This window comes from Hoplias malabaricus, chromosome 3 (assembly GCF_029633855.1).
Source record: "Hoplias malabaricus isolate fHopMal1 chromosome 3, fHopMal1.hap1, whole genome shotgun sequence".
NCBI lineage: Eukaryota > Metazoa > Chordata > Actinopteri > Characiformes > Erythrinidae > Hoplias > Hoplias malabaricus.
The window spans coordinates 43,761,357-43,905,535 of NC_089802.1; the positions used below are offsets into that span (position 1 = coordinate 43,761,357).

The 144,179-nt window shown below is 38.2% G+C and overlaps 6 protein-coding genes and 1 long non-coding RNA gene across 14 annotated transcripts; 5 read left to right on the plus strand and 2 right to left on the minus strand.

Moving 5' to 3' along the window:
- The first annotated feature begins 261 nt into the window (after positions 1 to 261).
- LOC136692661 (tubby-related protein 1-like) lies at positions 262 to 20,181 on the plus strand. Its single transcript, XM_066666232.1, has 14 exons — positions 262 to 328; positions 1,288 to 1,339; positions 10,441 to 10,574; positions 10,672 to 10,782; positions 10,976 to 11,098; positions 11,669 to 11,779; positions 13,373 to 13,543; positions 13,694 to 13,779; positions 14,473 to 14,640; positions 14,869 to 14,981; positions 16,096 to 16,204; positions 16,307 to 16,405; positions 16,675 to 16,846; positions 19,203 to 20,181. Exons 2-14 carry the CDS (start codon positions 1,293 to 1,295, stop codon positions 19,334 to 19,336), a joined length of 1,578 nt encoding a protein of 525 aa, XP_066522329.1. The 5' UTR covers positions 262 to 328; positions 1,288 to 1,292; the 3' UTR covers positions 19,337 to 20,181.
- Positions 20,182 to 25,927: 5,746 nt separating this feature from the next.
- Positions 25,928 to 65,737, plus strand: tead3b (TEA domain family member 3 b). Of its 6 annotated transcripts, none has more exons than XM_066664808.1 (14): positions 25,928 to 26,084; positions 26,546 to 26,649; positions 40,966 to 41,216; positions 54,125 to 54,189; positions 55,371 to 55,433; positions 57,136 to 57,147; positions 58,815 to 58,958; positions 59,047 to 59,090; positions 59,666 to 59,727; positions 59,818 to 59,954; positions 60,144 to 60,317; positions 60,915 to 61,058; positions 61,426 to 61,578; positions 62,612 to 65,737. In XM_066664808.1, exons 3-14 carry the CDS (start codon positions 41,093 to 41,095, stop codon positions 62,723 to 62,725), a joined length of 1,236 nt encoding a protein of 411 aa, XP_066520905.1. In that variant the 5' UTR covers positions 25,928 to 26,084; positions 26,546 to 26,649; positions 40,966 to 41,092; the 3' UTR covers positions 62,726 to 65,737. The 6 variants fall into 6 exon arrangements, with proteins under 6 accessions (XP_066520905.1, XP_066520904.1, XP_066520908.1 ...); XM_066664807.1 differs by having other exon boundaries at positions 26,565 to 26,649; XM_066664811.1 differs by lacking the exons at positions 55,371 to 55,433; positions 57,136 to 57,147 and adding an exon at positions 55,171 to 55,233 and having other exon boundaries at positions 26,565 to 26,649.
- Positions 65,738 to 69,556: 3,819 nt separating this feature from the next.
- On the plus strand, positions 69,557 to 84,853 carry smpd2b (sphingomyelin phosphodiesterase 2b). 2 transcript variants are annotated; one of them, XM_066666037.1, is made up of 11 exons: positions 69,557 to 69,778; positions 72,889 to 72,989; positions 76,309 to 76,405; positions 78,451 to 78,527; positions 78,972 to 79,065; positions 79,284 to 79,373; positions 79,763 to 79,845; positions 80,331 to 80,463; positions 80,558 to 80,662; positions 80,770 to 80,938; positions 81,238 to 84,853. In XM_066666037.1, exons 2-11 carry the CDS (start codon positions 72,952 to 72,954, stop codon positions 81,639 to 81,641), a joined length of 1,290 nt encoding a protein of 429 aa, XP_066522134.1. In that variant the 5' UTR covers positions 69,557 to 69,778; positions 72,889 to 72,951; the 3' UTR covers positions 81,642 to 84,853. The 2 variants fall into 2 exon arrangements, with proteins under 2 accessions (XP_066522134.1, XP_066522135.1); XM_066666038.1 differs by lacking the exon at positions 69,557 to 69,778 and adding an exon at positions 70,228 to 70,639.
- Positions 84,854 to 90,598: 5,745 nt separating this feature from the next.
- Positions 90,599 to 107,294, plus strand: pkp1b (plakophilin 1b). The gene is made up of 13 exons (XM_066666519.1): positions 90,599 to 90,939; positions 92,936 to 93,042; positions 97,017 to 97,429; positions 97,568 to 97,709; positions 98,006 to 98,213; positions 98,856 to 99,012; positions 99,713 to 99,830; positions 100,380 to 100,556; positions 100,915 to 101,085; positions 102,110 to 102,263; positions 103,797 to 103,995; positions 104,099 to 104,183; positions 106,580 to 107,294. The coding sequence occupies exons 1-13, from the start codon at positions 90,711 to 90,713 to the stop codon at positions 106,652 to 106,654; spliced, it is 2,235 nt and encodes a 744-aa protein (XP_066522616.1). The 5' UTR covers positions 90,599 to 90,710; the 3' UTR covers positions 106,655 to 107,294.
- A 1,432-nt stretch (positions 107,295 to 108,726) lies between these two features.
- On the plus strand, positions 108,727 to 114,822 carry LOC136691055 (uncharacterized). The gene is made up of 4 exons (XR_010801826.1): positions 108,727 to 108,817; positions 109,316 to 109,372; positions 110,163 to 110,274; positions 114,040 to 114,822. It is a non-coding gene; the product is annotated as an uncharacterized lncRNA (long non-coding RNA).
- On the minus strand, positions 109,726 to 119,803 carry tnnt2b (troponin T type 2b (cardiac)). Of its 2 annotated transcripts, XM_066663325.1 has the most exons (10): positions 119,694 to 119,803; positions 118,658 to 118,679; positions 118,246 to 118,306; positions 116,438 to 116,554; positions 116,133 to 116,210; positions 115,950 to 116,057; positions 114,609 to 114,721; positions 114,386 to 114,476; positions 114,008 to 114,048; positions 109,726 to 109,905 (listed from the first exon to the last, which is right to left on the minus strand). In XM_066663325.1, exons 1-10 carry the CDS (start codon positions 119,779 to 119,781, stop codon positions 109,866 to 109,868), a joined length of 759 nt encoding a protein of 252 aa, XP_066519422.1. In that variant the 5' UTR covers positions 119,782 to 119,803; the 3' UTR covers positions 109,726 to 109,865. The 2 variants fall into 2 exon arrangements, with proteins under 2 accessions (XP_066519422.1, XP_066519421.1); XM_066663324.1 differs by lacking the exon at positions 119,694 to 119,803 and having other exon boundaries at positions 116,438 to 116,590; positions 118,658 to 118,782.
- A 16,456-nt stretch (positions 119,804 to 136,259) lies between these two features.
- On the minus strand, positions 136,260 to 138,924 carry tnni1b (troponin I type 1b (skeletal, slow)). Its single transcript, XM_066664644.1, has 5 exons — positions 138,888 to 138,924; positions 138,614 to 138,745; positions 136,718 to 136,807; positions 136,449 to 136,625; positions 136,260 to 136,364 (listed from the first exon to the last, which is right to left on the minus strand). The coding sequence occupies exons 1-5, from the start codon at positions 138,894 to 138,896 to the stop codon at positions 136,260 to 136,262; spliced, it is 513 nt and encodes a 170-aa protein (XP_066520741.1). The 5' UTR covers positions 138,897 to 138,924.
- Between the last annotated feature and the right edge of the window lie 5,255 nt (positions 138,925 to 144,179).

Below are 144,179 nucleotides of genomic sequence, written 5' to 3' on the forward strand. Positions count from 1 at the left end.
CTGAATTAATATATTGTGGTGGTGCCAAGTACCAGAGCAGCTAAGGAACCCCACCTCCAGTGACTTTACAATATTTACATCTTAACCATTGAGTTAGGTTTAACGCCTTTGTTTAATTCTGGCTTTTCCCTTTAACTGAAGTGAGTGGGTGTTACACAGTTACAGAATGTTTTGTTAAAGGGAGGTGGGGTCTTTGAAGAATAAATCCTATTAAGAGTCTGGGAGCTTTACTATCGTTGGCAGTTGGTGTACAGTCTGCGGAGTGGAGTTGGCACATTGAAAACAAACATCTAATATAGTGAATTAAAGCTACATTTGACCAGTGAGGGTAAGTTACTGTAAATGTGTGTTTATACTGTGACTTACTGATATTGAGGGGACTAATAATGAATGTTTTTTTTTATATGTTTACTTTTTACAGAAAATGTTTTTTTCTTTTTACAGAAAAAATTTTTCTTGAAAACTCAAACCCCATTTTCAGAAAATTTGGGGCACTCACTAAAAATGCAATATCATATTAAAACTGTAATTTGTTAAATTACTTGAAATTGTACATAAGTGGTAAATGTACAAAGAACATTTAATCACTGTTTTCACTGACTAACTTAATTGTATTATGTAAAAACAAACAATCTGGAACATAATGCCTGCAACACATTCAAATTTTGGAAAAGAGGCAATATAAGACTGATTATACAAATATTGCAGATCTGGAAGGTTCCACAGAAACCGTCTTGCTACCACAATGATATAGCCAACACGGGGTGAGGAGTACTTATTGTCATTTAACACAGTCAGCTGCCTCCTTGAGAAGTTCAGCCGGAAACTGTTACATATAAAGAGGAATACATGCATTAATTGCGCAGAGAAATGCTGGTGAATTCTCTGGGCCCATATTTGTGTGGACCGAATGTCAGTGGGAGTGTATTCTGAGGTCAGACAAGACAAGACATATCTTTTTTTTTGAGAGTGTTGCAGGTATCAATTTATATCTGTTTATGTTTGACAAATATAATTTAGTCATTGAAAACGCTGCCAAACATTTGTGTCCCTTTGTCTGATACATACATTTTCAAGTCAGTGAACAAATTATTATTGGAAATTGCTTTGTAGGTAATGCACTGTACCCTTATCCCATATATTTATGAATGTTATAGTCTAACACTGGAAATACATTAGTTGCAGTTTAATTATGCATCAGTTGCTTAGTCTGTTTTTATTTGGCTCACTTGTCTGCTCTTATGCCTTCATTCCTGGTGACACTTTTCTCATTTCTGCTGCCCACAGTGACAATGCCTTTAGAGAAAGCGATTCTCAGAGAAGTCTGGACTGAGAAAACGTGAGTGTTTATCATTTCGTGGCAGTCTCTTTGCTCTATTCACTCTTTAAAAGTTTTGTTTTAATAAAATTGAGTAGATATTTAAGATACAGCATTTATGAAAAATATAATCTAGCAATTTAGTTAAATACTTCCCACCCCAACATCAGCACAGCAAATGTTGTAATATTTCGTCACTTACATTTACATTTACATTTACATTTATACATTTGGCAGACACTTTTATCCAAAGCGACTTACAGAATGCTGTACCTAATTTTGTCACTTTATTTTCAAAACATTTAATTTGAAAGTATTTAACCATACATCCAACTGAATGTATATATTTGATATGTAGCATATAACATTTTAACTTTAAATGGATGCTTCATTTAAACAGCAAAACACAAGAATAAGTATGTACCACAGATTACATCACAGCCGGGGGCAGCTGGTCAAAAAATGCCGCTAAGGCAATGCCCTCCCTGTTGGAAATATATATATTTTCTTTATTTATTTGAGATATGAGTATGTTACAAATGTAAAATTATATGAAATATATAGTGAAAATGGAGCTTCTTTTTTTATTTATGTTGCTGCTGAGCAGTGTTTCCCCATCTGCTCTGTTTGTAAGGGGCAAAATCCGTAGCACTCACTCTGGGCAAGGTTAATGCAGGAGCACAAGCAATCTATACCATTGATGAAGGTCAAACCTCTCTGGCAGAGACAGTCAGCTTTGGAGTAAAGGCCTGATGGAGATTATTCAGGGCACAGAATTCCTCCTGCCTCCACATTGAACAAGACCTGTCTGAGAGGAGAACTTGGGGGAAGACTTTACATGTTAAATAACTCACATGAATGCACACACATACACACACCCACACACACAGAAATTTCTTTGTATATTGATGATCCAGGTGTAGATATAGGAAACAGTTGGCACAAGGCAGGAACACAACCTGAAGGGGGTGCCTGTCCCAGTCCTTCACAGGGCGGTACACACTCACAAATTCACTCACACTTAGACACTTTTGAGTAACCAATCCACCTACCAACGTATGTTTTCTGGACCGTGGGAGGAAACTAGAGCACCTGGAGGAAACCCATGCGGACACAGGGAGAACACACTCCTCACAGACAGTCACATGGAGCAGGGCTTGAACCCATAAACCCAGGTCCCTGGAGCTGTGTGACAGTGACACTACCTGCTAAATACGCCACTAAATACCAGCAGTACCATGTACATTTTTTTTCACCAACCACCACTGATTGGGCCATGAGTACGAGGGGACAGAATGCTGAACTCACACGAGAGAAAGAAGAACAGGTCAAACCAGCATCTTGATATAGTTAAAGTTGGGTCCTGATTAATACATTAGTTTTCTGTAACAACTCCTGTTCAGCTTTGCAGTGGTTCAAGAGCCTAACTGGAATCAATGGGTGCAAAACACTCCCAGGACAGTGCGCCAGTCCAACATAGGCTATTTCACAACTTCCAACATGTGTTTTTGCATTATGGGAGGAAATTTGTGCACCTGGAGGAAACCTACACAGACACAGTGAGAACACACAAAACTCCTCAAAGACAGTGACACAAAGCAGGGATTGAACCAGGACCCTGGAGCTGGCAGTGACACAGTTATGCCACTATACCACCATTTATATTGGCTTATCTTCATGTATTTTTTCCCCTGTTGGATGAAACTGAAGACACACAGAGAACATATCTCCAGAAGTGTGAATTTTTATTTGAAAATGGCATCCACTGTAGTGTGAAATGATGGAAAGGTTTATTGTACCTACTGCGCTGTTGGTCTCAAACAAAACTCTCTTAGCATTGAAAGTAAATATGATAAGTGACATATTGCAATCTTAGCTAATGATTCTTTCTCATTTTGATTTTAGTCTGCATGAAGACATGCCACTTTGTAGTGGGCAACGCCAGGTAAGTGTACTTATTCTATGGCAGTTTGATTGTAACAGTGAGATACACGGTGGTGCAGCAGGTAGTCTTGCAGTCACACAGCTCCAGGGACCTGGAAGTTGTGGGTTAAGTCCCGCTCCGGGTGACTGTCTGTGAGAAGTTTGGTGTGTTCTCCTCGTGTCCGCATGTGTTTCCTCTGTGTGCCCACAGTCCAAAATCACACGTTAGTAGGTGGATTGACGACTCAAAAAAAACCAAAATGTGTTTGTAGGTGGGAATGTGTGTGTGTGTTGCCCTGTTAAGGACTGGTGCCCCCTCCAGGGTGTGTTCCCGCCTTGCGCCCAGTGATTCCAGGTGGGATCCAGACCTGGATAAGTGGTTTAAGACAATGAATGAATAAATGGTTGTGATATTCATGTGATATACACATGAAAAAATAGACTCCCTGGAGTAGACTAGATCAGATTACTTTTACAAGTCCTGCACTTTTTTATGTACCTGATCAGAGGTTATTCATAAACCCCTCCCTCATCATGAGCACCTCTGATAGTATTAAAAAAAAAAAAAATTAGAAACTGACCTCAGATCTGGACAACCCTCTCTCTTACCTTGGCTTTGTCCAGGTGACGTGTAAGTGCAGCAGATGGGTCAGTATGAAAATCCTCTTAGCAACTTTCTGCTGATGGTGATTCATTGAGCAAAGCGCTACACTTTCTCGTCATTAGATTAGAGCTTCTACTCTGTACACTGCCAGTGTACTCTTGGTTGTAGTGTAGCCATAGAACTTTTTGGAACTCAATATTTGGTGAAGCTGAAGTTTGAAACATGTCTACTGACAAGGTGAGCATTTTTTTTGTTTTTTGTTTGTTTTTTTGTTTTTGTTTTTTGAGGAATTTATGTTGCTACGATAATTTTTCTTTTTTATTTTGGTAACCCATGTTTAGGTACATTTTTGCCAGTTCTTTTAAAGGCCTAAATTTGGGCAAATATTCCTCAGCAGTAACAGAAGCATTAGTATTGGAATAAAATAGAAATTAAAAATATATAGCTAATGTGTGTATTACTATAACAATATACAAACTATATTATTTTTTATCCTCATTGTTCCTTAATGTGACAAAATGTATAAATTACTTTTTAGGCCTGATTATTTACAGCAAATGCTCAAGACCATGAAATAGAATATTTTCAGTACAGTAGAATAATATATATATATAGTTTATGTAATGTGGCAGTAAATTTTATAATACTAAGACCTGTGGACTCAATGATTTAAAAGGCCAAAAACTCCAACTACTTAGAAAATTGTTAGATTTTACATTTTCACTGTAGCTGATTGTTAGCTGTGTTTGAAAACGTTATTCTCCTTTTATGCTCAAGATCTGACCAGTTAACCAATTGACAAATATATGTGATACTTTTAAATATTCAGAAAAGGTCATTAATACATTAATATCATTACACTATCAACTATCTTTTGGGAACTTGGTAAGCCCAGTAGGAACGTTCTCATAAGAAGTACAACTCTATCTATTTTATTTTGTAATTAACAGTACGGCAGTTATTTCTGTAAATGGCAGTCTGAAAAATATACTACGATATATTGTGAAACAAATTCATAACTGGGAAAATGGTGGATACCTTTAAGTTCATATAATATATTAAAAATATTATGTATAATAAAATTATGTATAATGTATGCTTAAACGCAAACAGTCATTTTGTTCATAGAAAATGTATTTCAACACACAAACCCACTAGCAAACTCTTTATAACATTTTGAATAGCATTTCGTCATTTAAGTAGGAAAGAAGTAAAGAAGAAGTAGGAAAACTAAGCAATTATAGATACATGGAAAATTTTAATTTGACATGTGGAATGTTTCAACGTTTAAATTTTCAATACTGACAAAAGTATTCGCTTGTCTGTCTTTTCATATGAACTATACCCATTCTTAGTACATAGGTTTTAGTATGATATCAGCCCACTCATTGCAGCTATGACAATTTCCAACTGTTCTGGAAAGGCTTTCCACACAGTTTAGGAGTATGTTTATGTGAAGTTTTGACCATTGTTCCAGAAGCACATTTGTGAGGTCAGACACTGATGTTGGATGAGGCCTGGCTCGCAGTCTTCGCTCTATTTCATCCCAGAGGTGTTCTATCGGGTGGAGGTCTGGACTCTGTGCAGGACGGTCAAGTTCTTCCACACCAAACTCACTCATCCATGTCTTTATGGACTTTGCTTTGTGCACTGGTGCACAGTCATTTTGGAACAAGAAGGGGCCATCCCCAAACTGTTCCCACAAAGTTGGGAGCTTTAAATTGTCCAAAATCTCTTGGTATGCCGAAGCATTAAGAGTTCCTTTCACTGGAACTTAGGGGCTGACACCAGCTTCTGAAGAACAACCCCACACCATAATACCCCTCCACAAATCTTTACAATTGGCATAATGCGGTCAGACAAGTACCATTCTCCTGGCAACCGCCAGATCCCGTCTATTAGATTCCCTTACAAATAAGCGTGATTCGTCACGCTAGCGAACACGACTCCACTACTTTGAGTCCGAATGAGTGCTTTACACCACTGCATTCTATGCGACTCAGCAGCCGCTGACCCCGCTCTGTCATTTTACATAGCCTACCACTTCATGGCTGAGTTTCTGTGGTTCCCAATCACTTCCACTTTTTTATAATACCACTGACAGTTGAGGAAATTTCACAACTGGAGTTGCACAGGTGGCATCTTATAACTGTACCACTGAAATTCTTTCACTAATGTTTGTAGAAGCAGTCTGCAAGCCTAGGTGCTTGGTTTTATACACCTGTGGCCATGAAAGTGAGTGGAACACCTGAAATCAATGTATGGTTGGGTGAGTGAATACTTTTGGTAATATAGGGTAACGTGGTTGAATAAGGGTCTGTGAGTGTTGCGGGTGGATTGTGGGAGCTGAGGATATTAATAGTTCTGCTCTAATGGCCTCTTAAGTGGATCTCACACGCACACACACTCAGGCACTCACAGGCAGCATGTATTACTCAGGGCAAACCTTATAGTGACCTCCTGAGAAACAGAGAGAGAGAGAGACTGGGACCAAAATGTAGTTTATAAAAACAGCACTTCTAAGAGACATGAAAATTGTATGGATCTATATACAGCGGAAAATACAGTTGCCTGAGTAGAATGCATTTTTGGACAAAAGTCTTAGACCATCTGAGAATATGATATAACTGTCTATCTAGGTATCTGTCTCTACTCATTTTACTCAGTGGAGTTCTAGCATATGCAGACCTCTGTTAGCTGACATAAAGGAGTTGTGCAGTTAGTGTTCTTCTCAATGCGTATTCACCCCCATGGATAATTTGTTAGCAGCAGTTTGAAAAATAATAAGAAGAGCATATGTCTCAGAAGAAGCTTGTCCTACCATCACTCTCCCAGGTTGGCCACACTGTGTGACTGGGGTATCCTGGCTGGGTTAAATGACTGGGGACTCATTTTGGGGAGAACATTAGGTCAGACACAAAAGCCCACTAACATTCACACATGTACAAATAGATAACACATTTTTATTTGAGTTCTGTGAAGGACTGACGCCCTCTCCAGGGTGTGTTCCTGCCTTGTGTCCAATGATTCTGGGTAGGCTCCAGACCCACAGCAACCCTGAACTGGATAAGCGGTTACAGACAATGAATTAATTTTTTTTTTTGATGTGGTGTGACTATTTCCAAATCTCTGCTTGTGGAAGCCCAATATTTGCAGTTAGCAGCCAATTTCTAAAAGTTTATTCAATCACTCCTTTAGTAACTTAAATCAGATGCTATTTTTATTCTCTGTCACTGTCAGAATGAAACGGTTCAATAGAAATTGACAAAAGTTGAAATCTTTACATTGACTTCAGGTTAAAGTTAATAAAGTGTACATACTCCTTTTCTATTGAAGTCACAATTTTGAAGATAGGAGGTTTTTGTCCAGTAGTTAATGTAATGGTATATAGTGGCATGCTCACACCTCAGATATTAAAAGCATTTTCAGAAGCCCACTGCTGTTGATACTGCATATCTCCGTTTCAGCCTTCTGTGCCTACTAAATATTTGTGTTTGCTCTGAGTTTACTTAAGGGAAGGCTTTCTTATGTGAAGTTGGCATTAGGGTGAGCTAGGACATTATGTGTGCTGATGATGCAATGTGTTTTCCATGAGTGGCAGACTGATCTGAGTAATTACTGCTGTCAGAATCAGGGCAAGTTGCGTAAGGAAGTAATGCAGATATGCAGTGAAACTCCACCTGAGCAAGACATAGAAAAATAGTGGCACCTTCATATAATCATTTAGGTGAAACAAGCATTGTTTTGGATTGTTACTTTTACTCGTGCATGTAGTATGAGTCACTGTTTCTATAGTTGAATGATACTTAAGAATATAAATAAAGTAAAATATAAATGGGTTTTCTTTAACCCTTTAAAGCCTGACTCATGAAATAATAATACAATAAAACTGATTTTTTTTTAAATCACACATTACGTGGCCCTTTAACTAAAAATCTAAATGTTTTTAATTTTAAAATAATTATAATTTCTGAATGCATCATATTTAGGCATTTACCAATATTTATTTTTTCTTTAATTGGTCTTTCATTTAGTTCACTGCATCAGTTAAAACAGTCTTTCAGATTTTTTTATTATTATTTTTTTTTTTACAAATTTTTCTTAATTTTGATTATTTTCAATTAAAAAATCAATGTCAAATGTTTGTCTTTGTTCTTCAGAACATCTCAGGAAAACATAACATTGAGCATACACTGCTCCAGAAGTCCTTGACCCATGAGCCCTCTTCTCTCTGACCTTTTTACATTTCATACACTGGTGGCAATACAAACACCAAAACCACAAAGGCTCTTTTTTGTTAATCTGCACAACTGCTGTTTCCACATTTAGAGAAACTACAGTTGTTTCTGTTACCGTCTGAACCTTGACTTGAGGTATGAGGTCATTCTAGAGCCCTCCCACACTCCTCTGTATCATCATCATCTTCCTCTGAATCCGTCTCACAAAATCTATGCCGACAACTGAGAGAACAAAGTTTGCACACAATGGCTTTTGGGAAACTAAAAATACATTTTATTTTCATAAAAATAATTAGTAAAATTGTTTAATGTGTTTTGCTGCTGTAAAGAACTGTATTTATGAACGTATTATGAATTAGCATTTGACAGATAGGATACACTACATCTATGAAATGGAACAAAAATGCTTAATTTTACTACAAGTAACATCATACAGATCACACCTGGTATTGCTTCAGTTTATCAGAAAAGTAGCCTTGAGATTTTCTCCTGTGTTTTCATGAAGATAGCAACCATTTTGTAATGGTTTGGTAAATGCATGGAAATGCTTCCACTTCATTCATAGTTCAGTAGAGAACTCAGAACACTGCCCCAAAAGGAAATAATTTTGTTTTGGTATTTTTCTTCATTAGATGAAAGAGCCACATCCAAAGATCATGTATCATATTTGATATATATGGCTTTAATGGGTTATATCTAATATATTTTTATGTGTTTTATTAAAGCAACACTAGTTAGCATTTTTACCCTAAACATACAACTTAAAAATCATTGTGATGCTCCACTGACCCGTAATAGGGAGATTAGAGCCTCTGTCATTGCTACTCTGGGCTCAGTACTGTAGACCCTGCACTATATAACATATGGAAGAGAGTAGGAAAACACCACACCCTTCCTTCCCCTCCCCCTTGATTTCAGGACATAGCTGTAAATATTTAAAAAAAAAAAAAACAAATATTGTCTAGTACTCTTTTAAGATGTACTGTAACATTTTAAAAAGTCACCAACAATACGGTGAAATCATCATTTTAACTATATACAATTACACTGTGAAATGAAACAACATTCCTTCAGGACCATGGTGCAACACAAAACATGAGTGCAGACAGAAACACAAAACAGTAAAAGTGCATACAGAGTACAACTTAGTGCAGACAATAGAATATACAGATAAAAAAAAAAAACCCAGAGAAAATGGTTCTTCTAATGACCATGGAAGACCTGGTAGACAACAAGAGCTCTCCCCACTCAGATACATAAAGATTTTAATTGTGAGACGCAGAAGAAAATCCAGCTTTATACTTTCTTCAGATCTGAAAAACCACAGCTGTTTCTACTCTTTCTTCCGTTGTGAGAAGGAAGCTCAATGTGTCTAAAAGGATGTGTAGCTGTCCAAGAACCATTACTGAGAAAAGAAAACAGACAAAAAAGAGCATTGGCAAATCAAAAGAAGCTTCTAGTGTTCTCAGAACAGACGAGCCATCCCAGAGTCCAGACCTCAGTAACTGTGTATGAGATTACAGTGTCCTCCATATCTGTGGGGGATGGGTTGCAGGAAGCCAAATACCAAAATCCACAGAGGTCACTTTTACAAAACTGTAGCATTTGCTACCTATGTACCTCCTCCCGTAGACTTTAAATCATCTCTAGATTAATTTTAATATCTAATACACTTGTTTAAGGAATGTCAAGACACAAAATCTGTATTTGTTCCATACAGATGCAAGTAGACAAGTACAAACCAGACAGCTAGAGCAGTGTATTCCTACACAACATTCAGCATAGTGTTCAGCACGTGGCAAATCAAGCTCTGCATTTTCTAAACCTCTGAATGTTAAGAACTCATGTATACAGATCTAAGACTGAAATTTGTTTAGAAAAACCGTGCCTTTAGATATATTTTTTAAATAATCTAAAAGCAAGTCTCTTGTAAATAGCAGGGCACAACATTAAATGGATATAAGTTATAAAGTTATTGACGTTTCTGTGTAATTTTTAAAAAGTTTGTTTTTGTTTGCTTTCCTTGATACTGAAATATGCATTTAGCAATAGCAATCACTTAATAACCTTTTTGGGCTGGGAAATGATATGATCTTTATCCAATAAATATATAAGTCTTCACTTGACTGTTAACAATGGAATTGTTACATTTAGTTCATAATTGATATGTTCTTGTTTTCCTCCCACTGCTGTCTTTGTTTGTTTCTTAAAACGGTAAGCGTCCAACATGCTAACTTTTCTGATTGTGATATGTAATTAATTAATTCATTCATTCATTCATTCATTCATTCATTCATTCATTCATTCATTCATTCATCCATGCACTATCAGTAATCCATTTCACTTATATCCATCAGCGTACTTCAACAGAAACCCAAGAAGAAAAAAGACTCCACTCCAACAGAGACCAATGGAGCAGAACCTAAACCTAAAAAGACAAACAGTAAGAAAAATGGAGACCTGTCTACAGAGAGCAGCCCTGCTACTCAAAGTAAGACAACTGAGCTTTTAAGCCCACACTCTTTGATATGTACTTTATCGGTAAAACAAGCATTCAATGTTAATTCTGATGCTAAACTTACTCACAGATGGAGAAAAAGTGAAGAAAAAGAAAACCGAGAAGGAGAAAGACAAGGAATCACTGCCAAAGGAAAAAGCTGAAACCAAAAAGAAAGCCAAAAGTGCCCCAAAGAAAAAGAGTGAGCTCACTTGCTGTCTCACTTATATTAACATAAACATGACATTATTTATCTAGAAATGGTGTTGCCTACCATAATCCATGAGAAAAAAAAAACAGAAAAATCACATCAAGTGAAATTGCCTGCTTTTGTGGCAGAGCATGTGATTTTTATTTCTATTTTTTGATCTCTGCGTATTTATATTGTGCTTCAGGCTCAACTGAGGATGATGATGAAGATGATGATGACGAAGAGGCTACTCCACAGAAGAAGACGAAAAAAAAGCCCTCTAAGGACAGTTCTGAAGGAAAAGAAAAGGACAAGAAGTCAAAAAAAGGTAAACCCCAGATTCTGTAAATTACATCACAGTAACATCAATGAAGTCACCACTGGTTCCAGTATGATCAGCTTCCAGTGTATATCTCTGAGATTTACTATGGCCATATGTGATGAGGCTTAGATTTTACAACATCTCAGAATTTATCCTGTAACAATGGAAGGATATATTTTGTAGACCACATGCCCTGGACTAGGCTTTGGGATGTGTAATAGGATTAGGCTTGCCTTGATATCCTTGGACACTGTGTTTCAGGAGCCTCTCCTCAGATTTTGGGGGAGGGTAAGCATGGTTCAAACCTATTTTTCTAGCAGATGATCACAAAGATTTTTTTTTTTTTTTCTGTTGTCCGAAGTTGAGTTTTACAGTGAAACTATTACAAATATGAGACTGATAAATATCTAAAAAAAAAGCACATGTCCTTCCATGATAGCATTGTGTGACCCAACAGTTTCAGAACACATTCACTGAATAAAATGTTAGTAAATAAAACATTAGAAATGTGCTGTTGTAAGATTTCTATCAAGAAAGTTTTTGACTTGTTTCGATTTCAATGACTTGAATGTGTAGAGGACAAAGAAGACAAAGACAGTAAAGCAAAGTCCAAAACCAAAAAGAAGGATCCTGCCTCTATGTTCCAGATAAATGGAGAAAAGCCTGAAACCAAGAGTAAAAAGAAAGGTTAGTGATGACACATTTTTAAAACTTTATAAGTCATTACGAACATATTCATACTTACAGTGGCAGATTGAAAAGACACAAGGGCAAGTTGAGGAAAAGATGGAATACAAAAAGATACATAAAGGGGAAAATATACAGATAAAATTCAAAACATTTGCTACAGATTAGATTCATTCATTCGTTATCCCTGGGTCGACGATGGGTCCAGAGCCTACCTGGAATCATTGGGCGCAAGGCAGGAACACACCCTGGAGGGGGCGCAGTCCTTCACAGGGCAACACAGACACACACACACTCATACCTACGGACACTTTTGAGTCGCCAATCCACCTACCAACGTGTGTTTTTGGACTGTGGGAGGAAACCGGAGCACCCGGAGGAAACTCACGCAGACACAGGGAGAACACACCAACTCCTCACAGACAGTCACCCGGAGCAGGAATCGAACCCACAACCTCCAGGCCCCTGGAGCTGTGTGACTGTGACACCTACCTGCTGCGCCACCGTGCCGCCCCTACAGATTAGATTAACAGGAGTAAAATTAATAAACAAAACAAAAAAAAAGACTAAAATATTATGTTTAGAAGCTGCACATCACAACTCAACTAGAACCGATTCTTAGGTGATATTTAGGGCTTCCTTCTGCTTTATAGTTTGTACCTAAAGCCCATTTTACAATAAATGTGAATGTATGCTTCTGACACTTGAACTGCTCCTGTACACTACACAAAAAGCAGAATGAAATGAGAGCTTTAAAATTACATGATACTCATAAGTCTAATGTTCTCCTCCTCAGCCATTTTAATGAAGTGGCATCTGACTCTCACAGCTCATCATTTGTTGTTTAATGTCTGAGGTAAAATGTACAGTGCTATTAGGTGCAGCAGGTAGTGTTGCAGTCACACAGCTCCAGGGACCTGGAGGTTGTGGGTTCAATTCCTGCTCCGGGTGACTATCTGTGAGGAGTGTGGTGTGTTCTCCCAGTCTCCGCGTGGATTTCCTCCAGGTGACTGTCTGTGAGGAGTATGGTGTGTTCTCCCCATGTCCACGTGGGTTTCCTCCCACAGTCCAAAAACACACGTTGGTAGGTGGATTGGCGACTCAAAAGTGTCCGTAGGTGTGAGTGAATGTGTGAATGTGTGTGTTGCCCTGTGAAGGATTGGTGCCCCCTCCAGGGTGTATTCCCACTTTGTGCCCAGTGATTCCAGGTAGGCTCTGGACACACCGTGACCCTGAACTGGATAAGTGCTTACAGACAATGAATGAATGAATTATTTTTTAGTGGGCCATAAAACTAATTTAACCAAGTAGAACATTTAATTTTACATTTTTATTCACAGCATGTTCTGTATAATTATTCACTTTACAAGTAGTGTACATGAAATGGCCGAATTACAAAAACATCCACTGAATTTACTCTTTTTAAATCATCTGATGACATTTTATAACTGATTATTTTTAATAGTGAAGCAGACTTTTGTCGTTTTTATTCATTTTTGATGTCATCAGATCCACAATTTTCTGTAGAGTGCTATGGTACTTTGAGCTCTATTTTGTCTGTTTTGTGGCAATGTGGTTTATGACTGACACCAGCTGCCAAATCTGAGAGTGAGGAGGAGAGTGAGGCAGAGAGCAAAAGCAGCAAAGGCAAGAAGAAGGGCAGCTCCAACCCAGCCTCCATGTTCCAGACGGGTCGAGAGAAGGAGAAGGAAAAAGACAAGAACAAAGACAAGGAAAAGGACAAGAAATCCAAGAAGTCCAAAAGTGAGTTCTAGACATCTGTAGACATTTCCACATATGTGGCCGTCCTTAACTTTGACCATTTAGTTCATAAATCAAATCTTGCCCACCACTGGTTAACTCCTCATAGAAAGTGTGAAGTATTTCAATCAGTTTCTGATTGCATACCTTCAGGTCCAACAAAAACAGAAGAGAGTGACAACTCTGACTCTGAGCTGGCACAGAAGAAGAAAAAGGGAAAAGGGAAGAAGGGAAAAAAGGTACAGTTGGGTTACCCGACTAGCAGGTCTTAACTTGCATTTCATCATTGGAATGATGAGAAAGTTCTCACTTCAGATATGAGTCATCATTACATAGATTCTCATTTTTAGATGTTATGTTTTTGTATAATATAATAATATAATTAATATAATTTTTTTGTCTCATTTTTAATTAGATGTTATGTGTTTGTTTTTAGTATACATATAAATATGTAAAATATTCATTTACTGAAGAGTGGAAATCCTTCCATTCTGAATAATAAGGAAAAGAATAAATATTAAATATATCATTATCCAACGAAAATCATGTATCTCCAAAATAGTAACTTTACAGGAAAAGAAAAAAACTTCCTTAATTTCATTATTCTAACTAATTTTGGAAAATTCTATTGGTCCATTCATCATGAACTGCTCACAAAATGATGGAGTAAATTAAACAGCCACAAAAATTGAAAGACGTGAACAGACTTAGAAAAGCGAAATTATATAAATATAAAAAAGGAAAAGAAGAATCCTTCTGTCATTCTTTTCAAATGAAAGTATAAACAGACAGCACATTGCTCATCTGAACCGGCTGAACCTTCTTGGTACATGCTCTGTTATTTTACTCCCCCCCGCTGTGTGGTCAAAAACTGTTCTCTCTCTCTCTCTCTCTCTAACTCTCTAACTCCCTGTTTGTCTGAAATTTTAAAGGAGGAGCGAGCTCCTTCTCCGGTCATTGAGTTTGACGACCTGGAGGAGTTTGTGCTTCGGCCGGCACAACAGGGTGTCATTGTGAAATGCAAAGTGACCCGAGACAAGAGGGGAATGGACCGGGGCCTTTATCCCACCTACTACCTCCACCTAGACAATGAGAAGAAGGTCAGCCAAACCCTGTAGTTTTTTATCTGGTTTCTTATCTACAGATTTGGCCACAGAACCAATGTGTAACATCTAGTCAGTTTTGGGAATAGAATATAGATTTAGAGCTTTGGAAAAAAAACATTAGTAAAGTTCTCAAAAATTTGTTTAGGTTAAAGTTGCTCAGATGCTGCAGGATTCACTGAATTTTTAAGGAAGCCTACAACCATATCATTACTTTTAAAACAGGTGTTTTTGCTGGCGGGGAGAAAACGTAAAAAGAGCACAACGTCTAACTATCTGATCTCAATTGACCCCACTGACCTCTCAAGAGGGGGTGAAAACTTCATAGGGAAACTGAGGTAAGTAGCTTTTTTCATTCTCTGACATGAAGTAGTTCTGAAATATTTCTATAGTCTTATATAATATTCCTATAGTAATTTCACCCCATGTTGTTTTATATAGCTGTACAGTAATGGGTGTAAATATACAGTACTCGGTGCGGTATTTTATAAAAAATAGTACTGTCTCAAGCAAGTGTATGTTAAAGTCTTTCAACCACTCTGCATGTCATAAAAAACACTCCAAATCTGATAGAGTATTTTCTTTTTTAGATTTTGGTGATATTGATAGTATAAAAGAGTTTTGTTTTCCTATGGGCCATTAGTAATAAATAGGTGGACCTTGAAGTGTCATAGGTTGAGAAACCCTGGTATACATGTATAGTAGGGGTGGGCGACATGGCCCTAAAATAATATCACAATATTTCAGGGTGTTTTGGCGATAACGATATTCTTGGTGATACAAACAAAACACTGAAATATATATATATTAATTTCAAGAACACACTAATGCAACAAAATAAATGTTTTAATGATTAATATTAATCATATTGAATTAAATATATTTCATATATATTAATTGCATTCAATATTTTTATTTATTAAAAAGTTTATTTTACTAATGAAACAGTTTCAAATATTCAAATATAAAGAAGTGACAAAAGAAATCAATAAACCTTTGCTATTTTGTAAACAACTGTAATTTACCAAGATTCTGATTTTGTATAAAATAAATTAGCATAAAGGTCTACCACACAACCAGAAAATGTAGTGTGGGTATAAACAACAAAAGGAAACAATTATATAAAAATTTACCTTAAAGCTTTACAGTAAACGATAAAACACAGAAGACTTCCTGTGCCAGTATGCAAGTCAGAATATCACGATTATCATGATATTGATTTTTTTTTTATCGTTTAAAAAATATAACGATATTATCGTGAATGATACGATATGGCACAGCTCTAATGTACAATATAATATGTGTGTAGTTCCCATTAGTGTCTATCTAGGTGAGTATATTATAAGTTTCTGTAAGGTTATATACAGGAATTCTATAGAAATGACTGCAATATAATGTGGTGTTGCATGTTTCCCAAGTGCTATGCTTTTACATGAATAACCATTGTTTCAGGTCCAATCTGATGGGCACAAAATTCACAGTGTTTGATAATGCTCTGAACCCGGATCGAGCTCTTCCGGACATGTCTAATGCACGACAGGAGTTAGCAGGCATTATCTATGTAAGACATTTACCGCAGTTTCCCTTACTGTAACTTGCTAATATGTTAATATGTATCAGGGCTGAAGATCATATCTATACCTCTTTGTGGTCTCTCTTTCAGGAGACCAACGTCTTGGGAATGAAAGGTCCGAGACGGATGACCGTCATTATCCCTGGCATGAACAAGGATGGAGAGAGAATTCCATTAAGACCACGCAGTGTAAGCAAAACGCAGAAACTAATCCTTAGTTGCATCCTCCTTGTGTCCTGGACGGGACATTTCTCTGTGATTCGGTTGTACACTGCCACCTGCTGAGTTAAACAAGTATAACATGAGCAATACCTGCCACTTTTAATTTGCAAATTGAATACAGCATCATTAAGACATGCAGACCTTAGCCAGACACTTTAATTCAGAAACAAAGAATATGTTATATGGTTGGCATTATTATTTATTCAGCCTGGACTAGAGTCCTTTGTCTTCAACAGGACAATGATGGTATTCTGGTCCGCAACCAGAACAGAAACATGGAGAACCTGATAGAGCTGCGCAACAAAACTCCTGTGTGGAACGAAGAGACGGCTTCTCATGTCCTCAACTTCAGCGGCAGAGTCACACAAGCCTCCATCAAAAACTTCCAGATTGTTCACAGCAAGGACCGTAAGCATGGCCTCCATCACTTCTGGGTTTTTGAGGATTAATACCATGTATACACAAATGTACAGTACTGTGGAAATGTCAGAGCCCACTCCTTTTGGTTCTGCTTCTGAATCTAAATGAATTTGGACCTGTTAATGCGTTGCTAAGAAGAGGAACTAGGCAGTATGGAAGGATATATGATCTGGAACACCAAAATCTGAACAGCTGAGATGTGGAGTAATATTTTATGGCTTCAATATTCAGTTACATATGTTATGTTTTTTTTTTATTCCAAATAATGTATATCTTACTGTAAATTGAATAATGAAGACTTTTACACAGACTCCGGTTTCCTCCCACAGTCCAAAAACACACGTTGCAGGTGGATTGGCGACTCGAAAGTGTCCGTAGGTGTGAGTAAATGTGTGACTGTGTGTGTTGCCCTGTGAAGGACTGGCGCCCCCTCCAGGGTGTATTCCCGCCTTGCGCCCAATGATTCCAGGTAGGCTCTGGACCCCCCGCAACCCTAAATTGGATAAGCGGTTACAGATAATGGATGGATGGATGGATGGACTTTTACACAGTTGTGTATCACAATACATTCTAGTTACATTTACAACCCCAATTCCAATGAAGTTGGGACGTTGTGTAAAACATAAATAAGTACAGAATACGATGATTTGCAAATCCTTTTCAACCTATATTCACTTGAATACACTACAAAGACCAGATATTTAATGTTCAAACAGATACATTTTATAGTCTTTTTGCAAATATTCACTCATTTTGAATTTATGGCCTGCAACACATTCCAAAAGTGTTGGGACAGGGGCAACAAAAGACTGGGAAAGTTGAGGAATGCTCAAAAAACACCTGTTTGGAACATTCCACAGGTGAACAGGTTCATTGGAAACAGGTGAGTGTCATGACTGGGAATAAAGGGAGCCTCCCCGAAGGGCTCAGTCGTTCACAAACAAGGATGGGGCGAGGTTCACCACTTTGTGAACAACTGCGTGAGCAAATCGTCCAACAGTTTAAGAACAATGTTTCTCAACGTACAGTTGCAAGGAATTTAGGGATTTCTTTATCTACAGCCCATAATAACATTAATACCAAAATCTTTTATTCAGAGAATCTGGAGAAATCTTTGGCAGTAAGCGGCAAGGCCAAAAACAAACATTGAATGCCTGTGACCTTCGATCCCTCAGGGGTCACTGCATTAAAATGACATCATTCTGGAGCGGATATTACAGCATGGGCTCAGGAACACTTCAGAAAACCATTGTCAGTGAACACTGTTCATCACTGCATTTACAAGTGCAAGTTAAAATCCTACCATGCAAAGCGAAAACCATATATCAAAAATACCCAGAAACGCCACTGGCTTCTCTGGGCCTGAGCTCATCTGAGATGAACTGACACAAAGTGGAAAAGTGTCCTGTGGTCTGACGAGTCCACAATTAAAAATTTTTTTGGAAATCATGGACTGCCTGGATTGTTATCAGTGCAAAGTTCAAAAGCAGCATCTCTGATGGTATGGGGGTGTGTTAGTGCCCATGGCATGGGTATCTTGCACATCTGTGAAGGCACAATTAATGCTGAAAGGTACAAGGTACAGGTTTTGGAGCAACATATGCTGCCACCGAAGCAACGTCTTTTTCAGTGATGTCCCTGCTTATTTCAGCAAGACAATGCCAAGCCACATTCTACACGTGTTACAACAGCATAGCTTCGTAGTAAAAGAGTCCGGGCACAAGGCCTGCCTGCAGTCCAGACCTGTCTCCCATTGAAAATGTGTGGCGCATTATGAAGTGCAAAATACGACAATGGAGTCACCGGACTGTTGAGCAACTGAAGTTGTACATCAAGCAAGAATTGGAAAGAATTCCACCTACAAAGCTTCAACAATTAGTGTCCTCAGTTCCCAAATGCTTATTGAGTGCTGTTAAAAGGAAAGGTGATGTAACACAGTGATAAAGCCCCTGTCTCAACTTTTTTGGAACGTGTTGCAGGCCTCAAATTCAAAATGAATGAATATTTGCATAAAAAAACAACAATAAAATTGACCCATTTGAACATTAAACATCTTGTCTTGGTAGTATATTCAATTGAATATAGGTTGAAAAGGATTAGTAAATCATCGTGTTCTATTTTTATTTATGTTTTACACAACCTCCCAACTTCATTAGAATTGGAGTTGTAGAATATACAGAGGAAACTGGGGAGACTTTCATGGTCAACAGTTTAAAATATTATAGTTCACATTGTAGAGATTATAACTCAGAATGTAAACCAAGTTGTTAATATATAAACTGTTCGTTGACAATAAGTGCCGTGTGGTAAAATTTCACACTAGATGTATCTTGTGTGATTGCAGAGGACTACATTGTGATGCAGTTTGGAAGAGTTGCTGATGATGCCTTTACTCTGGACTATAACTACCCTCTGTGTGCGGTGCAGGCCTTTGCCATTGCCCTGTCCAGCTTTGACGGCAAAATTGCCTGTGAGTAAGAAGCTTACGCTGTAACGCAGCTTCCAACACAGAACAAGACATAACCGACAAAAAAGCTCTTGTGCATCAGTCTGCTGTCACAGAAAATTCTGGAAAACACTAATAATGTTCTGAAATGTGTGACGGTTCAAGTCTGCTATGCTCCAGAGAATATGAGCACAGCCTTGTGGACGTTGTTCTATAATCTCAGGATGCTAGGATTTGTGTGTGTGTGTGTGTGTGTGTGTGTGATGGGAAGGAAAATTATATTTGGCTTCTTTTCTGTGGGGGTGCCCCATTTGGGGGAAAAAGCCTGTGCTATAGCCATTAGACATTGCCCAGTTTTCAATAAAACAAATGTCTTGGATTTACAAAATATTAGGGAAATGAAACACTGTAAAATTTAAACAAGCTGTGACAGATTCCAGTGTAGTAGCAGGGCCAATTATTTTGAATAATACTGGACACTAAACTTCTGTGGTTTCTGGTATTTCTTTTTGTCCTGGTTTAAGATCAAATATCAAATAATCAAATTCAGACATCAAATATGTTTGTACCATATTTGCCCATAAATTGTATTTTTACATTGCATTTCCCTGTGTGTGTCTGTCTCTGTGTCTGTGTGTGTGTATGAGTGAAAAATCATGTGTCATATGTATGGACGTGTGAAGATGTGTGAAATTCTTCTTCTTTCTTTTCTTCGTTTCTTATTCTGATTTTTGCACACGCCCAGATAGGTGTCATTATTTTCCTGAAAGTTTAATAATTTTGTAACACTTTAGAGATGAACAATTTTTGTTTCTTTGTTTTGTGTTGAATGCCTTTTATATTGAATATAACATATATAACATATAGATTGTCAGAGATCCCCTTCTTGTGTAACCTTTAGAGAAGTAGGTCCTACAGAGATACAGTATACAGTGATTTGGTATGAAATAAAAGTGCTTGCATTAATGTCTCTTTTTCATTGCTCTAGCTATCGTTTGTATCCATTTAAAACAAACTAATAACTGAACCCACTCAGTCCAGCTTTTTATTGTAATTTTAGCATAAAAATAATACAATTTTCCCACTTTTGAAACATCACCTGAATTGTGCACATATCACTGTGCACCAGTGGGTGGAGAATAATAAATTATAAATTATTATAAATAATAAATTGCGTGACCTATCGACACCCAGACACCCAGATCTACTTTAAAATATTTAAATGAAGTTTTTCGAATGTTCAAACATTTGTAGACACACTTTGTATTTATAGATTTCATTCTACTCTACTCTAGTAATACTCCAGTATTTTTATTTTAAAATGACAGCTTTGGAGAACAGAGCCTCTGTCATTGCTCCTCCCCTTATTAATACACTTTAATACAGGCAGCGCTTAGAGAAGAGAGTTTGGGACTAAAGTGTTGTGCTTCATTACCCTGGAGATCAGGGAAAAGTGCTGTCTCATTGAGCAAAGCACCTAATCCACAACTGCTCCCTGGGCATTGGGAGAGCTGCTTACTCTTCAAGGTGCGTTTGTGCTCACTGCTCTAGTGTGGGCGTGTGTGTGTGTTTTCACTGCCACCGATGGGTTAAATGTAATTACCATTCGGTGGCATTACCAAAATGTAATTACAACAAACGCATATTTGCATTGGCATTAATTCAGAAGAAATTTTAAAAGACCTGTGTCCACAAACCTTTGGCCATAATAATGCCTTTCGGGAATTCACATGGGAATAGCCACTTGAAGCTTGACATGATGTACTTCACATTTGGATGTAAGGAGATAAGGCAAAGTATTGATTCAAAAGGTTCTAGTGTAGGTGTCACTCGGGATGAAAAACCAGTCTGAGAGCAGAGGCCCTCGGGGCAGAGGACTGACCTGCCTCAGCCTGCTCAGTGAGTCTCCTAAACTCTCCACTCAGGGAAGTTTTACACACATTTGAAACAGAGTGGGCCTCTAAAATCTCCTCAAAATCTTCCCTGAATCTTCTCTGTGCTACAGGGGAACCCCACCACTATTTCAAAATGTCTACATCAATAAATAGCTAAAATGTGCATTAAATAATTTAGAGTGGTTTCATATGAAATGCTCTGTTCTAAAGCACCGTGCAGTCCAAATGTTTCACTGTAATCATGAGAACAACCAGAATTCATTTTTAAAAATCCTGAAAAGGTGTGTAAACCCACAAACTAAAATGGCTGCTGGTTTTGTTAAAACCGCTGCACAGAAATCTGTAGTTTTCTCTAAAAGTAACCATTCCACACCAAAGCCCTCAGAATGACTTTGTGCACATCTCTACGGCTATGCTGAAATTACAATAGGTGGAATTCTCTTTTAATCCCTTGTCACATCCAACTTGTGGAGTAGTTGTAGGATTTGTGTTTGACCTATAGAAGGAGCTGTGAGCTTCTGATACTGCTCTAGGAGTAAACAGGGACAGGAGCCGCCTGCGAAAGAAGGAATATTAGTGTTTTAGGCGGTCTTCCAGAGTATTACATCAGCTCCTCTACTCTCCTGAGACCAAGTGGCTAACCAGTGGGAGCTTTCAGTGTTCACACTCATTGCTCTGGAATGTGAGCAAATTCTCTGTGAATTCCTGTACAATTATGGCCTTCTAAGGGTTTGAGAGCAAATCAAATTCTCATTTTCATTCACAAATTCAGTGTGCTTGTGTCCAACTTAATTTAGTTTCCCAAATACTTCGGTCTTCAGTTTCTGTATGTGTATCCCTTTAATCCGAGATTAAAATTCAATGCTTTAGTTGTCATTATAAACCTACACTACATTCCATGTGTTTGTAGATTGAGCCCTGGGTGTTTCTTTGATAAGTTGGTGCACTATACTTTAGCGCAGGTTAATGAATGTGATTTTATGAACTAGGCGGAAATAATTGTACATATTCTTTTCCACCGTAGGCTTAGTTATACTGTAGTTTTGATTAGACATAACAGTGGGCTCCCATTTGGCGCAGGGATCTAGCCCTGGCTCACATCAGAAAATTGACTGTTTGATCCACAGTGATGCTTAAGCCGTCTCAAGCCAGATGTTTTAGAGAGAGGATGGCTGCCTTCTCCCTCCATCACACAAGCAAAGTGCTATCAATTACAGACATGTTTTGATTGATGTGACATATCTGGGCACTTTGCGTTCTCCACTTTTATGCGCTGTCCAGCAGACTTGTATTTGTGGCTATTTGAAAACTGGTGTCATACTTCCCAGAGGAAACACATGCTTACCTTTAGGTTGGTGGGGTTTAGCAAAACCTTGGGTATAAAAATAAAATAATGAAAAAATTATGAATGTCTGAAACTGGCCTACAGCCAAGTCAATAGTGATTTATATGTACTTATCCCTTAAAAGCCTGTATAAACTTCTTCTTTCATTCATTCATTCAAACACTTCATCCTGTTCCGTGTCCTGGTGAGTATAGAATCAATCAATCAATCAAATTTTGTTTATATAGCGCATTTAACAACAGAAAGTTGTCACAAAACAGCTTTACAGAGATCTAGGTCCAAGCCTACTATGAGCAACCCAGGAGCAACAGTGGCAAGGAAAAACTCCCTCAGCACACGAGGAAGAAACCTGGGAAGGAACTAAGACTCATACGTGGAACCCATCCTCCTCGGGTCGACACCGGAGACCCAACAGAGAACAAAAGGAAAAGTGAACTGATGACAGATGAATGGGTTATAGTAATGTGAATGTAGAATATTAGTGATGTATGAGTCTGAGGAAGGAGTAGGTGCTCAGTGATTCTGTGGGAGGTAAAGCTACCTTTAATTTAAGTGTCAAGTGTCAATTTAGTGTCAAGGAGAAACATATACTGGACAGAGCAGCAGTCCATCACAGGGCCTCAAACATTCACATTCTCACACCAGTACACAGTTTTATGCACTCACCCAGTGTATTGGACTGTCAGAGGAATCCTGAGCATATGGAGGAAACCCACACAGACATGGGGAGAACACATTAAACCCCTCACAGAGGATGCCCAAAGGTGGGAACTGAACCCACAATTCCAGAATCCCAGAGCCGCGCTGCGCTGCACCACCATCAGCACCAATGTGTTAACCAATGTGCATTTCATGAATGCTGTAAACACAATATTACTTTGACTCTGTAGTTAACCACTAAAGTCTGGTTGGAATCTATAATAAATCACAGGTCTACAGCGTTTGTTGAGCTGTGGGGATCTGTGGTTGTACATTATAAATCTAGCTAAATAAACTTCATAGTTTACCATAAAATATTAATTTACATGAATCTACAAAACATCAAATAAAACTCTTCTTTACTACAGGTCACTACTGTGTTTAAGGATTCATTGAATCTCTGTTCCTCAATATAAAGATTATAAGGTTATGCCCAACCAAAAAGAATGCCCTTATGCCTTAAAGTCCCAAAAGATTTAGATGTAGCCCCTTGCCTTCATTTTATTCAGTATACATGGTACGAATATGCAGTTAATCCCCCAGCTCCACTTGCAGCTTGAAAGGCCTGGTTTAGACAATTTATCAGGATCGTTTCCTTAGGTTTATGACATAAGAAACCACTGCTGTCTGAATTCACTCATTAAGGACACTGGTCACTGCTTGCTTGTTTAATTCATGATATGCCATCTAACGTAGAAACAGCACCACATGGATATATTAACTATGTTAAAAAACATGAGGCTATTAGTGTAATGTTCATACATTACTTTATACATTATCATTCATTCATTATCTGTAAGCGCTTATCCAATTCAGGGTCGCGGTGGGTCCAGAGCCTACCTGGAATCATTGGGTGCAAGGCGGGAATACACCCTGTAGAGGGCACCAGTCCTTTACAGGGCAACACACACACTCATACATTCACTCATACACATACTCACACCTACGGACACTTTTGAGTCACCAATCCACCTACCAATGTGTGTTTTTGGACAGTGGGAGGAAACCCACGCTGACACGGAGAACACACGAAGCAGGAATCGAACTGGAGCTGTGTGACTGTGACACTACCTGCTGGGCCACCGTGCTGCCCCTTTATACATTATCAATGAGTTTTAAATAAAATAAACCATATATTTATGTAAATACTGAATAATCAATTTTGTCTATTGTTAACTGACTAATACAGTCTTCCTCTTGTTTGATGTGTTTGGCTAATTCAACACTGTAAAAACGGCAGTACATTTTAAGGGAGTCTAAACGTACTTTTCATGTTTAAAATGTTCAGCTAATCCTCCATTTTACTAGACATTTTAGATTTTAATTTTGCTGTAGTTTACTGCTAAACATAAGCCTTTCTGAACTTTTTTAAAATGTACACCAAAGGCCTACTGCTGTGAATGTTAAGAGAGGAATTTGGTTGAAAATTAAACTTTATATTTTTGCTTTAGTTAACTAGTAAACTAAAGCCTAGCAGTGGGCTGTTCACACAGCGTTATTTATGAATTATCTAGATAAGTTAAGCTGTGACAGGGATTAGAGTTCTTTGGTTAAATGAGAAATGCTGCTTTGTGGAAATACTGTGTTGTATTTCCCTTTTTGTCAATGTTAGGTTGCATTCATTGTATGTTAGGAGTGATCAACAACATAGTAATCATCATCATTTCAGAACATTTCTGTTCATGATGGAGAGCTTGATCAGAGTGATGTAACTGCCTTCTCTTCTATGGGATTAGATTGGTACAAAATAAAACATAATTTTTGAATTTGAAATTATAGGAAAATTATTTGAAAATATAGCATAAAAAATATAATTTAGGATTTCATTTTCAAACTGGCCACTAATGGGGTCCGACAATCTGGTCAAATCAGACCCGACATCTCTGGGTGCTTATTGAACACTCTCAGAAAAAAGTTACGGTAGAGGTACATTATTGGTCACTAAAGATACAAACAATGTAAATGTACCTTTAAAGGTACAACAGTGTTTAAAAGTCCAGTTGTGTTTTCATTAAATTCTCATCTTCAGAATGAGAGGGGAATATTTATATTTAAGTTTTTATTATAGAATGTGTCAAATAAAAAACATAATAAAAGGTGTTGAGATGAAATGTGGCGTATGAAATCAACACAATTTTAAAATCTAAAAAGACTATAGAATAAGGTACAATTATGTGACAAATTTTCTGACAGTGAATATTCCAGGTTTAAAGGGGGACTAGTAGCAGAAGGAAACTCCCTTCTAGCAGATATTTGTCCTCTTGTCTCTTAGCAACCAATAAATCTTTCTTAGTGCAGCTTTAAATTCTAAAAACCTATTAAGTGTTTGCCTGAAAGTACATTAGAATTCAACAGTAGTTACTAAAATTACTGGATTTTTTTTCGTGTAATTTGAAATGTAATGTATTATCATTTTTCTTTTTGCTGTGAGTCCGTTTCTTAAAGTTCTTGCTGAATGTACAGTAGAGTGCTGGTGTAGTTTCCAAACTGATTGAAATGGAGGGAGGAGTTTTTAGAAGTCTCTGCCCCCAACTTTGTTGATTGACGTTGAAGAAAGCCCCACCTTTCTTCCGCCCGCCCGCTCTCTCTCTCCCTCTCTCTCTCTCTTCTGCCCTCTCTCCCTCCCTCTCTCCCTCCTCCTCCTCCTTCGTTTTCCAGTGAAGTGCGTGAATTTCATACCAAACCCATACTTCGCATTCCTCCTTTACTGTCAAACCGGGGAGAAATATTACTGAAAACAATAAGAGGCTCGGGACGAAAACAAGGGCCGGCTTCGGAATTAAAGATATCTGGTTGATTTGTGCTGAAGTTCTGGACGGGTTTTCCCTCAGAGTAGTGAAGGTGAGTGTTTGTGGTGGTGTGGAGTGGGGCTCGCTTTTGTCTCCGGGTCTTTGCTGGAGTTTTTCACGCCGCGAAGTTTTCGGATCTTTGTCATATTTGGCATTTTTTCCAAGGAGCTCCTTGCGTGGGGTGAGATGGACAGTGGAGAGAAATGCGAATGGATTAGCCTTGTATTTGTGCGTGTCTGTGCTTGAAGAAGAAGACGAGAACTTTTTTGCGGCATAGTTTTAACGCTGAATTCAAATTCTAATTACTTTGTAGCCTCTTAGCTCCAGACCCTTGGTTTGCTTCTCCTCAGTGCTGGAGTTCAGTTAGCATTAACCTGAGCCTGAGGGAGAGAGTTGAACAAAGCAGAATGTCATGGTTTTCATTGGTTTTATGGCTTTCAGGGGGTTTTGGTCAGTTCATGTTGAAACCAGTGCCTTCTTTCCCCTTGAGCTTGTTTTGGAAGCTGAGAGAAGAACTTGTACTCTTTTGTAGGACTGTCAAGAAGAGGAGAAAAGTGAGAAAGAGAGGACTCGGTAAAGAAGATACTGCTTCCACAACACTGTAGCTAAATTTACAGGTAAGAAAGAGGCTCGCATTTCTATTTTTTTCTGCTACTATTTATTAGCTTGTCCCCTAGCTGACAACTCTCAAAACAGCTTTGAGAGATACTGAGAGTTTTTACCTGAGGGATGAATTTTACTTCAACACCCACAATCCTTATAAAACCAGTAAATTAAATAAAACACATGCCTTCAGTGTAAATGCAGGTTGCTTTTTTAAAGTCTATACCTTTTGTAGAAGCTTTGTTTATGTACTTTTGTATAGGAAATGTCTTAATAATTTTAGTCTACCTCTTTAAAGCCTATGATACTGACTCAGTATCTGAAACACTGAGTTCTGACTCATAATATACTCTGGAAGTAATGCTATGAATCTTAGACTTGTTACAGTAACCCTTTTGAATCATGCCATCATAGTCTCATTCATCTGTAGGATTATTTACATCAACACACACAAATGAGATTTTTCCCTTTAAGAAGCTATTGACGAAGGCTGATGTGACTTTCTCCCCTCTTGTGTCCATTCCTGTGGCAGTTTCCCACTTAAAGCCCCAGGCTATTGTCTCAGTGTCTGTGTTTCTATTAGAGTGAGCTGAAGTGACAGAGCAGGCCAATAATATCTACACAAGCTCTCTGCCCACTGTTCAATCCCCACTGCCATTGGACAATGTGAACTTTGCATGTTCCCGCCAAGAGAGGGATTTCTTTAAAGTGTTGTCAGATTTCTAATAGAGCTGCTCCATAATGTTAGAGTATCACAGTCATATCAGTATCAGCCGATCATTTTTGTAAGTAATTTTCTGCTGATACTGATATGATCTAATTTGAATCCCCAATAAGTTTTTAACATTCAGTCAAAGTTGATTTAAAAGTAATACGATCCAAACAGGTTTGGACTATGTCTCTTCATTATGCAAGTTCTGCAAAATTTAAATAGCAGCTGATGTTTTAAAACTATGACAAATAAAAGCAACAATGGTGGAAATACTAGGTTTTGTTCTGTATGGAAATGACAATAAACAAATAATTTTTTCATTTGTTTAAATAGGGCATAATGTTACAAATAGAATTTAAAAAAAATTAGATGTGATTTAAATATAATCAATATTATTCATTTATTTTTTTAGGGAATAGAATCAATATTTCAAATTGTTATTTGATCTCATAATTACTGAATTCAATAGTAGATGTGCAGAGATTTTTATAATAGCATTGTATTAATTTAGCAGCAGCAGTTGAAGCGTTGTCTTATATTTCTTTGGATAACTTATATCATTTTAATTCACTGTGATTAAGAAAGAAATATAAGTATTCAGTGAATTTATTTATCAGCAGGTTTGTATTTCTATTAAAAAAATAATAATAATTGGGTATCTGAATCTGCCAGGACTCAATATGCGTCTCTAATTTATACTGATATATTTCCTGAAATAATTGATGTTTTTACATTTGTTATTTTTATTGATAGGACTGTAATTTTATCTCTCTTTTTTTACTGATTAAATTATATTTAGAAATCAGTATTTTGTAATTGGTAGCTATTACTGCGCTACCTATTGGCACAGCAGTACACACCAAGGTTTTAGTGTTATTTGTTTCACTTGTGTTTTAGTTTCTGTCACATAATTGTGGTTTTAAAGCAGCAGTGTCAGTGCAACTTTTTTTCTATTAAGTTGTCTATTCATTTTTACTCTTGTGTACTTTTTAATTGTCACAGATTAATTTGAATTTAATGGATTTAGTTATCTAACTCGGCGGTGTTCCTTGTTGCATCCTGTTGTTTTGTTTCTGTTTCTTTGCTTGTATAAATCTGTGTTCCTTCTTGAGCTCTGTGCCTCAACCGTTGGCAAGTTTGATGGAGGAACAGAATGCTGTACTGCAGGTTTATTCCAGATGGTCCAGCCCAGACTGCTTCTTCTGGTTCTTCTGCATAGTTAGATCTGTCTTATAATTTGCCTTCATTCACAAACCCTGTTTCTCTTTCTTACAAAAGATTTGTGACTGTTAAAATGTCACAGGTAATTGTTTTTTGTAGGTAGATATGCAAGATATTCATAATAATTTACTAATGAAAGAAGGAAAACTGAAAGAGAGATTTTCTGGGACGTTAAAATTATAGACATTTATATGGACCCAGTTGTCATAAACTCAGGTCCACATAGGACATTTCATTTGACTCCTCAATTCAAAGCAAATGAAAGAAACACAGAGATAATGTAACTCAAGCCTTGTGAATGGTGAAGCACAAGGCTTCTAATATTAGATATTCAAGGCAAGAGTAAATCTGGGGTGGATTAACATTAGCATTCTGCTGTGCTGGCTAGTTTGTTTTGGTATTTGTGCCACATTACTGTTGCTGGCCTTTCATCAGACACGCATTGCACTCCCTTGCATGCTCTGACCATCAGGCAAGCCTTCAGTTTGTCACAAAATAATAATAATTGTCAGTTTGTCGGCCTCTTTGCTTTTCAAAGTAGAAGTTCATTAACTTGTTCCTGCTCAGTTTGTAGTGGAAAGGCTGTGATGATTTTATTTCTTGAAGAGCAGAGACTTATTGACTTCCTGTTGTTATTCAAGACTAAAGACGTTTACTTTGTGCTATTACTGTAAACATAATTGTTTTATGTATAAAGCTGCACTGATTGTTGAAGTGTTGATGGAATAGGAGGGAAATTGAGACTTTATTTGTATGATTACAGCGTAGGGCTGAGACTTAAGTGAAGACATTCTGCTCATAATTTTTTTAAACATGTGTTTTGTGTTTAAACGCTGTTGTGATTTTGTCTTTGCTGCATTTCTTTTCTTTTTTTATCAGCTGCAGGTGTCCAGATTGCTTTCTTAGTCCTTGAAGTTTACCTTAAGTTGCCTTTGCGATTTAACACGGCTTGCTGCATGCCTTTTGGCTTCCCTGTGCTAAATGAGGCTTTGCTGTTTTATAAGTCAACAGCAGAGTTTTGATGATTTGTTTGTTTTGGCTTTACAAGTCTTGTTCAGCTTATCTGTGACTTAAAAGCACCATCCTCTTTTTTTTTTCGTTTCTAGACTTGAGATGAAATTATAGCGCTGACGTTATGGTTATTATTGTGGAGAAGTCAAATCCTTTTCATAGCGAGAATGCCTCCTGGATTTAAGAGCAAATGGGACTGGCTGGAGCAGACTGTTTGTGCTGTATGTGTGTGTTTATGTTGCTGGCTGCTTGACAGCTCCTTCACTGCTCTGTGTAAGAGACCCAGCTTCTAATGAGCCCCTCTCCATTTGTGCAGCCTACAGCCGCGTTTTAGCACCCGCCTCAGAAGTGGCCCTCCAAATGGTGGCCACTTACCCCTCTGTCAACACAGGCCTGAGCAAATATCTTGCAGTTTGTGAACGATAAAGAGAGAGACAGAGAGGGAGAAGCAGAGGGCAAAGAAGATATGGGATTTCTTCTCCAAGTCACTAATCACTAGCGCTCAATTGTGTTTAGCAACGTCTGTTTCAAAGACACTGCAATACAGCGGCCTATACCCGGGTCAAGCCGCACAAATATTTGCAAAAGGAAACATTTCATACTGTATTCAATTTCCCAAATACAACTTTTCCCTTTTAAATCTGAGGCTTTTTTCCACAGGCTCTTTAAATGAGGCAGAAGCAGCACCACAGCCAAAACACACATGACATGTTGCCATGCTGTATTAATTATGATGGAGCGGCTGTCTATGAAAGTGTGTTTATATTTAAGATGAAAATTAATGCACTCTCTCCCGGCACTTGTTTACATACATTGCCTGTGCGAGGCACTGGCAGATAAGATTTTTCTTCTCTTTGCTTCTCTTTGGCCTTTCAACTCAAGGGGAGGGGCAGGCCATTGGCTAGAACAGTGTGGCCTTTGTTTCTGTCTGTCTAAAGTCGCTGAACTTTCCAGTTGTTCTTGAAACCAACTGTTTGCTGCGATGTACTTCGCTGGATTTCGCAAACCGGTAGAGCTTCACACATGCATGCACCTGAGCTGCAGACTAACCATGTTCAACAGCCAAGAACTCGCCATAGGTTCTTTATTCTGCCTTCAGTCTGTTTGGACTGTGAGAATGCTTTGCAAAATGAAACAGAATATAACTGCAGCACATCTGACTGCAGAGAATTGACTGTCTAATACATATACAAAATCTAAACTCTGGGTGCATTGATTTTAGATGTTTTGCTTTGTTTTATGAAGGCTGTTCAACTTACATTTGTCAGCCACAACATTACAACCACTAACCTGAAGTGAATGACATTGATTAGCTCCTTACAGTGGCACCTGTCAAGGGTTGGCATACATATATATATATATATATATATATATATATATATATATATATATTTGGCAGCAAGTGAACAGTTAATTGTTGATGTTGGTGTTGGAACCAGCCAGAATGGGCATGTGTAAGGATCTGGGTGACTTTCACAAAGGCCCAATTGTGATGGCTAGAAAACTGCGTCTGATCATCTACAAAACCGCAGATCTTCTGGGGTGTTCCCAGTTTGCAGTGGTGAATACCTACCAATAGTGGTTCAAGGAAGGACAAGTAGTGAACTAGTGACAGGAGTATGGGCTCCTTAACATGTGTGGGTAATGAAGGCTAACCCAGTGTTGTCTGATCCCATAGAAGAAATGCTGTAGAACAAATTCTGGATAACGTTAATGCTGGCTCTGATAGAAAAATCTCAGAACATGCAATGAATTGCAGCCTGTGCCCATGCTGACACTTGTCTGCTGATAAAAGTGTTTAAAATGGAAACATAAGCATCAAAAGTAGACCATGGAACAGTGTAAGAAGGAGGCATGGACGATACACCCCAGGGTGTGGTGTGTGTGCATCTCTGGGTAGTGTTTGCTGGGAACCCTTGGGCCTTGGAGTCCATGTGGATGGTATTTCAAATATGATTTATAGCATCTACCTTAACATTGTTGCAGACCATGTAAACCCCTACATGGTAGTAGTGTTCTCGGTGTAGCATTATGCTCTTTCAGCAGGACAGTGAGCCTGGACACACCACAAACATTGCTCAAGAATGGTTTGGGGAACATGATAAAGAGTTCAATTGTTGACTTGTCCTCCAAACTCCCCAGATTTCAACCTGATGGAGTATCTGTGGGATACCCACAACACATTCAGAGGTCGTTTGAAAGCCATGCCTAGATGTGTTTGAGCTGTTTTGGTGACACAAGGAACACCTGCACACTATTAGACAGGTGGATTATAATGTTATGGCTGTTCGGTGTATATTTAGAGTTCTTCTCTGCTTGCGGAGGGAGTATGAGTTCTCTTATCATCTGTTTTGTAAATCACCGCCCAAAACAGTCAAGCTGAATCTGGAGCCTTCATTTTATTCAGAGGGTAATGTCACCTGTTTTACAAATAAATTAATTAATATTAAAGAAATCAATTTAAAATTAATGTAAACTCATTTTGAATAGTAAAACCATTGGCTATATTTTGACTAATAGTAGGATAATAATAATAATATTTTGACACTTAGTAGGAGTTGGTGTGTTCTCCCCGTGTCCGCGTGGGTTTCCTCCCACGGTCCAAAAACACACGTTGGTAGGTGGATTGGCGACTCAAAGTGTCCATAGGTCTAAATGTGTGAGTGTGTGTGTTTCCCTCTAAAGGACTGGCGCCCCCTCCAGGGTGTATTCCCGCATTGCGCCCAATGAATTCATTTAGGCTCTGGACATGGATAAGCAGTTACAGATAATGAATGAATGGCACTTAGTTCTTATCAACACCAGGGTAGAAAATATTTGATTTCATGAAATTCTCTACAATTTTAAAATTCCCTTTTATGAAATCCAGTTGTAAAGAAAATTTGTGATGTGTGTGGAATTGCTTCTAGATCATGATCTAGAAAGGGTCTCTTAATCTTTCTCTCACACACACACTCTCCTCTGTCCTCTCTCTCCCTCTCCCTCTTCCTCCCATTTACTCTTGTGCTCACTCGTACAATCTGAAAAAAAAGAAGCCTTGCTTCTCTATGCGCTTGCCCCGGTGCAGTTCACTCTCTGTGCGTGTCTTTCAGGTTTCATGGGGTTTGGCAGCAGCCCCTGTTCTAGCCACTAAATGACCAAGTCAGGCAGTGAGCACTGCTGTGCCGATTTGCCTGGAGTTTTTCCGAGGAAAGTGCTGAATCAGGCTTTAGTGGGGGGGTAGTCTTCTGGCCCACTCAGCCGCCTGTGTGTCAGTCTTTCCTTTGCCGGCTGGATCACAGCTGCTGTGAGGGAGAGGGGAGCAGCCTCGCAAACCAGAAGGTCCATCCTCCTCCTCCTCATCCACCTTTTCTTCATCCTCCTCCTCCTCCTCCTCCTCCTCTTCCTCACAACCTGAAAATAAAAAGTCAGGAAAGCAGTAATCCACCAGAGACTCACAAACGTATATTCAGCTTTGAAGATGAAAGGAAAGAGAAAGGGTTTTGTGTTGAGTAACTCACAGAGCAGCTCAACTAGATCTGCAGCTCCTCACGTAAAAAGATGTGTTTAGTGTCTTCCTCTGTTCCACAACATTTCTGTTCTTTAATACCTAACTCCACCCGCTTTCTTTCTTTCTCTTTGTCTTTCTTTCCTTAATTTCTTTAATTTCCATCTCTCTCTCTCTCTCTCTCTCTCTCTCTCTCTCTCTGATTGCTTCCTGAGTGTCGAGCCAAAGCGGAAGTAGGAGGAAGCTATTGGAGGAGCTGGGGGGAATTTATTAGAACTAACCACAGGCAATGGAGTCGGGTTGGGGGGGGGGGTGAAACTCAGACACACTGCTAACAGTCTTGGAGGGGTGCTGAAGAGGTGTTTTGGTGAGACCTCTTCATCTCCGTCCCAGTGAAGCACAGGCTTCATTACGTAATCCTAGTAGGGCTCCAGAAGTGTGTAGTAAGAAACAGCACAGCAATCTGAGCACTTCAGAAAGCCTGACTTCCACACTCCAAGACCTTTTTCTAGCACTGAAAAGCAATACATATCAATGTATTAGATAACCCAGATGTGAATTAGAAGAGTCTTTTCATCAAGGAACTGAAGAACCAGCCTGTCTGTGTTTTCTGAGTGGATTTATAGGCACTGTAACTTAGAGATACACATTTAAGTGAGTGATAAAAGCTAGCGTAATCGGGCTCTAAGAGTTGTGACAGACCTCCCTGTTCCTCAATGGCCATACCACCCAAAGCTTTTATGGTCCTGGTGTGTGGCCTTCAGCTTCTGACACACTGCATCCCTTTAGTGACAAACCTGATGGACCCGGACGCTTCCAACAGCAGATTTAGCTCTGTTTGTTCACTTGTTGCCATCAAATGGCTTCTTAATATGACATGAAACAGTAACTGTATGATGGGCCACTTGAGCTGCTTTTTCATCAAACAGCTCAAGTGTTTAATGACTAGTACACTGTGATTGCTGCTTTAAGGAGAGGTCTGAGCACTCAAGTAGAAGCGGCCACATGTTAGTGCTTTAGTCGATATACAGTGCTTTGCCAAATTCAGAGACCACTCATTGATTATTTCATATTCAGTCAAAATGGTGATGGAATGTATGTTATTCTTATTTCACGACATTTTCTGATGAGATGTTTAGACATAAGGACAAGGCATAAGGAAGAGGAAAGTCAAAGGAAATGTCCCAGCAGATTTCTTAGAAAAAAAATAAAAGCTGTAGGAAAGCCATAAACACTAATACTGAAAAAGTAGTATTTTAGTTAGTTGCTGATAACCTTTTTGATTATTTAAAAGTCTTAGTTCTGAACCTCTTCTGTATATTGAGAAACTGACATCCATAAAGGCAAAATTGGAGTAATGTAATGATAATAGTCAATAAGCATTACAATATATTGAAACACCAGTACAGAAAATGTAGGACATTTTTCTTTGATGTGGTTTCACATTAAAATAATAAAAATGTTAATGTTGCAGTGGTATAGATTATAGTGATTTGATTAGTTATTAGTCTTTGGACAAATAGATTGTAGAAATGATCAGCCCTTAGTTCTCATTTGAGCTGGTGAGTAATATTGGGTTTGAGCATTGGGCATTGTGTGGATTTGTTTGGAGCACTTCTTTATGGAGAGTGAGTCTGCTCAGCCTTCGGCCCAGAACGTCTTTATCTGTAATCCGACCTGAGCCAGCAGCTGCTGCTACACTTGTCCAGCCCTGTTGTTCTCTCAAGTGTAAGTGTGTGTGTGTATGTGTGTGTGTGTGTGCGCACTTGCACACTTGCATGAGTGAAAGAAGGGTGTGTTATAGGGGCTACCCTGGGGCCATACTCCCTGGGGTGGCTATTGCCAACAAGTGTTCCAGCTGCAGCAGTTTCCAAAGACTCCCATTCTGACTAGCCTTCAGCAGAAAAATCGGGGAATCCTTTGAGACAAGTCCATATATCAGTTCCAGTTGTACAATAGAGATTTAAGCTATTGAGGCGTCCATCACGTGCTCCAACAGTATGTTACCGTTTTGTTTAATAGCCCCAGGCAGTCCAGTCTGGGCTAGCTGTGACTTGATCGAGCAGTCACCCTGGCCCAGGCTGTTATAAATGGTTCCCACTCTCCCATAACTCCTATCCTCTCACTGTGTTTTGGCTTCCTCACCTCGTCAAAGAGGTGAACGGCCATGAAAACAAAAGGCAGGTTTTGGTCACCAGCTTGGCTGCCTGCCAGTCCTAGCATCACTCCCAATCCCACCCCCCAAACACATATATGTGTACACACATACACACACACACGCACACACACACCGTCCCTCTTTCACTGGCAGAAGGGTGTGAAGACCTCCCTCCTGGACAGGATCCTTCCTTCAACTGTTTCCCGCCAAAAAATGGCCGCCAGGGAGGACTAGCTCACAGATGGGCCCTGAGTTCACATGATGAGTGGAATCGTCTGTTTGCACTGGAAAGTCCCCTTACCCTGTTGACTGTGAGAGGACTCCCTGAAATTTAATAATATGACTTATTGAGAACAGTGGAGACATGAAAAACAAACCGACCTGCGACAAGTTACACTTACAGCTGGAGCTCTTTCATTTCATGTCCTTCACTGATGTTCGAGTGGTTTAATTGTTTGAAAGATTAGTCTGTTCTGTTTGTGTCCTTTTTTTGGAGAATATTACAAGTTATTGATAGCTATGGGTTTAAATCGATTAATGTACAAATGGACTTTATGTTCCTTCTCCTTGTTTATTCTCTGGTGTCACAGAGGGCCATAGCCTGCAAAAATAAATAAATTTAGTGGTAGTTTATATTTGAACTCTTTCTGTTTGATTTGATCACTTTAAGTTGAAATTCATTATCCCACAGTAACCCTTAATGTATGGGGTCTTAGGTCATACACACAACAATTACTAATACTGTTTTGAGTTAGAAAATATAATCTATGTGTGTGTGTGTGTTTATTATATATTGAGACAAGCTCAAATCATGGTTTGGTCGCTCACTCTTTCCTCACCCTAAAAGTGAAATCCCCAGCAATCCTCATCATCTGGGTTATGAGTCACACACATCTCACCCCGCTGTTTGTGGGTCATACAGAAAGCCCCCAGACTGAGCCTCCACTGGCCATCACTCCCCCCAAATCCTTCCCGGAAAGACCTGTGACTAAGGGTTGGCTGTTGTGGGAAGATGGACACATCCTGGTGTTTACACGAGGGAATCGCCACCACAGGACTGATCAAGAACTAAAAGAGGACCATGCTGCTGGACCATGACGCTAGGCAGTTTATTTATAAGTTTATTAACAGAGAGAATTTGGGCGGTAAGTTACTTTGCTCTAGGGCACCTCAGCCATGAAAGTTGACGGAAGGGACAGCAATGCTCTTTCACACCCCACCCCACCCCAAAAGATCCTTTTTGTTGTGGGGATTGAACCGGCAACCTTACAGTACCAAGCCAGCGCCTCTAACCGGTAGACAATGTCTGCGCCCATATGAGCCTTAGTTTAGACTTGGTAGTTGACAATACTCTCAGTGAATGAGCTGTGAGAGCTGTGCTCTCTGAATGGCTTTTTGAATGAGTGCGTGTGCTGCATAACTTTCAGTGTTATTTACATTCCTGCTGCACATGGGAATTCTTCAGCATTATAGACTGAGTAAGGGCTCTGTTTGCTGTGTGTCTTTGTCTGCGTGTGGAATAATGTGGGAGGTTACACATTGCAGACGGCTCTTCATGAAGTCAGTGTTTTACCATATCATTTTTTAAAGAGTTGTAATATCCTAGCTGTCCACCAGCAAAATTAAGCCTGTGCTTGTGTTAGACATGGGCAGTATAGCGAATTATAATGTTATTTTCAACATTTAGGTTTAATTTTTTTACGTTAAAGTCTTTAAACAAATCTAAAAATGATTTTACAAATTTTACAAAATTTCAAATTAAAATCAGCACCCTTCTGAAGATAAGTTCTTCTGTTTTCCTCACTGCCTCCACTGTGTCTTAAAGTAGAAGTTCACTTTTCAAATACTTAAAAAAAGATAATTTTTTAAACAAAACAAAGTTCTGACCATCATTGCACAAATGTAAAAGTGACAATAGAATCGCATAATATTGTACCAGTAATGTAGTATAATATATAAAGACACAAAATAGTTTTAAAAAGGCCTCCTTTGTTCTCCTACTGTGCTTCTATTTGTTGCCTCTTTCATGTTTCATAATTTTGGGCAGTTACAACTACAAACACAGGCTTTAGCCTCTTCAAATGCCTTTTCATGGACAACTACAATCACAATGTCTTTATGAGGAATGCTTGTGTTTACATCAACTGAGTTGTGTGTAATATGGATTTTGAAATTTAGTTCTGTGGGAGCGGAGTAGCTTTTTATAGAGCAATTGATATATAATGAAATATGATTGAGCTTACCCTTTAAATTGATAACAAATAAATAATGACAGTGTTGTTGGTTCTTGATATGCACTTTGGAATAGTCCCTCACATCACGGTGCTCTTTCTGTGCCATGTAGTGCCAAAGGTCTGTTGAGCCTCGAGGAACAGATGATTTGATGAAAGCACTTTTGATTTTAGACAGATGTCAAAAGTCATCTCTGTCTGACCTTAAGGAAGATAGATCTCTACCCTCGCTGGCCCTCAACTCTTAAGCAAATCCCAAGCAGTTTGGGCTAATGGTTTAAAATGTTTCTTCAGGAGAGCGGCATATAAATAGGGGAAAACATATGTGACACAGAAAGCTGCCAAAAAGCTGATTCCCTTTGTTGAGGCATTTCGTCATGGTGTTTTGCAACGGTGTGTTTCGTTACACTCCCCTGGGATGCTGGCCACTATCATGATGCAGCAGTGCCCGAAAGTCATGCTTTTTTCCTGACTCCAGTCCAGATCCCAGTGGAAGTAGAACTTACCTCAAGCTGAAGCTTGAGCTCTTCTTCCAGATACATTGTGTGTGTAAGCTGTAGCAATGCGACAGCACAATCCTACTGTTTTCCAGACCCCAAAGTGGAAGCCTAAATTGGTCAGTCCACCCTTCCCCTCCTCTTCCTTCACAACACCCCCCTACTCAACACACACACACTCACACGCTCACTCACTCACTCTTCTTTCCTCTGTGTACTACCCTCCCCTCATCCCATGTTCTCCTCTCCTTATTTGGGCAGAGTGCTTGGGAGCGTGGGGCGACTGGGCTGGGGTGGGGAAGAGGGCAGAGAGGGAGGGTGCTCAGAGGGAGAGAGACAGAAAGGGAGAGAGAGGGCAGAGAGGGAGGGTGCTCAGAGAGAGAGAGAGCTCAAGCCGTGCTTCCTTAATAAGGAGATGTCTGGAATTTAAGCCCAACTCTCCAATAGAGCAGCTTCTCTTCTACATGCACCCCCCCCCCACTGTCCTTCCCCCTCCCTGACACAAATACACTACAGAGGTTATTGAGAAGAATATCTGGCCATGGCTGAGTAACAGAGAGCACTACAGAAATAATTAGCTTTGTGTATCATGTGCTAGGGATTATTTAGTATAATGTACAATGCAGTTATTTTATTTAAACATGTAATTTACAGCCTTTCAGTTCAAAGCCAACAGGTAAATAGAAAGCAATATCTAATAACATGATAATTTAATCAAAGTTTATACCAGAAGTTGTCTAATCCTTAGCCTGCGCCAGTGTAGGCTTTGACAAACAGGTCACGTGAGAGTCATGTGACACTGGTATTTAACATGTCTATCAGAACAAAGTGGTAACTATCCTGGGAAATAAGGGATATCAAATTTTTAAACTTTCAGTGATCATGTTAGAGATTTTTTTTTTTTTGCGCTAGGTGGTTTCAGATCATTGCTGTTGGTCCACTGATCATAAAATGTTAATGCTGTTTAAAGTACTGCAGTAGTTTTCGAACAGTATGCTCATAGAAAAGAGTTTTTTCATTTATTTTCCAAATATTGTGGTAATATAAAATTTTGAACCAATTTATTTATTCAAATTTCAAATGTGAAAATTATGTTACACTTATTTGAGGGTCATTATGTATTGACAGGTAGAAATTGAAAAAAAAAAATTGTTCCAGTTACTTCCATTTAATGCTAAGAATGTTTTCTCCTGTACATTTAGCTTTTTTTATATATTTAATATTTTGATTTAACAATGAAAATGTTTAGCTTCTTATACAGTACATTAGCATATTGAGAGTGGCCTATATAATTTCTTTAAGGGTCAGGGGCTGCAGTGTTTGACTTTGCTCTGTGTGCATAGACGTATAGACATACACACACACACACCAAGCTACTGAAAGGTCGCTCTGCTTAAATTCAACTAGAACTCAGCCTGAAGGTTTTAGCCCCAACTTTTTTTTGCAGGGCAAAAGGGCTCAGGTTAACTCCTTTACTCCACCAGGCCAAATTTGGGCCGTCCCTCGGGAACATGAAGCTCAATTTTACCTCTCGTTAAACTCTCCTCTGCCCCCACACATCTGCGCTGCTTTGGTCATCCCATTGGTCATTAAGCCCAACTCATTTTCTCATGGCTTTGATCATCAAACTTTAGACCTGGCCCCTCCCAAACCCCAAATAATGATAAGATCAAAGACATCTTTTAATCCTTCACCTTCGTTTGACCTTTTTTACTCCAATACAGTCAGTCTTGCATACATACATTTTAACATACAGTGACTTCTGGTATCGGCTGTCAAATTATACATCAGGGAAATGGTCTGGAATGAACTCATTGAATTGCTAATTAATCGCTCCATAATTTTAGACTGCATCATAGCCTGCGTCTGCAATTAGACTTCTCCCGTTCCAGGCGGACTCTCAGCTTTGGGGTTGTTTTGCTCGTTCTCTCTCTCTGCCTGCCAAGCAAAGCTTATTCTTTCAGCATGGCCGTAACCAGAGCGTTTTGAGTATCCCCCAGGAAGGTCACGTGCCGAGTCAGCCATATTTACCCAAGCAGCGTATTTTAGTCAACATCAGCAGAAAGTGAAATAAAAGAATGAATTATGTGGGTATAATAGTCACTCCTGGGACTGAATCCTCGGGAACAATACCACGCAAAGAGAGGCAGCCTGAAAAACACTTAAGATCTCTTAACCAGTTTCAGACGTTTCGACAGCCACATTGGACCGCTCTTTCCCGACCACAGGCATTCTTGCAGGCCTGGCCTGATTATTGAGGCCTTTTAAAATGGGGTTTTATATAATGTCAGAAATTCGTTTGTCATTTGGAGGACGTTAGTACTGAGGAAGTCGTAAGAGCAGTCAGGATTTGGGTTGTTTATACACTCCCGTTTATGAGTCAATTCAAAATGGATTGTAATGCTTACAAATTCATAGACGTCTGACATGCCCTGAATTTAAACTGATGCCGTTTTGGATGTATTGTTGTACATAGCTGTAATTTAAGAAGATGTATGCATTCCTGATCTTAAAAGACATGTGTGTGGTTGTTAGATTGTTGATTTTTCATGGTCTGTGTGTGGTCTTTGATGTGTTGCATCAGGTTGTTGTATTTTATCTAATGTCATTTTCTCTTTGTCTGATTTACTGTTAAGTGATGTGTCGATCACAGTTCCTCACTATGTATTTTGGTGTGATGTCTGACAATGCACTGAATACTTGGGCAGCTAAATATAAAATTAAAAAAAATTATTAAAGATTATTTAAAATGCCCCCTCCAGGGTGTATTCCTGCCTTGTGCCCAATGATTCCAGGTAGGCTCTGGACCCACCGTGACCCTGAACTGGATAAGCGCTTACAGATAATGGATGGATAGGGAAAAAATGGCCAAAAACGGGCACTTTCCAGTTGATGATGAATTTTGTCATAAAATTGATGCATGTTAAGATTTTGCAGTTTAAAACCTTTAACTGATGGATGTCATTTATATCTCTCTCTTTCTCTTTCTTTCTCTCTGTCTCTGTTTCTGCAGTTCTGTGTAGTGTGAGGGCTCGTGGCAGGGCCCGGTAAGAGCCGGCATCATTGCGTCGAACGAGTGGAGTGCGAACGGGAGCCCGCAGCCGGGGCTGGAGGATGGGGGCGATGAGCTGGACAAGACCATGGACGGAGACGCCGAGGGAGTGTGGAGTCCAGACATTGAGCAGAGCTTCCAGGAGGCTCTGGCCATATACCCACCCTGTGGACGCCGCAAAATCATCCTCTCAGACGAGGGCAAGATGTACGGTGAGTGAGATCGGCCAAACAAGGCATTATTTCTGTTTGTTTTAAATCTGCGTCCAATAGGCACTGCTAGGGAGTGAGCATGGTGTTTTGGCAATGGGCTACACTTTTCAAACTCTCCATTAAGGCCAAAAATATAAAGCCAGTAAGTGAGGGAAAGTTTACTTGTGATGATGATGTACCTCTTTGGAATGAGTATGGATACACATCACAAATCACAATTCAGGTATTTATTACACTCACAAAAAGACGAGAACATTTTGAAGGCAAGCAATGCAAAGAAATATGGTTGAATTTTAATAACTGTGAAGTGTGAATGTTATGCCAGTATTTAAGATTAGGTAAGTATATACTTTGCTCTAACAAAACTAGAGGGGAGGTGTATAACGTGACTGAGTCTGCAACTGTAACTCCTCACCATTCTGTTGATCAGGTTGACTTACAATTAAAATTAAAAAATGGCCTGTACCATTTTTTTTTTTCATACTAAACTACTAAAGCATTTTGCGGTGTTTATGGACGTGTGGTCTTTGGGTGCTGGTGTGAGTGTAAGTGTTTACTGCAGAGAAAAAAAATGTGATTTGTGGTTTTTGGGAGTTTCCAAGTAAAGAGAACGATGGAAAATTAAAGAAGGGTTGTGACCTTTTACACATGGTTGTTTATAACTCATAAGTGAGGTGAGGGAACAGGGAGCTCACATGGGCTGTGGATGACCAGTACATTGCACACGCTGTCCTACTGCTACCAGACACACACACACACACACACACACACACACACTTGCATTGGTACCACACACATTCACATACCCCTGTTATTTTTTTACCCAAGAACAATACTTCACAAAGTGTCACTTGCACCTGTTCTCACACAAAATCATATCAGTCACGCTCAAAACAAATCATTGTAACACACAGTAGCTAAATAAAGCTTTGTTCTCTCTTGGCTAAATTAAGGTTTAATTATGGTTCACTATTTTCAACCCAGATTTTATTAAAATTACTTTCCACCAGCGTTTATAAAAATGAATAACATAACATTGTGGTAAGTTTTCGTATCAATACACTTACTGTTTCTCTGCGGCCTCCCCCTGGGCTTCACATTCCTAAGGGGCAGTTGTTAAGTCCTACACGACAAAAATAAGAAATCTGAAAAGAAAATTCACATTACACATTTTCACATGCAAAACACAAGACAGTGTCAAAAATGTATTTTATATACATTATTTACTCCAAAATCATACTACCATTAACTAGTTAAAATGTTTTAGTCAATGATTTGTTTTGATCTCCACAGAGATCCAGTCTGGATCTGAATTTAAATATCACTTAATTCTGTATTCAACTTTCTTCCAAATAAGAAAATCTGTCATTTATGACTATTAATTTTCCTTTTATTTTCCTACTAAATATGTGTAATATGTGCAGTAGCACAGAACTGACATGCTATAAAGTTTCTGTGGGTTAATTGGTTTTTATAGAGTTGCTTATTAAGAATGTTTTGAAGAACAGTGTTACATTGATTTTAGGAATAGGTTTCTCATTTTTGGTGTGGAGGAGGCCAGGAGCAAATACTGAAAGTAAAGACAATATAACCCAACCGAAACAAATTTAAAGAAATAATTTTTGTTCTTTCAGCAGTGCAGGCCTCAGAGTTATAGTTCACTAGTGAAATACTTTTAAAAAATTTACTGCAGTGTTTTAAAAACAAATAATTTTATCTTTGTTCTGTATTTGCTCATATTGTTTATTAGCTCAATGAACGATATTTGTGTAAAAGTATCTGACAAATCTCTGAACTCCAGCTTTAATAAGAGCAATCAGAATAAATAATCTAATCACAGTTTTAACAATGACCCAGATCCACATATATTTAAATAGAAATCTATAAACAGTGTAGAATGTATGAAAAATATGTATCTCCAAAATAGCAAGTAGCAAACTTTCAATGCAAGTCAGTATAAAAACATTTAATTACAAGTTAATTCTAAAAATGGAAAAGGTGGAGATGTTTTCATTGGGCAGTGACAGTATCGTCATGTTATTTCTAATATGTTTCTGTTTAATTCACTTAACGTTTTGTGGTTTATTTCAAAATTTTATCCGATAATCACATTTATTTTCCTGACGTGCTCTCATTCAGAGTTCTGGACCACTCTCTTTGTGACTATTTCATGGGTTTTCCATTCTCCAAAGGAAATCTATCAAAGGTTTTAGAGCTTAACTGACTGCCTCACAGGATTTAGTCAGAGCTTTGAAATCAGCTGCAGAGGAGTAAAACCATCCTCAATAATAGCCTCAGTGAGGTTATGAGGTTATAGGAGACAAAAAGCAATTTTAATCGTAATAAAAACAACAATAATAAAATAATAATAATAATAAAATGTGTACAAAAAAAAAAGAGACCCTCACCTTTTTCCACACAGGTCCCTCTCTCTCTCTCTCTCTCTCTCTCACACACACACACACACACACACACACAGAGATCATAGCCAGTAGTTGTGTTTTTCATTGTGCTGTACAAAACAGGCCTGTACATGTCCTCAGCCATAAGAGAAGTTCTGAAGGCCAGAGTCAGACTGGTTTCTCCTGTAGGGCACACACCACAATCACCAAAATCTCACTTTCTTTTTTACTTGTGTGTATTCCTGGGTTTGTTTGAAGTTCGTCTCATCTTCACCTAGTATTATTTCTAAATGAGTGTAGATTTTATATTCAACTCTTTTTCTTTCTTTCTTTCTTTCTTTCTTTCTCTATCTCACTTCTCTCTCTCTCTCACACACACATACACACACTATATCTCACTTCTCTCTCTCTCTCTTTCCCCCACCCCTGTCTCTCTCTCTTTCTCTGTCTCTTTCTCTGGGATGGAAAAAAGTGGCAAAACCAGCTCTGTTTGTCTTGCTCAATCACAGCTTGTTCTTCCACAGAATCTCTGCTTCTCTTTCTGCCTCTCACTCTTCCTGCTTCTGCCTCCCTCCAACCACCCCCCTCCTCTTTCCTTCTCTCCTCTCTCTCTCTCTCTCTCTCTCTCTCTCTCTCTCTCTCTCTCTCTCTCTCTCTCTCTCTCTCTCACGCACACTCTTATTATGTTTGTACATTAGTGAGTGCAGGTGTAGAGAAGTGCTGTGTGCTAATGTGTTGTTTCTTGCTAACACTTAGTTGCATGAGGAGGAATAATTACACACACCTCTGCTTTTCTTCTAAAATCACACCTCTGCTTTTATAACTCAGCCCTGAGAGTAGTCAGCAGCTGGACCTGGAGAGAAGGAGAAGAGGTTCTATTTTGCAAACATTGCTCATATTTTATCAGAATATCAAATTTGCTGCATGAACTAAGATAGGAGAGTTTCAACATGTAACTCAACAGAGTGTAAACATCTTGTTAGGAACAGTGGCGTGTTAAAATCTTACATTTAAATAAAAAAAACATTTTATTAATATTTTATTCAATAATTGGGTTAATAATTATTATTGGGTTAAGTATTTTAACAGTAAATGGTGTTTTTATTTTTTTTTTTGTAACTATAGTAATTATTTAATAAGATGTGGGCGGTACAGTGGCGCTGCAGGGTCCGGTTGACTGTCTGTGCAGAGTTTAGTATGTTCACCCCATGTTCATTTAGGTTTCCTCCCATGATCCAACCTTTCGGGTAGGTTCTGGACCTGCCACAACTTTGAACTCGATAAGTGGTCATAGACAATGAATCGAATTAATTAATTAATTTAATAATTTGAGCCTCTATTTTATTTTCTAAAAATTTAAGGCAGTTTGATATTTTCAAGCTCTTTGATATGATCAAGCTTTTTGAGTGATTTAGAACAACTGATGATCATTCTGGACAGATCTGACTTTATAGACAGACCTTCTTTTATAATAGTTGACACCTTGCCGTTGCAGTGTATTATTAATTATTATCATAATAGACCAGGTTTTCTTCAACTTTTCCATAGTGTGACCCCTTTTTAGGGGATAACAAACATTTTGTTTTAAAGAAAAGACATTCTAATTACCATCAGGAAGAATGTTGAATACGCTGTTGTAGGTGTACAGCGGTACACTATATAGCAACAGACCATATTACACTTATTTTATCGGGTCTGCAGTACAAAAGAATAGCAGTGGAACACAAGAAGATGTATATAAGCTTAATTCATAGCTTAGTGATTATGATGTCATTTCCTTTAAAAGCATAAGAAAATAATAGATAAAAAAACATGTACAATATATCCGTCTATAGGGTGGTACCATTGCAAAAAAAGCAGTGTCACTTTCGCAACTCCAAATTTCTGGTAGATGGTCTGTAAGTAACTTGATGTGTTCTCCCTGTGTCTGCGTGGGTTTCCTCTGGGTGCTTCAGTTTCCTTCCACAGTCCACAAACACACATTGGTAGATGGATTGGCCATGCGAAAGTGTCTATAGGAGTGAGTGTGTGATGGTCTGTGATGAATGGTGCCCTGTCCAAGGTATGTTTCTGCCTTGAATAGGTAGACTCCATGTAGGCTTTTGACCCACCATGACCCTGAACTGGATAAGTGGTTACAGACTGTAACACTACAGAGCTATTACTATGAGCCACACTCTCAGGAGAAAATCTAAAAAAGTGAAGCATTTACAGCAAATCAACCACAGTTTACAAATTTATGAAACGTCTGCTGAACATATAGCAGTTTGTAACCCGCGGTCAATGAAGAGCGATACAGACATATCCCTCTAAGTTTATTTAAATACAGAACCCATCCAGCACTGAGGAGAAGTTTAGTGTCACATTTGCTACTGTAGAAATGTGTAAATAGTGTGTTTAGGGAGAAGTGATGATGATTTATTGGATATGACTCCAAACAGTTATTTACAACTTAAATTGTGTTTCAACTTCCAAGTAGGCTTTCTTTAAAACTGTAACAGAAACAGTGTTCTCAAAATGTACAGAAGTCTCATCAACTTTTCAAAGTTCAGTTTTTCTTGTCAGAAAACTTGTCTTGTCATTCTTATTCTCCACTCTCTTCTATATCCCTTTCTCTCTGTTTCTCTCATTCTCCATTCCACTTCTCTTCAGATATCTCCACTTTTCTCTAAGAGAAACTCAGACAAACAGGCCTCAGTGCTGGTTTGAATTAACGGCTCAGGCTGAGAGATGTGAAGCAGACCAGAAGGCAGTGTAATGTGCTGATGGGAAAACGTGTGTTACAAACCCCAGCACTGGTCCCTCTCTCCCTGCTGTCCTCACAGAACCCCAAACTAAACCCACTGCCCAAGACTGTCCCTAACATACCACTGGACCGTCCTTTTAAATACCTCCCTACTTTTCTCTGATTTTTGTGTGTTTGGGTTTCGTAGCAGCTGCTGCCAGACTGTTCACAACTTCTAGTTCTTCAGTTTTTAAGCCTCTTAGGTTAAATGTTGTTTTATGAATGCTATAAGCTATTTGTTTGGGTATTGGAGCTTCCATGCTCTTCACTGTGTCTTTTATGACATCCAAGAGTGTGGCTTGGTGTGAAACACAGTTTTGCCTTTTGTACTGACTGGAATATTCAGTTGCTGGTTTTCATCTTCACTGATCTAAAATCAACATCATGTTCTGTTGCAGAAGAGATAATAGCTGTTCCAATCAGGTTGGCAGGCCATTTATGGATTGGTAGATGCATGCATAGATAATACCTATTTATGTGCATACATGCATACCTTGAGAGTTATACATAGATACAGAAACGTATCCTTGAATACAAGTGAATATTTAACCATAATATTTTGGCTGTGTTTATATTTCAAAGCTGTATAATTCAGGACATGGTCAATTATTTTAAAACAAATTAGCAAAAAAAAAAAAAAAAAGTAAAATATTACTAAGTTTAAGAGTCCAGAGTTTAGATGAATCCAAATTGTTCAAAATCTGCAGAACATTTGAAAATGAATTAAATTAGTTTGGACAAGTGCTTTCAGGTTTTTGAATGGTAGCGTATATGTTGCTGAAGATGAGCTATGAGAGGAGTAGAATTAAAGAATGAAGTCACTGAAGACTTATTAAAAACAGCGCTGATCTAAAATGATTCATTTGGTCAGAACTATCATTTTAATTAGAGCAGAAGTGAAAAGAAAAAAAAAACTTGTGTGCAGTTAATGAGATGCAGAGCTGTGTAGGGGGACGTTGTCTCCCTCTTGGGCTGAGGTTACGTCACCCTGGCCCTGTTTGTTCCTCACTGTTAAATATAAACATATTTACTGCCTGCCTGATAGCTGTGAAGGACACATTGCTACACCGCTGCTAGCAGAAGAAGATGGCACCTATTAATGACATTGTAGATATCTCATTGTTAGCATTTTTTCAGGATTACTGGACCTGTTTATATTTTGGATCTCACTAGTCTGTGTTATATCTGTAACCTGGAGGGATTCCCTTAAGGGCTGTCTAGAAATGACATGGCCAGATGACATCCTTGAAGTTGTCTTGCTATTTTTAGTGTGACTCCTAATTTTCAGAGTCGATGTGACCTCTGTCCAAGGGTAACTGAATTATCTAGGCTGTGTTTTGCAGTCCATGTCTTTAGGATTTTCTTGTGGAAAGCTAAATTGCAGTGACTCACAGAAAATCTGAAATAATTATGGATAACCATATCGTCATATCATATAACAGTGAAAACAGTAATTTTCAGTATGAGCAGAATGTGGCACTTGTGGCTTACTTTTTGTTATATTCGTGTAATATTAAATAAATTGATCTGGTTTAATTGAGTTCCTTGACGATGTGGCCACCAGTAATTTATTCATTTATTTTTGATATGTGAAAAATGGTGGACACTTTTTATGAACTGCTAATGCAAAAATAAATATTTTAACTATCGTCAATACACATTCATTCATATTAATTTTCTGTAAATTATTCATTTCCTACACAGTAGCTGTGGCAGTTTTTTTTTAAACTTATTTGCTTCACCTGGTCACGACTCATAAGTGAATAATCTTGTGGGTGTATTTTCTGTGTGCTCCTGGCTATATTTGGTCTAGCAGTTAGAAGAAAGACTAGAAGTGTTACAGTGGCATGCACACATTTTGCGTGCCGGAGTAAGAGAAAGTCCTGCGCTTCAAACACAGTTAAAAACATACCTGAAACAGCACTTACTTTTCAACTTCTACTTTAAAATCCTTCCACAAAGCAGACATTTACACTGCTTTTTATTTTCTGAAAGCACGAGTCTCAGCTGCAGGATATTGTCACCTATGACAGTGACCTATACAGCAAGCTTAAACCAGACGACACCATAAAACCATGAAATATGTCTGGAGCAGCTACAGTCCACTTCCTTTGGATGGATTGTCTTAGGACATGCCAAGGAGTGACCACTCTGCTTTTTGTGTGTGCAGTTGTGTGCAAACAGCCCTGGCTGTCTGTGGTCTATAAATCCACAAGTTCTAACTTAACTTTTTGATTTATGACTCTACTCCAAGTTTCCAGTTGTGGGGGTCATATTGACCCCAGCATGTTTTCCTGGGAACTTTTGTTCCAACCACAGGACTATAGTGCATATTTGTCTGCTAGTAAATCTTAGATCCTTGATTTTTATGTGCTACTGGTGGCGCAGTACTGATTGTCTTATAGTGACTTATTCACTCCCTTGCAGATGTTTGTGTGAATTCTCTTTCACAAGAGTAGAAGAGCTATTGCCGTTAATCTGTGGTCACTTGTGAACCTTGTATAAATAGTAATGAGTAATCAGAAAACTAACGATCGGCTGCTAAGGAATTTTCCAGTTTTGTGGTTTACTGTCTTGGTAGACCACAGTTGATTCATCGTGATAGTTTTGAAGTAAATGATTTGGTTGGACTTAAAATTGCCCTTAAACATAAATAAAATTCTGTTTATGTTCATATTCATATTGTTAGCCGGTCAGCGTGTGACCTATGCACTAGCTCCTCCTTCTTTGGCCTGAGAGCAGTCAGGACCCCCTGTGGCTGTCTCAGAGTGCCTGCTCTTTTCCATAGCTGTAAACACCTTCTCCTCTTACAACCAGTCATCTGGGGCCTTGCTGCCCAGGCTAAAGGCCTTGCCACTGAAGAAGTCCTCTCACGAGTGGGATGACCTAAGCATTCTTAATACCAGCACTGACGTTAGGCTCGGGGAATGCTCCACTTCTGCCATGGTATTCCTGCTTGTGTCAGGCATGTGAAGGCTGCTTCTCATTTACAGTGTTGGCCATCGCCTTTTTCAGAGCTGCTGTCTGTATTGACATGCTTGGGACTCCTAATGGAAATACGTGAAAAATCACATTTTTGCAGGGTTTATTTTTTGTTTGTTTGTTTGGGGTTTTTGTTTTTGTTTTTTGTAATTTTTTTAAATCAATTTGTGGCCAGTCAGCAAAAATATGGCCAAAGCTTATTAATAAAACATGGGCTAAATTTCTTTCTTTCTTTATTTTATTTTATTTGTTTTGAAAAATTTAATTTTTAAGTTAGTTATTTGACGACTGTTGCACTGTCAAACAGTGGAAACCACATAAAATGTAATTAGTAATCCGGTGTCATGTGAAAATATATAACATATTTGATGGTCTTTATAATATGCGGTTCATACAGTGTTCATTAGTGTGGAATGTATTTGCATTAGCCTCATATTTTAATTTCCAAAACTAAAGAATAAGATTTTCAACACCACATGTGCCTGGATTGACTGAGTTCTTTGGGCTACAGTGAAAATTAACTTTTGTTTATGCCAGATCCTATGCCAGAGCCAGTTCTCTTGTTTTTCAGTTGAGAGGTTTGTTTGATTTGAGGAGGAAATTATTCTGTTTCTAAAGGCCTTGCTTTCCCTTCTCCTCTGCTTCATGGAGTGACTCATGGTGCATTTGGCTGACAGAAATGCTGCCATTCTGGTTCTTCTATTGAGACGTGTGTTCTTTTCTGATGAAGAGGAAGTTGCAGATAAATCATTTAGCTTTGCACACCTTGCCAGGCCAGAGAGACAGTGATGGACCCTCTCTATTGTGGCTGTGCTGAGAGAAGGGTGGGTGGGTGTGATTAAGGCTGGGCCTGTAGGGCATAGTTTGACTTGGACATGGTTTCTGCAACGTTTCTCCAATGAGGAACAGGTTGAGTGGGACCAAATGTCATGTGAAGGGTGGAGTCAACACGTCCAGATACAGGTCCTCCAGTTGGGTGCTGGGAAAGCTATGATTTATTGTCAGACGTGTTTGATAGCCAGTGTGGTGTAAGGTTAGGGGCAGAGAGGAAAGGAAACAGAGAGAGGTGGAGATTTCCGTGGGGCATGCTGTTAGTGATCTGGGCATGTTCTGGCACAGAAATGGTTAAGAATCTGCCCAAACCTTCTCCAAATGGAGCAGAGTGAGCATTAAGCAATCGGGGATAGATTGCAAACAATTAAAGAGATGCAGTGATTTACATGAGCAGATAGAATACGCTGAGAGTATGTTGATAATACACCATTTCTTCTTATGACCATTTCATTTTCACTGCGGATTTTAACATAAAACAGTTCTGAGCTCATTCTTCGTGCAGCCCTCAGAACACTAATGCTACAAAACATTTTTTTTGTGGGCAAGTTGACTTGTAAAATTTTCTTATTTCTTTTCCTAATGACACAAATATTTGAATTGGGCAGTATTATTTGTAAATATAGTGAGAGAAATTTGCTGGAATATACAAGTCTAGAAATTGGACTGTATAGTCTTTTCTTACAGAAAGAGTAGTGTTGCATACTGACTAAATGGATGATTTAGTTGAGAAAGGAATGAATAACTGGTTTAGAAAATGTTTTTCTTTTTCAAACTTTGTTAAAAGCATATATAAACAAAACACCTTCAGCCCCAGTGCTTTTAAAAAACTTTTAAAAAGCAGTTGTTTAAGAGAGTTTCACTTTATCCATCACCTGACTACATTTTTTTCTTTATTTTTACCCCTACTTCTTAGTGAATAAATGATAAAGTTAATATGATACTCTTCCTTTCTCACTTTCCTATCTCAGTCTTGCACCAATTCCCACAGCTGCAGTTATCTTTAACATGAGCCTGTCGTACGCAGTTGTGACATGTGCTCAACCTAGTGGAGTGGATTGTGTTCATTTCCAGAACCCTTTGAGTTTGAGAGAGATTGAGGGCAACAGTTGAACAGCAACAGACAGAGGGAGAGGGAATATGGGGGAAGGGGGACGGTATATCACTGAGTGCTGCTGCAGGACGTCCATGGCAGGTGCGAGCGTCCGTTAGCGAGCGTGGCAAAGTGGGGCGGGCTGAGGAGGGACAACTCCAGCTGCCATTTGTTGGCAGAAACAGTGAAGTTCTTTCTCTCTTCTACAGACCCCCCCTCTATATCATCTGTCTGTGTATATCTTTCTGTGTCTTTCTTTTTCTACGCATGCTGTAAGTCTGGCCTCATCCAATCAGGTTGTATGGGGCAGATGTGACAGGCTCTAAGGAATGTGAGGAATGCAGAGGCAGAGAGGGAGAGGGAGAGCAGAGAGAGAAGGCAAGAGAGGCAGGCAGAGACAGAGGCCTATGTGGGTGTGTCTGTAGGGGGAAGGGAAGAGGGGGGCAGCATATGGCTGTGAAGGGTGAACACATTGCATCTCTCTCTCTCTCTCTCACTCTCTATCTCTCTCTCTCTCTCTCCTACTCAGGGCTGTGCTGCTTGACTTTTATGGTCACTGATGGAGCAAAGGGAAGCAAAGCCTTTGAAAGCAGACACTGTTCATGCATCTGTATTAGCAAGCATTTTAGTACAAACAAGTTCAAGGAAATTCCCCCGTTTTTTTTTTTTTTTTTTTCTTCCCAAAACCTTGTGCATCATTGAATGATTAAGATGTAAACAAAGTCGCTGAGAGTGGTTTGATGTGAAATGCTCCATTCTAGACAAACATGGAGAAATTATTCACAGTGGTGCTGATAGGAAACAGACGTTTGAAGAGTTTCAGGTTTTTATGTCAAATGATAACATGCAGCTTAAATACGTAACTTTTTAGGAACATTTTAAAGCCCAGTGATTGATGATTGTTTTTAATAATTTAAAACAATAATGGCAGAGAGGTGTACGCAGGATACTGAAAGGAAAAACATTTTTTATATCATGTAGATTCCATATTACACTTTGGGCAGCAGCTGAAATTGCGATTATAGGCTTGGCTTTGTTTATATTTAAATAATTAGACTGTACACGAATTTTGGAAAAATGTAAGTATTTAAATGGTTTAAAAAAGGTATGTGACATTAGAATGTTTTTACATGGCAACTTGGAGTGTAGGAATGTTGGCAAAATGGCAGTATTTAATTTTTCTTCTCCAAATGCCAAAAGTAAGAATTATAAATAAGAATTATATATTTAAAAAATGTATATTAAATACCAAGATTTTTGAAGGAAATAATCCTGCAGTCATTTGCTTGATTCAGTGTTGATTGATGATGGGCAATCTCCGGAGATGTGTTTGCATGTAAGCGTCTTTTCCAAAGGAGAGGTTTCCTGACTTTGAGTGTGTTCAGTATGATTGGGGACGGGGGTGGTCCAGGTGTGAGGCCACCTGCGGATGTTCGGTTTCTGATTTCCCCTGAGTGAACAGTCTGTAATCTCTGAGCTCACAGAAATAGCTCAGCGATATCATAGAGAGCTTATGAAAGAGGGGAATGGATTGACCATCTCCATGTTTCTAAACACAGCCATCAGTTGAATATGTGAAAAGCAGATATATCACAATATATCTATAATATATATATACATACATTTTTATTTAGCATTAACAGATCCTTCCCCTAAATATTGATCATTCATTAAGTAACATTTTTAATGCCACAGAAAAATATGGACATAGACAAAAATGTATGTCTTCCAGAGGATATTACAGTTTTGGAAAGTCATAGGCAACATTTGCACAATTGAAAACAAACTGTACAGAAGACAGTATATAGAAATATAAAATAAAATAGAGTTTAAATATGAGTTTTTGCAGAAAGTTGTATTTGTGTGTATTTTAATGCCCCTCCTTCAGCGTTCACAGCTGATGTGTGCCCTTGAGCAAGGCACCAAATCCCCAACTGCTCTCAGGGATCCAATTTGGCTGCATGCTACTCGTGTGTGTGTGTGTGTGTGCGCTGCCATGGAAGAGTTAACTGCAGAATCGCATTTCACAGAAGGCTTTACTCTACCGTGCAAACATACACATGATCAGACGCACTCTGTTTTTACTGAAGTAAAAGTATGCACTGTCGTCATTTATAAATCAAGTTATTTAATAATCATGGCCTAGTTGAGAGCATACTGTAGCACACACATCTGCACATCTGTTTAATCAGCGTTTGAGTTGTAAAATCTAAGGGACAGCAGCAGAGTGACTCATAAGCAGAATAATCTTTTTCAGATTATCTACCTCAAATCTCTGGCCAAAATGTCAGAATCTCATTCTATTTTTTTGGCTTAACAATGATATAAATTGCACATTTTGCCTGGACATCTATCTATGTAGACTGCTTCCTGTCCGGGAAAAGAGAAACTATAGCTCACGTGGTGCGACTGACAAAGATAGGGGGTAGTTAGGCCCAAAATAGAAGCATAAAAGCAGTCTGCAGAGGAATGTCATGTAGGTAGAAGAGATGCATCTTTTGTAAGCTGATGTTACATAAAGGTAGAGCAGTGTTGTTTTCAAGGCGGCTCTTTCTGCCTTTTCATTGCCGTAGCACCTTAGCAACCGCATGGAAAGTCCCATTTTAAATTCAGCTCTTGCCCAACATTAGGGAGCAAAGCTATCACTTTAACGTTGACAGCTAGCCTTTATTAATTTTCTATTTGTAGTAAGTCATCTCACTGAGGCTGCAAGGGTTCATGTGTTTCTGTTTTCCACCCTTCTGCTTTCTTTGAGTGCCACCTTGTGGTAATGAAAAGGAAAGACTTTAAAACCTGTTCATTTCTATTTCCACAGGACGTAATGAGCTCATTGCCAGGTACATCAAGCTGAGGACCGGAAAAACTCGCACAAGGAAACAGGTATTTTTCCCCTGTATTTTTCACTCACATCTTATTTTACTTGAAATGCGTGACTGAAGGGCTCAACCAGTGAAGTTTGTTCATCCGTATCAGAGGTAAACATATCAGCAGTAAATTGGTAAAAAATAAGAGTTGCTTTATTAATCAACAGGCTGAAGGTTTAGTTAAATAGTACTTCACATACTGATATGATTTCAGTTTTTAAATTTTATAAAAAAAGAGCATCCCCCAGGGTGTGCTCCCGCCTTGCGCCCAGCGATTCCGGGTAGGGTCCGGACCCACCGCGACCCTGAACTGGATAAACGCTTACAGACAATGAATAAATGAATAAATTTCATATAGTGATGAACTACAAGTGGGGGTTCAGCATTCTTAGCCAGTTTGTTCAGTTAGGATCTGTTTGGATTCATCATCTTGACTTTTAATTTATTCATTAATTTTAATAACCAATTTTTATTTATTTACTGAAAAACTGGCTTATGAGCTTTTTTCTCCAGTATTTTGTTTTAACCTGTGTCTCATACCGCCATGTTTCTGATACAAATATAAATAGCAGAGCTTGATCTTTAATGGGCCAATGTGCTACATTTGAAAGTAAGAAACAGCTGTTTTTAGGACAAATTTAAGTCATAATTATGCTATAAAATATGTTGGCATATTTGTAACTTAAAGCTATAATCAATATAATAATTTGGTCTGTAGTGTGTTTTCTGATGGTTTTGAAAAACTGTTCCTTAGTGTCAGTAGTATATTTGTAACACTGTTAATCTGTAGAAATTAGTAAACAAGTTGGATCTCTTTGGCCCTTTATGATTGCAATGAATTTTTGATTACAAAACTATTACAAATATTTGTAATAGACCATCACATAGTTTTGTCACTTCGTTTGCATGATTTAGACTACAGTTATGTGCATTTTTATGGTAGAAGAGTGCACCTGTGTGTGTGTGTTTGTTTTAAAACCCTCTCAAACTCCTTCAGGTATCTAGTCACATACAGGTGTTAGCACGGAAGAAAGTCCGCGAGTTCCAAGCGGGTATAAAGGTAGGTGTCTCCTGCTGGCCCCCTCGGCTAGCATGTGAATGAGCGTCTCTTTCCTCCTTGGTTACGGCTTCTCTTTTCTCTCTCTTTCTTTCCCTCCTCTCCCCTCTTTTCTCTTTCCCCCTCTTCCTCTTCTGCAGGTTTCTAGCCATTTGCAGGTTCTTGCCCGGAGAAAATCTCGCGAAATACAGTCAAAGCTGAAGGTATGCGCTTTCTTGCGGGCGGGGCGGGGCTTGTGCAGCGTTTGGCTTTGCGCTTACCAATCGGAAACCACTTTGGAGCATGGAACTGCGAGTTCCATGGAGTCACTGGCTAACCAAAACTCTAAAAAAGAGCTGAATGACGGAAGAGACCTCCTTAAACAAAAGGCTGCTTGTTTTAAATGGAGGCTGCTATGATGTTGCTGTAGCGTAGTCATGGATGGTTGGAGTGCAGTTCAGTGCTCAGCACTGTGTGTGTGTGTGCGTGTGCGTGTCTTGCTTTGTAGCAGAGAAGGCTGAAAGTGCATGATGGCGCCATGCTCTTTGCCTGTAGGCTTTCCTGAGGCTCCCTGTTTCTTCAATCTTTTCCCCCTTTCATCCAGACCCCTCCCATATTCATCCCACCTCTTCAGTTCATTGTGTTCAGAACGAACAACAAAAGTGGTTTTGAAACAAATGATGATATTTTCACTGGCATGTATAATTAGGGGGGAAAAGTAAAAAGACTCGAAACCTACACTTTATGGGCAACAGTTTTATTTATTCTCAAATTAATATTAGGCATTAGTGCGGTCAGGGGCCGATGTTTGATGGTTCGCTTTGGACACAAAAAATTTGGATCTCAAAAAACTTCCAAAAAAAAAAACCACAACCCCAGTGCTTTGCAGCATAATACTAGGAGATTAATACCCCCCCTAGCTGGCATTGGGCATTGTGACCTAGGGTCATATGCAACTGGTCTAGAGCATCCCATTCTACTTGTTTCTCAGTGTTTTTCTCTGGAGATTATGAAAATTGTTAGTGGACAGTTAAATGTCTGTGTTAAAATGAGTGAATATTTAAATTACTCATTAGAAGATATGTCTACAAACATTTGGACATATTGTCTACTTAAGCAACCTTTGACAGTTTAAGAAAGAATGTCTGTATGATTCAGCACTTCCTGTAAGTCTTTAGAAACCTGTACAGTAAGTTCATAACTGTGGAACCCTTTAGTAACTTTCCTTAAGCAGATAAACACTGAAAGGATATTATATGATTCCTCCTGAGTTACATAAACATAATAATATATTATGTCCATTATTAAATATCTTCTCTAACGATTCTCTAACTAAATACATTTTGACTGTTGGTATATAATTCCTGTTTTTGAACTTTTTAGAAGTAGGAAATATCCGGTTTATCCCAGTATAAAAACTAGTAGTGTAGCTAATTTAACTTCAAAAATCCATAGGTTTCGCACACTCTTCAGCTTCTAATTTTAATTCCAGAAATAAAAACATTACATACAAATAATTGCGCACACATATTATATGATAGGAGCCTGGTTTCCCAAAAGTAAGTAAGTATGTGTGTGTGTGTGTGTACATACATCTTAAAAATCTTAGTTTTAAAGAGTGTGTTATTCATTTGAAGAATCATGCTTATTTAAGTTATCATTATAGTGCAAATGTAAAAAATAAAAAAATGACCTCACTTTTTAAACTTCAGAGTCACCTCCATACTACAGAACACTTGTAATACATTCGTATAATGACACTTTTGGGAAACCAGTCCCAAACCTTTGATAAATGGACTGTTTGGGTTCTATGTAAATTTATATTATGACATGTGAGAGAGAAACTATCCAAAATGATAGAGAGATAAGCTAACACACAGTTTTCTAGAGCTTTGTTATTAATGGATTTTCTTTCCTTTGATTCAGGCCATGAACTTGGTAAGTGTGGATTTAGATTTTGCGTTTTGCTTCGCTTTGCCGCACCGCGCACAGCTAATTCCCAGCTTCCTGCTTACACACCTCCCATCCCTTATCCTGCTACATTTATACATTTCCCATGAGCCTTTGTGTTATGTTTAGGTGTCATATTCCTGGACATTTTACCCACACGCATTACCTGCTTCAGATAACTGTCACGTCCTGGTCATCTGTTGAATGCACCAGTAAATACAGTTTGTGGGCATTTTGTAAAATCAGATACTCAGAATGTCTTGCATTGAGTTGCATTTAGAGAATTCTTCTAGTCTGAGACATGCTAATGATGGTGACCAGCTGTTAAATTACAAGCTGGAATAAACTCATCTAGAATGTAGTCACAGACCCCAGCCACATGAAAAGTAGGAAGGTGTAAAATGTTATTCGAGAAAATGCCAACCTGCTTTAGCTGTGCCCTGATTTAAGAACACTAGGGCTGTATCCAAAACCACATACTACATATCGTCACTGTCCAAACAGAAACATGTATTTTCATTTTTGTACATATTTAGTTTACTACATTATCTGAACCCAGCAGCTGTTCTTCAAATTGTGCTCTAAAATTACTTGGAATAAAATCCTTTTACAATGACTTCCATTGAAAATAAAGAAGGAATCTTCATACTCCTATAAAGTCACTTAGGAATGAAATGATAAAGAATAAAGAAAAAAAAACCACAGTGTACAGGAGACCTGTTCAGCACCATCATGTCTTACACAACCACTGCCTCGTTTTTCCCAGACTTGGTTTCACTTTGAAATATAATTTTGATTTGAAGGACACTTCCAAGTAGTGCACTATAAATAGTGTACGTTTTCGGGAGAATATATTTTAGTATCTGGTTTTGGAAGCAGGGTTTGCCTGAAATCGCTATAATTTCCAGTAGATTTTAGATTATTTTCATCTGATGTTAATTCAGGATAGAAACAGGAACTGAAGCAATTTGTTCCATGTTACTGTCACTTCCTGACTTGCTGCTGTGTTGTGTCTGTGACTGGTATCACCTTGTGTGCTCCGGTGCCACCTTGCCTATCAGCCTCTAACTGTTGCTGCCTGTTGCCTCTTTCATCTCTTGTGGAAATCATGAGGAGCACTATAAACTAAATTCACCCCACTGCCAAATAGATTAAATATTAAACTCTTCGTAATTATTTGCAAAATAATCAGTTCTGTGTTAGCCTGTCACAATAATTACATTATCGACTTATTGAACAATATATGGACATTTAAATGAGTGTGTTTATTCTAAGTAAACATGAATTTGCTTCTGTATCATCATTATGGCAGTGACATAAAATGGTCCCAAAATAACAATAAAACAATTATCACAATAATTTCTGGGACAATGTACCAGGCACAAAAATGTCTATCGTGACAAGTCTAGTTCTAGGGCAGCGTTTGGGGTAGGTGCTGACTTGCACTGAATTTTCATCCATTATGTGCTCTCTGATTTCCTTCTCTGGCATCTGGGTTGAGAATTGCTTCATTTGTTAATGTGCAGAGATGATGAAAGTCTTATTTGCTGAAATATTAGTTTTACTCCACTGTGGCCTGAACTGTAGCATGTGTGTGAGAAAATGTGTTTGAGTATGAAATATGTTTCTAACCAGTGTCTCGTGTTCCACTTCAGGATCAGGCATCCAAAGACAAGGCTCTTCAGAACATGGCAGCACTCTCCTCAGCCCAGATAGTGTCTCCAAACCTGATCAAGAGCCAGCTTCCCCCACTGCCCCAACCTCCTTACCCACCACCCTCTTTAGCCCCAGGCGCCAGAGTAGGTCTAGATCTGAGCAAATTCACACTCACATGTGCCAACCTCCAGAATCTACATGCTTTACATTCTTTGTTTTTTTTTTTTGTAGTTTTGGCCGTCTCCAATTCCAGGACAACCTGGACCCTCTCAGGAGTGAGTTTTGTTTTCGTTTCATGTGCCTGATACTAGTGCATTCTAAAAGCCAAGTTTGAACGTCTGGGTATCTGTGAACATGCACAGGCATTTGTATGCAGATGTTTACATAGCAGTCTGCCAGAACTCAATCTATGTTCATTTTCTCAGTTCTGCAGTCACAGCCTGGGAGAGCTCTGCCATTTGCAGCTGTGTACATTTGAATTTAATATGTTTGTTAGGTTATAACAACACAAATTAACATAATGCACCAAAGTGGCCAATGCTAAATGAGAAAGATTCTGAATCAGGTGTCTCACATCAAAACGCTATAATTAAGCATATATTTTAAATAATTGATTAAACCCCTTTTACCCTCTCTGCTGAAATGTCACGAATGTACAGATGCATCAAATTAAAAATTCAATATTTTCAATAAGATCTCAGTTAGATTGTAATTTATTGAGATGTACCCGTATGTCATGCTGCCATTGAAACTAATGTAGGAAGTTGAATTCATCATCATTTACAAGATGAACCTTTCAGTTAGTAATCTACAAGTCATGTCTAACGGTACATGAACACTGTTGTTGCAGCATCAAGCCATTTGCACAAACCTACTCAAACTTATCCGGACCTGTTCCGCCACCCATATCAGGTTCGTTTTGTTTTGTTCCCTGTATGTTGTATAATTAAAAAATAACTAGATTGGTATATTTGTATGGGGTTTTCTGTGTTGTCTGTCCAGCCTATGAGCCCCTGGCCCCTCCCCTCCCACCCACAGCCACAGCAGTGCCTGTGTGGCAGGATCGCACTATCGCCTCTTCCAAGCTCCGCATGCTGGAGTACTCTGCCTTCATGGAGGTTCCTCGAGATGCGGACACTGTGAGTGACTACATACTGCACAAACTAGTGTCTCATTTCTCAAACTATAAGGATTTTGGAAAAAAACACACTTCTAAGTTAAGATTTTACAAGGAAGTCTTAAAGTCATAGTTTTATACAATAATCCCCTTCATGTCACTTGAGATATATCTGGTGTTTGAATTTCTCCTTGTATTTTTCCTTTAACAGTACAGCAAACATCTGTTTGTGCACATTGGACAGACCAACCCCTCATACAGTGACCCCCTACTGGAGGCAGTGGATATCCGGCAGATCTATGACAAATTTCCTGAAAAGAAAGGAGGCCTGAAGGAGCTGTATGAAAAGGGCCCTCAGAATGCCTTCTTCCTAGTCAAATTCTGGGTCAGTGAATTTCAGAAAGTCACTTGGCAGTCAGTTTATCAGATGGTCTTTGTTTAGAAGGGTTACTCTTCTTAACGTACTGAGTTTCTTCTGTATATGTAAGCGCTTGTCATGTTGTGTGATTGGTTTATTTATTTATGATTGGTGGGATGGAGGAGAGGAAGCATACATACATGCTAAATATGCTCATGTTACCATATTAAATAGTTCATAAATGGATAATGGCATCTGATCTGTTGAGATACCTGCTTATTTCTGGTCTTTTTTTCTATTTAAAAAAATATATATGTAGTACATATAATCGCTGACATTTTCTTCACTTGAAAGCTAAAGCAAATAAGTTGCTGGACCAAGTTTTCGTAGGGGGACTTTGACATAAGAAAGTGAGATCTTGTCAACTTCTACCTTAATAAAAAAAAATACCATTCGTATTATTAAGTTCAAAAGATGTGTTACAGTGGAGGTCTTGCTAATGGGTAGAATCACTAGTGACTCACTTTGTCTGGAGTATTAGGCAAATAATAAATAAAACAAAAAACTAGGACATATTTATGCATCTGAAACTAAATTAGATTTTTTCTTTGGCCTGTGACACAGGCGGATCTGAACAGCAGTGATATGCAGGATGGACCTGGATCCTTCTATGGCGTCAGCAGCCAGTACTGCAGCACTGAGAATATGACCATCACAGTCTCCACTAAAGTCTGCTCCTTTGGCAAACAGGTTGTGGAGAAAGTGGAGGTTAGTCACAGCTCACAAAAAAAGTAAAATCATTGGAGAATATGAATGATTGCTTGTTTTAAATGAGCAGCCAAGTGAGTATATTTCGGGTTGTAGCTCTGTGCAGGGGATACTCATACATATTTTAAAACACTGTGCTGAAAGCAGGACAGAGGGTTATTTTTCTGGTCAATGAATAAAAGAGTGCTTGTTTGTGTTTAAATTTTACATATTCTGAAAAAAAAAAATTCTCATTTGGGTCTAGCAGCTCTTCTTTCTTCCAGTGTTGGACAACTAAATTATTTTAGCGACAGCTTACACAGCCATGGCTGTTTAGTACTTTCAAATAACTAGAGGTTTTTATTTACATATATTTTATTTATTTCAGACTGAGTATGCTCGAGTAGAGGGTGGGAAGTGTGTGTACAGGATCCATCGCTCACCTATGTGTGAATACATGATTAACTTCATCCACAAGCTCAAACACCTGCCGGAGAAATACATGATGAACAGTGTCTTAGAGAACTTCACTATTTTACAGGTAAGAGGCAGAGAAGCATTATAGCGGGTGCAATTTTGGAAATTTGGTTTGTTGGTGAGCATTCATACTGCATGTTTGAATCGTTTGCCCTGTATAGACAAAGCCTGCGATTGATATTCTCACACTGTGTTAAAGCAGTCTGTCTGACTGATATGCCACAGCATGAGCACTCACACATTGCGGGTAAAACAGCCCCTCGGGAGAGTTTGTCTACATACAAACACTCAGTTCAGCAGAATATGCCGCCTTGTGTAAGACAAAGTGAATGAATTTTCTAACTTGTGCCATGCTGAAATTTCTTGAAAACAAGCTGAGGTGAGGCTTGGGAGTGTCTGGGAAGACTTAGGCAGTAACATTTGTCCACTTTGCAGAGAGAATTGGAGGTAAGCTGTGATGGGACTGTGAGTATGTGTAGTGGTCTCCAAGCATTTTCAGCTCACTCTGTGTATTGTGACTAATATCCAGAAATGGGGTCAAATCGTGAAAAAATAGACCAAAATTTGGAACGTGTCAGAAATTCATTCGGACGTCTGACTGCGTACTTGGAGGTCCTTTGGGCAGTTAAGCTAATCTGAGTCTGAAATGTCAGCAATGACCAAATTGGGCTTAAAAAAGGGCCAAAATTGCACAGTGTATGTTTGGCTTTTGTGTGTTGCGCTAGGAGTGCATCAGACACAGCAGAGCTGCTGTAGTTTTTAAACACTGTCCCACTCACTGACCACAGACAAACCTACCATGTTGTTCCACATTTTAGATATCAATTCAGAAATGGCTCATCTGTTGCTGTACGGTTTGTGTTAGTCGTCCTGTAGTCCTTCATCAGTGGTCACTGGATGCTGCTCGCAGGACAGCATCCTGTTGGTTGGAAATTTTTTTATTGGTTGATGCAAAAAAGCAACAAAACAAAAAACAAAGATACTTTAGAGTGGTTAGACATGTTTTCGAGGAAATCTATCACAAATGGTATGTCTTTCTTTTCTTGTAACATTCTAACATCCTGCATGTACCAATCCTGTGGTGTTTTTTGTTTCAGGTGGTGACCAACAGGGAAACACAGGAAACTCTGCTGTGCATAGCGTTTGTATTTGAAGTGTCCACAAGCGAACATGGGGCACAGTATCATGTGTACCGGCTCATTAAAGACTAGCCACCCCTGTGAGGACAGGCTTTGCCAGTGGACACTGTCACTTTGTGCAATGCCACCACAGACTGTCCAGACGTCAGAGCAATACCGCAGCAGGTTGAAGAGGGTGGACGTGATTGTTTCTATACTGACCCGGGTTTACAGTAAGTGGACAGAAGACTGAGGAGTGGAAAATCATAAATGTAGTATTGCTCTGTTAACGGACAATCTCTTTTTTATTACATATTTAAATGCCTTAAAAACAAAATGGGTCACACATAGGTATTTGTTGCGTAGAAATTCTAAATGTTTTTATGCCTTTTTTTTCTTTTGTATTTGTCTTCACTGAGGGACTGTGAATGTGGAATGCATTGACAGGAAGGAAGCAAGGTTTTTAATAATGGAAGACAATGTGTGTCTGTAGCAGGTGCACAATGCGAAATAGAAGTAAGGACCAGGGCCTCAAGAAGAGGGTTAAGGAAATTTTTTGCAAAGGACAGGTCTGCTGTAAATACAGTAATGCTTGAAAGTTTGGGCACCCTTGGTCTAATGACTTGTTTTGTTCTTTTTTTCTGAATCAATTTAAGCTGTCAACTTCTACACAGAATACACTTCATCACATTTAGTTATTCATTTTTATTAGCTACAGTGAACATATTGAGGGAAAACTATTAAACAGAGTTAGGCTAGGGCACTTTTTATTTTTCCCAGTGTGTTCAATTCAGCAAATGATAAAACATGTGCATTAATATTTCTAGAAAAAAAATCTAATTTCACCGTGGAACATATATTCACTTATTTTCCACATAGAAATTGGGGGGAAAAAAAATAAATAAACATGTCACTGGACCTGGGGTTTCCAAACTTTTGCATACAGCTGTACACTGCAGTGGTTTCTGACATCCTCAAGCTTTAACCATCTTTAATTCCCATCCTCTTTATGCCACTCTTGAGTGAATGACAAACAGTTTGAAGCCAAACTAGCACACACAGCTGTTAGTATGACATACTCAACATTTGACCATGTACAGAACGAGAACCTGCAGTGCATTTGCATTGATCTGTCCTTATCCAGCATGGAGGTGTCAGAAACAGGAAGGCTTTCATGGCCACCCAATGACTATTAGGTTCGTGAATGTGGCAAGTGCCTCTCTCCAAAGAACTCAACGTGGATTGACATTCTAAAGTGCCTTTTTTTGACTACCTCTTGACATGAGTTGATATAAATATGTGCTAATGTTTTGATACTAGAGCATGACTAAGCCTTTAAGCCTTTTACCCCCTCAAAGCTCACTTCTTTATTCTGTTTGCAACAAGTGCATCTGAGCAGGAGCAGGTGCTCAAATGTGCTTCTCACAAACAGACAGTGGCACAAGGAGAGATTTAATAAACATGACCATCAGCATGTATACTTTTGCATTAAACTGCCCTCTAACACAGAGAAAACGGCTACCCAGCGGCTGCCTATCAGCCAGTACTTTACAGATAGTAGTGGTACTATACCTCTGTAATGTTGCTCTTTTTTGTTTGTTGTTTTTTTGACAGTGGAAAAGCTTGCCTTTTGTGTATTCTCTGGTGCTTTTGGATCCTTTTAAGAGATTCATCATTATTAAAAAGCAAATCTCCCTCAGATAATAAGCTCTTGTGCCATCCTCAAAGTTCAAGACATTGAACAGCTCAACTTCATTTTACATGGAGCACTAAGAACACTACATTTGTTCGGTTTAACTTTCCCCAGAGCATCGAAAAGAGACAGTTAATGATTTAATCCTCATTGATCTGTCATTCCCACCCGTCTGTAAAGGTTTGTGGTGTCGCTTTTTGCATGTGCATCGCATTTTGGGTGTAATGTATAATTATAAAGCCAACTTGTTGAACTTGGAATTACTTTCGTGTTCATTTAATTCACTGCCCATTGCTGCCATTATGCACCTAATTGGAGCTAATATTAGGTTAGTTACACTACAATAATGGGATCATGGATAGTTTTCAGGCAGTATACTACTACTGAAGAATGTTGATTTTCTCAAAAACGGTGCACTTGACAATGTAACAAAAACTTGAATTTTAACAGCAATCAAATTAAATTGAATGACCATTTTAAATCTGTTCCCAGTGACTGTATTATTGTTTCTCCCTACTCCAAAAATGTTGCAGCCACTGATTACTAGAGGCAGATCTGCTTGTGTGAAAGCTGTTCCACATTTTGCGGAAAGTATTGTATATGAATGTTAACTTGTTTTTTTTTTTATTGTATTTTTTTTTATTTAAGGGTACAGTATTGCTGGTGTTTTAAGAAAACCTGGTACCTCAGTAAAGCTTGATCTCTGTACTTAGGTTACACCAAATTGTATGTAAATATGTTTCAGACTTCTGTATAGAAGATGTATCTGATTTTGGATCAAATTAAGAAAGGCAAAACAAAAATTTCACAGGGACAGTGTTTTCCTGTGATACCAGCAATGTTTGATATTTGATTCAGTTGATTAATTGTGAATGGTTTGGCAAATGCTTTAGACGAATCAAGATTTTGAACTATAAATTGTCCAGAAATTCATTCATGACTAAAGTTACACGGTACTCTGTTGGAAACTGACAATGACAGACTGAGGTTCAAGCTGTCACTTTGCTTTATCAACTGAACTGGTACAACTTTAGCCTATAAACTGTGTTGTCTGTGAACTTCGATGACACTTTCCTCAATTGTACTTTTTTTACAGGCTTTGTTTTTTATTATAATTATTAATTTTATGTTTGCTCTTTGACTTTCAGTTTTTGCTGTATGCATTAACTGAAAATTGTGTGTTACTGTTGAGATTTTATATAATAATCTAAATGGTGTTGGAGTTGTTGTTTATTTTTTTTTTTTTTGTTTGTTTTTGCCTCCCTCCTTACCCAGTAACGGTTCACTGTGGCCTTGGTTACCAACTGTGCATTGAAGTCATTTATATTATAATATCTACAATGTGAGGGGTTTGTACAATATAATCTAAACAATATGTATAGTAATACCAATAAAATGTCTTGGTTCCCCTTGGGACATTTTTCTTCATAAAACACTGGTGGATGTCTTTTTTTTCTCTCTCTCTCTCTCTCTCTCTCTGTTTAAGTGCTTTTCTCATTTTTTTCTGGCTTTTATACAGTGAATGATGCTGCAGTACTTCATTATCAAACTCCAGCTGAGTACTGTTAGACTACATGCTATAAAAAATATCCATGAAATTAGGGCTCTTCAGCTTTCCCCTGTCTGTAAATACCCGGAGGACCAGCAGTGGGCGCTAAAGCTAATATGCATTCTGAAAGTTTGCAGGTTCTTATTCCAGCAAAGACATAAAGTATTTTATTATAATATTTCTCCTAAACAATGCTTATTATTTGTGTACTACTTTAGCTTTATCTCTAACGAGAACCTTACTTTCACATAACGTTATTTTGACTAACTGTCAAAAGGGTAATACTGAAAATTTCTCTAGCCATTATTTGCTTCGATATTTTAGCAAATAATGAACTAGTAACGTTAGCATATATTTTTCGTAAATAAAAATAAGACCTCGGTATTAACGGATGGTAATGACGTCTTAATGAGGAGGAGTTTTCGTGTTACTGTCGCATAACACGGCGCACGGATATGACGGTTTGTTTGGTAATTGCTCATTCACTTATAATCGTGATATTGTCGCATAAAATGTGAAAAATATGCGACTATGTCACGAATTGCAGTCCCCTATATATGTGACTATATCACAAATAGGTGTGAGACTGGGTTGTAAAATACTGGTGTCCATTAGAAGAAATCATACTTTAAATGTCAAAATATGTTACACATCTTTCACATACACAATCTTTTACTATCATATGAAATATCAGCCAGAAATAAACACTTAAAGCTGTTCACCAGAAAACAACAGCATCTAAGTTCTGTACACTGTTGTACTGGTCACTTAGCATGACCGCAATATCATCATGCTGCCATCTGATAGACCACTCCTATGTCCTCATGTCTTTATATAATGTGTGATCCATACTAGTCAGCACTAGAAGTACGTTGGAAAACTTTACAAGTGGATGCCTATAATCACTTGTATTTAATTGTTTGTGTTCAATAATTTCCTGTAACCACTTTTTTACTTGAATGCTAAACAGATAAAACTCAAGCTCAGTCATTGCAAGGCAGGAATACACATGGGACATGGCACTAGTCCATCTGTTATCACATAAATACATTCAATCACACACACACACACACCTATTGTGAGTAGCCAGACAGCAGAAAGAAACTGGAGTACCTGGAACAAACCCACACAGAAAAGGGGAGAACATTAAACTCCTCACAGACTGTGACACAAGTCAGAGTTTGAACCCAAAACCCTGGGAGCTATTTGACAGTGACACTACCTACAGTACCCTGGCGCTGCTCTGTTTTAAGGGAGGAGAGGGAGAAAAAAAACAGACTTAAACTGTCCACAGTGATGTAGATGGTTCAGGAGTAGGGTTAGAGATAATGATTTTTTTTTTCATGAGATAATTAAGTTTTATTTATGATATCTGAAAAGAATAATTGTCTAGATTTTTTCTTTCAAGATTACAATTTTGAAGGCTGTGTCTGTAAAATTCTTGGTGCCTTTGGACAGTGATTTGATCCATTTATGTTTGGCTTTCCTGCACTTCTGTGTTTTACGGCTCTGGTGTTTCTTGCTGAAGATTTCTCCTAGCCCAGAGATTCCTTTAATTTCCACAGGCCCCAGCCCATCAATACCTTTGGTATTCTTAGTATTTAAGTTTCTGATCATACACGCCACAGAATTTCCTCTAAATGTGACTTGTGCGTTTGTTGCCAAGGACAAGGTTTTAACAAGTGGCTTTGACTGGAGACTGGAGACATAACAAACAATGGTTAAAGTCAGTGTAGATATCAGATAAGAGAAGATTATCGGTGTGCGAGAAGATTATCGGTGTGTCTCTTCCCTCCATCACAGACATCTACACCACTCACTGCACCCGCAATGCACTCAGCATTGTGGGAGATCACACACACCCTTCACACACACTCTTCAACCTACTGCCATCTGGAAAAAGGTATCGACGCATTCGAGCCCTCACATCCAGACTCCGTAACAGCTTCTTCCCACATGCTATCAGACTCCTAAACACCTAGAGACTGAGACTGGACGGAAAGAAGCACACACACACACACACACTTCACACAAACACTGGTCTGTTGGACTGTAAATGAGTGTACTGTTTTCACATATCCGGTTTACATCATGTTTACATCCAGTTACCGTTTACAGCACAAATACACTTTAAATTGCAGTGTCTCTCTCCCTCACCCCCTCCGTACTTATGATTTTTGCCTTGTCTTGTATTGTATTGTACTGTAGGGACATTGTTTTGTATTTTCTTAGCCATATCTTTTGCACTTTAATGTGTATGCACTGTTTTATGTTGCACTAGCTTTACACTAGTCACACTTTAATGTTGTGTATTGTCTTATGTAGCACCTTGGTCCTGGAGGAACACTATTTCGTTTCACTGTGTACTGTAAACACTGTATACTGCTGAAATGACAATAAACTTCTTGAACTTGAACTTGAGATAGCAGTTCTGAAAAGTCACCAGTAAAATCAGCACAGTAATTTGGAGGATTGTAAACACCAGCAGAGTTTGAGCTGCACCATTCAGTACAATATTTAGTTATTTAGATAAAGAGAATTCCCTTAGTGTCATCTGTTTGCACAGGTAAAAATCTAAGCCATCATCTCCTTGCCAATTTACTCTGCATGCAAAGCCTGGGGAGGCTAATTCAAGAAGAATACTTGTGCTATAATAGCTAGCTCAACATATTTCATAATGAAATATGAAACCCAAGTAAAGACAAGGGACACTGTTGCTTCTGCTGCTGGGGCAGTAGCTTTAAGGTTATAAGGGATGGAGGACAGAAATTCAAAGCTTGTCTGTAAGAGTCTCTAACTAATAATCCCAGCTCCTACACGGTTCCCCAACTTTTCTGAGAAGCCCAGTTTTGGTGAATCTGGGAACCAAGTTGTGTTCATGCTGTGTTCGTCCCCACATCCTGAGAGCAAAGTTCATGTCTCATAACAATATTTCAGAGCTTTTATCCTCAATTTGCAGGGTAATTTTTCCACTGAACCTACTTACCCCAAATCACCCACCCACCCAAACATTCCATCGACATAAACTGATTCACGAACCAGAAAAATTAGGTCCCAGCTGGAACCAAAGAACAATAGATTCTTCAGTATGAACAGTGGCTGAATAATAGGAAATAAGACAGGAAAATGTCTGTGTGTTTCTGGGGATGTGTTTGGCCAGAGCCTTGGCTCAGCAACATTTAGACACGTATTATATCTCACAGAGAGTGGAGGACTGCTGAATTTGTTTTATTTCATGAGTGTTTGTCTTTGCCTGAAATATATAAAGAGAACTGGTGGGGAGACATTTTGTGGCATTTATGTTTATAAATCTTCTTATAGCTGCGCATAGCCTCCTTAAACTTCACGTGCTTTAATCTGTTATACTGAATAAATAAGTCATTGTAATTCTTAAAATCAACAAAATGTTCTTTGTCTTCTTTGTTCTTTGGTGGAAGATCATCTAGTATTTATTTTAAAATAAATAAGTGCAGAATAAAAGAGCACAAAGTTTTGTTCATAATACATAACACCGGCATCAGTGTTTATCTTGTTTTATAGTTTGAACGAAAAGCTGCATTGTGTGGGTAAAAGCAGGGAGTAAATAAATAAGCCGGGCAGGGTACTAGATCGCGTACAGTGACGTCACAATCCCTATTAAGATAGCGGTAGTCCGTGTAGTGCACTACATCGGGCGAATTGGAGCGCACCCTACTGAATACGGCCCTCCGTGTGGCGTCACGCAGCTTCTGGAGAAGAGGAAACTGAGCGAGCCGATGAATAAAAAAACATTTTATCGCAGACGGCGAGTTATTGGGCTGGTTAGCACAGTTTAACCCGACAAAGAAGCCCAAAAACTCAGTATTAGATGCAGATAAACGTTCGATATTTACAGGAAGTGGTCGCTCTACCTGATAAACCAACGGTAAGTGGAGGGTTTTTAAGGTTAACTAACTGAAGTTTTACTTTAGTTTGAGCACTGAGAGAGACCTGACGATCTGATACATTATTATTATTAAGTCTGTTATTGAAAAATTAGCAGGCGCTTTAACTTACCGGCTGCCTTTCGAGATGGCGCAGTTTTATACAGCTACATTTGTTTATTTATTTATTTAGAGGGGTTAAACTTTATTCGAACGGATATGACCAGAAGTTGTCTTCTGAAAAATGGAAACTTGTGTAACTAAATATGTAAACCCGATGTTTTAACGCTCATTTTGTGCCTAACTTTATTTGTTATTCAGCCACAGCCAACTGTAATCCGAGCTACAGCGCTGAGCATATGTCGAAGACCACGTATAATTTATTTTCTTATTTATTCTAGTGTAATTTAAATCATTTTAAATGTGTATATATGTTGATCAACAAAAGTATTAGAACGACATCCTTGGTTCTACACTCATTGTCCATTCTGCACTTCTAAAATTTGTAATTACAAAATGACTCTAATACAGCTGGACCACCACAGCGCAGCTGATGGATCATTTTCAGCGCTGCAGTCAAACTGAGGCGGAGGTGGTGTGTGTTGTGCTGCTACGAGTGGATCAGACACAGCAGTGCTGTTGGAGTTTCTAAACCCCTCAGCGTCACTGCTGGACTGAGAATAGCACAGCAACCGGATATATATCTCCAGCTAGCAGCGTTCTCTGGACTCAAGCATTAAAAACCAGCATTTTGCTCTGTGGTGGTCCCGTGTTGGTCCGGATCATTGAAGAAAAGTGTGAAAGGGGGCTAACAGTATGTATCTGGACAACAGTTGGTAGTAGAACTTCAAAGTGCTCCTATGGTGAGTGGAGCTGATAGAATCATGGAGGTCTTTGTGTTGTCGATTGGAGCATACTCCGTTAGTTATAGCTTTTCAGTATTATTGCCTTCCTCGGGTTTGTAAATTTCCCAATGCTTTCAAAGTTCAGTCTTAGTCGTTTGCAGTTTCTGATTCTTACAATTCAAGTCATCCCACAATCATTCAATGATAAGAGTTCTGAAGTCTGGGGTGGCCAGCCCATCTTTCTTAAAACACCTCCTCCTCCTTCTTTTTAATTTAAAAATAAAACCATATGTTTTTTGAGTTGTCTGTTCACATTGCAGTGGTGTACAAAAACACACCTGTGAATTATTATTATTATTTTTTTTTTTCAGAACTGAAGTGTAGTGTGGAGCTTAATTTTCTCCAGTTTGTCAAAGTTGAAAATGCTGTACTCTTTATCTGAAGGTCTACAAAGTCTTGCTCAGTTGTTAAGAGTCACATAATTACTGTTGCTTAATGGCCTCCAGTGAACTCAAGTGTTTAACCATGGTAACATGAGTGTAGTGTTGTTTAACAAAAAAATGTCAGTCTCAGACTAATGACTGCAGACAGTCTGGCTTTGTTATGTCATAAAACTGGAATCAATCCCATCAACTTTCTGCATGTGGCTTTTGAGCTGCAGTCGAGTGGTAAATGATCCACAGGTCTGGAATTAATACAAATGTATAGATTTACTAAGCAGATGTTTAGTCAATAGAGAATTTTCCGTTTTGACTGGAGTTTACATAAAACAAAAGGTTAGTATCTGCCGTTTGCACAGTGCTGTAAATGAATGATGTATGACTCTTATCTCACAGACAACTAGAATAGATGTGGAGAGCATGAGACTAAAACTGACTTTTTGTTCAGATTTTTTATTCCACTTTAAATTCTTCAGCAGTAACATTCTGGTGTTAACTTTCACCTTGGCAAGGAGGGGGTTTGTATGGTTCCTTTGTTGTGCCCCAGTGTCCTGTGTTTGGTGTTCTGAATAGAGCAGGTGTTTCATGTTTTTACTTTAAATAGTAGTTGCTACCATAACACTTCAGATTCAGTTGGTTATTTGTAGCCTATATGTCTGAAAGTTTGCAGATATATATATATTTAGTAAATTCACCTGCTTTAAGGTGTATTTATTATGGACATATATCTGGACGCTATTGGGCAAAATTTATATCACAATATATTTCTTTATTTCGGTCAATACGCCATAATTCTGATAACGATATGAACAATAAAAGCCACAGAAAACTGCCAAGAACTGAAAGCAACATGACATGACCATCAAAAAAAATGTGGTCTTTGTTAATATTAATATTTTTAAACTAACTTTAAAATAGAGTGCAATGAACGGATGACAGTGCCCTGTAATGACCTTTCAGTCAGTGACAGGTGCTGTAAATAATATGTATTAAAATATTGAAAATGTGTATAAAAAGCATTTAATTGTTATTGAAACATTTTATATTGCGATATTTATTGATATTGAATTATTGTCCGGCCTTATACACCGACTTTACACCGTGCACACGCAGCTTGTTTAACTGGTACAGAAAAGCATATGAAATGTGACACTGAGACATGCCCTGCATTTCAATTCTGTTTTTCACTTTCCCATGTCCACTTCATCTCACCACTTGGATGTGGGTAGCACATACATCACACAAGTGGCCACTCACTGTACAAAGGGAGGAGGGAGCAAGGAGGAGTGGGTTTTTCAAAAGGAACACATTCACCCTCAGCAACAAATGCAAACATGCATCCCCTTGAACTGACTTCTTTGGAGATTTCCATGTTAAATTGGCTACAGACTATCTACACTGTCTGTAGTGGCTAGGCAAAGTAGGTGAGGGCAAATGAAAATATGAATATGTGGCCTTGAGGGGTTAAAAATGAAAAGCGGTACATTCCCTATTAATTCCCTTCATTTCAGAATAAACGATGCATGAAAATCTGTGATGTAATGTGTATGGCTTATTAAACTAACAAAATTAATTATGATGATTATAAAATATTCTCTAGAAAAATGACAATAAATTGACATCATGGCTGTAGTCAGTTAAGGGTAAATGGAGCTTTTGCACTAACTTACCTCCATGCTTGAGGAGCCAGAGACACTTTTGTCTGGTTGTAAATGTAGTTTTTATCTGTTTGCAAGATATATTGCTTCTTTTCAAGCTCTTGGTGATATATGAGAATGACTAGGCATTTATTTTCACTTGCTGACACTTCTTTTTATGCTGGTGCAGTATTTGCTGGAGAACGACACATATTCTTCCCTTCACATCCCTCTCAACACTGTGTAAGTCAACATGCCTGAAAGGTTACGGATCTTCTCCCTCAACTGCTGGTGAGCGCGCACACACACACACACACACACACACACACACACACAAACGCAAACACCCCTTTAAACCCATATAAATTAAGACATCTCTGTGACAGCACAGAAAATTATCAGTAAACATAATAAAACCCTTTTAACGGCTGTTTAATCAGCTGCTTTCTTTCTTCACCTTTGTCTCCAAGCCTTTCTGGGCTGCTTGGTGAATAATTTAAACCCAGCCACTATCAAGTGTATTGCAGTAGTATGCAGAATGGAAGGCAATGGTGTATTTTGATACGCTGAAACACAAAGTAAGGAACCACTTCACTGTAGACCATTGTACATAAGGCTACATTACAACTGCAAAAAACTTCAAGAAGCATCTCATACAGGCTGCTGTAGGCAGGTTCACCCTACTACTACCATAGAGTTTGTCGATCTGGGCCTTTGATCCAGGTTCTAGGCTGGAATTTTTACAATGTTCAGTCTGTACAGCACTGAAAACATTTAATGTACTACATTAATTTTGGCCACGATAGGCAACAGACCCTAACTGCAAAGTCCATAAAAGAAATTATTCAACAATGTGAAAGCATCAGCACCCCTGAAATTTCGGTCTGTAATGAAACTTGAGCAATGCATATGATGAACTTAAATTGATGGTAGCCTCAACATATCTAAAATAAAACTGTTATTAGTAAATCAGTTACGTTTTGCTACCTTTTTTGCCATGAACGTGGCCCTATGAGTAGATATGGCATTACATACAAACTAACTAACTGTACAACACTGTACCTGGGCTATCAGGTGCATTAGCAGCATTGACAGTATAAACTGGACCCAGTGAACCCCGCTGTTTTCAGTGGGGAAACCTGTGGGTAGTCGCGTCACTTCCTCATCGGCTTCTCACGCAGTGAATATAGGGAAAGTGAGAGATTGTGCACACGTGACGCAAATCACCAGTGTGCCGTTCAGACAACAGTACTATCTGTAGGAGATGTGCTGATAACGCCCCCCCCCCATTCTAGTTATAAACTGTCTGTATAATATGCCTTCTAAAATTCTATGCTTATGTGATAAAGTAAGCTATACAGGGTGGGCCATTAATAAAATGGGAATGGTTGGTGATGTTAACTTCCTGTTTGTGGCACATTAGTATATGGGAGGAGGGAAAATTTTCAAGATGGGTGGTGACTATGGTGGCCATTTTGAAGTCGGCTGTTTTCAATCCAACTTCTGTTTTTTCAATGGGAAGAGGGTCATGTAGCTCATCAAATTTATTGGGAATTTCACAAGAAAAACAATGGTGTGCTTGGTATTTTAACCTTATTCTTTCATGAGTTATTTACAAGTTTCTGACCACTTATAAAATGTGTTCAAAGTGCTGCCCATTGTGTTGGATTGTCAATGCAACCCTCTTCTCCCACTCTTCACACACTGATAGCAACACCGCAGGAGAAATGCTAGCACAGGCTTCCAGTATCCGTAGTTTCAGGTCCTGCACATCTCATATCTTCACAGCATAGACAATTGCCTTCAGATGACCCCACAGATAAAAGTCTAAGGGGGTGAGATTAGGAGACTTTGGGAGCCATTCAACTGGCCCACAACAACCAATCCACTTTCCAGGAAACTGTTCATCTAGGAATGCTCGGACCTGACACCCATAATGTGGTGGTGCACCGTCTTGCTGAAAAAACCAGTTTCAGTGCATAAAGAGGAAAACACATCATCATGTAGCAATTTCACATATCCAGTGGCAGAGGTTTCCACTGATGAAGAATGGCCCTACTATCTTTGTACCCCATATACCACACCATACCGTCAAGATGTGCAGCACCTGAAACTACGGATACTGGAAGCCTGTGCTAGCATTTCTCCTGCGGTGTTGCTATCAGTGCGTGAAGAGTGGGAGAAGAGGATTGCATTGACAATCCAACACAATGGGCAGCACTTTGAACACATTTTATAAGTGGTCAGAAACTTGTAAATAACTCATGGAAGAATAAGGTTACGTTAAAACCAAGCACACCATTCCCAATAAGTTTGGAAATTCCCAATAAGTTTGTGTCACATGACCCTCTTCCCATTGGGAAAAAAAAAACATAAGTTGGATCCATAACGGCCGACTTCAAAATGGCCACCATGGTCACCACCCATCTTGAAAAGTTTCCCACCTCCCATATACTAATGTGCCACAAACGGGGAGTTAATATCGTCAACCATTCCCATTTAATTAAGGTTTATCCATGTAAATGGCCCACCCTGTAGTTTAAAACCTAAATAATAATCATCTTCATATTTCTGGCTTATTCCAGCAATGGCGTTTTCTTCATTCTTGCTGCATTTAACTTTCTTATATAATGTTTTCTTGAGCCAGACATTGACTCTACTCTTTTACAAATAAACAGCGTGTATGATAAGTTTAGATTAAATGAAATATTACTTACAATTATATTATAAAAAAAAAAAAAAAACTTGAGTGAAGAACCAGATGTATTTGAATTTTTGAATGTCTCTCAAGAAGGCATGATTACAAGTCAATCAAAGAATATGGGAATACAACCTTACAAGAAATCATAAAATAACAGCATCAGGCGTCATATAATCAATTTTATTGCTTCAAGAACAGCTGTTTTACAGCTGTGTAAAATAAATATACATTTTTCACCACGATTAAGAGACTATATTTTTCACTTTCACAAGTCTGTCAAACCGTTGAGCAGTGCTGGGTTTTTCAAACATTACAGCACAGTCTTTTGTGTAACAGCTTTATCACTTCATCTTTAGCATTAAAGTGGAAAAACGTTAATATCTAAACTATGAAGAGTTTAAGTTTGTGGATCAAATGGCAGAAAGTCCATTCTCTGCAGAAGAGAACCTGGGCTGTTTTGTAATCAGAAACGGCTCTGAAATACCTTTTGTTAATGGTTTAAAAATCCCCCGAAATGAATGGGAGTGAATGGAGAGCTACTCTCAAATGGACTTCTTGTAGCAATTCCACTCACTTCCTGTGGCAAGCTTTGGAAGGCAAATCCTGGGGGCTTTATTAGCAGTTGTCATACCAGACGGCTATTTTAAAATCCTGCCCTTGAACCTGGATTCAAGGTCCAAATTTGATGACCTCTGTCCTAGAAGGTTTTTATGAAAACTGACACTTGTTGTAATGAGTTTTATAAAGGTTTATATCAGATGTCATGTAGCCTTTCAAATCATGACCTACAGTAAAACAATCCAAACATATTTCAATTGTTTTATTTGATGCAGTTTAATTTAATTGTTGTATGCTTGTTTGAGTTTTAGTCAGCTGCTTTGTGCAATGTGTGTGTGTGTGTGGTTTCAGGGGAATCCGCTATCTTAGTAAGCACTGTGCTCAGCGATATGCCATGATTGCAGACCTGCTGTGCAAGGAGCAGCATGATGTAGTGTTACTGCAGGAGGTGAGACAAACGCATACAGACACCTCAAACTGGTTAACACTGGGTTTTATACAACTAAGGACACAGTACAACCTACACTGTATTGTAATAAAACCTACACAAATAAAACATTAGAAAATATTATGATTATTGTTTATTCACAAGTGTCCATAGGTGTGGGTGGATGAGTGACCGTGTCTGTGCTCAGTGATTCCTTGTGTGCTGAGGTAGGTCTAAATTCTCCAGGGCTTCCTGTTTGTGGCTGGTGATTATGTAGTTTTTTACTGTGGACAGAGTTTACCCCTGAGGAAGTAAACGTGCTCAGCGGTTGTAACAGAAGCTAATTATATCTTGTTCTGAAAGCATGATGATTTTCTGTGACAGTTGTTCTTAACTAAATTATAGTGCAGTGCTAAGTAATTGGCTAGTTATTCAGCTCTGTAATCCAGTACAAAGCCTAAAACCACAAAAAAAAAAAAAAATCAAAGACAATTTACTTACTGGTGGTGCAGCAGGTTAGTGTCGCAGTCACACAGCTCCAGGGACCTGGAGGTTGTGGGTTCGATTCCCGCTCCTGGTGACTGTTTTGTGTGTTCTCCCCGTGTCCGTGTGGGTTTCCTCCGGGTCCGGGTGCTCCGGTTTCCTCCCACAGTCAAAAAACAAATGTTGGTAGATGGATTGGCGACCTGAACAAAAAGTGTCTATAGGTGTGAGTGTGTGTCACCCTGTGAAGGACTGGCGCCCCTCGAGGGTGTGTTCCCACCTTGCGCCCAGTGATTCCGTGCAGGTTCTGGGCCGACCACGACCCTGAGCTGGATAAGAGCTTACAGACAATGAATGAATGACTGTGACTGTGAAATCTGTTAGTGACTTTTAGCTTATTTTGACTACAGCCTGGAGTTGTCCTCTTTGTAGCTCCTTTGTGCTTATCACCACCCATTTGTGCACCAACCCACTCTTTGTTTGGGGCCAGGAGAAGGGAGTAGAGGCATAGTAGGGAAATTACTTTCTACCCGTTTTCTTAACTTCATACATTGTATTATATTCTTAATGACAGTACTATTTCAGTATTAATATATCAGGATTTTAGCTCTGTAATATCAGCATCTAGAAATGTTTGCATTGGTCAGGCGTTATAGCAAAAATAGCTATATACTCAAAGCAACACTGGGTAGTATTTTTACTGTAAAAGTACAGCTTCAATATGATTGTGATGTTTTACTGACATGTAATAGTTGTAACCCACACTCCACTTTGATTTCAAGATAGTGCTGTAAAATGAAATGAAAGTATGTATGTATTAAACTGTAGTTGGGAGTCCAGAAGCAGCAAAACCCAAATCTTACCCAGTGTTGTTTTTATTGCCATGGAAGGGAATGTTTCTGGAGATGAGTCATATTATCTCCTAGGTAACGCAGTTTAAACATGTATCTGTAGAAACAGTGATAAACTATTTATGTTTCTCACATTAGCTCTTGATCTGCAACTTGGGTATGGCTCCAACCTTTAGATAGCTCTCATTTGTGGAATGACCGTGGCACGTTATCCATCTGTCTTTACCCAACAAGTTCTGAAACTGTGTTGTTGACACTATGCAGTGTTGAAAGTTCTCTTCCCCCTAATGATAGGGTTGAAATACTTGGTGCTTTTTTAGACTGTTTTATTAGTGGGCATTTAGCTTCCATTAACATTCCTGTAGTGTGTTCAGGACCTGGCCATTTCAACAGTTTAACATGGATCATTGTGTTGAGACATTTATTCACAAGCACTAATATGGGAGGAACAGAATATTGTAGGGGCCACTCTCCTGCCTCCACAGGATTAAAAAGATTGAATCAGACGTTCACAAGTCACAAGTTAATGCCATGTGATTAGAGGTGCTGAGCAAAGCTCCTCTAACTGAAGAGATTGCCTGTTTGGGGTTAAGCTAGTTCAGTGGGAGCATTGTGGTTAGTAAATAAATGCTGACTTACTTGATTTACATGAAAAGAAGCAGAACAGTCACATTATTGGATAGACAAAACAAGTAACACAAGGTTTTATTTTGCCTTTTCTGATCCTTGCAGGTTTGGAGTGAGAAAGACTTCCTCTTTTTGAAAAAGAAACTTGTCGGCACCCATCCTTATTCACATTATTTTAAAAGGTCAGGATTTCTCTGATTTCATTTCTAATGTGTGAAAAGACCACTTTATTACTACCTACACGTTTGTGAGAGGTAATGTTATTTATAACAGTTTTACTGTTCTACGCCCATAAGAGCAGAGACATACTGTTCTAAAGATAAGAGGCTAGTGTAGTCACCTAATCCAAACCTTGAACCTCAAGAAATAGTTTATTACAAACCAAGGTTTGTCATCTTATACCAATGAATCTAGAAGAGTATAATTGTTGCCACTTTACTATGTAAAACGTACAATGTTTACGTTGTACCTACACTTTAGAAAATACACAGAAACACTAGGACAAATGTTGATCAAATATTATTTGGGTAATGTACTTTTCTCAGCATGTTAATGACATAGAGTAGCAACAATATCTAATAAATAGGCACATCAATGCATAGTTATGTTTTTGTTCATCTCCTCAGTGGATTTTTTGGAAGTGGACTGGCAGCCTTTTCCAAGCACAGAATCCATGATGCCTTTTTTTACAAATACACCCTAAATGGTTATCCTTACATGGTAAGTAGAAGGTTTATGTCAAATTATCATTTTATTGATCCTGTTTTGTTTTTTTAATTTAAGGAGTACAAGCTCCCGTTGATCAGTTTAAATCTTTTTGCCATTTTTGTTTTTGTTAAAGTTGACCAGCTGTGTTTTATTTTTATTTATTTATTTATTTTTTTCCCCCCAATCAGGAGTGTGGTATGTTTTTTGCAAAATGTATTCTCTTTTGTCAGGCTCATCATGGAGACTGGTTTGGGGGAAAAGCTGTTGGGAAAATACTGCTTAACATCAGTGGACTTGTGGTTCATGTCTTCGTCACTCATGTAAATGCACCTAACACTTGGACAATTCAGTCTGTTTTTTGATTATGTGATTAATCAGTGCGGTTGTTGTATTGTTTCATTGTTTAAAAGTTCTCCAGGTTTGGAATCTCAATTTTTGATAATATAGACTTCTTGCACTTGTAAAAAAAAATTGTGCAAGTCCTTTTTGTGTATTGCATTGTGGTTGTTTGTGCATTTGCTCAGAAACCATTACATTGCATGCAACTATAATGGCAGCATCAAGCTTCATTTAAATATTCATAAAGGTCCAGTTACACGTTCTTATTCAATTTACCAAAGCCAGCTTATTTATTGTGACTTCATTATGTGCAGAATTTAAGAAGGATAATATGTGTGAGTGATTAAGCCATGTAAATTTGCCTCAACAGCTGCATGCAGAGTATTGCAGAGAGCAGGACTCTTATCTTCCTCATAGAGTGGTGCAAGCATGGGAGCTCCAAAACTTTATACGGTACGAAGATACAGTTTTTAATTTAATTAAATTTTTTTTGTTACAGGCTCAGCCAGACCCTAAATGCTCAGCACCATCTTCAATAAGAATGGAACACTGTTTTCTGTTGCATTGTCTGGAGCATTTAGGGTCTGAATTTACTGTGTTGATAACTTTTGAACCACAAGAGGTATCAATTTCTGAGACAATTCTGGTCCTTGATATGCTTCTCACGGGGAAAAAACTCCACTTGATTCAATATGGTGGCATTTTTAGTTTAGTTTCTGAAATAAAATGGTGTCCTGCAACTTTTGACTCACCCTGTATATCTCAAACAATAAGCTTTTACTCTCCCAGAAAAATATTAAATGAAGCCTCTTAGAGCTTAATATCTTAGTATTTCAGTCTACAGTGTTTATGTTTTTACAGGATGAAATATGATCAATATGAAAACTGCTGCATCTATTGATTAAAATGATCAGTAAATATAACGTTCTTCCATTCAGGCACACCAGCGCTGGAGCAGATGTAGTAGTATTAGGAGGGGATTTAAACATGCATCCCACTGATCTGGGTATCAGACTGCTGCAGAGCTACACTGGACTCAAAGACTGCTTCAATGAGACGGCCTACTTCGATGTGAGTACAGAAAGTATGCTGAGATGATGCTGTGTTTTATCGGTCAAGCTGTTTACTCTACCAGACCGGTGATGTACTTGTGATCTGTTTCCAGGGATGTGAACAGGGCTTCACACACATCACAGACAACCCCTTCACACTTAAACAAGAGCTTGTTCCATTTGGAGGAGGTATTCGTATAGACTACGTCTTCTACAAGGTCAATCACCTCGTATTTCAGCAAGCTGTCTTTCCTCCTTTCTCTTGGTGGTAAACCTCCACTGAAGACTCCAGATAAACAGACTGTATGTTATGTTTTATCAACAGGGCTCAGAAAAGGTCGATGTGAGTTGTGAGTCTCTGTCCACTACTAAGGGCACTATCCCTGGTCAGCCTTTCCCTTACTCTGATCATGAAGTTCTGACCACTAAGCTTGTGCTTTTTCCTGCAAACGAGGGAAAAGGAGAATCAAACCAAGAAAAGGATTACACTGCAGGTATTCCACAAACACACATTAGTAGATGAAGGGTGTGTGTGTGAGATGATATGATTGACTTGCGCCCAGTGATTTTGTGTACTCTCTGGACCCACAGCGGCCCTGAACTGGATAAGTTGTTACAGCCAATTATGAATGAATATTAGATCCAATCAATATGTGAATGCATATTGTGTATGAAAATCAAACAAGATATGTCTTGATTGTATAATGACTTCATAATCAGCAAAAATGTCAAGTGTACACAACTTCAACAGCCCAAAATATAGTTGTTTTTCTTTTCTTTTGTTGTTTCTCAGGTAAACTTTCTGAGCTGGTGAACATAGTTACTGAAGCTCGTACTGAAGTGAAGGTAGGTCTGCACTGTGCTGAGCGTATGCGCTACACCGCCGCTCGTACAGGAATCATGGGCTTGGCTCTGCTGCTGCTGGAGTTGGCCATTGCTGTCGTCCCGTGGTTCTCCCTGGGAACGGAACAGCCCTTCCCCAAAGCTTCCTTCTACCTCCTGGGGGCACTTTGCTTTGCCATCCTTTTTTCTACCCTCCTGCTTTACATCTTTTATGGCATGGAGGTAAAGGCTCTACAAGGAACTGAAGACCAGATGAGGCTTGCTGTAGGGAGTCTACAAGAACGTCTAAAGGAGTTCCACAAGGGTGTGTCTGAGGGCCATTCCCTAAGGGAACCCGACGGCCATGATGACTGAACCCCAAAATCTGACAGCTGTGAAGTCTGTTGAACCACATTGGCAGATCATTGGGATAGTTTATTTCTTAATGCAGGATGCAGTAATCCTTTATAGTAGATTTGATATTTAAGACTAATCTAATTTGTCTGTTTCACGCATTTCACACACACACACACACCCACACACGTAATTTGTATATTATCGTGTGTGATACCTCTCTCCAGAGCTTACTGACTGAGACCTAATCCACACATTTCAGGATATTTTTAGAGTCTTTAAAAGTATCTCCGTCCACTTTAAGGATACAAAAATTCCAGTACACTCATCAGGTCAATCCAGTGAAGGGGGGTCATACTGCATAAATATTTTATGTCATACGGTTAAAAACGTTTTCAGAGTGTGTATTTGACAAAATATATCTCACACCATAAAGCTGGAAAACAATTTTCTAGCCAAGTTTATCTGTTTTTGAACTGTAGATAGAGAATAATTTACTGTAGAAAATAAAATCTTTACAAAGCTGAAAGAAACTTTACAGCTTGCTGTCATTGGCTCTTTCCAAGGCGGCACCTCTGTCTATGAAAACTGGCAGAGTCCTGTCAGAAAAAAATGATTTTTTTATAGCTTTAAACTCTATTTCAGTCATTATAATTAATTTTTTTCACATTTTACTTTTGTGAAGTATCTTGAATTTGCATATCCATAGAGTTAATTAATTTATTATCAAATTTGCTGTTGCTTTGATTGCAGTACATTCTGAGACACTATAACTGAATGAAAATCTAAATCAAAGAATGGTAAAAATACACTGAGCACATGAAAACCACTCTATCATAAGCTGTATTTCAGACACTCATGGAAACTCAAAAACAGTATGAAAACTAACAATCATGTGCATGCAACAGATGTCAGCATTTTAAAAACAGTTTGCCAGCCACATAAAACACTGAAACGTTATGTTCTTATAACTTCTCCTACATTAACAAAAACAATGTTTTATCAAGTCTTAAATGGCTTCTATATAAAAAAAAAAAAGACAAATCAGAGCAGCCAAAGATGGTGTTGTGTACATGGCAGCAACGACAGCTGCATGACTGGCACTCATACAGCACTCAAACTTCAAACTAGATCTTGGTTTTCTTGGTAATAAATTCAGTCCTGAACTTTTCTTTTATACAAAATAATTAAAATCACAATCACAATACTGGTCAGAAAAATCACAATTACATATTTTCTCCAATCATTCAGCCATAACGGACACGTTGTGGAGGTCTGACTCTTTTTTTTTTATATGTAAGCACTTAGCTGTAGTTCAGGACTATGCTGAGATGGCAGACCAATGCGCTCCTCATAGATGGAATACATTCTGTCTCAGGAATTTGGTTGGACCAATCACTTTGCTCCATCACAAAGGGAGAACAATGATGTTGATGAAGACACAACGGAAAAGCAATAAGACTGTGTAAGCTAACGTACTGTAGACTTCTATGCAGCTTTAGAAGAATGGACCAGTATGAATTATTCTCCTTATTAACTTATTACATTTATACCTTCATTTCTTGTAGAACGGCCTGTAGCAATACATTAATATTTCAAGTGGAACTACAGATTATATTTGAGATTATACAAAAACGTTTACTATTGTTTTTATACTGACATGCATTACCTGTGAGTAAGAATGTGGCATTATGCATGTATTGTAACAGGCCTAGTTAAGAAACTATTTTATAAGGCTGAAATCTATTTCAAACTCAGACTGATGTGAAACCTGCTGGGCAGGTGATTCTGAAAGGGGTTGACTGCTTGGTTTCTTTACATTAGTTTGTTTTTCTCATATGAGGTGTTTTCTTCCAGAATTTTATTTAACTGTCTTAAATGTTGTGTTTTTACTTGAATGATACTAACAGAACTGTGAGAAATGTACCCTGTATTTCCTGTAATACCCTTTCTTTTGCACTGGTTACTATAGTCTTGCACTCCTTTTTAACAACACTTTCTGCTACTTCTACATTATTAACTGTATAGTTACATAAATATTATGAATATAGTGTAAAGGAACAGGTTTGGCAGTATTTGAGGATGAGAATAAGAATAATAGCCAGTCATATCTACAGTTGTGTGGCACTTTCCACTCACTAGAAGTGTCCTGTAATGTTCATGTTCCATATTCACTCACTCATTCACACGTTAGTCCTGGTACTATTTTACCAGATCAGAGGCACTTTCCTTGAATGAATAAATTATGCATTTTGCAAATGAAAAACTTGTCCGTCTTGTTGGCTCTGTTAAACCACCGCTGTTTTCAGGCTTGTGTTTATGGAACAGGAGCAATGTGCAAATTGTCACAGTTAGAGATTTATCTATTTTTTTTGACATAACTTTTTTTTTTGACATACACATTACAGATTCATCTGCAATGATCCGATATATAAACGTACCAAGTTTGTTACACCTGTGATCGTATTCATTAAATGTGACGTTCACAATTTTAATCAAAAACCCCTATAAAGTAGGGTGACCAGAAGTCCCATTTTACCCGGACATGTCCTCTTTTTTAGACTTAAAAATGTCCGGGATTTTGTTTTTCTAGAGCTAACATAGAACTTCGAGAAGCGTTTCGTTCACAAACTAGTCCCGCCCTCCCCTACTCCAATTGGTTCGCTTGAGTGAGAAGGGGGCGTGGTGAAGTAGCATAAAATCTTCTGATTGGACGGTCTGACTGTAGAGCTACCGTTATTGTTCGATAACCTTCTCTGTAAACATTTAATTGGTCAGTCTGCACGTCAGTAGTCCTTGTTTACCTCAGACAAAGCTCAAGTACACACCCTCAACTCGAGCAGCTAGGCCTAAATGTAAATTTAAGTTCTCGGATGAATTAAAAAAGAAATTCCCATGTTTTGTGTAGCAAATAAAGGTGTAAAGGACCTAAAAGCACATAGGTTCAGCTAAGCATACAACGGCAGCGACGGGCGTTCATGGAAACATGAACTGTGGGGATACAGTGAAAATGGGAAAATTAACACACCATGAAAGCCTTTGTCTTTTTAAACATATTTAAACATATGTACATTTGACTTTCATTTGAACATCACTAATAAATGGAGCTTATACAAATAAAACTGAAGAGATTACTTATAAACATAGGTTGTATAATGTAATTGGCTTTGCCAAATTTTTTCATGGATGCAACCCACACACTCAGCTCTACTGCTCATCCCACAAATGTTCATTACTAATGTGGCACCACTGAATAGGGAAATGAACAGGCCTTTCAAAGGTATAAAATTTATTGCCAAGAAGCATTGTTACAACAAATAAATAATCTACAAAAACAAATTTCTACAAAAATATCTATATTAATATTAGAAATAACCAGACATTGTGAATACACACCAACATTCAGTGTTTAAACAAACACAACTTTATGAATTAAACTCTGCACTTTGGGATATTATATTTGTGCTACACCTTCTGTAAAATCAGTTTCAGATTCTTGATAATCTGACAATTAAAAAATAAAAATGCCATATACTCCACAGTTCATGTTTCCACATTCCTGTCGTATCACATGCTGTGTTCACAGGGCCATTACAAAACATCTCCACAGTAAAATTTCTTCATCTTCAGGATATCAATAGTCTGTTATATTGTGTCTTTAGCGAGACTTTCAGATTTTTGAGACACTTTGAAAATAAAGAGATAATATCCGCGGAAGGAAGCTAAACGTGTAGTTTTTCCACGGTGTGGAAGTTGTGTTCGTATTTCGCCCCCTAGCGGCGACAGAATGAAACTACTGCAGCATTTAAGGTGAATGAGAAAATCCAAATGAATCGATTGCTCATCCATGGTGTCCCGGATGTGAGCTCTGAATTTTTTTGTAGCTCGTATTTTGGTATCTGAATTTCGTCTACAGAATTTGAGCAACTTCGAAATTTATTGTTAGAATTTTTTATCTGAATTTATTAACCTTGAATATTAACAGTGAAAACGTGTTCTTGAAAAATCACGAGTTCTATTCAAGAGCAATTATATTCAGATGCATAATTTCAGTGCAAAAAAATTCATTGCCACAAATTCAAAGGTGGTAATATTTCAAAGTCTGATGAGACATATTTGCTTCCATAAGAACAGCATTTCTCCACACTCATGGACGTTGCCCTTAAGTGTAACAGCAATAACGAATGGAAAAGTTGAGAGAATGCGCTGCTTCTTCCTAAACGTTTCATAAATGTATTATTTGATAGTGTTGTTGGTAATGCAGCATGTTTTTGTCATCATCTAAAGATTTTTATTTTTATTTCTGTGCAGTTTTCTTTAACTTTTTATAAAAGGAATTAATTAAGATAATTATATTGTGAGAGCATGTAATGTCTGCTTGTAGTTTGACTGGCTCACCACAGGGAGGCAGTGCAAACCTATAACATATAGACAAACCGTTTACAGGGACATACAAAGCTATGGACTATGGAGGACCAAACCTGCTACAATTTAAAATTAATTAATGTCTGAATAATATTAATTTCCTCCATAATAATGATAATTAATATAAAAATAAATGTAAAAATCCCAGAGAAAATAATAAACTTTACATGAATTAAAATGTCTTGTTTGACTTTATTATTAATTTAGTACTTTAGTATTAATTTTCTCTCTCTTTCTCTGTCTGTCTCTCTCTCTCGCTCTCCCCCATGACTAATTAATTTATTCATACATTTTCTGTAATCAGGGCTGTTCAGGGTTGTGGTGTGACTGGAGGCTACTCAATATAATTGAAGGCAATGTATGAAATCAACACAGGACGTTTTGAAGTTGTTTTTGTTAATGCTGGGTACAATTAAGTAAATTGTTGTTGATGATGATGATGATAATTATTATAAGAAGTATGTTAATTACTTTATGCATTTAGAGTTATTAATGTGTATGTATTGTATCATGTTCTGATAGGAAACATTAGTCTAGATTTAATATTGTGATATTATAAATTAATTAAAGTTTTAAGGCAGCTAATATTAATTAACCACTTATTTTAGTGTATCTGCATTTTCAGTTACCTCGAATAGTGCTTTTAAATAATACACTTTAGTTATAATATTTGTAGGTATTTGTAGTTTCTTGATTTATTTATATATTTTTGTTTATGTAAATTGTTGTAACGCTATTATTATTATTATTATTAATTTTAATAAGCTTTATTGTTGTACCTGTCCGTGTGAAGTTACTTGTTTATATCTTTATTTTAACAACACTTATATTTTAACTTAATAAAATGGGAGATACCTGCCACCTTAAAGGTAACTTCCAGCTCAGAAACACGGCAAAACTGAAGCCCTTTCTCAGTTTTTCTGACATCGAGAAAGTCATTAGACTACTGTAATTCTTTATACACTGGGATTAGCCAGTCTCTATAGCGATGTGTACAATTAGTCCAGAATGCTGCACGCAGATTACTGACTAGAACCAAAAAAAGGGGAACATATTACACCCGTCCTCACCTCGTTCATTGGCTATCAGTTCAATACAGGATAGAGTTTAAAGTGTTTGTAGTTATTTTTAAAGAACTAAATGGTCTAGCCCCTTCTTATATTGCAGATCTGCTCACATCCATAATCACTCTCTGAAATCTTCATCGCAGAATTTGTCGGAGCTCCTCCTAAACTCAAAGGTGATCAGACATTTTCGGTGTGTGCTCAAAGGTTTGGATTAGTCTACACTCCAGTATTCGCCAATCTACCTCTATCTCGGTTTTTACATCATGTCTAAAAACTCACTTATACAAACTTGTTTTGAACCGTGAGAGACTGTGGCAACATGAGGTGTTTTATGGTCGTGTGATTTATCTCTTATCTGTTTCTTATCTGTGTTTTATTTCTTGTTACTTATATATGTTATTTTTTTTTTATTATATTTGATATATGTTATTTATCTGATCTCTATTGATCTTTTTGTTTTAACCTGTGTATTCATGTGTAGTTACTAGTCATTTGTACGTACAGCACTTTGGTCAACGTAGGTTGGTAAAGAGTTTATAAATAAAGTTTACTTACTTACGTCAAATGTATGTGAACGGATGTAGTGAATGATGAGGTTCACCAATTTGTTTTGTGCACTGACAGCTGTATATAACTAGTCCAATTAACTTAGAATTGAAAACCTTAAAACTTTTCTGTAATTCAAATTAAAATTTTCAACATGTATCTTTTTAAATTTATAACCACAAACATTGTTAACGCTAGGTTTGTTAAAAGATCATTTACAGTGTATAGTGTGTAATTACCGCAGTTATGTCATTTTAAGTTGGGAGTAACCTCTGTATTCTCACAGATCTTAATTTCTTTGAATGCAGGGATTCTGGATATTAATTACATGTTCTAACATTTTTTGTATCTCTGTCTTTCCCTCTGTTTGTGTGTGTGTGTGTATACAGAACAAACGTCATTAAACTGTTAAACAGGAAGATAAGGACATGTTTGGGGTTAGGATTGGGTCATAGTTAAATTTGACTAATACATATGGATAAAGCTAGGGTAAATTCCATCAAATTAAATGGAAGCCCATATAATGACCCCACATTGCATGGAAACAAAAGGGTGTGTGTGTGTGTGTGTGTGTGTGGGACCTGCCTCTACACATTATTGTGGGTGTGGTGCAGGCTTCTTTCTGAGAGCTGAGCTCTGAGAGTGTTTTGTCCTGGGATTTATGCTGAATCTTCACAGTTTTCTGCCCTGGGCAGCTCCAGGAGAAACATACACTTTTTTGTAACATGAGAAAAGAGACATTAACCCTTCATACTCTAAAGCTGAATCTAAAATGTCCTGTACTCAATATAGTCATAATTATTGTGCACTGAAAACACTGGCCTCTTTTCCCAAACAGTGCAGTAAATGTTACAAAAGGACTCCTACAGATTATGGTTGTATAGAAATGACTCTCTGTTTTACATATAATGCATTGGTTGGGTGTAAAAGCCATTTAATTATGACCTACATAGAAGCCTTTTAAGATCCATGTAAAGTAAAGTAAAGTTCTTTAGTAAACCTTTGAAGACTCCTTCCTAGATAAGGAAATCCACTTGAAATGCAGAGGTCATAGGTTCAGTGAATCAGTTACAGTTTATATTTTAATTTGTTGTGTCTGAATGTGTGTCTTGTTGCGCACTGGAAAATGTCTTTAAAACCCACCCATTTTCCGACAAGCCCTGCCTTCTTCTTTCCCACTGCTTTTTTTCAGTTCTCAGTTCGCCAGACTACTTACTGGACAATCCTGAATCTGACCTTAAGTTAACTCAACAACAACAACAACAACAAAATAATAATAATAACACTCTAGTCATTATTATAGCTTTGAATTGTTAAAATGACTTTATATAATTAGTCAGTGTTCCCCTCATGTTGCAGCATGTTGGTGTGACAGGGAGTATTGATACCGTGTCCTGGAGTCCTGAGTGTGATCCTCATAATGAAATTGTGTCTGCATGGGTTACTGCCAGGGACGTGGGTTTCCTCACACTGTTCAAAAAACTTGTAGTTTGGTAGATTGGCAGCACCTGGTGAAATATATTTAGATTTTCTAAACTGATTATGCAAATAAGGGAAATATCCTTTATGGTGGAAATACCTTTGGGCACTTTTCTGTAATTTTATTGGAATGATTCTGTTTATTTGCAGAGTTGAACTTATTGGAAATAACATTATTTTATGTTTCATTAGTGTCTTACATATTTGTTCTGTTTTTTGTCCATCTGTAAAAGTGATGGTTTAACCCTTTGCAGGAAATGTGCAATTTGACTAAAAATGTAATCAACTAATTAACTGAATGATTTTGATGTCTGCTTTCTGTCACAACCGCAGTGAACTGTTGTCTAGAATGGAGCAGCTCTGCAGGACCTGATTACCTCTAGGGGCAGTGGCCTAGTGGTTAGGGAACTGGGCTTGGGGTTCAATCCCCAGAGGCGGCAGGTCATGACTGAAGGCACCCAACACCCTGCTGCTCCCCGCCCACCACTCCGGGCATGTGTGTTCACAAGTGTGTGTGTAATTCAGAGCATGGGTTAAATGCAGAGAACAAATTCCTCTGTGCAAGCACTGTGGCCAATAAAGTGATTCTGAATCTAGTTTTTACAGGCATTTTGTAAAATGGAGTTTTGTTTCTATTTCAATAAAAAGGGAAGTATATACAGGCCTGTGTATATACAGTGGCATTCCATGCCACAAATGTTGAGTGGCACAAGCTGAGCCTTGTGTGTGTGTGTTTGTGTAATGCAGAAAAAATGGCTCCCATGGTATGAGGTCCTTTTTCTCTCTCTTTCTCCCTGATGTTGCTTTGACAGGTTTACAGCTGCTGTTTGCATCTGTTTGTGTACAATTGTCACTATTAGTTTGTCCCCTTTGTCTTTCTCACCATCATGTTGTTTTATGTTCCCTGTGGTCATTCCCCTGCTTGGGATTTAAAGGTCACTGCTATGGCTCCGGGACCAGCAGGGCCCGCAGAACAGCACATTCTGCTCCCTCTGCATTCATGATAGACATGCTGTGGCTCGACTGGGATGTGTCTGGTGTGTGACCCCAAGTGCACTTGTGTGTGTGTGTGTGTGTGTGTGGGTGGGTGTGTGTGTCTTGCCACGGATGGGTTAAATGCAGAGATAGCTGTACAATGACAATACAAGTGCATTTCGTGTTTCACATTTTTAAAATGGCTACCAAGTGCTTGTCAGTGCTCTACATCGTATCTACATCTTGCAGTGACGGAAAACCTCCTGCAATGCAATATTTTATTATCAACCTACTTTACATTTGACAGTAGTACTCTTATATGGGAGCAAATCTCTAAATTTAGCTATATGTGCAAAACATGTGTAGGTTTGCTTCAAACTACAGGTCGGGTGTAATAAAACAGGGCGTACAACTTTTCCACACCTGAATACCGGTGGGGTGGAATTAAACAGGGCGTGTCTATGGGAGTTGGCAGACTGCTCATGTTAAGCTTACCTCAAAACGGGAGCGTCACACACACACACACATACACACACATAGCTTTCAGACCCACAGAAGCACTTCATTCCAAATAGATTCACATTTCTCTTGTTGCTCCATGAGAAGCGACTTTGCGGGCGGTAGGATGACTGTGGATCCGCTGAGGACCGCGCGCTCTGGTGCGGATTTGGGGGAAACATCTCTCGCGTTGCCTTCGGACCACGACGGGCGCTCGGCGCAACAGAGAGTCCTCGAGCAGGTCTCCACCATCAAAAGGACCAAGAGCAAGTACAGCAGTTCCAGCAGGACAGCAGCAGGAGGAGGAACAGCCGCCATCTCCCCGACCAGTCAGTCACCTTTACACACACCTGACTCGCGGACTAGACTCGCGGTCCGGTCTAGACTAGACTACAATCTTAGTTTAGACTAAACTGAAGTAACTTTAAAGAAAACTGTGCTTCGTTATTGAGTTAAGCTACCTTTTTATACGAATTTCCCGTTCCACCTTAAAAGGTGAAGAAGGCTTATCCTCTGTTCCTACTTCAAATGCGTGAGGCTAACTTCAGTTGCGTCGGTTAAGAAGCGGTTCGTTACTCAGGAAGCTGAAGTTGGCTTCGCTCCACCTTAACTGGAGCGTTAAACAAGAAGCTGATGTCGAATTCTTGTTCGAATACACACTTCCACCTTAAACTGTTAGTTTAAAGTGTCATAAAGAGAAACTAAATTAATATGAAGGCAACGTCGGCTTATTAAAATATTTCGGTCCACCTTAAATGGCGGAACAGGTTATTCGAATACGGAGCTGCCTGACTGGCCTTTTTTTTCAAGCTTAACTGTCATGTAAACTTAATATATCCATGGACACAAACTCTCTTTACTTTTTAAAAGTGACGTTCGCACCTCGACTCGGTAACACCTTGTTACTCAAAGGTTCATTTTCCCACCAGGAGCACTCTCTAATTAGGACTGAAATAAGTTTCATTTTCTACAAAGAAAAATTCCACCAAAATGATTCATGGATGAGTTGTAGAGAAAGTCATTCAAAGCGTTGTGTTGTGAAATGGTTCACAGAGACTCCCCGCACATAGCTTTCCTCTCCCTTACACAGGGAAAAACCTTGTCCAAAGCAGTGTCTCGGGCGAATTCGGACCCATTTTGTGAGAGTGAGAGGTCTGGTTCCTGTCACGTCACTATCACTGAGTAATGCAGAATCTTCAGATCTTTAGCAAACAGCATTTTATTACAAGTCACTCAGCATGACTCTCTCTTCTTAACTATTTCACAATACAGACAACTGGAAAATTACTGGAATAAATTAAAAGGGGAAACAAAACATAATGAAATAAAAATGATTAGCCTATACATAACATGTAACTGAGGTTGTGTTTAATGTTGGAAAAATAAACTTTACTTTTCTAACGAAGGCTTCTTAATATCCCCCTATCTACGTTTGTTTCTGTAGTTTCTAAAACTCATAATTTGAGAATTTCAGATATGGCTTATGAAAAGGCCCATGCCTTTAGTATGAATAATGTTATCACTGGGCATACATTAACTTATTTTTCTTAAAATTAATTATGTTCCAGTTGTTTTTAAATGCAATTTGGACATGTCCTGGTAAAGTGGGCAAAGTTTCCCTGATGGAGTCACTCCAGCTTATTTAATTTCAAAATTACAGAAGCTGTAACTAAGTTTTTCCAATTTGAAAAATGAATGTAATATGCTGTAACCTTTCCTCTAGGTGTTTATTAAAATAGCTTGGTCTGTGACATGTTTGTATCCTACATGGGGGTTACTTTTGCCTATATAAGTTTACATGTGAACAGAATATATAGGCCTTTTCCATGTTCAATGGCTGAAGTAAATTTAGCCATTTTTAATATTCTTAATGAAATTTATATGGGAAATCAGATTGTGGAACTGAGTGAATATGTAAATGGTGATATATTAATGGGAGTTCTGTGATTCTGCATTTTTTTCTGTATTGTTCAGTTAAAGATCAGATATGAACAGTGTCCAGACCTAGTTGTTTGATATGAGTAATTTATGGCATGTCTCCTGATGTTTTTAATGAGATATACATGTACTTTTAAGACAGCACATTTTAAGTAAAATAAAATTAAATGAACTCATTCCAGTTCAGGTCATATAACTCGGCCTGACCTGCCAAATATTTTAAAATACTATATTCAAAGCCTTTAATTTTATTGGAGTGTTACACAGAATTCAAAGCCCTGGTAGTTTTCAGTTTAGTTATAGGGAGCTGTTATAGTATTAAAAATGTATATATATATATATTTAAAATAATGTTTTGAGACTGAGGTAATCATTTTCTCTCTGTAGGTTCTCAGAGTGACAGTGTGTTTTATGACTACAAGTACATCCCCAGTATGACAAACGGATCAGCCTTTATGAGTGAGGTCTCTATGGCTAATGGACATTCCAAATCAGTAAGCCTTTTATGATTATGTTTACACAAAATCAGTATTCATTTCCTAGACATAATGCTTCTAAAGAATGAGAGTAAACATTCACTGGCTTTAATCAATAATAATATCATGTTATGTAAAAGGTTACCTGTTGTGTAAAGAAGAGCAATTATATTGTTTCATTCTGCAAGTCTGAACATATGCTCAATGTTGTTTGTTCAAACCTCTTCCTGAACACGCATTAATTTAAGAATTTAACTAGGAAAGCCCCACATTTTATTCTCGGTAATATCATTTTAAGGGAACGTCTACGATTATGGGGAAACACAGTCCTACGCTTTGCATCTTTTAAGGTGGAAAGGTATGTTTGAGGGAAAATAACTGGTTTGTAATTGGCTGAAATTAAGCTTGTCTGTAAGCTTTTATTCACTGTTGGAAACTCCAGTTTCGTTTTGTAGCATTTTAGGTAATGAATTAAGCCGTCTCTAGAGTTTGGAGACAGTGATCTCAAACAACAAATATAAATAAATATTACTGACCTATGGAGCATGAATAAAGCATTCCTCATTTCAGTTCATGCTTTTCAACATTTGGAGTTCTCTCCGTTGTCTCCAGTTGTCTCCAAAATTCTCCAGGAGAGAGAGAGAGATTATTAGCTGGTTCCTAATACACAACAGGCTGGAGAGCTAGCAGATGAAGAGGACAAATCTTCTGAATTTTATAAAAATATAAACATTTATATGCATTTAATTACACATAGATCGTAATCAAATGTGTATATAGACAAAACAATATATACAAACACAAAAACAAACCCAAAACGTCTTTCAGGCCAATGGAGATATGTAAATACGCAGGTCTGTCAAACAAAACATTCTGAAACAGGCAACTAATCAATCTGACATTTTCTCAATAGAAAGAAAAGCAGGAACCGTCCTAAATGAGTGACTATGTTTAATCATTCCTGCTTTCTGAATGTGTCAGTCTTGAGCTGTCCTCTGAGTTGAGCCTGAGATCGTAATCACTTTCTCAGACAAACATGAAATGAAAACTTATGAAGAAGCAATGAAAAGTAAATCTGTGCTTTCAGCAAATGCAAACAACTCCTCCCTTGTTAGACTTCAGGCTTTGATGCTTCAAATTGGCTTACTTTCATTTTGCTTGATTAGATTTGAATGTTAAGTGACTCAGTCCGTATGTGATCATTTAAAAGTGAATATTTTAATGTTTTCTGCATCAGAGATAGAACACTGCATATTTCTACATGCTGTGTAAACTCATATTATCTTTGCGTGATAGGGATGTGTTAAAGTTGTTTAATGCTGAGAATCTGCTGACATTGGGACTCATTCAGTTCTAGGTGCTGCAATATAATCACTTACAGTGCATATGCAGTATGTAGTGTGTCACACTCTGATTTAGCCCTGAAAATGTATAATTTTTCTTGGGTTCTGGACAATTAATGGCCATATTTTGATTTCTTAGAAACTGAGGTTGTTTTCTAATGAGTAAAATGCTTCTATATTTTGGCTTTATACTGTTCTGTATTCCTACTGTGTACATTTCTTGTGGGGATATATTACTAAGAGGCTAGCTTCACTACAGTCAAAACACAAACAATAAGGTTAGGATCTGAGCTGTTTACATTTTCCACTTTAAAGCCTGCACTACTGATGCTGAACATTTAAACTACTTATTAACTTTTAAAGCAGGTTCCACTGATTCAAGTTGTAATGAGCATTTATGCCCCTCTACAGCTCTGGCATAGAGAGGGCACAGTGAAGTAAAACAGCTTTTAGGGCGAGCCACATACAGATATGGATCCAGAAAAAAATGCCGTTATCTGTTCCAGTGTCAGTCTGTCTGATCACCCGAGACATCTCTAATGCACGTGTTAAAAGGCTGGACTCTGTCAGTGGCTTAGTGCTGGGATGAGCCTGCTATTGTCCTTTGAGTGAAAAAGTTAAAACCAGCTTGTTTTAATCTGAAGTCATTCTCAGGAATTAAGTCAGAACCGGAACGTCTCAGTCTTGACAGATCAGAATGAAAAAGTCAGCTGTCACTAACACTCTCAGAGTAAGAGTGCTGTCTGATATTTTTTCAGTGGAATGTAGAATTGATTTTAATGTACTATTACTTGCATTTCAGGCTTTACATAGGCAGGCCCGTGAACATAACTGAATTGTAAGATGCTCTTCATGTCCCTAATGTTGTATTTGGGATCATGTTTCGTTAAGTATTAGATTGTCAGCTTTCACATCCGTGTTTTAGAAACACCATAAAACCTTTTTATTTTTTATGAGTTAACTTTCATTATCAGAGTACCATACAAAATTTAATAATGCATTTAAAAAAATGTTTGTATTCAGTTTTATTGGAGGGTGGACTTAATGGACTTGTGCCCTGTCCAGGGTGTGTTACTGCCTAGGGATTAGACAGATAATGAATGAACACTTTGTTCATACGACAAGCCTCATTAAACTACCCTGATTTTTTGCTCAGATTTAAGATGGCTCTCTTAACGGTTCACATTCTTAAATGTAAGTGACGTCTGTGTGTAATGTGAACAAATCTGTTCCTGGAAGTGCACACATTGCAGCTCTATCAAACAGGTTCTAAGCCCTGTGTGGGGCACGATGTAGGTCCTTAAATAACAACATCTACATCCAGTAACTACACTATGTCTAAAAGAAATATATTCATGTTCAGCTATAGAAAGCTCAAAGCTGGCTGGTGATAATGACATATTAAGCTGTCTGCGCCATGTAGTCTAAGTTTGCTGTGCTGTTTTATTGTGCCAACACTTAAAAAATATTTAATAGAAATTACAAAGAAAATGCTAAATAGGTTGTTACACACCTTAGATAGATTTTTACACACCTTTTTGTGTATTTCTAACCTCTTTGTAAATGAAAGTCTAAACTAATTGGAATTAAATGACATATCACTTACTCTGTGAAGTGAATGCTGAAAAACAATCTCTATCTGAGAACTGCATATGCACTGTGCATGAAGGCATGGTGAATGTCATTATTACTTTATCATACCCATGTTGCATGATGGGCGGCACGGTGTCGCAGTCACACAGCTCCAGGGACCTGGAGGATGTGGGTTCGATTCCCGCTCCGGGTGACTGTCTGTGAGGAGTTGGTGTGTTCTCCCCGTGTCCGCGTGGGTTTCCTCCGGGTGCTCCGGTTTCCTCCCCCAGTCCAAAAAAAAACACACGTTGGTAGGTGGATTGGTGACTCCAAAGTGTCCATAGGTGTGAGCGTGTGAGTGAATGTGTGTGTGTCTGTGTTGCCCTGTGAAGGACTGGCGCCCCCTCCAGGGTGTATTCCTGCCTTGCGCCCAATGATTCCAGGTAGGCTCTGGACCCACTGCGACCCTGAATTGGATAAGCGGTTACAGATAATGAATGAATGAATGTGGCATGTGTGACCCATTCTCTACCACACCTGGCTTGAGTCATGTCTTCACATGTGTATTGTGCTGACTGATTTTGTTTAACCATAAAATAAATGCATTTATTATTTTATAATACTGGGATTTTATATTAGACATTTATCCTAATCTTATATCACTGTAACAATTAACAACTATATAATGTCCCTGTAATTTCTTATTTTTATTTTTGACACCATTTTAATGAATGTCATGTTATGTGAACACTTTAATAATGAATGAACCAAAAGAAATCTCCAGTTCATATGCATGCATGTATAGATTGTTACATGTGATCACCTTCAATAATTTACTTAGATGCCCTCAAATGGGCCAATAGGATTGCTCCAAAAATTACTTGGAATAAATGATTTTTACATCGACTTCCATTGAACGTTAAGAAGGTATTTTTCTTCTCCTTTAAACTTACTATTTTGGGAGATATTATAATTGGTTTATTGTAATAGTATTTTATTATGAGAGTGACCATATTTAGCAGTAATATAAAGAAAAGTATTCATGTATATAATATTATTTGTGTTGTTATTTTTTAGGGAAAGCAGAGTCAAAGCTATATGCACAGGACCACCAGCACCAGGACCACTAGTTCTCAGAGGAACCTGAGCAACTCCATGCTCCCCAGCAGCCCCCAAGCTGTTAGCTCACAGCGAGGTAGGCAAGAATGCTTCACAAAAAGCCATAGTCTGGAGCTGGCCTCCCCTCCCCCTGTTAACACAGTCAACACGCGCTGGAGCCAAACCTGCAGGCAGGCCAGCAGAGTGGAGCGGAAACACAGCAACCCACTCAACAGCAGCAGTCAAATTATAGGGAATGGCACCATATTTAAAACCAGTAACGGTAATCAGTTTACATCCAGTCAGATCATCAGGGGACGGCCACCTTCCACCCACTCCAACCCAGAAATCAAGGCATCAGCTGCTGTCAGGAGTAAGAGTGAAAGTAACATGTGAGTGTGAAGATTTTTCTAATTTGTTATTCAAACAAACAAACTCTGCACTATTTATAGCAACACATCGGGCTCTGTCTGCAAGGTAAATAATGAACAATTTAGAAAAAGTGATTTTTTTCCTGGGTTTGTTGGCAGGAAAAATGGAGAGACACGCTCAACTGATCTCACATTACCAGAGGCAGTGTGCTATCTCCAAAACCAAGATGAGTTTCATCAGCAGCTTGGTGCTTCTTTTATTCAGCACAGCACCTTTACAGATGATAAAGCCAAGCAGGAGGTGAGGGATAATTTGAAATAAGTCAATATAACTTACATTTATACAACAAAAGTGCATAAACTAATGTTCCATGTCACAAATTTCCAGTGATCTATTCCCATACAGGTTCTCCTGTAAATTCCTAATGTTTGAGCCTTCTTATATTTGATTTGCAACACCTGCCCTGTTTCTTAAGAATGGAATGATGTTGCTATCGTCCAGATCTTGCCTCACTCTGTGTTACATACGGTTATATCCACCCAAATATGAATGGCTGAAAACAAACCACATTGAACCATTTGGTCTGTCTCTCTCAGGTACTGACTTTGAAGGGCATCCCTCCTCTGGTGTCCCTGATGAGCAGCCCCAACCCTGAGATCCAAAAAACAGCTGCATCTGCGCTGAGAAACCTGGTCTTCAAAGATCAGGCCAACAAGGAGGAAGTGCAGCGTTGTGAAGGAATCATCCAGGCCGTGCAGCTTCTACAAGAAACAGACTGTGCTGAGACAAAGAAACATGTGACAGGTAAACATACACATCATAAGTTTGCAGGAACAGGATCTCAGGAACATTCGATCCAAAACTGGGAAACTGCAGCCACTGGCTGAAGATGAAAGAACAAAGCCAGAGATTCTCTTGTGGTAGATTAAGCACAGTCAGTTGCTATCTTCGTAATGACAGAATGACAGAAGATTGGTTCTCATCTGCTAAGACAGTTTCCACCAGCAGACGAGAGCTTGTTCAAAACCATTGAATGAACCGTGTTAAGTCAGGTCATGCCTTTTATGCATGTTTTTCATACTTTCAGATAAAAAGCATTTTAGCAGTTGCCAAAAAGCTGACTTCATGCCATATATTTGAAGAGAAACATATTAATAAAAGAGCAAATCCGGTTTGAACCAGCTTCTCTGCCTAAAGGTAACATAAATTCCCTTAACGGATTCAAAGGAGGAAAGTTGAAAATGATGTATTTTCCTCCTTTGTGAATTGCCTCAGCTACAAGTCTGTGCTAGTCAATGATACGCGTCTTCCTTTCCCTGATCACATCAGTCTTGATGTCAAACCCATATTTAATCTAAAACATAGGAGATTTTCTTCCAATATAGTTCAACCCTTATTTGGCATTTTGGTGGGTTGACCTTGCTGTGTTCCTGTTTCAAATCTCAGGTCTTCTGTGGAACCTTTCTTCAGCGAATAATCTGAAGTCTGAACTTCTCCGCAGCGCTCTGCCTGCCATTTCTCAAACTGTCCTGAAACCAGCTGTAGCCACCTCAAACAGCAGTGTGGACCCTGAGATTTTCTACAATGCCACAGGGTGCCTTCGGTGAGCAAAGCCAGGACAAATGATTATGGACAAAATAATGATGAATGAATTGACTTTAGTTTATTGTGTTTTTATTGTTTTTTTTTGTTTTAGGTATTCTATCCTGTCTGTTAAACTGCACGCCTATAATATTAATGTAAAGACTAAATACTCAGTAACCAATTCTGAAAATAATAGAGCATACGTATGTGTCTCTGTTATAATGAGGAGTGGATATTTGGCCGTTGCTATTTCAGGGGCCGTAACCAAAGTGCCACATATTATGTTTTCATTGTCACTGGGTTAGAAATGGTCAAGTAAAGGCAGTGTTTAATGTCAGATAGTAAATATACCACACTATCATTGTAAATCATTGTGATCAATAATGAGTTTCCCAAAGCCTTGAGGATATTGTAAGTTTGAGCTATATCATTGAACAGAGCGATTTTTGCTTTAGCAAGAACAATCCCATCATTATACGCCTGACACTATGGCTTTGTCTTCCTGCTCTTTGTCTGCTTTAAAAATATGAGCTTTGCAAACATTATATTTAATAAAGACCAAATGTCTGTTTGAATTGGACTTGAATAAGAACATCAGTGGGTGTCATGTTGCTCCTTAGACTTTGAACCACCTGAGGCATTAAGTGCATGCCAAGAGAAGGGAATAACTTTGTGTTATTGTTATGTAACTGTGGCCTTTTCCATTACTTTGTCCTCAGAAATCTGAGCTCTGGTAAAGTTGCGAACAGGAAGGCTATGCGCAGCTCCGAGGGTCTTGTGGAATCGTTGGTCACATATGTGAAAGGCTGTGTGGATGAAGAAAACCAGGATGATAAGGTGCTCTTCTGAGCCAATTTGCACATTTCCTTTATAGTGTTTAAATAGAGCTTGTGGTAGGGCTGTCTTATCTGGGATCAATTGAAATGTTGATGTTAAACTTCACATGTATACATCCTTCAGGACATGCCTGGGTATGATGGGAAGATTTAGATGATTAATTGACACTCTGATCATCATACCACTATTGCATATTTAAAAGCAAACCTTCAAGAAATGTATGCCCTTTTCATTCCTATTACTTGTAGTGACTAGACTTGTTTGGAAAAGCTTTGCCGAAGCCAAAAACCTCACCCAGTTCAGCTTATTTACTCATGTGTGCTCTATGAGTGTTCAATGACTCTTGTTGAATAATTGCAGTGATGAGGATGTTTTGTTTGTAATATTATTTCAAGTTTTCAATCAGCATATGATGATAGAAATGTTCACATTAGACACGGCCTAAGGTAGTGTTCGTAACTTGTATGTGGTTTCCCCCCTTTCAGGCCTAACAGTTATTTACTGTTTTTTTTTTTTGTTTTGTTTTTTTGTTTTTTTATTTGCCCAAAGTCTGTGGAGAACAGTGTGTGTATTCTGCACAACCTTACTTACCAGTTGGAGAGTGAGTGTCCAGAAATGTTCAGCAAGATGAACACCCTAGCAGGCACTGCTAACTACCCGTCTAGCACCACAGACACAGGCCCAATTGGCTGCTTCAGCAGCCAGAGCCGGAAGGCCCAGCAGGAGGTTAGTCCATCATACAATAAATCTGCATTGTACAAGCATTGCGTTTTATATCCAGTTTAGTTTGAATAACAAATAAAATACCCTGCATGTCTTCTGTTTTAGTAATCTGGGCTCCTTGAAATATACATATAACTGACAAATACAGTGCTTATAATGAAACATTTTATGTATGGCTTTACTATTTTGGAATGCTTTATGTGCTTCTAGTCTAAGGCTGAGAGATGAGTTTAGTTTCTGAACCAATACTGTGCCCAAGGGTCAAGGGTGCTTCATTTTGTATGATTTTATGGTATTTAATTTATTGTCTTTTTGAGTTCACTTATTCCCATGTACCTCTTATGATATGTGCACATTGCAGAGCCGCTTTGACTATCCAGTGATAGAAGACAATAATCCTAAAGGCCAAAATTGGCTGATCCACTCCCAAACGCTGCAGTCATACCTGTCTCTGCTAGGCTCCAGCACAAAGGAAGGCACTCAGGAGGCCTGCTGCGGAGCTCTGCACAATCTCACTGCCAACAAGAGCATTGTAAGACCTCACCCATGGCACTTAACTTGATTCATGATGAATGCAAATAATTGTCGAAGTAAATCATACTTTCCCCAAAACCCACAACTTTTCAGAACACAAAAGCATTCTGTTATTCAAATGTAAGTTATTGAACAGAGAAGCATTTCTATTACATATTACATATAGAAGAACCATGAACATACATGTTTTTCTTTGGACAGTAACAATATTATTGGCATTTTCAGTATATAATTACTAAAATGGAACATACAAATGACTTAATTACTTATCTCTCTCTCACACACACACACATCTCAAACAAGAAGTCCACACTCATGGGTTGTCTATAGAAGGGTCTGAGTGTCTCAAACACAAGGGCAATATTACAGTAACGAGAGTTTCAGCAAATGGTAGATTATTAAGATCCAGTTGTGATTTTACATTTATAACCCACAATGTCTAGAGAGATTATAGTTGTTTTTCTATAATGTTTAACAATAATATTTACAAATGTTATAAAAAAAACGTGAGTGTGTGTGAGTCAGTTAGGGAGGATTATAATGGGTATGGATAGGATAGGATAATGTGTGACCTTTTAAATAGTGAGTTACGCATCAATAAACCTTGGGTACCCATGACCCTGTCACTGGTTCACTGGTTGTCCTTCCTTGGACCAGTTTTAGTAGGTACTGATCACTCCATACTAGGAACACCCCACAAGGCCTGCTGTTTTAGATACGCTGTGACCAGAACAATATGAACAATATAGTTTGGCTCTTGTCGAGTTTGCTTAGCTTGCTTAGATATGCTTGCCAATTTTTCCTGATTCGACACATTAAATATGTCCCAACCCTGGGCAGGTGTCATTGTAACAATCAATGTTATTTACTTCACCTGGCAGTGGTTTATATACTGTGGCTGACTGGTGTATGTGTTTTGAGAAGGCTTTTACATATGTGGTAAAAACATGACAATTGTAGGACTTTTTTATTGTGGTGCTTATTATTGTATTATCATTATGGTGATTGCAAACCTACTGTAGGTGTCAGATGTTCTGAGTCAGACAATCGTCCAGAAGTTGAATGGTCTAAAGTATATCACTCCTCTCCTGGAGTCGTCCAACCCCAGCCTGACTGGCAGCATCACCTCACTCCTCGGAAACCTTTCCCGGAACCCCCGGCTGCAAAGTGCCATAGGTAAGTTCACTACAGATTTCTCCATGAGGCATTGCCTTTATGGCAGCACGTGTCTCTAAAATTCTAATATTTATGCCTTCTCATCAATGCCGTCATATCCCGTCACACATATGAAAGTCTCTCATGCAGTGGGCACTAATGGCAAATGTGGGCTTTTGCGTATTTTGCTGATAACAGTCTGGAGGAGTCAAAGTCCTCCAAAGGACTTTGAAACATAGGCTCATTTGACCAGAGTACAGTTGTCCAACATTTTTAAACTATCTGAGATGAGCTTGAACCAAGACAAATCTGAGGTATTTTTTCATGGCTTTCTTTTTGGCATAATAGATTTTCTTGATGCAGAGGAGGAGTGTATGTTATGTAACAGAGCTTCAAAATACTTCCAAGTCCATGTAGCTGTATTTTTCAAAGCAGCATGATGGCTTCAAATGCCATGCTGGAAGGTCATGCAAATTTCAGCAGTGCTTTACAATGACAGAGATTTCACCTGATATTATGAATGGAAGATGCTGACGGACCTACATTGAGGTTCTAAGGCACAAAATGCATTAAAGTCACCAAATCTCTGCAGACTCAATAACTCAAAACCTCCTCTGGTATTATCAGCATAAATCTCTGCACCAGTAATAAATCCTTATTAATGCCTATGGATTTTGAATGGGATGATGGGATGCCGTAAATCTGCAGGTATAATGTGTGTGTATCCCAATACTTTTGGTGTGTGTTGCAAGCATCAAATCCTAAATTTGATTTGTATTTAAAAATTAAATCTAGATGGTAAAATTATTTTCTTTGTACTCTTTTTAGCTAAATAAAGGTTACATCAAATTGGTTAATGGGACACAAATCTCCATGATATTACAGCCTCATGTTATTTGATTGCTGCAACTAGCTCTGTTTAGTCTCCTAGTGCACAGATTCACTTGCATGATGTTGTATGTGTGTCTTTACTGAGGAGAGCCGAACAGTTTCATTAAAGTCATGAACCGATTCAGTCCCAGTAGGGCAATTTAAAAATGTTTTAATAATATGTCTAGAAATGAGACGAACAGTCTTTAGCAAAATAATAAGACTTAATTAGCCTTATTTTTAATATTTTGTTGATTTTTTTTTCATTATTAATTTGATTGGTTTATTTGGCTGTATTTATTTAGCGATCTGTCATATTGTGTGATATAGTCATATGTAAAATTTTGGATACCTTAACATGCATGGTTGTTTGATTTTTCTGGGGGCAGACGTGAATAAATTAAAAACATTAAATACATTTCCTGCAGCTTGTTGTGCACAGGTTTTGGGTGTTTACCGATATTTGCATATTAGAAATAATAAAATACAAAGTAAAATCAGGACTAAAAACATTTAGTTGTGTATTCAAGCGTGTAAACAGGGCTACGCTGTAGAGTAATTTTCAGTAAAATATTCCATTTGATCATGGTGACAAAAGTTTTGCACATGATTCTGTTATCTTGCTGTATGTATATTGTCATTGTTGACTAACCTTTGTGGCTTTGTGTTGTGTTTGGTCTGCAGCTCGTCAGGCCCTTCCCCAGCTGGTTCAGACAGTGTGCACCGGTGTTACTAATGGAGCAGATCTTTCACCTGAAACTGACAGCACCATAGCAACTGCATGTTACACTGTAAACAACCTCCTGAAGGTGGAGCCTGAGATGTCCAAGAAAATGCTGAACAACACCTTTATCAACTCACTGAATGACATTAGTAAAAACACGTAAGTGGCTCATTGTGCTCCAGGTGACGAGACAGACTTAAGCCAGTCTCAGAGCCGTGTGAGAGACCGACTGTAATGTGTTTTTTCTTCATTGTTTTGACAGGGCCTTGCCAAAAGCCAATACAGCGGCTGGAGTCCTCCTCCAAAGTCTCTGGGCAGATAAGAACCTTCAGAGTTTCCTCAAAAAGGTGATGTTATGACTGAGTGTTTAATTTCTACACTTTACAGATTAATCCACACCAACACACCCAGGGCGTGGCATCTCACATCATTGATTGACACACAAAGCCTTGCATGACTTAAAAATGCCCTTTAAATATTTTTCATTCATTCATATTTGTCCCAACAGACTTTGAATTACATCTTAAATATTGAGTTTACAACCCCTTTTCAAATTTACAAAGTATACAAATATGCAAAACATAGATTTGTATTTCTACGTTTATATCAGGCTTATGGACTATTCAGTTCTGCTTATTAAGTTACACCAGGAATTATAAATAGCTACAGAATTAAAATATTTTAGGAGCTGGAGGACAGTTAAAGCCCATCTAGTTTTGTGAAAAACCTGAAAATAATTCAGAACAAGACAGAAGCTGTCCTTTTTTTTTTGTAAAAAATAAAGTTAAATTATTTACTCTTATATATTCTTATTATATTTGCTTCAAATATAATATCCCATGCAAACATGAAAAACATTAATACTTATATTCGTTGCATATGCAAGAAGGCTAAATAAAAACTGATCTGATTTAGAAAAAATGCCTTTCAAATATCTATCAAACTATTTGGTGCACAGCTTGTGTGCATGAACTTAATTGGCATTTTTCTGCTTAAATATTTCAAACAAAATGTGCCCAAAGTGGCCAACAGGTCCAGGTGATTTCACAAGGAGTTAATATGTTTTGGGAATTATAGGCCTTTTATATAACCACACATTACTTGACTTTATATCCCATAGAAAAACTTGAGACCATTCCCTACAGACTCATAAACCAGCATTAATTCATTTGAGAGAGGGTGCATTTTTTTCTCTACTGTATGTGTTTATATTTACCTGGCAGGGTTTGAAGTCAGGGGTTTTATGAACTTGTGTGTGTGTGTGAGTGTGTGTGTATAGAGGTGATGTTAGAGTCTGTTCTTCCAGAGTTGGGTGTGGAAGGTGGATTGCTTTGTGTGTGGGTGTGGTTGCGTGTATAAGTGTGTAAGAGTGGTGTTTTCAGTTTAAAATCCTCCACGTCTCGTCAAAGGAGGGGCTTAGTGAAAGTGAGTGTGTGAGTGAACCCATTGTTTACATATATATATGATTTTTTAAATACAGTTTTACATGTTATCAGCTCAGTTAATGAGATATATTTCACTTAAAAGCTGACAAAACATACATTTGCTAAAGTAATATTTAAAGTACCTAAACCCTAAACTTTGAAGATAAACTGATTTCTCACTAAGGTACATCAGTTGATAAGTCAAAAACAGGATACAGTGCTGTTGTTCAATGGAAGAACTCTAGTATGAATGACTATATGTGTAGAAAGTAACTATATGTTTAGAAAGCTAGTGTTTGGGTGTGTGGATTTTAGTGGAAGTCGAATTGTTGTGGAATCATAATGCACTAGTTTTCATGACAAAAGCCAATGTCTTATCTAAAGCTTCTGATTGTCAGAAGCAGGGGGTCACAGCTCTCCGGTTTTTTTTTGCCTCTTTCAGCTTTGAGCACCTTGTCTAACTTGTTCAATCAACCAGAAACTGGTTCTATAATTACAGCCTCTGGTGTTTTGCTTTTTCGCCATTTGCAAGCTGTGTTTTCACACTGAGTACTCTGTAATAATTTATGAGTGGAAAGATACATCACACTCAAGCTGTATCTTCATTCCTTTGTAAAAACTGCATTGGTCACTTATGTCCAACTTTCCAAATGAACACCCTTGGTATATTTCCGGTTTTAATGTAATGCTAGGCATTTGACCGTGCAACATGTTTTTGTTTGTTTGTTTGTTTGTTTGTTTTGTTTATCTATTATGCAATGCTTCTGTCTTAAACACATTTGGCCAGTTTCCCAGACTCAGGTTAAGTTTAATGTAGGACAAAATACCAAACTGAAGAGATGACAGTGAAACATTAGGTTTAATCCATGTCCCTAATACCAGCTCATAGTGTGTACAGTACAAAAGTGCAAAGGTTTGGATCTCTCTGGTCAAGTAGCATGTGTAAATTAGTGACCTCCTCTATAGAGTACGCACATCCGAGAAAAATATTTGCTGAATATATTTTAATTGGTAGAAAAAGACTTTGAACTAAAATAATCTGTGCAGTTTATGGCATCTTTTATATTTATGGTTGCACATTGCTTTAGTAATGCGCTGCTATATTGTTGATTGATTTTTTTATGTTTAACATGTATCCTGATTTGAAAATTGAAATTTTACACTAAAAACCTACGTAAAATATGTAAACTTATTTTACCTTCATGTTTATATTTGAGTGAAATATAAACATGTTTAAACTTGATTCAGTTATTTCTGTTTACATTCCAAATTATTCTTATATGTAAAATCTAATAATGTGATTTTTTTTTCTCTTACAGCAAGGTATGAATAAGAAGTCATTTGTGAATGACAAAACCTTAGCAGCTCTGCGGTCTGTTCAGGTTGTTGAATGAAATGCTTGTCTGGGGCAACTTCCTGCTGTATAGAACTTCACAGAATATACAAAAATAAATGCAATGAAATTAACTGTATTATTGTGAATAAAGCTGCAGTGTGGTAAATTCTCTAAGTTTAAACAGTGGAGAGCCGCTGGGCTAGGTTTGCACAGAGGGGTAATGTCTATTGTCTATTACTGCCTTTCTAATTTCATACTGAATGTTTTTTTTTGTTGCATGAAAGTGGTGAGAATGAAAAGATACCATGTTTTGCCATTATCTTGTATAGCAGCTTTACATATAAATAATTGTTTTGAAGTATTGCAGCTGTATCATGATAGAGGTCTTATATCAGTAGAAACTCAATTCTATAAACCTTCCATGGAAAGGGAGCATTTTTCCATTGTAATTCTTCATGTTGACTATTTTAGACTTTTGTTTACATAAACATAATATCCTAAGGTTAGTGTTAGGGTGTGGTATCACAAGGCACATAGCTGTTATTAATTTTATTACATGTTTTGTTATTATAATTTTTGTCTCCCCTTAATCTTTGCTTTGTGCTTTCCCATTGCCTTCCTGTTTCAAGTGTGGTTTCAAATGCTTTCTCTTTATGTTACTAGTAATTTGTTTTGCAGAAGCCAAATAAAGTTTTCTAAAAAGCTGTTTTTTGGTTGTGTTGATCAGTGCGGCCATAATAAACAATAATTCTGAAGTATTTGTAGCTAACCCGTCACACAATTGTGCACAACCCAGTTGTACCTTTGGTCAATGAAGGTTTCCCACAGTTGAGATGAGTTACTCATGTTAGTGACTCACTAATATCACATGAGGAAGACAATGTGAATGTGTCATTATAGACTACACATTCAGGAATACACACCTGTTAATTTAGCTGATGTAAGGTGAATCCTCAAGGACGCCCATATTCCTTTGAACATGCACAGCTTTTATAATGTCTAGAAAATCATGAAACAAAACTGGACAGCCAAAGATGAGGGTAAGGTCACCATTCTTAATTCTCTGAGTGGCTGAGCACTTTCCAGTACATTTGGGTGAGTTGGAGTGGAGTTTGTTATACACAACTAATGCTCCGACAACACATGAACATTAATTAGGGCTGAACATTGTCATGAGATTGAATGATTACTTCTTGATCACAAGCTCCACTCCAGCTCACTTCAAAGGCATGAAACCAGGAAAATGTTACAACATGTAGCTGAATCCTTTCCAGAAAATGACAGGCTGTGAAAGGGTCAAACTACTAATTAATATCCTTCCTTTTAAAAGAAATGTTGACTAAACATAGGTCTATATGCATTTATTCTAGATAGATTAATCTGCTAGAGTTCAGATCTGTGTTTGAGTAGCTGCTTTGTTGAGGTCACTAAACTGAGTGCTGCTACTGCTTTTCTTCACTCAGCATGTTTTAATAACCCCCTGTCATTTATTCCCCATGGGTGAGTTCACACCACCCATTTCTCTTCCTTTTCCCCTGACACCCATCATCCAGAGAACCTGAAAATCTCTCATCAAACTAAAACAGCTCAGAGAACATTGTCAATTTCCATCATGATTTATGGAGTCTTGAGTGTGGGACTGCATGTGGTTATTAATGTAGATATTTTATATGTTATTCTTCCACAGCATTCCAAAAACAACATGCATTTACATTCATTATGAAAAAATATAAACTGTCATGTTTCTGCAGAAAAGTCCTATTGTGATTAGCATTGAATGCCGTCAATGTTCAAAATCTTCATAAATACCTCATGTATGAGCACATAGCATTGCTCTGACTAATTTATTATGTATTGGGGTGTACTTTTAAGTACAATTACTGTTGTACATGCTGCTCTGACACAGACATAGTGCTGTGCTAATGTAAGTTTTAAACACGTATGTCTACTGGACTAAGAAAAGTCCAACACTGTCTTGTAAGCACGAAGGAAGGACAAAAGAGTGAAACAAACTGCAGCAACGGTCTCTAACTTTACATCTATAAGGCTTACCTTTGAGGTAACCAGGTCTAACCATGTGAACCGTTTAAAAATTCCAGCAGGATTGCTGTGTCTGCTCCACTTGTACCTGCGCAACAGTAACGCCACTGAGCGGGGCACTAATTAGTGTGACACCCTACCCTACCCTATCTTTCCTGCTGTGTTGTGAATGCTGGACGGGGTAAGGAGAATTTAAGACAAAATAGTGGTCTTTACTCTTGACTTTAACGTTAGAATGCACCGTTTTCTTACATATATGTGTAGTGATTCCTGTGTGGTAAAGTCTTGCCTAAACTTTAGTGTTGGATATTAATAGTGTAAAAGCTGCTAAAACTACGCATCTGCCATTTTAATGTCCACTGGCTAAAATACTTCAGAATAACCTGAACTCATTCATTTATCTGGTATTAATAATATATTAACAGGGAAAGTTTTTATAAAGCCAAAAATTAAAAATAATTTGAATGCTGTCAGTTATTCCTCTGTGGTAATTTATTTTTTACATTGTGTGAATTGCTACAAATGCTAGGGAGCTTAACTAATTTTGAGTAACTGTGGCCAGCCTTTTTAAGAATGTTGCAAATTTGTGATTTCCCCGTAATCTGTATTCAACACACTGATCAGATATATATCATTAAAGCCACCTCTTTTGTTCTGCATTCATTCTCTTTTTTATCAGCCCCAGAGTGTGGCCCATCTGTTGCCCTGCAAAATTTGTTACCCCCGTTCTTGAGTGGTAAAGACCCCATATTAAACATCTCACAGCAAGTATTATTTCTCTGCATTGCATTGAAACTAGTGTTATGGTGATATTTTCTTAAGTTTTGTGCTGGTATGAGTGGATCAGACACATCAGTTCTGCTGGAGTTTTTCAGTCAACCACCAAAAAATCTGAATGACTTTTGAAAACATCCTCATTTTATTGATTGTTCAAACACCACAAAAGTTAAATCTGGAAGTCTGAGGGGATTTACTTTGTGCAAATCCACCGTGATACCTGTAAAATCCATAATGTTGTTTAGATGAACATTATTAATGACAGACACTGTTTGAAAATGATTATATCTCACAGTTTATTACACATTCTTTTCAGAGTTATTTTAAATAATGATTCAAATGTTCTCATTGCATTAGTTTAATGTATAATAATGTAACAAAAGAGCCAGTATTCTGTGAGTCAGTCTGGAGCTTGAGTGTCTCTTGCCTCATCCAATGATAATTTTTAAAAATTATTTTCTCAGTCCTCTCTTGCTCCTGGTTCCTTTGGAGCTAAAAGAAGATAAATAACACATAAATCAGTTAATAATTTATGGATATACTATTGGATATACTATGGAAATAACGGATATACTAAATTTGGAGAGTTGTTATATCATTTACATTTATGAATTAATGGATGCAATAAATATATAAACAAATTACAGTAGGTTCAAAATATGTATGTGGTACGGTATGCATTTATTTAAATATTAATTTGTACATTTTGTTTAAGGCAGCATTACTAATCCCTTTCTCCAAACATTCAGAATTTAATAGGAGCAACGAGGAGAGTTGGATTTCAAGAAGAGCAACCTAGGGAAGACAGGTGGACATATTCAAAGCAAATCAGAATGAGAGGAAGTTACCAGCCTCTTTAAGGTTTTGTATTGCATGCTAATATTTTTAAAATATTTGTATATTTTAAACCAACGAGGGTTGAAGACAATGAGAGTAATATGGTTATATATACAATATAACAATAATAATAAGATAAGACATTTGTATACTTCAGTAATTTCAGAATTAATACAAAAGGCTAGTGCAATATATATGTTTTATAAACTCCAGGCTTGACATCTCAGTATTTTGCACAGTACTGGGTAGGTTACTGTACGTATTTCCCATGATAGGTGATGCCCAGATCAAAGATGAGATGTTTTTTCACATCCTCCAATTAATAAATAGTATAAGTAATAGAGATGTTCAGAGGCAAGTTGAATCACGCATGAAACACAATGTAGGTGAGGTTCAGGGTTTTAACTGAGAACCCTTGTCATGAAGCAGAGATCTCTATTGCGAAAGAGCAAGTGACCCACTGTATTGAGTTACAGGGTGTAGCATGTCCATAAAAAATGTTTTAAGACATTTGATCTATACATTTCCAGCATCCAGCGTTTCTGAACTGTGTTTAACAGTAACATTACGAAAGCAAAATACAGCACAAAACCAACCAGTGTAACTTTAAAGTTAATGTTATTTTACTTTAGTTTTTTGTTTTTAATGTAAGGGTTTTATTTTCATTACATTTTCAACCAGGTTATCTGGGAGTCAGATAAAAACCTCTTATCGTATAGATTTAAAAAAGGCTTATTTGCTAATACTATTGGAAACCCTTTTTTAATTAAACAGAATTTTGTTCTTCCAGTGATATTAAAAAAAAAAAAACGGTTTTAAAGTAAAAATGAGCGTGCTCAAGCAAATGCATATGAACATAAGAAGGATCGAAATCTTGACAGGTTCCCTGATTTAAAAAAGTGTTTTCAGGAAAGAGCAAGAGCAGCAGAGCAATGAAGCCTTTTGGGAAGGAAGGAGCACTGGAAAATGCGTGAAAGAAACCTTCCTGATCATTTCTTCAAGTTGACATTTATGAAATGATTAGGGAATATTTTCCACTTTACTGAAGTAAGAGTTCCTATTTTTCTTGGATTGCTTAGAGTAGATGTTGGGGCATTTTGTGAGCGTTTCTTAAATGAAGTAAATTCCTGATATTAGAACTGCTACAGCATATTCCAAAGATATCAGAGGGTGCTCTATCGCTCCAGAGACCACAGTTCAAATGCCCCTCACCACAGAGTTCTTAGGCTTTATATTCCCATTGCCTATATTTTAAATATGGTTGCCTTAGGTTCATGTGTGGCTGCCCCAGGGCATTCTATATTTGTCATGTTTTCTTGTGGAAACATTATTAAGTAATTATAAGGGATATGCACAGCGTATTATATTTTATTTATAGGCATGAAGAATAGAATTTCATTTTTATCAGCCAAATGAAAAGACGTGATCAGATGTATTTTAGATCTTGCTGTATTTGATTCCTTCATAATAATTTATCTCTGATTATACATCATTGGGAGGATTAGTCATTAATTCTGTTTACCATCTGCAGCTCAGTACAGTAGCAGGATTGGCATTCAGTTCACAACCGTCCAAGTCCCTCTCAACCACACTGATTAAGAGCCCCCAGGACCCCCGCCAGTCAGTCTGAGATCACCACACTGAATCAACTACATCGCAGTGTTAACCTCTGACATGTCAACAACAGCTGCTGTAGCCTCATTATTTTCACTCCCTCACCTGGAAGTTTGAAACTCTCAAGCAGAGACAAGAGAGAGAGGGAGAAGTGAGAAAATGGATAAAGAGGAAAAAATAGAGTCTAATAAAAAATAGAGGGAAGGAATGAGAAAGTTTGAATAATCCAAGGTTGGCTTAGAATAAGCTGCTAGAACTGCCTCAATGAGGAAGATGGCATCGACCCCGCCCTGTGTCCCACACCACCACCAACACACACACAAATATAGAAGATTGTTCGTAAATGACGAAATACTGGTGAAGAACAGTGGAGATCTGTCATTATTTTACAGCTGGTTTGTTCTGTAGACGTCATTTGAGACCTGAGTTTGCAGATGGTGGTGATTACACATGTTTTGTTTGCAAGACAGCACAGATCCCATATGAGTCAAATGCCTCAGTTGTGGCATGAAAACAAAATAAAAATAGGCCTTCTCCATGATTTTAACACAACCTCCCACAGGAAAGAGAAGAGTAAATTATCTCGTCTCCTTTCAGTCCAGTGCTATTTGTAATGTGGAATCATTAAGTCTCCTGTGCCATCAGTGAGCAACTTGAATGTTTCCATCCAGCGTATCAAAGATGACAAAGGTTCCACACCATGGCTTTATTTATTTTTTTAAACACACACCTGTGGGTTGACTCATGCAGTGCTGTGTTTTTGTGTTAAGGCCTCCAACAGATTTAGAGCTTGAATGCCAGTTGTTGATGCTTTAGATGCCAGTGTGGTGGTTTATTTTATACCGTGCTGGGTTGTATAATTATACTCCATGACTTAGCACATGGCTTAGAGTAGTTTAGCAGCTGTTCTAGTTGCTCTATTGTATCCTTCTGGATTGGGCATCTGTGCTTCCTGGGTGCCATGTACTATCCTTTTCAAAGGTGCTGCCTTTGTGTAACTAGTCCCGGTAGGTCTGATTTAAAGGCCATGACACAAAACATCCAGGACAGGATCAGCTGCTGCTTCAAACTGGGCGTTCCGGCATGAAGTAAACACAAAGAGATGCGAGAAGATCCTCCACACTGCCAGGATCTTACCAGTCTTTGCAGGGCATTAACTGTATAATTAGTGGATTCAGTTTCTTTAAAGTGCACCCAGTTTGGTCACAGACATTCAGTTGTGCAAAAACAGCTTGTACAGTAGAACCAGTTAAGACACGTTTATTATTTGAGCTTTGCTTATTTTCATTTGCAGTCAAGCCAAGAGGAGCTAATTTAGCTAAAGTAATGGAAATGTATACCCTAAATTGGGAATACTGCTTCACCTACTTGTTTTAATGTGCCAAAATATTTTAAGCTAAAAACCATAGTAGCAGCAGACTTGAATGTTAGAAAGCACTTGAGCAAGTCTATTAGTCTCTTTGAGAAGTCAAGATGGTCTCTTCCATTTTTTAGGTACCTTGTAGCACAATAACTAATAAGGTATATCTTAGCAGAGTTAGAAGGGAATGGCAATATTACATTTTTTACTATTTCCAAAAATGGTCAAAGCCATTATTTTGGCACATATCGTTAGGTTAAAACTTCTTCACCTTCTCAAAATACATTCAGGTCTTCATTTAGGATGTAAAGAGTTGTTAGTATTGTTTATTGCCCAGTAAAACTGTCATGTTGCATAAAATGTGTCATAGCAGCTGAACACTTTTAGTAGCTATTTTAGACAAGTGTCTTTTTTTTTTGTCATTTCAGAATTAGATTTTTCAGTGGTTTAATATACATTATCTAGTCTGCACCACCTTAATAAAAAATCTGGATGTGGTTTCAGTGGGTAAAGGGTAAGTTTTGGGGACTTATTTATAGTTTAGTATTAATCCATCGTGGTTTTAGCAGCATTAGCCTAGTTGCTTCAGTTTATGAAACAAAGGTTTCAAAGTCTTGGCTAAATGACTACAGTTTGAGTAAGTGTCAGAGTCTGGCAAAGAGTTGATGTTTTACCAAGGTATTCTGATAAGGTTGAATACATTGTGAAATATGGGAATTTCATTGTTTGGACTCTTGGGGTATATAGTTCAAGTTGACAGCAGAATGAATCAAAGCTACTCACTTCTTCTGATGGTCGCTGACTCTGTTCCTCAGGACAGTTACCTGTAACAGACAACAAGCCAGAGACGTGAGGCTTTCTCTGAATCACCAACAACACTGTCTGCTTCCTTCTCATGCCAATCAGAGGACTGGGAACGGATCCAAGGATGGGGTATACAGTATAACCAGATGGTTATGCCAAGTCTGGCCTGGGTGTGGCTGCCTCAGGTGGAGTGAGCTATAATTTAATAGTTCTGTCAACATGCAGTCGTGCGAAACACTTTCTCTCGACAAAAGAAGTTACTAAGAGCACCTCATACTGGAACCTGCCTTGGAGCGTGACCTTTTTGATGTTAGCCATGAGAGGGACATACAAGACACATCCTCTTGGAAGGCATACCTCATATTTCTGATGTGTGTATTTGTACTGCAGTTCATATTTCTCAGCCTCCAGTTGGTACAACCACTTCCAAAGTTCACTGGCTTTCTCTCTGTTTGGATTGATATAAACATGATTAACAAGTCACTGTGCCTTTAGGCCTGCAGACTGTGGTTTTACAGTACCCTTTTAAATATGGCATGTTTAACTTCACTTTACTATATTTGGCTTCTCTGGTATTTACCTGAGCTTCTCATCATTCAGGTGGCCAATATTAAGCTCTTTGCGGCGCTCACTCAGGATTTTTCTCTTCTTCTCTCTTTCTGTTTGCTTCTTAGGTCCTCCTCGCTTGTCCGTCTAAAGACAACACAGTATACGTTATGTCACATGAAGCCTAATCACTCATCTACTTACTAATGAAGGTGCTAAAATGTGCTCTCTGTCACAAAGTCCATGAAAGGAACAGCTGTGGTTTCAAACATTGATGTTTGATGTCAAATGCTACTTTGTCAAAAATTGCCTTGAGTGAAAAAAAAACAATCTACATTTAAATATACTTGGTAAAATTAAAATGTAAATAATTTAACCCAAAGAGTTAAAAGGGTTTTTAACAAAACATATTTAACAAAATATTTACCTTTTGTTTGTTTTTGTTTATTTATTTTTTTTATTTTATTATTGTTTTAATAATACATTCTACACATTTGAATTTCTTTTCTGTGTAAATTGAAAGTGACACTAACTATATTGATGGATCTTGCATCAAGGTTCACACTTCCATCAATAAATCACTGGCTAATCCACCTACAGACTTTACGGAAAAGGGATTAAGGCAGACAGAGTGTGGGTTATATAATCAGCTTGTGCCCAATTCTAAATATACTTTAATCTCTTAGAAATGTAGAGCATTAGCAAATGTTAACACATGCGATTGTAAATGTATTCATTTCAAAGATATTTTAAGTTGTTTTGTAATTTCATTGATTGTAATAAAGTAATCAATAATATGAAACAAATTTTAACAATTATCTTTCATGTAGGACATTTTAAATTGATCTGAACTGGAAAACGTACAGATGAAATGTGAGCCATTAGACCACATTATTCTACAAAACAATGTATATAAAACAATGTAATAAAAGTATAAAATACTGGTTCCTAAACTACTTCATCCAGTCTGTGCCACCTTAGTAATGTGGAATTTGGAAATGTTTTAAATGATAAATTCTGGTGTTTTCATTTAAATTTTTTTTTTTTTTTAACAAAAATGTTAGCATAATAGCCTAAGTATTAATAAAATAAATGAATTCGTTAAAAATACGGACTACAAACATATTCAGGTTGCTACAGTACCGCTTTTGCCAAATCATTTATTTCAGTATAACTTTTACTTAATCAAGTATGGAGTATTCTCTCCATGCTTTTAGAGGCGGTATAAAAAGAAACAAATTTCAAAGTAAGAATTGTTATCTATTTATTTATTTTTTTAAAGCCAGTTTTCTATTTCTAAGCCAAGGTTCATTTAGAGCCATCTTTTTTTTTTATGGAGTGTATCTTTGTGAACCTAACGATTCTTTAACATTACCCTTTGCATGTATCCGGTGAACTGTAAAGTGTTTAGCACTTTCTTTTTCTTGGCATCATCATCAGCTTTCTTCTTCGCCTCTTCTTCCTCCTTTCTTGCCTTTTCTTCCTGAACAATGAAAACAAATCAGTTTATTAGAATCCCACTTTACCATTGAAGAACTGTCTTGACTCAGTGACTCACCGCCAGCTTGTTTTGCCGTTCTCGTTCTTTTTCTGTTCTGATCCTCATCTGCTCTGCTCTTTCTGAGCGTCTTTTTTCCTTTTTTTGCAAAATGAAAGACTTTGTTTTCAGGCCACACTCAGCAGTATAAACAGCATTAATGAAAGAATTTTCCATGCCATAGCTTTTGGTCATGGAAGTGGATACTGAAGGTGTGAAAATGCTCATTCTGTGTCATCAGTTCTATCAAGCTGTCGTTCAGGTTGTAAATCTATTAAGTCTTCTCAAAGTACATTAAAAAACAAAATGCACTAAATGTGACTCACAATTCGGCTGGTAAGGGCAATGAGTTCTTCCTCTTCTTTTTTGCGGTTCTCAAAATGTGCCTCGATTAGAGACTGGAGCTCAGTGAAGTCCTTCTCCACACGTTTACGGTGGATATCCTTCACAACAGATACAGATTTTCCAAAGTCACTGTACTGTGCAAAAGAGAATACCTTTCATTTTTTATATCCAGTTGAAACAGCCATTAAGTAAAAGTTATTAATGTTTTAGAAGAGACTTCTGATTAGATATGGCACGTTGCAGAAGGGGAAAGTAAAAATGAATAAAATAAACAAAAGTCAAACATTTCAAGAAGTCGATACTAACAACAGGTATCTGTGAAAGAATATTGGCCTTACAACATATGGAGTAAGGGTGTTATACACTGATGGGATCTAAACTGTAATTGCGATTAAACCCCAAATAATAAAATGACATGAGATGTTATGTAGTAGTCTTGATTGCCGTAAGGACTGCATTGACTTGTGGTTTGGCACTCGTACAGGAGTGCATTCAAGTGCTGGGTAATTCCGATTCCAACATGGATTAAATTGGCAGTATCCAGCAAAAACTTTAAATGAATGTCGCCTGGTATGAGGTGTTATTGCATGAGAAAGGCCAGTAAAGGCCTGTAGTGCAGTCAAAGGTCGACTCCTACATCAGTGCACAGCTCAGCCCCAGCTCAGACACCACTGAGCCACATTCTGGCTCCTCACCTCCTGACATGTCAGTCACAGCAACATTACATTTCACTTTTTCACAACAATCTGCCAACACCATCCATCTCCTGTCTGTCAATCTTATCAAGCCATCTGCAGCCTATCTTGAAATAAGTTTTAATTAACTCATTCATACTTTTTCTAGAATGTCTTCAACATGCAATCCAGAATCATTGGTTGCACAGCAGGAACACGGACAGGGCACCAGTCCATTACGGGGCACCACACACTCACACACACACACACACACATACCTACATACCTGTGGGCAATTTTGAATAGCCAGTGAAGCTAAAAATGTTTTTTTGGATTGTGGGATGACACCGGAGCATCCAGAGGACCCCCCCCCCAAAGAGTACACCACATATTTCAGAGACAGTGACCCGAGGCAGGGTTTGAAACCACAACTCCTGAAATCTGGAGCTGTGTAACAACACTACTACCTGTTGCACTTTGCCACCCCTAAGATTTCTTTTATTTTTGTTTTTATGTTTGATCAAGAAATTTCATGTTAATTTGTGCTAAAGCATGTATCCATCCAACACAAGGTTTATAGTCATTTTTAATTAACTTTTTAGGGTTCTTTATATCTGTTAACTCTTTGGTTTGTTTATTATTTTGTTATATTTTTCACTGTAAAGTACACTAACATATGTATAAATAGAGAGGAATTCAGCTACTCCTTTGCCATTGTTTCTTATGAAAAAAAAAAATCAATATTATATTAAAATTACATTAGACTACATTTTACAAAACATTAACCTAGTGCAGAAAGGAAGGGGCTTGGACTTGAACTAAGTGGATTGTGCAAATCAGAAAATGTAGCCAAATTCTAAGATGGAAAGATTAAAATATATCCCAGCAGGTTTCTTAAAAAACTGAAAACAAGGTAAATTATGCAGAAGATAAAAACATTTTGTATTAAAAGATATGGTTGCTTCTTTTTGATTAATTCATAATTATTTAAAGTTCACTATTACACAATAATGTAGAACTCCAATCAGTTTAATATAGAGAGTCCAGAACGAGGATAACTCCCTTATGTTTTAAACTATCTTCATCCATTTCAACAATTTACAGGTTGTACTCACATCAAAGTCGACTTTCTCCCCGTCAGGAATTTTGGGAGGTACCAGTGGAGGTAGAAAGCTTCTGAAAATTAAATGAATAACATTGATACATCAATTTTCTCTTTCTAAATTAATATATATTATTATTATTATGATATATATCATTGCTGTCCAAAGAAACATGTATCTCTATTTTTGTTGATTCTTAGTTTACTACATCATTTGAACACAGTCGTCCTTCACACTGTGTAAACATTTCATCATGAACGGACTAATATAATTGCTCCAGAAATATTTGGAATTAATTCTTTTTACATTAACTTCCAAAGAAGGGGTTTTCCTTCTCCTATAATAAAGCTAATTTGGAGATGTGTGCTTTTCAATGGACAGCAATGTGCATGTTTAAGTTTCTCACAATCACAGTTTTACTCACTTTGGTTTTGGTTTTGCCTCCTCTGTGTGACCCAGGAAAAAGAGAAATAGAATAATAAATTGATTAATGAAGGGTGGTTTGCCTCCGTTACTTTGTGCTGATTGCATTTTGATTCACTGCATGTTTTGGGAGGTTAAATCATAGCCCCCTGTGTGTTTCAGATGCTCAGAGGAGGTCTTGATGGGGGTCCTGACACTTGATGAGTGGCTAAAAATGTATGTAGAGACCCAGAGCAGTACTACTCAAAAAAAAAAGTTGGTCTTAGTGGCTCAGGAGATTCCTCAGGTGAAACAGCATGAGACAAAAAGGAGACATGAGACGGATGAGATGAAGTGAAGATGGATTTTGGGAAAGTTGGCACAATATGAGACTCGAGATCTCAGCTGAAACAAAAGGCTCTTTTTCTCAGGTGTAATGTCTGGGCTGCAGATCTCATTGTGTGATAGAAACTACTGAGTTATAGAATACATCTAGGTTTTTTTCTGTGGGACTCTGTAATTGCAGAGCTACAAAGTGCACTCTTATAGAAGATAGGAGGGGTAAATGGAAGGTAATGTAATTAAAAAGGAAATGTATGTACGTCGTTTGCCTTTCCTGTCTTCCTCCCCATGCTCTATAGCTGCAGAAGTGGAAGGAGGGAGGTCAAAGGGCACATTAGGTTAGGTAACATTATCACAGCTGTGTTAATACAAGACTAGACACAAAACTGATGCATTTCTAGAACAATGTTGTGAGGAGCCTCAAGGCACAGTGCTCATCATCAGCATAGACAGGTTAGGTGTGCTTGCTAATGGATACCCACAAAACACAATGCCTTTTAAAAATGTTATTGTCAGACCTGAGTGAGGGGAGGAAAGGTTAAGCAGGTCAGAGTGAGGCTAAAAGATTTTCCTCTGTGTGACATAACTTTCAGAATGCTAAAGAATAACTTTTCAAATATGAAGGGTATGTGTCTGTTGAGCAGTACAGGATAAAGCCATAGACAAACATGTCATGATGATGTTACTGTCATTGTTTAGTTTACTAATTTTCTTACCTGTGTCCTGAGGGGCTGTTAAAAAGACACAAAAACATAAACAAGATGAATTCCATTGCAAATAATAAATTGTGTGTACTAAAGGCATGTTGCCATAGTTATAGTTTATATAGTATTTCAGGAATGCATGTGTTTTACCTTATATTCAAGGGTGTTGATTAAAAACTTTAAGTAATAACCATGTAAAATAACACGAAAACCAGCTGGCAGAGGTCGATAAGAAAACATGCATACAGTATGTGTTTATTTCCCCTGCTCTCTGTCTGGAAATAGTTTATCAAGACTCAGATAATACATTTCTGTGTCAAAAATGATGATTATGTCGAAATTAATTAATTCATGCATTCATTGTCTGTAAGCGCTTATTCAGTTCAGGGTCGAGGTGGGTCCAGAACTTACCTGGAGTCATTGGGCGCAAGGCGGGTATACACCCTGGAGGGGGCGCCAGTTCTTTACAGGGCAACACACACTCACACATTCACTCACACACTCACACCTACGGACGCTTTTGAGTCACCAATCCACCTACCAACGTGTGTTTTTGGACTGTGGGAGGAAACCGGAGCATTCGAAGGAAACCCACGCGGACACGGGGAGAACACACCACACTCCTCACAGACAGTCACCCGGAGGAAACCCACGCAGACACAGGGAGAACACACCACACTCCTCACAGACAGTCACCCATAGGAAACCCACGCAGACACAGGGAGAACACACCACACTCCTCACAGACAGTCACCCAGAGGAAACCCATGCAGACACAGGCAGAACACACCAAACCGGAGCGGGACTCAAACCCACAACTTCCAGGTACCTGGAGCTGTGTGACTGCGACTCTACCTGCTTCGCTTTATGTCAAAATGTTGCTATATATTCTCAAAAGGTTACTTTAATTTTTTACAGTAATATTACTTTCAAACTCTAGAATTCATAGACTTTGTAAAATATATATTTTAATAAATTAATCAGTATTTTGACCCCAGGTCATTATTTTAGTCAATATTTCAGTGAATTAATTTTTACTTTATTTTTCTGTCTTGGGGCTGAGATGTTTCAGAAAGCTGTCACGTATTTTATACCTCCATCATTTGAGCACTTTTTGATTTTTCACTCATCTGACAGGCTGGAACCTAAATGTTGAATAGTACATTCTATATGAATGGAGGTGTCTGATAAACATTGTCTTCAACAAAGGGCATGATTGTGGTTTTATGTAATGAGAAAGGTCGTCTGGCACTCTACATGTAATTAAATCTTCAGGTTGATCTTCAACTTCGTAAACTAGTACATTTCCAAAGAGTTCCAAAGAGGTTTCACTCCAACAATTATTCAAGAATGGTTTCCTCATTGCCTGAATGACAAGCTGTGAGCAAGTGTGTAAAACAGTACAGTGAAAGTATGCTTGAGTGAAAGTGTCAAATTCTTGCTCAAAGGAGAAAGTAGTTTAAAGTATGAACATTATACATTAATGACATTCAGCCCGAAAGCACATTTCATATTCCATGTAATAAAACCTAATTGAAAATTTTGGATTTGAAAATATATGGATTTGCTTACGTAAATATAAGTTTGTTGGTCAATTCCCAACTGTCAGTTCCAACTGTTAGGTAGGACGCACTCAGTCACACTGCTATCAAGATGCAAGGGCGTGGAGCAGTACAGGTTTCATTTGAGACGTGAAGCCAGCCACCACTTTCTTTTTTTCTCAAGCTGCTGGTTACACACTTTCCCTGGACAGATCCCCTGTAAATGGAGACTGCTAGCTCTCCAGGGGTTTGTTTTGCAAAAGCTTTGTAATACTTATATGTTGATCTTTAGAATATTAAATTTAATGTATTTTTTTTATTACACATCATTAAAAAAAAACAAAAAAACCTGTAATCTCTAAGATAATTTTGAAAGCAGGACCACGCCTAAACTTCTCCCCTCAGCCCTATATATACCCTGTGAACTCAATGCAGCCACACTGAACTCCTCCCCAAAAACATCTGAGTTCACCCTGTTTCAGTCTTAATGGGCGTGGTCTGTACTAGCAAATAAAGGGTTATTTCCAGGCATGAATAATATAATACAATTTTTTTTGCTGTTTATATTACACTATAAAGTCTGAGGGAAAAATTTTGTTCAATTTTGACTGGTGATAATTTTTTTTCTATGGAGTAAATTTCTCACGAAACATTCTGGAACACACTTGGAAATAGAATTCACTTGTTTTTCATGTCAATTTTTAGTTTGATCATTATTCACTAAGACTGTTTTGCTTTTGAGGAACAAACTAAGTGTCATATTGATTTGCATCATGCTAGAATATGTGGAAGATGGCCATTCTACTCAGAGAGGTAAACTTATTAACATAGTTCTGTTTTTAAAAATAAAACCTTAAAACTTTATTCATTGTCTGAAACTGCTTATCCAGTTCAGGGTCTCAGTGGACCCAGAGCCTACAAGGTATCACTGGGCACACCCTGTAGGGGGCGCCAGTCATTCACAGGGCGACACACACTCACACTCTTTTGAGTCACCAATCCACCTACCAACGTGTGTTTTTGGACCGTGGGAAGAAACCCGAGCACCCGGAGGAAACCCACGCGGACACTGGGAGAACACACCAAACTCCTCACAGTCACCCTGAGCGGGACTTGAACCCACAACCTCCGCCCTCATCAAATGTCACTGATCTGTGTCTTTCACAATTTGTTTCACATTTGTTTGATATTAGTAAAGTTATAGCATCATTAGCATTAGCTGAAGCAGCTCTACCTTCCTCCTCCTCCTCCTCATTCTCTACCTCCTCCTCCTCATCATCCACCTCCTCCTCCTCATCAATCTCCTCTGTGCAAAGAAGTAGAAAGCGCCATGAGATGTCGGTCATTCATGAGGAAATGATCGCATCAAGCTCACAACACACTTAAATCACAGCATACACATGCCCACACAGAGAGAAAAAGAGAGTATTGGACCACAATTTCATGCAGTGGTTAGTATGTGGATCAGCTCAAACATTTCTCATGAAGGAACAAGCAAAAGCAGGGTATCATTTAGCCACAGAACATGATAAGCTTTGGCTGTGCCTTGGTGTGCCACTCTTTCTCCTTTGACAGAATGTTCTGGCAGCTTAGCAACAGTCAAAATTCTCCTCCTGCTCCACCAGCACACAATTAGACCAGTATGAGCACGAATGCCTGAAAGCACAGATCTGAAAGCTTCCCTCTGTGGAGGAAACCTGAGCTCATCCACAGGCAGCTGAATACAGGAGACGAGAGGGGGAGATTAGCATTGTGCAGCTAACAACAGTTCCTTTCTGGGAGGCCCATAAGTTTGCTTGGCCTATTTTTCATCACACAATGCAGCTTTTCTCAACATTTACTAGGGCTGAACGAGAGTTCCAATCACATTTGGACTTTAGAAAAGATAAACTAGTGGTGTTAGCATTGTAGCATCATGGGGAATTTAGCCTTACAGCTTAGAAACAGCTGAGGTATGAGGAAAGGCACTAAAAGTGGTGCAGAGCACAAATCCATCCACTGGAACAGCTTTGGTAAAGTTTTGTACATACTAACACTGCTAACTGTATGAATAATATGGTCAAAAGTTTGTACTAACCCCCTCACTCAGCATTTTCTCTGACATCAAAGATTAACAGGTAGTTATTTTTATTATTTTTTTTATCTCATATAGCCTCTTGAACATCTAGGTCTTGAATGATTAATACTGGATTCCCAAGGTATTGGGTGGAGTTCCATCACTGGGGAATGCAGTTTCACCGCATGGTGTAGTGAGCCTAATTATACATTCATGAAATCTACATATTTTAGCATTTAGCAAAATTCTTTAACATTCATTGTATGAATATTTTAAGTAAACTGGCTGTGCATTTGATGCAGAAAAGTGAAAAGGTGTATGAGAGGAACTACATTTTCTACCTTCCTCTCCCACTGTTCTGCATACACATTCTCAGACACACAAGAACGAGAGAATGCTGCATATGGGAAGATTCATTTTTAATATATATATGTAAATATATTTAATGAAGCTTACTTTTTGTTACATTTAAGTTATTAATTATTTATTTTCCCACACCACTAAGATTCATCCATCCATCCATTCATTATCTGTAACCGCTTATCCAATTTAGGGTCACGGTGGGTCCAGAGTCTACCTGGAATCATCGGGCGCAAGGCAGGAATACACCCTGGAGGGGACGCCAGTCCTTCACAGGGCAACACAGACACATTCACTCACACCTACGGACACTTTCGAGTCACCAATCCACCTGCAACGTGTGTTTTTTGGACTCCACTAAGATTCAATTTTGGAAATTGTTTCATTTTCTGTTTCTCGCATAGAGTAATACCAAATACATTTAGTGATGTTGAGATCTTGGCTCTGGGGCGGCCAGCTGATTGTTTTGAGAATAACAGCAGCTTCCTTGTTTATTTTGCAAATGCTCTTGTGTGTGTTTCCTTTTCATGGTAATGACTTCTCTGATACATAGCACTGAGTTATCTTCTCACAGCGAAAGGACAGAAGCACTTGTGGAATTTTCCAGATCTGTTGTTCTTGCATGATTGTTTGGACTCTATTTTCTGTCTGTTTTTCTGTTATTTTCCTGTTATTTATTTATTTATTTTTTGTTTGTTGTGATTCATTTTTATTGCTTTTCACATATGTGACAATAGGGATGGGGGGAGGGAAGGGGAGGGGATGGCAAGACAGATACACACTAAAAATGAGATACATAAAAAACAGCCAGAAAATACATTTTTCTGTTCCTGTTATTTTAGTTTAGTTATATTCTGTTAGTTTGGGCCAACAATTTTTCTTCTTGAGCCTTTATTATCTAAGTGGCTTATCATTTATATAATCTTTAAAAAAATCTCCAGAAATATGATAACCATGACCTGTCTGTTTTAGCTGGATGCTGGTATCTGAATTTTGGCAGGTTATAGGTACTTAAGGTTTAGCACTGATGTACCACAGAGCAGGCGACACACGTATCACATGGTTTAGTGAAATGTGCTGCACCTCTGCTTGTTCAAGTGCCAGAAACCTCCAGCAGTTCCTCACTGGTGCTATGCAGGCGTTGCCAAAACAGTACCACGCCTAGAAATAAGTCTGACTTTAACAGACGTTAAGGTGAATGTAGCTTACATGTGTCTCAGAGGGTGCGGCCCTATCATTGTTGATGTTGTGTGAAGGTCTCTGTCGTGGCAGGACCAAGAATTACCCTTCCATTGGCTGAAATCCATTACCGTGTTGCTGTGGAGACGTGTTTTTTTTTTAAATGAGCCAGTGTGGGCTGCATATTTCTCTCAAATGTTTCTCAAAGAAAGACAGGCATACCGATTGGTAAACAGATTGACAGATAAGCCAATACAATAATGGTTTATTTGTTAGCTGAATATGTTTGAAAACATTATTCATGACTGGTCATGGCACATTAAAATCGGACTTCTTGTGTCAGTAGAGTGGGTTATTTTGATCAGTTGGCTTTGAAAGAATATGTAAACACATGCAGCATGTATTTATAGGGTCAGTAATACCACAGCAACTTACCCTCCTGCTCCCTGAAAATCACACACCAAGCAGAAAAAAACACTTCTTCAGATCTGCTCTCACAGAGACTTATACCTTCTGTCTTTTGTCTTAAACTCAAGTCGTAATAATATTAAAAGTCTATGATGTGTATGTTAGAAATAAATCTCATTAAAATAATCAGGTAGCACTTACTCATATTCGACTTCTTCTGTGTCTGACATGTTTGGGTTAATACCTGTTTCATATAAAAAAAATCGTTTGCTTTTCTTCACCAACTTTCCATATTATTATTATATTTGATATCTTACTTGCTATATCCCATGACAATATTTGAATATAGCTGATGGTAATTCAGTTTATTTCTATAAACACATATGCACAAATTGCAGTTCACAGTGGTTGAATAGTTAACTGTAAAGACAGCCTTGTATCTCCACGATGGTAACTTTTATAGGAGAAGGAGATCATTATTTACTTCTAGTGTAGGTTAAAGAGAACAAGAATAATTTTGGGTTTTAGGCCATTTATAATTGTCTCTTTGTCTTGAAATTTTAAAACAATATTAACAGGAGCTGAGGGTTCCTAATTATGTCAAAAAATGACACAACTCTTCCCAGCGGTGACTAAATTGTAGTTGATTAGTAAGAAAAAAAGTATGTTAAAGTCTTTAATGTAAATATGTTTCAAACATTAAAACTCATTAAAAGACTTTAGCATGGTTTATCAAAGAAAACGTAGTGTTCAGTTTACTTGCCTTTATGTCCAGTAGGTTGAGAGTATTCTTCAAGAGGTGGCTAGAGCCCTGCTGCTGAACTCTGTGTCTTTATAAACTGTCTCTTAATCACATGACTAACTATAGGCCTCTATCTCCGTCCATGCCTCAGAAAAGAACAATGCTTGGACACATTCTCAGTGGCAATCCATTGTAGCTATTTATACATTTTACACCCAGCTGGCCAGCGCTGAGATAATCCCCCCAACATGGACCCCTGTCTCAGCCCTGCCATCTCGAGAGAAAGAAATTGAAGATATGGAGCATATGGGGTTCTCTTTAAGATAAGCTGGGGCTTTGAGGGTAAGCTTGGGCCATGTGGCCTTTTCACATCTTCCAGCTCAAACACCTTTGACCTCTGAGAATGGACTCAGTACTGACAACAAACAGCTTCCAGCACAGCCTATAAACAAGAGCTAAAACAAGTACACAGCACGACCAAGGTATTGGTTAGGTATTGGTGGATTGCTGTAAAGATGTGATTGCATTTAGCCATTAAATGTTAGTATGATGTTGACTGTTAAGTTCTGGATCAAAAAATTAATTATGTGGAGCCCCATCACTCCAGGAAACACAGCTCCTTGGGCCTTGAGGAAAATTATTTGATATCACTCCACTCCAATGCTTTACATTGGGCAAAGTGACCTTAGGCACTGCACCCCATTTTATTTCATGCATTTCTGTGGAGAATACACAAACACTGGCTACAGTGGGTGCTGAAATCTGACCGAGTTCACCAATTATAAAGTGTGTGTGCAATCTTTTATACATAAAACAACACCCTTCGAGTGTTTGGTTGTGATTAAAATCACTGCATGACCCCTCATGGCATGTAACGTTAATATATTAAGCATGATCCCGCCACCATAACCAACAATAATATAAATCTATAAAACAAACACACACACATATATATGAAAATTAAATTGAATAGAATGATTACACATAATGATAAATATACAATATTCATGGTTTATTATTATTATTATTATTGTTATTGTTATTATTATTAATAATATTTTGAGTGTTGCAGTGGGGTAGTTTCTGATGTGTTTAGTGAAATTTGTGAAGACTCTTCTAGGTGTCAATTTCTGCTCTTTGGTCTGATTCTGGAGAATTTTCAGTTATCAGAGAACCTCTGTTATCGACACCAGTGTCAGTATAGGCCTTTATCACCTCTATAAATCTCTTAATACACTGCATACTTTCTATTAATAAACCACAATGCACCTTCAGAATTTAGAGACCGCTGATGCCAACAGATGACTTTCACTCTTGGCAAGAGTGAATAAACAATAACCAAGCATCATTCATTCATTCATTGTCTGTAACCGCTTATTCAGTTCAGGGTCGCGGTGGGTCCGGAGCCTACCCAGAATCACTGGGAGCAAGGCAGCAACACACCCTGGAGGGGGCTCCAGTCCTTCACAGAACAACCAAGCATAATGAAGCATTTAAATAATAATTTTTTTTTTATTTTGATTTTTAGTGCATGTTTTAGACCAGTAAAGGCTCAAAATTCTTTGGAAAGTATATTTAATGATTTGTTGTTTATTAAAATAAACATTATAAATAATTCTGAATCACTTTGTTCACATCTTAACTACAGACTTATGCTGAAACCTTTGTTTTACAAAAGTAGAAAATTAGAAAAAAAATAGAATAAAAAAAAAAACAGTGGAATAGTATGTATCTTGTTACCTTTAGGTCAAAATGTCAGATTCCTCAGTTCCTGTTTGGGGGGTTGCGGACGAGGAGTCTTTAAACACTTTGTCATCAGTAAAACTGTCAGCTAATTTGTCAATAAGTGCCCCTCCCTCTGTCTGTCTACACAACTATGAGTGTGTGTTAGTCAACCACATCCCACCACACACCTCAGTGACAAACTACTGCATTACTGCTGTTTTCTTAAGGATTTATAAAACACTGCAGCAGCTAAGACAGAGAAAGTAGATAATTTTTTACATTATTGAATGTAATTATTGAAAGTAACAGTTGCCTTTACACTGTGTGAAAAATTCAAGATGAAATGGGCAAATAGAAATCACCAAATCATTTGGAATAATATATTAATCTCATTCATTCATTGTCTGTAACCTTTATCCAGTTCAGGGTCGCGGTGAGTCCGGAGCCTAACTGGAATGACTGGGCGCAAGGCAGGAACACACCCTGGAGGTGGTGCCAGTCCTTCACAAGGCGACAACCACTCACAGACTCTTTTGAGTCGCCAATCCCACCTACCAACGTGTGTTTTTGGACTTTGGGAGAAAATCAGAGCACCCGGAGGAAACCCACACGGACACGGGGAGAACACAACACACTCCTCACAGACAGTGACCCAGAGGAAACCCACGCAGACACAGGGAGAACACACCAAACTCCTCACAGACAGTCACCCGGAGGAAACCCACGCAGACACATGGAGAACACACCACTCTCCTCACAGACAGTCACCCAGAGGAAACCCACACGGACACAGGGAGAATACACCACACTCCTCACAGACAGTCACCCGGAGCGGGACTTGAACCCACAACCTCCAGGTCCCTGGAGCTGTGTGACTGTGACACTACCTGTAGTGCCACTGTACCGCTCTATATTCTCATGCTACTGAATACATAGACACAGCATGTTTTCCCCATGTCCGTGTGGGTTTCCTCCGGGTGCTCAACTTACATCCCACACTCCAAAAGCACAGGTGGGAAGGTGGATTGGCTACTCAAAAGTGTTCATAGGTGTGTGTGAGTGATTGTGTGAGTGTGTGTCATTCTGTGTTTTTTTAATAGATAGACACTCATTTATTCATTCATTCATTCATTCATTACATGTAATCCTTATCCAGTTCAGGGTCGTGGTGGGTCCAGAGCCTACCTGGAATTATTGGACACAAGGCAGGAAAACACCCTGGAGGGGGCGCCAGTCCCTCACAGGACAACCCGGAGGAAACCCACGCTGACACAGGGAGAACATACCAAACTCCTCACAGACAGTCACCCGGAGGAAACCCACGCTGACACAGGGAGAACACTCCACACTCCTCACAGACAATCACCTGGAGGAAACCCATGCAGACACACGGAGAACACACCACACTCCTCACAGACAGTCACCTGGAGGAAACCCACGCTGACACATGGAGAACACACCACACTCCTCACAGACAGTCACCCGGAGGAAACCCACGCTGACACAGGGAGAACACACCACACTCCTCACAATCAGTCACACGGAGGAAACCCACGCAGACACAGGGAGAACACACCACACTCCTCACAGACAGTCACCCGGAGCGGGACTCAAACCCACAACCTCCTGGTCCCTGGAGCTATGTGACTGCGCCACCGTGCCGCCTTAGATAGACACTATTAATACAAATACTCCATTTTGTTTATCTTAAATTGATTAATTTATTTTACATTTAAATATTCATTTAATGTGGTTAATATTCAAATATACATAATTAATCAAACTGATATATACATTTACAGCATACATACATTTAACATACATACAAAAAGGCGTGGTCACCACAGCTTCGAATGCTTAAGTATGTTACAGGTCACTGATTTGTAGTGCCATAAAGTGTTGTGCCATAAAGTGATGTTTATCAGGGATAGTAATAAGTAGAGGAGAAAACCTGCATCAGAATATGAATATTAAAGGTTCAAATAGATTTTAACTAAAACATATTTAATATTATTTATTTTATTTAAAGATATAATGGTTATTTTTTGCATAGTGTACGCCTGAGAAATGATGTGCATTCAGTAAATTAATTTAATTGTATACAATGAAAATCATGCCACATCAATACTGTTTTAGTCCTGTACTCCATCAAATAAACACCAGTGGATTTACTATTGACTGGATTCACTTTGTTTTGCTGTAGGAAATACATGAGCACCGAAATTAAAATTTGTACCATTTTCAAAAACATTTTAAACCTAAAACTGCACACCACACCCTCCCTGTTCCCAAATGCAAAACAAAGACAGGATTGATTTAATGCAGGTCTGACATTATTGTGAAATCGTGAGGTCAGTTGAGGTTAAATGCAAAATTACTAGTAGATGTTCTCTGTAGTCAGTGTAGTGCTTTGTCTTTTATAAAACATATAGCTATTTAAAAAAATATGAACTGATTGTAAACTCATGTTTTTATGGTGATATACACCCAGCAACTAAATTATAAAGATAAGTTATAAAATAAATATGCCATAAATCAGCAGTGTGTAGATTGCACAAGTTGCAAAAGTACTGGGAGCAGTCCATCGCCTCATAATAAAATATTAAGACAAACTGCAGGATTGGTTTTACCTTTAACAGCATGGTCAGAGCTCGGGGGTCATTATGTGAAATCAGCTATTTTTTTCCTGTGGATTTTTCAACAACTTTATTTCTAAACCCTGAGCTGTTGCCCACACATACTTTCCCATTTTAAAACCCCAGACTCCTGTGTATTAGCACTGCTTTATAAAGCCACACATGATTTAATCCTCTCTCAACTGCTGTGCTACTGATCCGAAACCCTGCTGTATACTTTTACTGTGTAATTGTTAACATGATTTTTGTGCCAGAAATGTCTCTTAAATATGTTAAGTTTATTATTTGTCTAATCAGTTACAGCCTCACTCCAACACAGAACAATGCGTACATTAATAAAAAGATTTAATAATGTCACAATAATGTTTTGATCTGTTCCAACAGAATCCTCAAACTACATTTGAAACAGAGATCAAATGATTCAGTAGTCTTCTGCAAAAGTGGTTGAATTATGAGTTTTGATTACTTTCTAATTACACATAAGTAAACATTTCAAGAGAGAACAAACATTTATTATATTGGTATTTATTGGATGAATTTAACCTGAACAAAAACAAAAAATGCAGCATGTGCTTATGGTTTTGCATTCTCCACATGTTAAGTCCAGCAAATTAATTGCAAGTGTGAATCAAATTGTCAGCTTAAGTAAGTGTTTTAACGATGTTTAAAGAAATGAATGATCAATGTGCTTGAACATTTGCTTTGTTGAAAATGTATTATATATTTCTATTTGTACATTATATAGATTAAAAAAATGTTCTGTTATGAATTAAATGTAAATCTAAAGAATGTAATTCAGAATCATATATTAGTTTAGCATTGTCTTCATGCAGGTTTTTCATGCAGTGCTGTATTTTGTCCAGATATAGATCAGATACAGATCAGAACAGAAGGTCCAAACATGAGCTGGGCTGTGGGTCGTCTGGTACAGAGCAGTAACAACTGCCAACTAACACATGGGTAAGTAGCAGTTCTTAACTACACTTTTTAAAAATAATTTAATGTATAATAATTTATAATTAACAATTTTTAATTAATAATAATTTTGTTATTATTTTTTAGGAGTGCATGTTCTTAAAACTTAATTGCTGCTATTAAACACTGAGGAATTTTAGGTGATAGATAATATATCACCCAACTCTGTCACACCTCCACACATGAAAATATTTGTGTGTGAATTAATACATGACACATTTGTTTCCAAATCATCTGCTCTTGCACTGGAAAAATAGAGAGAAAAAAAAACAAACAAAAAAACAGAATGTTACTGAGAATGTTACAGGATTGAAGACATTAATCATATCACAGTCATGCCCCATCTTCCAGGATTTAGGTGAAAACAGAACCCTGAATTTGGCCCAACACCCCTGAAGACAATGTTGCTTATTTGTCTAAATGATTGAGTTTGGATTTCCAGTTTTGACAGCCACCTAAACAAGGCTTTGTTATCGACTGGACATCTTTCATTCACAGAAATAACACCAAGATAACCCAGACTTTCCTCGCATGTCCTCACATTAGTGGTGCATTATCATGTGGCTGTAATGTCACATAAACTGATATGTTAGTGAGTCAGTGAAATTCCCACACACTGAAATGTCAACGGTTTTTAATGGAAGCATTCCAGGCCAAGAAGAACTTTTACTACAAGTAATAAGGCACCAGATTTAATTATGAGCAACTCCTATAATATGCTCTGACTGTGTCTAATCGAGACTAGGTGTGTCTCAACAGGTCTTTATTCAGAAGGTCTTTGTTCACAAGAGCAGCAGAAAGGGTTTGTACACACTGCCACCTCACAGCACATTGCTGTAACAGCAGAGAACTTCAGATTCCACCTCAGGATCCAGCTTAGCAAATCTTCAGTAATGCTGATATGTGCCATACACTATTGTACAGAAGCAACTAGGCCAATTATTTTTTATTCAGTTTATCAGTTTATTCAGTTAGAATATCATGAAAAGGTTGATTTATTTCAGTAATTCCATTCAAAAAGTGAAACTTGTATATTATACTCATTCATCACACACAGACTGATATAGTTTTTATTACTGATAAGTGTTTATTTCTTTTAATTTGATTATTATAACTGACATGTATGAGCATGTACAGCACTCAATACTTAGTTGGGGCTCCTTTTGCCTGAATTACTGCAGCAATGTGGCGTGGCATGGAGTCGATCAATCTGTGGCACTGCTCAGGTGTTATATGAGAGCCCACGTTACTCTGATAGTGACCTTTAGCTCTTCCGCATTGTTGAAATCTGCATCTCCATAAAGTTGGTCAGCAGCAGGAAGTATGAATGCTCTGAAACTTCCTGGTAAACAGCTGCGTTGACCTTGGACCTCAGGAAACACAGTTTACCAACACCAACGGATGACATGGCACCCCAAACCATCACTGACTGTGGAAACTTTACACTGGACCTCAAGTAATGTCGATTCTGTGCCTCTTCTCTCTTCCTCCAGACTCTGGGATCTTGATTTACAAAGGAAATGCAAAATTTACTTTCACCAGAGAACATAACTTTGGACCACTCCGCAGCAGTCCAGTCCTTTTTGTCTTTAGCCCAGGCGAGTCATTTCTGACGCTGTCTCTTGTTCAAGAGTGGTTTGACACAAGGAATGCGACAGCCGAAACCCATGTCTTGCATACGTCTGTGTGTGGTGGTTCTTGAAGCACTGACTCCAGCTGCAATCCAGTCTTTGTGAATCTCCCCCACATTTTTGAATGGGTTTTGTTTCACAGTTCTCTCCAGGGTGTGGTTCTTTCTAATGCTTGTACACTTTTTCACACTTTTCCTTCCCTTCGCCTCTCTTTTAATGTGCTTGGACAGAGAGCTCTGTGAACAGTCAGCCTCTTTACCTTTTGTGTCTTGTCCTGCTTGTGTAGGTGTCAATGCTCACAACTGTCAAGTCAGCAGTCTTCCCCATGATTGTGTAGCCTACAGAACGAGACTGAGAGACCATTTGCAGGTTTTGAGTTAGTTAGCCAATTACAGTGTAGCACCAGGTGTCTTCAATATTAAACACATATAAAATGTAATTATATATTAAATATTATAATAATATATTATAATAATGATTTACTGTCTTTTAATAATGATCTGTCTTGAAATAATGAAAACCTACACCATACTGTATGCCCCATGGAAGTTGCAAACAATGTAAGAACTGTGTGCAAATGTAAAACCTAGTAACAGTGAGACGATAATAACTCAGATCGTAAGTCTGTCCTAAGTTTTGCAAGGGACTAAAGATCCAAAAGTTCAATAGATTTACTTTGACTGTTGACTAACAATGATAAGGGCAACTTTTCTTATCAGTTAGCTGCCTATCCTCACAGAGACATCACGTCTATTCTTACCCTATCAGGATGGACCACCCGGGATCGTTCGGGAAGTGTCCCAACAGCCGGGATACCAGAAGTCCCGAGAGGTTGTGAATTAATTGGATTTCTCTGCAGTTAACCAGAGATAACCAGAGATAACAAAAGCTGTTACAGAAAACTGGCAAAAGTTTTAGCTAAAAAAAGTAAGTTATGATGAAACAATGTGTGATTTCAATGCAGACAATTATAACTAACATCTGAAAACATCAGTCTGAATTTAAAAATATATTAAATAATATCAGTTGATTCCATAATTCACTGTTGTGGGAAGTTTTAGCAACCTCTGATCAATTTTTACACTTTTTAAAGTTTTACATTTTAACACTTTTTATTGGTTTTCAATTTCCAGTTAAATTTTTTAATTGAGGTTGGGTGTTCTATTCCCGCTCCGGGTGACTGTCTGTGAGGAGTTGGTGTGTTCTCCCTGTGTCTGCGTGGGTTTCCTCCGGGTGCTCCGGTTTCCTCCCACAGTCCAAAAACACAAGTTGGTAGGTGGATTGGTGGCTCAAATGTGTCCTTAGGTGTGAGTGTGTGAGTGAATGTGTGTGTGTCTGTGTTGCCCTGTGAAGGACTGGCGCCCCCTCCAGGGTGTATTCCCGCCTTGCGCCCAATGATTCCAGGTAGGAACTGGATAAGCGGTTACAGATAATGGTAGAAATATGATAAATGACAATAATGTATTATAAAGTTAGGTTGTAAGAAAGAACTGGAAAATAATCTTGAAGAAAAATGTTTGTTTTACAATGTTGTACATGTGTTTGAACACCAATGACATTGTCAATGCACTGCAACATATTTTTTTGTAAATGAGGATTTAAATGGATTTTGTCCTACACATCAAAAGTTCACAAATCCTTTAGATTCACTGGCCATGTTTTACAGAAAATTATATGGCTGTATCTGTGCTGTAGACATTGTGAACACTGGCTACTATCACTACCCGTGTAAAGAAATGTGGATCTGGATTAACTAGCTAGGATGAATAATTCCCAGCCCAGTCTTTATTTGTAAATCAGCACAATTGTCATATGGGTCATTAGCTTTCCTAATAATCTATACATTTTCTGACTAGCAATAACATTTATCTTAACTCAAGGTTAGGGTTTATTTTTGTGACCATCTTTATTCAATTTTTCATGGCATCAGAATAGTGTCACTGTGTTTTTAATATAAAGTGCTTTTTAAAGAACAAATTTAAGTGAAACTTCATAAAAAATATTTTATTGAGGAGGTCATCATAAAACAATGTTGGTACAGATGGACAATTCAAATAAATTTCTTAATCAAATAGAATGAATAGGGAAAATGCTCATGCCAGTTTGAGTTATCTTTTTTGTTCAGCCTCAGAAAAGCCCATGAACTTATCCTGAACAGATGAATGTGCATCACAGCAAAGGCCTGTCTGCAAAACAAACCACTCAGAGTAGTAACTACTATTATAGATGCTGGCAGTACAAACACAGTATGTATACTATGTTTATAAACACAAATAATGTATAGTCAGCGATGTGGTTGATTTTTCAGAAGACATGGCAAAAGCAGAAGTCAAAATCAGCATCTCCTCAGTCTCCATGACCTGTTAAAAGACATTTTTTCACAGAGACATTATTCACTCTTTTCCTTGTGGCATAACTATTTTCATTCAGCACAATGTGACTGTGTGGACATTGCAAAGAATTATTGGTTGTGTACAGTATGATAATGTATTTAACGTTAACCATTATGTTCATGGCACTTCATAGAGGTTTAAATCATTTGAAAACCAGTAACAGTAAAATTGTATTGTTTACCTATTTAAATAAGAGTAATCATGGTTTTGTGGATCTGTAATCAGTGTAATTTAAGCTGTACAAATGATCTGTTAACTACCATTTATTTATATAGAATTTACTGATAAAATATTGATGTATATTATGGTCCTGAGTGATGCAAACATCTAATTTTTCTCCTCTTGTCCTGGATGACAGACACGATTTGAGCTGCGTTCCAAAGCCTAGGCTGCTGCCGAGGTAAGATTGTCCTATGAAGACTCCTTCTTAAAAACCTAGGCCTCACAGATGGAGGGGTCTAAGGAGACTGCGTCGTGACGTCACTGAAAAGGTCTTGTCTGCCTTGAAGCTCTATCATGACTGTACGTTATAATAGATTTTAGAATGTATTTGCTAATTAATATTATCCTGCAAGACAGTACTATTTTAAAAATTTTATTGAAACTCATACTTCAACTTTAAACACTGATAATTCAACTTTAAATGTTTATATTTTAACTGGAATTGAAAAATAAAATACTAAATAAAATATGTGTTCTAAGGTGCTGTAATATGCCAATAAATGTTTTGATTAAATACGGTTGTCCTCCAAATCGCACAGAATATAAGCTGCATATCTAGGCTTTATATACATTGGAACAGCTTTCTATGATGTAGCGGCTGAGAAGTGCCGCCAAACTCGGCCACAGTCTAAGCTTTGGAACACAACTATGGTGTCAGTGTATTTTGTTAAATGTGTGTAATTTACAGGATTTGTGGAGCATTCGCCTGTTCACTGCGTAGGTCCCTTGGCGGCATCAAACATTTTCTTACGGCCCTCCATTCCAGACATGGCCTCCACATTCTTCCTCCAGTCACTAACCTCCACTGTCTTTTCCTGCAGATCACACAACAGAGCTTAAGACTAACTGTCTTTAGGACTTCACTGAATCTGTTCCTTCTGCATTTTGAATGCCCTTACCTTCTCTGTGTCCTCTTTCTTGACTGATTTGAGGTTTGCTCTCAGGTCCAGAGACACCTTGTGTTTAGAGCCCAAGAGAGAGCGCAGGATGGCGTCTGCGGACACTCTCACTCTCCTCAGGTTCGGCCTCTTGAATTTCCCTCTCAGGTCCAGGACTTTGATGTTCAGATCTTTAATCTTTTTAGAGAAAACCACTGAGAGTTAAAGAGAGATGTGGTGGGTTATTCACTCAGTTAGAAAATTAAGCAGACATGGAGGAGGGTTTTGACCTCTCTGGTGTTATGTAGGACTTTGGCTTCAATGTCGTAGCGCTCTTCATCCACCACATCTATTTTGGCATGAAGCTCTCGACACAGTTCCTGTGCAATGTCAAATATATGAACACACATTCATTGTCATTACTGGGAAATTGCAGAGGAATAGAATGCATTAAAAGGGGAGCTACACTGACTTTTTTGAATATCTTTAATTTAATCTCAGAGATGCAGACAAAGACAATCATAGTGTTGAAGTGAAATGTATACACCCCTCTCCAGTTTTTACCTTGTTGACTTTTTGTATTTCATTTGATAGAAGACGTAATGTGAAGTAAGCAGTCAGCACTGAGTCGAATGAACTCAGACATCAAGGGTTGATTATTACATCATACACCTAAGGAAGTGATCCCATCAACTTGCTGGACAGGCATTTCAATGTGCAGGTGAGTTATGGTGGAGGGGTAAGTGGGGTTAGGGGCGGGGACTAACTTAGTAACCTGCACATTATGAGGGTGGTGTAGTGTTACATCTTAGCCACTTTTAAGGCATTTTCACCTCCCTTGAAAATTTTAAAAGAATTCCTGATCATAGTTAAATAGTGGTGAATCTTATTTTATTTATTTACTTATTTATTTATTTGTTTATTTCACGCTGGTGCAGCAGGTAGTGTCACAGTCACACAGCTCCAGGGACCTGAAGGTTGTGGGTTCGATTCCTGCTCCAGGTGACTGTCTGTAAGGAGTGTGGTGTGTTCTCCCCGTGTCTGCGTGGGTTTCCTCCAGGTGACTGTCTGTGAGGAGTGTGGTGTGTTCTCCCCGTATCCGTGTGGGTTTCCTTCGGGTGACTGTCTGTGAGGAGTGTGGTGTGTTCTCCCCGTATCCGTGTGGGTTTCCTCCGGGTGACTGTCTGTGAGGAGTGTGGTGTGTTCTCCCTGTGTCCGCGTGGGTTTCCTCCGGGGGACTGTCTGTGAGGAGTGTGGTGTGTTCTCTCTGTGTCTCTCTGTGTGGGTTTCCTCCCACTGTCCAAAAACACAAGTTGGTAGGTGAATTGGCGACTCAAAAGTGTCTGTAGGTGGGTGTGTGTTGCCCTGTGAAGGACTGGCGCCCCCTCCAGGGTGTATTCCTGCCTTGCGCCCAATGATTCCAGGTAGGCTCTGGACCCACCGCAACCCTGAACTGGACAAGCACTTACAGATAATGAATGAATGAATGAATAAATATTTATTTATTTATTTATTTAATATTATTTATGTATATATATATATATATATATATATTTGGTGCACTAATGTGAGGGAGCTTTTCAGCTTTCAGAAGCATTACATACGTTGGACATCTAGCACCTATCAAGCCACTGTGAACTATTCTGACTTGTTTGAGTCATGTTTGAGTGATTTATTAATATAATTAATAATCATTTGATTTTCTCCAAAACTAAACAGTAAACAGTGAAAAATCTTCTTGAAAGCTCATGCCTATACTCACAGGAAAAAAAGGTACAGTAGAGGTATATTATTGGTCACTAAATATACAAACAGTGTAAATGTACCTTTAACCCTCCATGGGGTACAACTGTGGTTCTCTAAACCTACATTACATTATCTTCCCCAGAAAGAGGTAAATATTTTTAAGAATACATTATTGTATTGAACTGTGTAAAATAAAACAAAAGTCCTGGAGATGAAAAGTGGAATATGAAACAAACACAGTATTTAAATTTACAATTAAAATTGCATAAGGTTTAATTATGTTCCCTAATTAAAAATATCCTTGAGGGTGTGACCAGTTTCTGACAGTGTAGAGCAGAACTGTTGCACTCCTAGGAGCACAGCTAACTTTTTACTGGATTGTGAGTGTCACTTTGGGATGTTTAGTTTATCATGGTATGTGCACAGGAGATTTACCACACCTGGAGGTCTGCAAAGGACATGCCACTGGTCTGTAAAGGAGGGGCTTTCTCAGCCAGATACCTCTGCTTCTCCTCCTCCTTATCAATTAGTTCCTGCTCCAGCTCCTCTTTAGCTTTAGCCACCATCAGACTCTGCCCCCACACACAAACACACAGATGCACAGATGTCTTGGTGAGTGCTTTAATTAATTCTATTAATTCTATTCTCTCCTCATTTAGTATTTGTCTAATGACTGGTGTCTGTGTGCATTGAAAGATGGGTGTATCCACATACCTTTAGCATCAGCTTGCGTGAGGCTGAAATCTTGGACTTTTTCTAGTTAGTATTAAACAAAAACACGTTAATGTACAATTTATACCAGATATTTGAGATCAAAAAGCACTTCATGCTTGAATAATTGTTAAAAATTCACCAAAACTAGGAGACGATTCAAGTTTAAAATTTAGATCTAATGCACTTATTTTCCAGTATTAAAATTAAAAATGTGAGTTGCATAAATGTAAGTTTAATTAATTAATGACTCATGTTTCGCCCATTATGGACCCCATATGTGATATTATATGGTCTATATTCGTTATAAAGCAGTAAATTGTGATCGGCTGTATTTACCTCTTGCCTGTAAAGCAAAAAAAAAAAAAACACAAAAAAACACAAAACATCATTAATATGTTGATGTATTAAACTGTGTAGAGAAAGCATTTGATAAATACATTGTATCTTCATCTTAATCATTATAAATATCTAATCAAATTCTACTAATGTTAATATAAGTTACAGAAAGTTAAAACCAGAACATAACATTATTTGTTGGGTATGGCCTGCTAATATAAGAATAGATGTCATTTGTCGAGTGGGCCACCAGGGTAAGAGGAGATGGAAAACAAAAGATAAACACAATCTACTCACTCAGGCATCTTTACAATGTTGATTCAACCTAGAGGACAAAAATAAAGTCTTTTGTTTGTGAAGTCCAGGACTGTGGGGAGTGTCTGAAGCTTTAGAGGTGCAGATTTGTGAGAGAGATCATCTTTCACTCAGCAGCATTCCCAAAATGAGACAATGAGCGCTAACAAGTTATCGCCAGTTCCGTGCTCCTAAATGCTGCTAAGAAACACTTAGCAGTGACTGATGTCTTTACAGACCTGCCTTATATAGACACCTTCAGAACAAAACCTAGTAGCTACATTTTTTTTCTTTCTTTATGCAGTTTCTGAATTTCAGCTGTCTGTTACATGGCATGAAATTTCCTGGTGAATGGAATAATGGAAACATTGGTGATACAAGGTTTTGATCAGACAGTGACAGTACGTTAATGAATCATTGATCCATCCTGTAAGTAATTAAAGTTATTTAGTTTTGTTTCTTGTGTCTATATCAATTTTGATCAAACATTGACTATCGCTTTGATAAACTGTAAGTGGTTTGATTGTCACAAAAGTAAGTAGATTTAAATTTTCTGAATTTCTCTGTGTTTCACTATACATTTTTCCATTTCATGTCTCAGCTGTACTTTGTAACCCAATGTAAAAGTAGCCTAATGTTCTAGTACATTGTATTATTTGCTAAAATTGGTACTGCAGCATCAAGCCTCTCTGCTTTGCATCTGTGGACCACTTTGATGTGATGACACTATCCACACTAATACCACCCCCACAAACACAGCCCAAGTTAACCACCTAAAAAGAAAGTGTTGGCAGACACTCAGTGTGCTGGGGGATAATGGCATGCCAACTATTTCAGACAGATAACAATCCAGCTTTCTCCTGTGCATTTCCACAAGCTCTGGGCCACAAATAGACCTTCATCAGCCCCAGTGAATTTTACTGGAACTCTGTGGAAGTGGAATAACGTACTAAATATGCTATAGTAAAAAATAATGAGTATCTGTATGAATGGCATGTTGCTTGTAGAGCTTTAAGAGCAATTGCTTTATTAAAATGTTAAATGTGTGAGATAAGAGTAAAAGTATTAGAAAAAAAAACACTGTAGGACAAAATATTCTCTAAATCAAGCATTAAGTAATGTATCAGGCGTCTGGCATCATATTCATAACCATTTCATGCGACAAGATTTTAGAAGCATTTCATACACTGTCTTCATGAGCCCACACACAATATAAGAAAATATAATAATGTACTGTATCTGCCAAAACCTCAAAAATGGTATTAAGCACAACATGGAAAGAGCAGTTATCTTTTACCCAAGTAGGTGTAAGGCATTTTGGACAATTTGTAAAAGTTTTTAAGAGTGTGATCTTACCTCTATATGCTGTGGTGGCTGGAGTGATGCACCTCAGAATGATGTTCTGGAACAATGTCTCCTTTTAAGCCAGCCTCTTATTGTTCTCCCCCTGATTTTAACTGGGTGATATTAATAGATACACACACACACACACACACACACACACAGTTCTTATCCAGCATTTGTGGTGTTAACTTTTTCCCCTCTCTCTTGGGTGTTGGCGGACCATGTGGCCCTGTGTCTTCTAATGGACCCCTGCTTTTATCAAAATCATTAAATATAAAAAAAAAGAATGAGTGGCAAAAGGAGATGGATTGTAGACCTTGTCTGAGGTGAGGATTGAAAGAGGTACATGATGAAGATGTTAATTTACAGTAATGTATTAGAGTAGAGTTGTAGTTAAAAACAAGTTTTCCTCCATCCTTTCACTCAGTATTAATCAGCACTTATAACATGAATCTCTGTAGAAGTGTTGGGCTATGAATATTATTTTACATCCAGTGTGATTAATAAACACCCAGCACCATCCAAATGTGGACAAATATTTACATTTGTCTGGAGGTTTGCTTCACTCCCCGGATACTTTGTCAGGTTACGCAACAATTTGCACAGAAACCCTTTTCACGATAAGATGGTATGGAATTTCAGTCAGCAGACTTTCAAGAGAAATTTCTAAGAGAAATAATGGAATTGTTGTCCTGAGATAAGCTGTTTAATGCATTCTAAAATGTTTGGTTGATGGCTCTAGATATTTAGTCTCTGAGATGAGTTTGAATGTGGGTTGGTGAGAGGGTTATTTTATGCCTTTGTTTCTCTTTCTAGTCCTCAGGGCCCTTCAATGATGCTTTTCTCCCCCCTCTAAATATACCATTCAGCTGGAGGATGATTATCTGATGGAGCAAAACCATCAAGGACAGGAACTAAAGTATTTACCATTACTCTATTTCATTTCTGTTTAACTGTTTACTTTTAGGGCAGCATGGTGGCTTACAGGCAGTGTCACAGTCACACAGCTCCAGGGACCTGGAGGTTGTTGGTTAGAGTCCCGCTCCGGGTGACTGTCTGTGAGGAGTTTCTCCCTGTTCTCCCTGTGTCTGCGTGGGTTTCCTCCTGCATGGATTGGCGACTCAAGAGTATCCGTAGGTGTGAGTGAATGTTTGAGTGTTTGTCACCCTGTGAAGGACTGACGTCCCCTCCATGGTGTGTTCTTGCCTTGCGCCCAGTGATTCTGGGTAGGCTCCGGACCCTGAACTGGATAAGCGCTTACAGAGAATGAATAAATGTTTACTTTTACTTGTGCTACATTAAAAAATATGAATATAGTTAAAGATTACAGAGACATGTTAGTTTTGCATGATTAAACCAGGTTGTATACATGCTACAGTTGCATAAAGAATGTGATGACTTTGTACAGGGGTTAGTGAAACCAACAAAAATATTACCGCTTTATATAACAATCCTGTTGGTTTTATTTACCTAGCATGCATTACATTTAGATCTCATTTTGGGTGCACGTGTTCCTATTTGAATGAAGCATTACCCTCTGAGCAAGATTGAGATGCTGTTCATTTATATCTTTAGTGTATTGCTGTTTGCCAAACAGAGCTTGCTGCCACTCACCAATGAAGTGAGAAAAATTCTAATCATGGCAGACTTGATGCTCATTCCAGTATAAGAACTGATAATCCAGATGAACCAGTGTCAGTGCGAGAATGTTTGAGAACAGAGATGTCTGAAATTCTGTCTTGGTGGACCAAAGGGTTTGTGTTGGTCCCAGCAGACTGTTTGATGTGTTTTTCAGACATTCTTGAATGGAAAGTCTTTTAGGAATGTGTGTTCTCCCATGTGTGAGGTGTTGGGAGACATACACCAGATCACATGTCCTAGTGGCCACCTTTGGCCTCAAGTCTGTTTGGGTTCTGGAGTCTCCAGCAGTCACAAAGAGTTAAAAAATTGAATACAAGCTTACATATTTTTCTTGGAGAACTGGATTGCTTGCCTCCTGACTCCAGCGAGACTCCTCCAGCATTGAACGTCATTCCCACCTATTAAACCTATTATAACTATTGTTTGACAAAAGATTTCACATGTCCCTAGGTCATACTCATGAATGAATCACACGTACAGTGGTGTGCAGTACGCAGTGTTCTTAACAGATTTGGCAGAAATCTGAGGCCAGGAACCTGAAGGACTGGTAAAGAAACATGGATCAATTTATTTCTGGGAAGCACCTGTATGCCCACAGAGATGTCCAAGGAGTCACCAGTAATAACCACATTATTAGAGATGCACTCCCATGGGGTTAAGCCTCTGATTAATATATTAACTGCAGACAGCACTAATCTTTCTGCCTTGATGACAGGAATGTAATATCCCCCTTACACTGGCATGGCTAAACATAGGGCAAAGGGACAGCTGGTGCTGCCACTTTTGTCTTCTTTTAAGGGCTTATCAATGTCTGTGTCTATCAATGAGACTGAGTTACACTGGTGAAATATTCATACAAAATTCAATGGTTTGGGTCACTGTGAAAAAAGTGTTTTATATAGAACTATTTTACATAATTAATGTATTCTTTTTATTATTATTTTTTATCTATCTATCTGTCTATGCATCTATCTATCTAACTATTATCCATCTCATGATCCCAGCATGGAATTGTACAGTATCTCACTGCTACATTCAATAAGCACTTCTACATACCTGAACTATTGTTATCAATCCCATGTTGATGGGCATGTTTATATACATGTTTCTAGGTATTGTTTCCTGCACCATAAATCAGATTTTATCTAGGTGATTATCAGTCCTTGTCCTTTGGCTACTGCACTGAATGAAATGAATCTTGCTTTGAATACTAGAGGGTAATGGAATATGACTCAGATTCTGGAATCATCCCCACTTGCTATGCCATCTGACACTCACTCAGATATTACCAGCTAAACTGAGAATCAGAAAACCCAGCTGTTATATTCTCTGGCAAAGCTGCATCTGTTGCTTGACGGTGACTATACACCAATCTGCCAAAACTTTGAAACGACCTCCTTGCTTCTACACACATTGTCTAATTGACCAGCTCCATTTTGTAGTTCTGCAGTCCATCTGTGATTAGCATATTTTGCTAACCACAAATCACTCAGCTCTTCAAAGGTCAGTGCCCCGACAGGACTAGCTGGGCTGGTATAATTTGGGTGGAGGATCATTCTCAGTGCTGCAGTGACTCTGATGTTGTGATGATGTGTTTGTATGTGTTGCACTTGTACAAGTGGATCAGACACAGAAGTGCTTCTGGAATTTTTAAAAACAGTGCACAATCACTGTCCA

What these genes read in the sequence shown, in the direction of transcription:
- LOC136692661 (XM_066666232.1), top strand. Translation starts at nt 1,293, where the DNA reads ATGCCTTTAGAGAAAGCGATTCTCAGAGAAGTCTGGACTGAGAAAAC. An exon ending in AAGTGCCCCAAAGAAAAAGA is followed by an intron (nt 10,783 to 10,975) that starts GTGAGCTCACTT and finishes ATTGTGCTTCAG; the next exon opens with GCTCAACTGAGGATGATGAT. An exon ending in ACCTAGACAATGAGAAGAAG is followed by an intron (nt 14,641 to 14,868) that starts GTCAGCCAAACC and finishes CTTTTAAAACAG; the next exon opens with GTGTTTTTGCTGGCGGGGAG.
- tead3b (XM_066664808.1), top strand. Translation starts at nt 41,093, where the DNA reads ATGGACGGAGACGCCGAGGGAGTGTGGAGTCCAGACATTGAGCAGAGC. An exon ending in CTTTAGCCCCAGGCGCCAGA is followed by an intron (nt 58,959 to 59,046) that starts GTAGGTCTAGAT and finishes TTTTTTTTGTAG; the next exon opens with TTTTGGCCGTCTCCAATTCC. An exon ending in TTCCTCGAGATGCGGACACT is followed by an intron (nt 59,955 to 60,143) that starts GTGAGTGACTAC and finishes TTCCTTTAACAG; the next exon opens with TACAGCAAACATCTGTTTGT.
- smpd2b (XM_066666037.1), top strand. Translation starts at nt 72,952, where the DNA reads ATGCCTGAAAGGTTACGGATCTTCTCCCTCAACTGCTG. An exon ending in TATTCACATTATTTTAAAAG is followed by an intron (nt 78,528 to 78,971) that starts GTCAGGATTTCT and finishes TCATCTCCTCAG; the next exon opens with TGGATTTTTTGGAAGTGGAC. An exon ending in ATGAGACGGCCTACTTCGAT is followed by an intron (nt 80,464 to 80,557) that starts GTGAGTACAGAA and finishes ATCTGTTTCCAG; the next exon opens with GGATGTGAACAGGGCTTCAC.
- pkp1b (XM_066666519.1), top strand. Translation starts at nt 90,711, where the DNA reads ATGAGAAGCGACTTTGCGGGCGGTAGGATGACTGTGGATCCGCTGAGG. An exon ending in AGCCGCCATCTCCCCGACCA is followed by an intron (nt 90,940 to 92,935) that starts GTCAGTCACCTT and finishes TTCTCTCTGTAG; the next exon opens with GTTCTCAGAGTGACAGTGTG. An exon ending in TTCAGAGTTTCCTCAAAAAG is followed by an intron (nt 104,184 to 106,579) that starts GTGATGTTATGA and finishes TTTCTCTTACAG; the next exon opens with CAAGGTATGAATAAGAAGTC.
- tnnt2b (XM_066663324.1), bottom strand. Translation starts at nt 118,764, where the DNA reads ATGCAATCAGCACAAAGTAACGGAGGCAAACCACCCTTCATTAATCAA. An exon ending in ACACACATCAGAAATATGAG is followed by an intron (nt 114,049 to 114,385) that starts GTATGCCTTCCA and finishes TGTCTGTTACAG; the next exon opens with GTAACTGTCCTGAGGAACAG. An exon ending in GTCAGCGACCATCAGAAGAA is followed by an intron (nt 109,906 to 114,007) that starts GTGAGTAGCTTT and finishes ATCTTCTTTTAG; the next exon opens with CTCCAAAGGAACCAGGAGCA.
- tnni1b (XM_066664644.1), bottom strand. An exon ending in TGTCCTTTGCAGACCTCCAG is followed by an intron (nt 136,808 to 138,613) that starts GTGTGGTAAATC and finishes GACATTGCACAG; the next exon opens with GAACTGTGTCGAGAGCTTCA. An exon ending in AGAAAGAGGACACAGAGAAG is followed by an intron (nt 136,365 to 136,448) that starts GTAAGGGCATTC and finishes TGTGATCTGCAG; the next exon opens with GAAAAGACAGTGGAGGTTAG.